Source organism: Urocampus carinirostris, chromosome 16 (assembly GCF_059441175.1).
Source record: "Urocampus carinirostris isolate Australia breed hairy pipefish chromosome 16, RoL_Ucar_1.0, whole genome shotgun sequence".
In the NCBI taxonomy this organism is placed as follows: domain Eukaryota; kingdom Metazoa; phylum Chordata; class Actinopteri; order Syngnathiformes; family Syngnathidae; genus Urocampus; species Urocampus carinirostris.
In genome coordinates this window covers 19,037,679-19,142,615 of record NC_142364.1, presented here as the reverse complement: position 1 = coordinate 19,142,615, position 104,937 = coordinate 19,037,679, and the positions used below count along the sequence as shown (strand labels likewise).

The 104,937-nt window shown below is 39.8% G+C and overlaps 2 protein-coding genes across 2 annotated transcripts; both read right to left on the bottom strand.

The window, feature by feature from the left end:
• Positions 1-5,905: 5,905 nt before the first annotated feature.
• On the bottom strand, positions 5,906-13,738 carry drg1 (developmentally regulated GTP binding protein 1). Its single transcript, XM_088319834.1, has 9 exons — positions 13,563-13,738; positions 11,476-11,599; positions 11,083-11,258; positions 10,934-11,003; positions 10,694-10,863; positions 9,250-9,380; positions 7,783-7,950; positions 7,553-7,675; positions 5,906-6,235 (listed from the first exon to the last, which is right to left on the bottom strand). Exons 1-9 carry the CDS (start codon positions 13,599-13,601, stop codon positions 6,136-6,138), a joined length of 1,101 nt encoding a protein of 366 aa, XP_088175960.1. The 5' UTR covers positions 13,602-13,738; the 3' UTR covers positions 5,906-6,135.
• A 2,583-nt stretch (positions 13,739-16,321) lies between these two features.
• kcnn2 (potassium calcium-activated channel subfamily N member 2) lies at positions 16,322-94,414 on the bottom strand. Its single transcript, XM_088319720.1, has 9 exons — positions 93,912-94,414; positions 91,143-91,238; positions 53,567-53,985; positions 49,253-49,394; positions 45,386-45,496; positions 45,197-45,324; positions 33,855-33,863; positions 26,952-27,021; positions 16,322-20,192 (listed from the first exon to the last, which is right to left on the bottom strand). The coding sequence occupies exons 1-9, from the start codon at positions 94,278-94,280 to the stop codon at positions 19,911-19,913; spliced, it is 1,626 nt and encodes a 541-aa protein (XP_088175846.1). The 5' UTR covers positions 94,281-94,414; the 3' UTR covers positions 16,322-19,910.
• Between the last annotated feature and the right edge of the window lie 10,523 nt (positions 94,415-104,937).

The following is a 104,937-nucleotide window of genomic DNA, read 5'->3' as shown; positions in this document are numbered from 1 at the left end:
TAGCCTCACCTACAGGGAGCTGACATAATTGTCTTGCCACCTCGGGTAACTGAAAAAACAAAAATCTCTCAAAAGGCAAGGCCAAAAAAATGAGAAAAAAATAGGTGCCGTTTGTTCATTTTGGGTCTCCGTAGTTTGCATTTGTACTTTTAAGCAATCGTTTTCCGTTGCAATGGACAAATCAGCGACATAAAATAGTGCAATAATACTTAATGTCCCTTTAAAGAAGTCCTTTTTCAGAATGGCCGTTTTATTTCAGAGTTCTGTTTTACAGAAGAATGACTCCTGCTGTCAATCAGGAGACAGAACTAAAGGGCCGAGATGACCAATGTTTAGGGAAACAGATGTTTTTAAAGGGACAATGTGTATTATTTAGAGCAGGGATGTCCAACTCAGTCTGGCTCTGTGGCCGGATCTAGAGTTTTTGTTCTCAGGTGGGGCGGATCAGTGAAAGGCTGTCAACTCCAAATATTTAACCTACACTACCTACGCTTACATACAGTATTATGATTATGGATGGCAAAGGATTTTTTCTAAACACAACCCATTTATTCACAAACCATGAGTAAAAATGATTTTAATGTTTTAATATTTTTGTTAAATATGCTAAATTGTTTATTTGACCAGTTGAGTGAATGCATTTTTACACCTGGACTAACTCACCACACTATACAAACTCATTGTCTACTCACACTGCCATCTAATGAGGCTTTCAACTATGAAAATAATGTTGGATCGTATTTCCCCGATTTCAGCAACCTGCATTGTCTCCCTGTCAAGTTAAGATGTGATTTGAAGGTTCTGTTGGTATCATACAAAATTATGCATGGACTCTGTTACTCATATCGTTCAGATTTAATTAACTCCTATGTTCCTGCTCAGAGCCTTTGCTGGTCTACTAGTGATCCCAAGAGCCAGGAAGAGATCTGCAGGTTCGAGAGCGTTCTGTCACGAAACGGACCGGGAAGCAGGAAGTCGGAACTCATATGTGTAGACGATCTGTCACTTTAATTGGGAAAGAAAAGTTGTCCAACACACAAACGGACCAAAAACAAAACAAAACAGGTTCAAAGGCAATCAATATTACAAACTAGGCATTACTCAGACCAAAAGGGCATGAACAGGGTTTCATCGAGGGTTAAACAATGATCTGGCAGCGGGCAGTTCCAAAAGGAGCGCTTAAGTACTCCAAGAGCAATCAGTCCAATGCGTCTCAGCCGGTGTCAAGGGGCGGGGCCAGCTGGGCGCCATGACAACCGTGCAGGAGATGACACGTTCTCTGTTGGGGCCCCGGTGCTGTGGAATGCTCTGCCCCCTGAGATTCGATCTGCAACCTCAGTGAAACTGTTTAAATTTAGGCTTAAAACACACTTGTGTTCTATAGCTTATATCTATGTTTCATGTTGATGTCTATGGATTATTTGTTATTGAAACATCCGTTGCAGCCTGGTCATCCTGGGAGGGGGATTAGCTCTGGTCCCTTCACAAGGTTTCTTCATTTTCCTCATGCGGAGGATTTGAGTTTTTCCTTGCCCTCGTGCAGGTTTTAGATCAGTAGATGGTGTAATAATAGTCTATAGTCTGTAATAGTCTATGCAGCCCTTTGAGACTTCTTGTGATTAAGTGCTTTACAAACAAACATGATTGACATGACTTAAGAAAATCATAACTTTTGATAGAAATGATCTAGACTCGCCCCTTGTACTTATAATTTATGTCGGGCCAGATTAAGTCACTGGAGATGAAATTTACAGAACAACTTTTTGTAATTTTGTAATATTACCATCTTTACTGCTCAACAGTTTAAGGACATCTTGTTGTGTCTATACATGCTACTACAACGCTTTTTTACAAAATGGATAAGGCATTTCAACAAAAAAAGGTATTTTGCCCAAATTGCACTGTTTAAAATTAGAGAACACTTTTAGGTGTCTTCCACTTAATGGTGCTAATATAGTACATGGTGCTAATGTCCTTGATTATTTGTCAACCCCTATTTAACCAGCATTCTAACTGCGATTTTCACTGACTTTGCATGATGGTGGGCCGTTCTAAAGTGAATGAAAGCCTCCGGCAGCAGGTTGTCCAGATAAAAAGGAAAGGGATGACCCTATCAGCCATAGTTCATTTCCACTCTGCAGCTGTAATTGCTCGCCTGTTCAGTACTTAACATGGTAAGGATCTGTCAGCCAGACAATGTCTCACCGTTTAAGAGCATTTGGACTGAAGGTCCACGCTGCAGTAACCAAACCTCTCATTGGCGAAAAAGGAGAGAACTGGTACAGTGTTCACTGCAATATAGATAGCAAATTTAATTTTTTGGGGTCTGATCGGAAGTATTATGTATGGCGACATGTTGGAGAAAGACTAAACGCAAAGTGTGAAAAAAGTCGTTGAAAGGTGGAGGAGGACGTGTTATGGTTTGGGGCATGTTTTCTGCAGCAGGAGTTGGGCCTCTTTTACATGGCCGAGTGAATGCAAATATGTATCACAACCTTCAATAGCACATGGTTCCTTACTTGCGTTCACCGCCCAATCAGCCTTCATTCTTCATGCAGGATAATGCTGCATGACACACAGAAATACGGGTAAAGATTTACCTTGAAGGTGAATACATTAATCCCTTGGCCTGCCCAGAGTCCTGATCTCAACCCAATAGAGAAAACCTGGAAAATCCTTGGTGACAAAGTTATGGTCAAGAAACCCACTACGATCAATTAACTGTGAAAGAGGCAGAAAGAAGAATGGACCAAAGCAGTGTGAGAGACTAATGCTATCCTGTGGCCGCAGATGGGCTGAAGTCATTCACAGCAGAGGCCTGTACACCTCTAAATAATTGTTGACTGTTGTAACTTTCAGAATTGTTTTCCATGCCAAAATCATTGTATCTCTCAATTTTTTCTGAAAAAGGTTATTTTTGATAAAATGCCGAATGTAATGCATTTTGTGAAAAAGTGTTGTCGTGCCATGATATAGACACATCCGTTATCTGCATCGCTTACCGTCAGTAGGGTCGCCCATCGCAGCTGTTTTCGGGCAGTGGGCACCATCAAATGGTTGCCAGCCAGTCGCAGGGCACACTAAGGCAGACAAGTCATTCACACACTTAGTGACCTGACACGCATGTTCATGGAATGTGGAAGAAAACCCACGCAGGCACGGAAGGAACATACAAACTCAGCACAGGAGGATTGGTAGCTGGATTTGAACCCATGACCTCAAAACTGTGCCGCTGACGCGCCAACCACTCAGCTGCCATGCCACCCCATGATATAAACACAAGAAAGTGTCATTTACCAAGTGCATGAGTATACTGGGTGCGTTTTCACTGCAGTCAGTATACAATGCATTAGGTAATTAACAGTACAGCGAGACCATATAAATCACTGGCAATTTCAAATCATTGTTTCAAGGAAATTGAACGCTTTCGGTCTAAATCTAAAAAGTTTATTCATTTAAAATCCACTAGCTAAATTAAATCTTGGGAGCAAAATTGGAGAAATGGAAAAGTAAATAAATAAGTCATTGAATAAATGAATTAGTAATTGGTGTGACTGAATTCAGATACCAAATAACGATGCATATTTTTATTAAGATATTAGTACTTGCATATTGAACGATGCAATAGTTACTTTATTCTCGCTTTTTCCCCCAGAATTAGAATTATCACACGCCGCTGCCAATATATGCTGGGGTCCGGATAGTCTCTCAAGAGTGGTATGCCGTTTATACCAGATGGACGGATGGGTGGATGGATAATACAAGATTATGTTGCCTTAATTCCTTACTTGTTCTTAATAGTTGTCCTGATTGTTAATTGGTTATTACCAGGCAACACAGCCATTTGTTTCTTCTTCGTATTTATTGTAATATCAAGCTTTGTTTCCATGGTTGTCATAAATGGTAAATGGTCTGCATTTATATAGCGCTTTTCAAGTCAATGAAGACCTCCCAAAGCGCTTTACAATGTGCTTCACACTGACCCATTCACACACACACACTAATAGGGAGTCAGCCATGCAAGGCGCCTACCTGCTTATTGGGGGCATTAGACATTCAGTGTCTTGCCCAAGGACACTTCGACATATCACGGAGGAGCCGGGAATCGAACCTGCGACATGCATTTGCTTTTTCCTTTAGTATCATTGGGACCCAATGCATACAACTAAAGTACAAAACAAATACAGTAAAAAGATGTTCAATTGAAATGTACTCGCTAAAATGAATCTTGGAAAAAAAATTGGAGACGAGATGATAAAGGTGCTGTATCGGAGTCACATCAGGAGGCTTCTCCTGCTCCTGAAGTCTATGGAAACCAGCACTGTTTCATGTGGGGGATCATACAAGACACACTGCAGGAAATGGTGCCGCTACGACCCTGGCGGTTAAGGGATCCGTGGAGTTCGGGAAAACAGTCCAATGTTGAGCATAAAATTCCCATATCGACGGTCCACGGAATTTTTTACACGAGTGTGTATGTTTATGTGGGGTGTGCATTGAAAGGAGTCTTGTTAGTTGTGAACATCTGCTGCATGATGTCCCCAAACTGCGTCTGAGTGAATGAACTGATTAACCTGAGTGGTCGTCCCGACCGACGAGGGAAGAAAAACGGGGGACGGGAGAGTGGGAGGGGGCGCTCGGCTACGCGGCAGAATAAGTGCCTTCATCATCAATGTCCCGTAAATCACTGAGCTGGACAGGCCTTTTAAATGAGGCTTTTTTTTTCTTCTCGAGTGGTTGAGATGCTGCAGTGAGGCCTTGGCCATCAAAAATAACCAACTGCAATGGTGCATCGAGTTCACCGATGCAACATCTTTTATGTAACTAGCTGTAAATGTTGAGATTTACCGGAATGACATCCAGTAGACAAAGACCCAGAAGACGAGTGCGCCTTCTGTTGATTCGGAAAAGTGGATGTGTTTGCAATGAATTGGTTCCGGTCACTCTCATAATAAATTGGCACATACACTTTTAAGTGTTCTCGTAAGCTTTTCCTGCGTGCAATTCAAGCAAATTTTATTGACATAGCAGTGCCATGCATTCTTGGGAGGCAGATTAGAATGAGCCTCACCTTTTATCATGGAAATATAAATGAAAAATATACTAAATGGTTGTATGCAATCGGTGTTTAATTTCTTTCTTATTTAACTTGAAAATGTTTGGACTTTGCTTCAAATTTGCTTAATTTTCAATTACCGGTATATCATTTGCAATATCTGTGTATTATTTGTTATTGCAACATCCATTGCAGCCTGGTCATCATCACCTAGTCAGGTTTTAGATCAAGGGATGGTGTAATAATAGTCTGTGGTTTGCATTAATCTGTGGTCTGTGCACCCCTTTGAGACTCTTTGTGATTAAGGGCTATACAAATAAACAGGACTTGACTTAATACAATTAGTGTGCATTACTGTGCTGCAGATGCAGTGAGGCACGCAATTCTCTTGCCTCAAAGCAGAGGGCAAACATTCTGATACGGCAGATACCTCAACCCCAAACAATAGAATTAGCAATAGTATTAGCAAGCTAACCGCAAGTCAAGCCATCCGGTATTTTTATTATTATTTCATGGAGTTTTATTCATAATGACCTATGCCTGGATCCTTTTATTAAAAAGGGGCAGCGCATGGACTTTATTTATAAGTTAAGACAAAAAAAACATTTGTTTCCTATGCTATTCAATTTTTTTCTGGAAATCAAATGATGAATAAAATATAGGTTCATTTTTTGTAAATCTGACTATGCCTCACCAGACTCGGACCTGTTACATTGCACATTATCATTGCGTAAAAAGCACGGAAAATTTTATCACAACACACTGACATCAGCAAAGCGTGTATAGCCTTGGTTTTAAAAATAATAATAAATTGCATTCCATAGCAGCCATTGTCAGAAATTAGTCACATTCAAGGTTGTAGGACTTGTTTTTTTTATTTTTATACATTTTGTTTCCATTTTAATGCAAGCGTTAACCAATATTCAATATGAACTAATCCTGGTGTTGAAGTGTTTCCAAGTGACATGTACATTCATTCACATTATCCATTATCTGTTTTAAAACAAGACAATAGTGATTTTCTTCATGATAGCAAAGCCATGCACTCAATGCCACTTTTATCTTCTTAAAATACTCGATTACTTCTTTACCAACTGGATAACATCCTCGTCCTCCATGACGTGGTCCTTGCCCACCTTTTGAGGGTTGTGTTTGACGGACGATCCCCACACGAGCGCGCTGAAAAGAAGCCGACAGCGTGGCGTTAAGGTTAAGCGAGGGCTGGAAGCAGAAGGTAAGCGGCGGCGAAATTTCTGAAGCACAAAAGCGCCGCTTCTAATGCGCTGTGACACCGCTTGGCTCCCGTTGCCTCCCCGGAGGATCGCTAATGCGGGGCAGCGCTCCTGTATTGACTGATTGACGAACCCTTTGAAAACCGCCCCCACCGGATCCAAACGCATGCAGTAAAGACGCCTCTGTGGATAGCAGAGTGACTGACGGATCTTTTAAAGCGCCGGGATTCTCGGTTAAAGGGTTCCTACGGGAATAGATTCAGGCTTGATTTAATTAGGTTCTAATGACAAAAGGATTTCTGATTTTGCCGAGACAAATTTATCATATTGAAATTTTCTTTTCCTTGTAATATCTTGGAATTCTTTTTAGCCGATTCAGCAGCCAATACTACTTGAAACGATTTGAATGTAAATGTTATGAGAACCTAAGTCACAATGAAGGCATTGTGACACTTATTGGACAATCAATTTAGCGTGTTTCCATTTGTGCTTGCACACTGCGAAACGACCTGCAAGACGATAGCTAAAATGATCACCATTCCAGTAAGCCTTATTTTAAATTATTACTTGAAGAGTGATTTGTAAGAGTTTATTTGTTTGTTAAACTAAGAAAACAATCCTGAAAATGTGCAAATCATCTCATATTTAATGTAAAAAAAGGGTAATAAAATCAGTGATATAAGTAACATTCATTTCTGTTCATCCCATTTTTGTAACTATAAAATCTTTTCTTATTTGATCTTTTATTGCCATGAATGTTAAATAGTAAAAAAGTACTTGTAGCTATAGTAAGATTGGATTACTTAAAATTACCAAATTTGGAACTACATAATAAAGGAAAACATATTGAAAGTAAAACTGCAAAAATAAGAAAATAATTTTAAAGATCATTTTAGTTTATTTTCTCTCATGTATTTGTTCCATTTTTTGTTAGTAACAAAAATAGTTATAAACATAAAAAAAAATTCTTATAATGATTTCACAGTGTATTTTTAAAAGCAAAATTGACTGTCAAAATATGTTTTCCCTCTGCAGTGTAGCTTGTAGAATTGCTACAAGAACCAATTTCACTCAACTACATTTTGCCTGCATACTGGACATAATTTGAACTACAGAACCAGAGTGAGTCACAGATCCCGGGGTAACATCCATTCATGGCTCACGTTTTTAAAAAGGAACATTTACAACATAAAAAGAAACTATTGTGGTACGAATATTTGCTTTAAACATTTCATTCGCTTATTACAACATATAGGCAACTTACTACTTGAATTCCTTAATAAGGTTCTTATGGATCTTCAAGCAGAAGTCCTCCACGGCAGTGTGCTGGTCGGGCAGGACGACGGGAGATGTATAGTCGGGAAGCTGGCCTTTGGGTTTGGTGTAACTAGGGCCGACAACACAGCATAGTCACGCAAAGGTTTTGGGGAAAAAAACGCTTGAAAGACATAAAAAAGAAAAAAGGAAAATCTGATATTTCGACGCAGCTCTTACATGCGCACGAGTTTGAGGTAGTCCCACATCTTCTCCAGGAGGTCGTCAAAATTCCAGCGGTGGTGGGCTGAGATGGGTACACAGTGCGGGACCTTGTAGATGACGTCCAGCTCCTCGATGGAGATCTGGTCAATCTTGTTCAGCACGTAAATGCAAGGGATGTAGACCCTGCGGGGAGAAAAGAATATTCTCATTTTTGCCATATGTGATAAAGACAAAACTATTTTTCGTTCATACCAGAGACACAGAATATTAGCAATTATCGTATTTTTGAAACTAAAACGCACCCCCAAAAATCCCAAAATTGGCCAGAATTTTAACATACGCCTTATAATATGGTGGGCCTTATTTCAAAGAAATTTGGAATTGCGTTACCATATTTTACGAGTCGATAAATTTTATAGCTGACCACAATTGCTTAACAATGGTAGCAACCGGAGAGCAACGGTAGAGTGCAGATTTCTAACCAGATGGTTTTCCACAATCCCGTACCATTGTATGCAACAGGAATGAAACCTGGACCGCGGAGGCGAGCGCACCAGATCATATACACTACACCACTAGGGATACAGATGCCGCATGAAAAGACATTAGGTCTTCCCCTATTACCACACTAATTTTCGTCACGGTGCAAGATGGGTTACAGAGATGAGAAAACACCAAGTGATTAAAAGTAAGCATGAATTTTTGGTTTCAATTTTCCTCAGCTTAAACTATAGTAAGTGACAAACATTTTAAGTACGCACACCATTGCGTTCGAACTGTTCAGGAAACCAAATTACTTCTACCAGTGCCAACCTACTTTGGCACCTCAACTGTTTTCTTATGACATTTGTGGTTCTTGCTTGATGGATTGAGATGCAAAAATAATACCACAGTATGCTTCCTCATGAAGGGGAATCCATAGTGTTTCTTTGCTGCTTTCATTTCTAAAAACACTCAAATCCAGCGAATCATTTCCTGAATCAGTCACTTGGTAAACCCGCTTTGCATGGCTTCAAACATCATAAACACGCGCATCGATTCGCCGTTCATGAGCCACTTGTCTAAATTACTTGGCAAAGGCTTCAGAGATTCGACCCGAAAAGCATATCACCAGTTAATAGTGATATATCCTGACTGATCAATGAACGCACAAACATGGTACTTTATTATCTAGTTTTTTAACCCATACCCCTCACTTAGTTTTAATTCCATGCACCTTATAGTCGGGTGCGCCTAAAATAATATCACAAAACACTAATTAACGGGTGGATTCAATAATCCAATGTGCCTCATAATGCGGAAAATACAGTAATTTATCTATGAAACCACAAAATAGCCCACTGTGTGTGTGTGCGTGTTTTCCCCCACCCTCTCCTGGATTCCCGTCAGGGCTGCGTGAATAAAGTCCCATGTCTGGCGAGTGGCCACGCCCACCTGGGGGCAGAGTCACAAAGGAGAGCCAGTGGCGGCAGCTCGTCTCACCGGTTTCCCTCCACCACGTCAATGAGGTCATCGGCCGTGGAGTCGCTGCGGAGGGTGATGTCGGCGTTGTGGATCTTGTACTCCGACAAGATGGTTTTCACTGTGTCGGCGTCCAGCTCGCTTTGTGAACACTAAGCAGAACAAGACACACATGACCGCATATTAATACTGTTCCACAGCAGAAAAGACCAACAGGAGATATACCAAAATGTCCACTAGAGGGCAAAATATGACTTGCAACTAGGGCTGCAACGATTAAACGACATTATCGCCAAAAATTGCTAACAGAAATGGTCGACAATGAACTCCATTGTTGACTATTGTCGGCAGAAGTTTTTTCCCAAACAAGCGAGGCATCTTCCATGATTATAATCTGCTGATTGTCGCTAATGCCTAATAGTGTCTCTGTCTCAAGCGGTAACATAAACATACAGAAATGACAGCGTTAACATCAAGTACATGTAACAAAACGTAGAACGTTTGGGAGCCTTTTAGCCTGGATTCAGTGGAGATAACGAGTAATAGTTCACAAAGTAGACTTTGTGTATCATGGCAGAACCTTGGTGATGCACGAAAATTTAAAGGGAAAGAACGTCACACAGTAGAACGAAATTGAGTCTGACTCGCCTTGGTAAGATTCAAGTAATATTCAAGCCAATACGCTTTTGATGACATGTATCATACATTTTATATGCGAGTATTTCTCTATAAAAGAGCATAAGCGTTATGCCATACTGTGCCTGACAAACATATCCAAAGTACAAACGTCAGCTGTTAGAATCATGATTTCAAACGATTGAGAATCATTAAGTTCTTTTGTGACAGACTTTGCAGTTGACCACTAAATGTACTTCACAAAATGGACATATATGTTTTACTTACTGTTTCAATGCTGCTCATGAGCCCTTTTTATGGATTATGTCTCAACTGACCGAGCAATGTGCCTTATTGGTTTTTATTTAATTTTTGTACGAATCCGCAGTATGCTCATTAAAAGATGCATTGTTCATTGTGCCCATTTTCCTGTAACTATTATTATATGCCACATAATTAAATAAACTTCACACTACATATAAAAAAATAAAACACTTTAACTAATTATTTGACCAATTTTTTCAAATCAGTGACTCGTCAACAATTAAAAAGTCATTAGTTGCCGCTTTTTTAACAACCTTCTCGATTTAAGTCTACCCATACTCACGTCCAGCAGATGCTCTTTTCTTTTAGATTCAATGTTTGACACCATAGCAGCCCGGCAACACATCGGAAAATTAGGGCAGCAATGCGGCACAGCAATCTACCACTACAATCCGCGATTGTCATGATGTCAAAGTTACAATCTAGGCAGCAGAGTGCGCCACTGTAAAAGATTTACGACAGATTGGTGTAAACAGATACCAGTAGTAAGTGGAATGTTACCTGTATAGGTCAAAATGATACTTACTGTAGCAGTAAAGTTTATGCCGCCTTTGTCCTTTTTCTTGAAGCCAATGTTAGGAGGCTGCTTATTGAGTCGGATGCCGAAACCCTCCAGCTCATGTTCGATTAATCCCTTGTGCAAAAGAGGCTTCAGCACATCCAACACGATCAAGATCAGGTTGCAAGTTCGAGCAACTGGTGCAGAAAGTGGAAAACACATGTGAGGCGATGCAAAAGTGTAGCATGGTAAATGTTTTGTCCTTACCTGCAATAACTTGTCTGCCTCTGCCTTTGCCATCTTTGGCACCTTCAATAATCCCAGGGAGATCCAGAAGCTTTCAGGTGGAAAGATGACAACATTAAAATGAAAGCACACCCCTACCATGTTGCATGATGGCTTACTTAGCAATGTACCTGGATTTTGGCCCCTTTGTAGCGAATGACTCCGGGGACCGTTGTGAGAGTGGTGAACTCATAGGCGGCGACTTCAGAGTAAACCCCTGCTAGGTTACTCAGTAATGTCGACTTCCCCACTGAGGGAAAACCCACAAAACCAATACGGGCGTCGCCGGTTTTCGCAACGTCAAACCCTTAAAAGTCAGACAGTGATGTTGATGTCAGCAAGGTTTTACTGAAGATATGGCAACAAACAACATTTTAGGCCCAACTACCGCCAGGCCACTTTTGCAGGTTAAGTATGAATAGTGTACTAGAACATATCAGGGACAATAGACTGATTCATTTCCGATAAAAGAAAACATTTGCATACTAGTTGGAATATACTACAATCTGCTGCATCCTGGTTACCTTCTCCTGTGCCGCCACCGCTGCCTCCTTTTGGCGTGATGAGCTCCCGCCTGAGCTTGGCCAGACGTGCTTTGAGCAGACCCAAGTGGTGAGCGGTGGCCTTGTTCCTCTGCGTCCTGGCCATCTGCAAAAAAACAGAGAGATTAGACTCGCCAGCACGCATGACAGACAACCACAGTTGAAACAAATCAAAATCCCAGAAATTTGAAAGTATGCCGCCTTAGAATCCGGTGCGCCTTATACAGTAAATAAAATCTGAAATAATTACAACGAAATGCGTCTACATACGTTCAGTGTTTTTTTTATTGCAACCCTCGCCCTTACAGCAGTTGTTATTATAAGCAACTTATAGACTAGTGCAGGGGTGGCGAACACGTGGTTCGAGAGCCGCACAATAAGAATTCGGCTCTTTGCCTCATCATATTTTCTATATACTGTGGCTCTTTGCCTTGTTTCATGCTTAGTTTTTTGTGTGTATTGAGGGTGGACACTATCTTTGAAATCAACACAAGAACAATACTTGTATTGTAAGGAGAGGAGTGTGTTATGGGAAATATTGTTTTTAATTGTGTGTGTCTGTCCGTCATGGCAGGTCAGTGTGTAGTGTGGCTCTTTGACTCTCACAGTTAAAAATGTCAGCTCTTTGTGTCAAACTTCGCCACCCCTGGTCTAGTGCAACTTATAAAAGGAAAAAAAATCTCATAAAGGAATAATTTAAGTGTGTGCCTTATAATCAGGTACGCCTTAAAGGACCGCGATCAAATAACTATGATGTTATTTTTTAAATATACATTTTATGAAGTATTTCTTGTTATAATAAGTGTATTCCTTAAATATGTATTTTTACCATCTTTACATTCTCTTTAGGCCTTAAAGTGAATAACATACTAACGTTCTATTTGCCTCACTTAAAATCATCAGAAATAAACACCATCAGGAATAAACATTACATGATAGAAAGGGGCTTTGGTATTCAAAAAAATGAGATTCCGGCTTCTGCGATGTTGAAAACGTTGTAATGTCCTTAACTCACCATCAATTAATAAGACTATGAAGTTATGAGAGTATATACATTTCTGGGAGTGAATGATTATTATTATTATTTTTTAAATGTATTTGTCACGAGGTAAAAAGTATTTTGCTATGCTTACTAACTGCCTCATTCACATTTTCAAATAATTAAAGACAATTCTTAAAACAATAACCTGCGCTTACTTGTCTTTCCCGACAATGTTTGTGAAAAGCTTAAGTGACGAGGGGCTATAATTTCACTTGAACAATTCCTGTATTTTGTCCCATTGGGGAAAAATTGTACTATGGATCATTTTATATTTACTGTAATATGGTGGTTGTGATATATTTGCGTGAATTTGAAGCATTCCAATTTATTGTCATCCACAATCAGTAACTTTTACAATTTTGCTCGCCATTATTTAACTAATGCAAGGTAGATCATTATTTTAACGTTATTTGTTTAGAAAATATTTTGAAAGAGACTCGCATAGCTCAGAAATAGGACCATAATTGCTTTGCCACCACCATGTGGACAGAAGGGACATTTAGGAAACTGGTTCACTTATATCTAGAATATTAGTAGCAATACACCCGATTTAAAACCACTGCATTTCTTTTAAAGTTCCTAAAGCACTTTTATTTCGTTTTTATCTGATCAAAACGTTTGAAGGCAAATAAAACTAGATAATCAAAAGGTTTCATGCGTGTCCAGGATCCACTGTAAAAATCACAAGACATACGTATGTATTCTATGTTTATTCCACCAATGTACACATTAGGACATTTTAAAATAGTAGTTTTAAATGGTTAATGATTTATAGGTGCACTTAACTCGATTTAGATCTCGAGTTAACGTTTGCCACCAACAATAATCTTAAAATATTCCTAAACTAAATGCTACAGCTACAATATTGAGGATCCTTGTATACATTTATATGACACAAAATTAAAAGTGGTGACGTATTGATAATAAGGCCCAACTGGATGAGCACCGCTATTTAGGGCTAAGCTAGCCGTTAGCTACAACGGAAACTCATTTATTGCAAGAGCACCGCGTTTATTTCAACGCTTACCTCATTTTCAATCTCCGCTATTTTGGCGATTATGCTCATGATGGCTGAGTTTTATTTCACGACACTGTTTTACCAATAAACTTTGAAGAAATAAGAAACGGACTCGTGTGAAGAAAATGTGTGCAACTAGCACATTGCTACCACCCAGAAGTCAACGCGCACTTCCCGGCGCTAAATCTCGCGAGATAATATAAATCATTTTCGCTCTAAACGATGAATCTCAGGCTGGAAATGCAATTTAGTTTAAACGCCAAATGATTTCTATACTGCACCCGTCTCACAATCTAATGTACTGTATTGCATTTTTTTGGTAATTTTATGAATGCGGAAAAAAAAATCCAATATAAAAATAAAACACAAGTTCACGACAGTACAGAACATAAACTAATGTGGTGGAGTTTACGTCTGATATATAGATGTTGTGATCATATTTACAAATAAATGATCACTACATCTTATCAATCATTTGATTGACGGAGCAAGAAAGTAATACGAAACCTACAGCATAGAAAAAAAGTTTAATGATCTTACCTTCTCAAGGTTTCTTCATTTTCCTCATGTTGAGGCTTTTGAGTTTTTCCTTGCCCTCATGTAGGTTTTAGATCAGGGGATGGTGTAATAATAGTGGTATGCAATAATCTGTGGTCTGTGCAGCCCTTTGAGACTCTTTGTGATTAAGGGCTATACAGATAAACATGACTTGGCTTGACTTGACCTTAACTTATTAATTAAGTCTATAGATTTAAGACAATAGATAGGTTTTTTTGAAAAAAAAAAAAAAAAAAAAAAGTCAATGCAACCAGAATTAAATATTAGGTGGCTGGACTTGCTGTTAGCTTGCTAATATGATTAGAAATTATATTGTTTATGGCTGAGGTGTGCACCAAATCAGAATTTTTGGTCTCCGCCCTCTGCCATGAGGCAAGAGAATAGTATGCCTCAGTCTGCATCTGCTCAGCACAGTAATACGTTACATACTAATTGTATTCATGATATTCATTGTATAATGTGAATATTCAGCGATTTTGAAAAAGAAAATCTCCTAAATGGTAATACAAATGATCATTTAAATTATTTTCTATTTTGTTTTTCCAGGACGGCAGTGGAGGCACTGCCTCACCCGCCTCCCCTGTCTGCACGCCACTGGTTTTATAGATATAATATAGATGTTTAAAATGTTGCCATTTTTTGAGGAATTTGTTGGATATTAAGAGTGCTATAACTTCGTTAATTTAAATCAGACGTCGCAACTCAATTGTCAGCCATATTTCTCATTTCTGCACTTGAATACACCTCAGTGGAACTGTCGTGATTGCCAATTTGGAGCACCTGCGGCAGCTTGTTTGGCGCCAACAGCCCGGGCAGCTGATTGGTGGACACTCCCTTTTTAAACCCCCGGCTTCCTCTCAGTGACTGTCAGATCGTTGCAAACTGTTGCATTCCGCTCAGTGAGCATTCCCGTCCGACTCCGTTTTGCTAAGCCTTTTCCTACCTGATCTTCGTTATTGACCCGTTTCTGGACCTCAATACACCCGTTCTGCCTGCCTCCTGTTACCTGACCCGTTTTGCCCCGTTAACTGCCTGCCTCCTGCCTACGACCCCTCTTACGAACACCACATCGCCTTTGATCTCCAGCCTCGGCCAACGACTCACTATTCCCGCCTGTCTCCGTCCGACACGGAAGTGTCACTCCCGCCTCGCTTGCTCCTGTTGTCGGTCAGTCCTCTGATCAAGCAAGCAAGCCTTACTCTCCCTCTCTTTTCAAATAAAAACTGAGAAACGTGCGCTATTGAGTCCTGTGTCCGTTTCTGGTCTGTGACAGTTTCCCTGTAAAAAAATAAATGCAATTCAAATTATGTTGTCATGAAGGAAAAAAAGTGAGGTCCAATTCTGAATTTTGTAAAGAACCTTGCAGATTTTTATTTCATACTCAATATATATGTTTGTACTCCATTCGGATGAGTCTAACACCACATGCTTGGTATGCTGAATCTGTTTGTGCCCAGATTCCCGTAGCGGTTCATTATTACACAGTTGGAGGTGTGCTTGTCCTCATCAAAATATACAAAAATAGTACTTTTCTATAAGGTAGATACGGTATTCAGCGAGTTGTTCAGCATCAGTTGCTGTTTTCTGGCTGAGCATGAGGAGCACACAAAGGAAGGCGAAGGAAGAGGAAGTGAAATACAGCAAGACAAGACAAGATTCATTATTACTGTGTTGGTGACATCGGCACAGTATAGATATGTAACTTTAGCTTGTGTAACACAAACGGGAGCACTTCTGCCTCCAGTGAGACCGCCTTTGCCATAACTCAAAAGTCATAAATGAAATGCATTGATTCATACAAGTGCAGTCGAAAGACTTTGATGCATTCTCTTTGGATGGGAGATGTTTTTCGACCATTTCATTTGTTGCATGGACATGAATACAGATAATCAGAGCATGTTTGTGCGTATTTCCTCTTTGGATCAAGGTCGGCTTGCGATATTTTTCTCCGACATCTTAAAATCAGGCTAAGTTTATTCTGCCTGCTTACAATAAAGACTGTAGTTCTGTTTTTACTACACTTGCAAAGGGGATGGCACAGGATGCCAGAGTTGGTCGTTAACTTGACTATAGTTGTTCACTGTTGTTCATTATTTTGACTGTTTACATCATTGTCACTATTGTATTGGCCATGTCTTTGATTCGCCCACCTTTAGGGCTGACCTGCTTTTTGTAATGCATTTATTAAAAAGGGCTCAGAGGGGTAACTGGTTGGAATGTTTGCATCCTGGGGGTTTTTGTACAGTCCTCTCCTGTTTTCATTGCAAGATCAAAATTAATTGATGTCTTCTCTCCTTACATTGAGTGTGTATTGATAAACTTATCACGGATCTTTGCTGACCACATGGAAAAATGCTCCATTTTGCTCTGATTGTCCATATGTGTGGGGCCCATTTTCTAAAAATGATAGATTAGACTGTTTTAATACATGTCTGTGACTTGTTTTAGCACAGATTTTAAAATATCAACCAACAATTTTTTTACATGGTCTTATGGTGATATTATAAAGTATTTTTGTGGGAACATGCTAATATTACAAATACAGAATGTGGAAGTCAATAACACAGACTTTTTTGTCGGGAAATCGTTTCATAATAGGAAATACATTATATTTTCATTCTTTTATACTTCTTTAACCTGGTTCAGGTTCATGTTGTCACAGTGGTGTTCTCTGTGCATGTGTGTGTTTTTTATTGCATCTTGAGTTTTGGGCTCACTCGGGTATAATAAAAACACAAATAATAATATGGTTGTTGAGTGTGAATCTTAATAGGGTCGCCGACTACAGTTACCATTTTAGTTTTCATCAAATGTAAAATAACGGTTGCATTTACTAGACCTTAAATATATCATCCTTTCGTTACTATTGACAGCTGTAAATGTTAAAAGAAAATAAAACTGAGTTACAAAATGATTGGGTCTGTCTGATGGGGCTATGTCTTTAAAACAAAAACACAATATTCACAAGTATATAGTGTATTGCTATTTTGAATCTCTACTGTATGTAATACAGTAAATATATGCTAATTGAACTACATCCGCTGAAATATTGTGCCATTATTTCAAGAAGAGCACATATCCCAAATTGCTGCAGAGAATGCTTTCAAAATCTAACCAGAGTTGAGAGACTATTTTACAGGCCAGTAATTATTGCACACTCAGTTACAGATGAAAACACAAATATCATATATCGTCTTCAAAATTACTGAACTTACATGGCTTTCATGGGAATAAAAGGTAATCTATGTAAAAAATGGCAAAAATAGTTCAGGTTTGGATTGAAGAACGTAACAAGTTTGGTTATTAGATTCCTATTGAACATTTGCATATTCAAAACATTCCTCAGTACAGTAAACTCAACTCTATCAAACCATAAAACTCGATATGCTAGACGGAGCTAGCTAGCAGCCGGCAAGAGGCGAGTTAGCCTGCCAGCAGCTAACATTGCCTATGATAAGACCAACTGTCTGTCCTTTTTTATTGCAAGTGTTAGAAAGTAATAAAGCAATGTTTCTCAATCATTGGCTCAGTACTGTGCCGTGAGACCTTGTCGGGAAATTGTTGAATTCTATTTAATCAGTGTACACAAATTGATAATCACATTTGCAAAAAGTTTAGCGTGCAAAAGTCCATATTCTGACATGCCGTACCCTTAAGATAGGGGTCTCCAACCTTTTTCAAGCTGAGAGCTACTTTTTGTTACTAATTAGCGCAAAGGGCACCTAGTTTGTTATGCATTTGAAAAATAACAACTTATCATGTTATTGATATGTTGCTTCTCTGTTAATACCAGGTTAATTGACGTAACTAAGGTTTATTTGATTCTGTCAACCGCTAAAATAATAATTTTACTAGAAAATCACAATGGCCGAGGACTGGTGGGCTACTTTTACAAGAGATCCGCGGGAACCTCAGCTGTCCGTAGCGGGCACCACGTTGGAGACCCCTGCTCTACACAATACAGCCACATCTAGTGTGCAAATAATACACAGTATCCCTTTACATTTTATCTTGTGCATAATTGATGCTGTAAGTAACTGTTCAGTTTGTGACTTGTCAGTTTTACCGTATGAAAAAAAATTAAGCTGAAACTGTAAACTGAAAAAAAACATTGTCTGAAAATAAAAACCACAGCTTTTGTTTTTTTTTTGTTTACCAATATGTGATCATAGAGGGCTGCCATTGTAAAGCTAGGTAAACTCTGGCGCGCCCTAGCGGATATTACGAGAAAGCCATTTCACAATTAATTTGACACCTAGGGCATGAAATTTCTATTGAGCTGATACGGATGAGTAATTTTCCATTTAACTTAAAATATCTATGAATATTCCGACATTGTATACATTATAACCAGTCTTAACAATCTAAATAGAGTAGATAATTGCATTGTTTGATATATTGTCAGTGTGGGTGGCTCGAGAGTTTTTAAATGGAAAAAGTGTGCCTAGGCTCAAAATAAGGTTGAGAAATACTCAGAGGATATGGTACTCGTCTGAAAGTATGCTGGAGTTCACTGAGGATTTTACCTTAAATATTTAGTGAGGGTTTGGGGGTTATACAATCAAGGAGTTGTCACCCTGGGTATGGGCACTGATGCTGATGGTCATTCCAACAACAACTTTCACAATTACACAATTGTTCAAAAGTTTGGGGTTACCAGATAACTTTGTGTTTATCATGAATAAAGTCACAATTTTATTTATCAAATGAGATGCTCAATGTCTAAGTTCTTTTGCCCATATGAATCTCTTTCTTTTGTCGGACAGTCTCAGATATGGCTTTTTCTTTGCCACTTAGCCTTTAAAGCCAACATGTCGTAGTTGCGTTTTCACTGTAGATGTTGATACTGGTGTTTTGTGGGTACTATTTAACTTAGCTGCTTGTTGAGGAGCTGTAAAGCGACTGTTTCTGATCAAGAGACTCTGACTTACTTGTCCTCTTGCTTTGTTGTGCAGAGAGCCTTACAACTTTAATTTTACTCTCCCACATCCAGCGAGCACCGGATTGCGAGCGCTGCCCTTCCTCTTTCTATCAATAAACTTGTGGTAAACTGTGCTATTCTCAGAAGGGAGTAGTACACACTGTTCTAGGAGATCTTCAGTTTCTTGACAATATGGAATAGCCTTCATTTCTTAAAACAAGAATAGACTGCTGAGTTTCACACAAAATGCTTTTTTTTCCTGCCCATTCCAAAAGTTTTATCACAACCACAAAGAAAGTGTTATACTTTCTCTGAGTAGCTTAAGTGTTTTCATATGTGCTAACATCATTGGATCAATTTCCTCTAATGCAATTAGCAAACAAAGTGCGGATTACTGGACATAAACCTCCATACACATATGGAGATATTGTATGCAAAACTAGACATTTGCAATTAAGATAGTAATTTACCACGCTGAGAATGCATGGGGTGCATTTCCAATGAGTTTCATGTTAGAAAAATGACGTTTTTGCTTATAAAAAAGGCTATTATAAGCAACCACAAACTTTTGAACAGTAGTGTACTTGTGTTTGTCCATTCTGTCCCCTAATAACTCTCTTCTCCAAGTGAGAGGCACTATTTTAGTGCAGTATATCCCACCTAGCAACAGGCAAGCGTCATGCCAACACTGAGGTAATCAAAAGCAAAAAAAAACCTAGAAAAAAAAGCAAAACAGTGTGTAGTTCTACAGGTATACTCTCATCAGATTCTGTCATCAGAATGCAGATAATACTTATTGAAGCCATAAGGCTTTAAGGTAAATGCAACTTGGCCATATGATGGCAAAAGTCTTCAATGGAGGCCTTTCCTCGGGACCCCTAGCTGCTCTCGGAGGAGGTGGGCGGCGCGGTGGAGGAGGAACGCCGACGTGAGGCCGGCCGCGAGCGATCAGGGCTGCGTCCGTCAGTGGGCGGTGCCGCAGACCGTGCCTCCGACAAGTCCCTGTGCTGCTGGCTGATCACTTGGCTTATGAGCGCCGGCAGAGCCTGTAGGTTGCTCAGCAGAGTCTCTAACTTGCTCTCCAACAACGCAATGCGCTTTTCCATGTCCTCTCCACGCTCATTCAAGTCCGACACCATGTCGTACATGATGTTCTGGGTCTGAGGCAAGGCAGAGGAAAGGAGCAGTTAGCTATTTTCATTTATGTTGTGATACGTTTATAGTTTAGTAGACAATAAAAACAGGGAAAGAAGACATCAATACATTTTGAACTTGCAAGGAGAACAGGAAAGGACAGTAGAAAAAACCTTCACGATGAAAAATTCATAATCCGTTTTGAAAGTTGATCCTTTAGCACACCTAATCTCTGAGTTTACCATACGCTGAACCGCCCTAAAGTGTGTGGAAATCAAAGAACAGAAATAGGTAAACAGTGTATAATAGTCAATAAAGAGCTCAAAATAACAAAATATTCATAACGTTATCCGAGGTTGTAGAATTTGCGACAGAAATGAAAATGATACTGGGTTTTTCAAAAATTGATTTCCTTTGAGATGTGAATATTACAAAAAGCACATGATCAGGGCAAATTAAATTAAAACGTTTCAATGTTGAATAACATAAGATTTATTCTGCCAAATCTGAATGAGAAATTCAAAAAGATGTGGTTTAGGGAACCAATTTCACAAATGCTCCGTATGCGCAGCTCCTGCCAGACACGCTAAAGCGTATTGGGTAACAGTCTTCACCAGATTCATATTTTTGTCTTTTAATTTACAGTATACTTTATCTGCTTGAGAGTAAATAGAGGAAAAACATATATTTATTACAATAATTAATTATCAACATTCTAAAGATATCAAATGTTTTTAAAACACAATGTGTTTAAAAATAATATGTTTTTATTAAGAGCAGCACGGCGACACAGTGGTTAGCGTGTGTGCGGCACAGTTCTGAGGTCATGAGATCGAACTTCCTGTGTGGAGTTTGCATGTTCTCCCCGTGCTTGCGTGGGTTTCCTCCGGGCACTCCGATTTCCAAAACATGCATGTCAGGTTAATTGGCCGGTCCAAATTGTCCCTAGGTGTGAATGAGCGTGAGAATTGTCTGTCCCTGTGTGCCCTGCGACCGTCTGGGAACCAGTTCAGGGCGTCCCCTGTCCACTGCCCGAAGATAGCTGGGATGGGCTCCAGCATCCCCGCGACCCTACTGAGGATAAGCTGTGCAGATAATGGATGGATGGATGGATGTTTTTATTATATGATTTGATACACTGAAATCCGACTCGTTTCTTCAAGAGCGGGATGACGATTTTCACCGAAACACAACGTTGACCAAATGATGAATGTGCTGTATCTGAGTCAGATAAGGAGGTTTCTCCTGCTACTGGTCAGCATGGGAACCAGTATTGTTTCAAATGATGGAGATAACCCTTACCCAAAACGAGGGATGGGCGCTGCCATGCTGTACTTGCCCAAGACACACCGCAATAAGTGGTTCCCATAAGACTCTGGTGGATAAGGGATGAAATAAAATGAAATGATCTGCATTTGTATAGCGCTTTTCAAGTTAAGACTTCCCAAAGCGCTTTACATTGTGCTTCACATTTCCCAATAGCGGCCGTGCAGCCATGTAAGGCGCTAACCTGGTTATTGGGGGTGTTAGGGGTTCAGTGTCTTACCCAAGGACACTTCGACATGTAACACGGAGGAGCCGAGATTCGAGCTGCGATCTCTTGATCCCAATACGAGCGCTCTACCTCCTGAGCCACTGATTACAATATATTAGTTAGGACTGGAGAGGTGAGGTAATTTCATGAATATTTTACACTAGAAAAAAGGCCATGTTATCAATACTGTATTAATAAAATGATTGTATTTTTATAAAATTATAGATAATATCATATTTCAAATCATGATTTATAAGAAGACACTGATCACTGATGTATCACCACTAAAACCAAATATGGCCCGTTGGAAGGTACATTTCTAATTTCAAACACACTCTCGTATTCTTATTTTACTAATTGAATTAAGTTTTCGCATCAAATGGGACAAGGTTTTAGTTTTTTTGGCGTACCCATAGCAGTTTGACGGCAGAAAATCATGTCAGCTCTCTCCAGGTGAGCCTCATGTATATCAATACATTTTAAAAAAATTCACATACGAGTATTTTGAAAAAAAAAAAAAAAAAGTATGTTTATATGATAAGTGCTATATTTCTGCTTATTCTTATTTAAACCAATATTGTTAATTTTTAAATGAATTTGTTTTTGTTACCACTAGGTGGTGCTAAATCAGGGTTCTCCCAAGTGGAGGGTGCCCACTAAAACAGCTGAGGTGCCTGCTGACCTGTTCTGAAAATAGCTCACCAGTGCTGGGTCATTGAGATTTTCGAGGATTTTTTTTTGTGGTTTACTGAGCGAGTCTATTTAACACTACTTCCAATGATTAATAGTTCTGACAGCGCTTGTCCTTAGCCAATCAGAACGCGAGGATGACAACAGCCCGTGGCAGTCAATTTAGGTTGGCCATCTTCCTATTTTATGTAACCCACACGCTTATTTAGTTCTGGGAGTGCCTTTGTAACCTGAAACATATGTAAGTATACGTTTTGTATCAAAATGGTTCGACGATGTCATTAATCAGAGGTATTCGGAACAATTGGTAGGGGTGAGATTTGTCCCTTTTCCTCAGCCAAAAACTAATTTGGAGGAGTGTTTGAAATGGATAAAGGCATCCAGGCGCCCTCACGTTCAACTCAACGTGAAGATGATTGATGGCGACTGGAGATATTTATTTTACAGTAAGTGTTTTATTTTTATTAAATCGAAGTTTACGCTGCTGGCGGAACTCTTTTTAAATATATCTTGTTCTTCTGCACATAAAGAAAGATCAATCATCAATCGGTTATAACACAGCATCCTATCATCCTTATAGCAGTGTCTGAAACTAGTGACAAAAAGTTAGCGGACACCTGGGCAGACAACTCTGAAAAGTTGCCTGCCCAGCCATAAAGTTGCCTGCCCCATTTTTCACAACTTGAAACACAATAAGACGACTAATCGCAAAAACCCATTGTTGCAAAGTATTAAGCATTGATAATTAGAATATATAACAGAACAACTATTTAAAATTAAGTTTATTATGAATCTACTTATAACATTCATTGCATGTATATGACATCGCTGTTTTCCATCTGTATTGACTCATCTTCATTCATGCAATGTTTGCGTTGCGTCGTTTGCTACAAGCCACATGAACTCTTCTTTCCACGATGCTTTTAATGTATGTTTGCGTTTTATGCGTCGTAAATTTTGTTAGCTTCTTTTGAATCTTTCTTCCGGATGAGGCTGAGGTTTTGGCTTGATTCCTAACCACGTCTAGTTTGGAAAATGATATGCAAATGTGCGACCTTATAACGCTCGGGAAAGTCCGGAAGCACGAAGTTCTTCGGTGCAGGCTTCTGAGTGGCTGCCGAGTATGCAAATTGCCGAACGAACCGAAATCCCCAAATTTCCAAACCGAACAAAAATTTCAAAATCGAAATAAGGCAAAAGTTTGATTTGAAAACGACAAAAATTTTTAAAATAAAAGCGAAAGATTTTTTTTTCTTGAAAAAGTTGTCGGCCACCCGGGCAAAGACGTTTTGTAAGTTGTACGCCCGACGTAAAAGATGCACACCCTGGGTGTTGGGCGGACGTTATTTCAAACACTGCTTATGGCATGATATGTAGTTCCTCCCTACCACATTTATTTGGAATATTACCATGAAATAGAAACCTGAACACACCTTAAAAAATTCCGGTATGGGATTTTTCTGTTATAGGTTATGAACGTATAGAGATATCTGCAAAGACAGCCTAAAAAATTTTTTGCTTCTTTTATAGCATTATATGCGCCAATAAAAAAGAGCGAGGTGACATATTTAAAAACCATAAAGGTCTGTTAGAAGGGAAATTAATAAATTGTAAATACCCTGCTTTACATTTTCAGTTAGAGTTTGTCACAGCTGACAAATCGGCAGCAATTTCTATGTGAAGTAAGTATGGGGTTGGCGATTTCCTCATAGATAGCCAACATTGCAAGGTTATTAGCATCTTAGGACAGCTTGATGCCTTGAATATAACTCATAATTTAAGCCCTTTTCTACTGTATTTTGAGATAAGTTTGCATAATAATGACAAAATGTTATGGCTATGCTATCAGGAATAGTGAGTAAAGAATCGCTCGCATTTGTTTCGGCCGTCCTATTTTCTCTGCGTGTGATACATGCATACCGTAACTATGGTGGGCATAGCTTAAAGGTCTCTGTCAGACCTATTAATTAACGTAGCAATAACATAGTAACAACATAGTAATAACACGATAAGTTGTTATTTTGGCTATGCATATCAAACTGGATGACCTTTGCGCTAATTAGTGGCAAAATGTAGCCCTCAGCCCAAAACAGGTGGGAAACCCCTGTGCTAAATAATACACAATGCCCCATTAATGTAAACCGCCAATGACAGGTTATCGTCACCTATTAATAAATATTCCCATCCTCCCTCAAGCAGTAAGAGCTAACAGACTGTGTCAAAGGGGAGTAAAGGTTAAACGCAGAACAGACCGCTGTATGCATGTTTAATCATCTAATTCAGCAGTGTACAGTAACAGACGAAACAAGTACTCTTTGTGGCATGTCTGAAACTACCTGCCAGGTATTGTGTTCAACAAAGCAAGTGCAGATTTTTGCATTGTGTACGCAAAGCGACTTATACCAGATGTGTATCCTTGTTTTTTTATTTGTGTTTAACGGAGGGAGAAATGTTCCTGATAAAGCTCTGGGCTGCAAAAACTGGCGCTTTTGTCGACACTGTTCTCTTGTGGCAGTGCACACTTCCAACAGAGGGGCCACCAAGCAGCTGCTGTGTGCATAAAAGCCATCTTGCGGCTGTTTTTATTGCCTGCTCCATTGCCAAATATTAAACTTCATGACAGGCTGGCCCTCGTCCCAGTTTGACTGCGGTCTTCTGTTGAATGTCAAACACACTCCCACTTTATCCTACCTGTGTGTGTAAAGTCAGAACCCGGGCAGTCTTTTCCCCCGGTTACTGGTTCTGCTGTGTCAGGTTGGCCTACTGCCCGGTCTTTCCTTAAAGATTCTGTTTAGCGCATCTGGAGATAAACTTTTTTGGTTTTTATAGCATGCATGCGAAACAAATGGCGCATGCATAACCCAGCCTGTTAGATAGTTGAATCCGCCATTTATTTTGGTCAAAAAAAAAGAAGCAAGTCTCTAGGTTTCTTTCAAAAGTTATGAGTTTTTTCAATTAGTGCAAAACAAATGCTCCCTCTGGTTGCTAGAGGGCAGCAGATGCTTAAAAGAGCAGACATCCAGTATCCGGACTGAACAATTTCGTACCAGGAAATAGGCATTCGCAATGTGACGTGTCCATCTGAAATTATGTTGCGGACTTTAAAGCCTTTTCCCGCACCTTTGGCGCGGAGAAGGTCACTCAGTTTTGGTTCTGAGGTTGAGCAGACTGGAATGGCAACGGGAGGGTACGGGGCATCGACTAAGGTGGGACATGGTTGCTATCAAGGTCAGGGGCGGGGCAAGAGATCGAGCGTAAGGACGAATCTCAATTATTATGTTAGTGTTCGGGCTGGGCTTCTCTTCTGTGACTTTTTATTAAAAAAAAATCATCCACCAGTCATTGGTCTTTGTTTCTTATTCTCTGGGGAGGATCTGCGCAATGGATTCCGTCCCTCTCTCGCGCCATCCAGCCCCGCCTGCACGCCCGTTAAGTCCAAGTGTTTGAAGGGTCCGCAGATTCTGTGCGTCCACGCGAGAGGGGGCGTGTGAGCATTGATCGCATGGATCTTTCACAAAGAAAAAAAAAACAAAGAACAGCGACGGGTAAATAATTAAAAAAATAATCAGCAAGTCAGACCTCATTCACCCGTGTCTTCACAAATAAAATATGATCATTCGGTTTTGCTTTGAGCCTTGTCCCTCAAATCAAGTTAATTTGTTAGGCTCGGGCTGGGGCGGGCTTTAGCACCCACGGGCCTGATCTTACATTTATTCCGTACCGATGCCAAGATCAAACCTATGGCTTTGCTATCTGCTTTAGTGGACCCAGCTTCTTTATTTTGTATTACTTTCTATTTATTGCAAATCAGTATGAAATTTTAGGCAAATAATACATTTTTTTCATAGCTTCCAATTGGGTTTGTATAGTGAGTTGTAAAACTGCATTTGCTCAACTGTTAATATAAACTAGTTAACACATTTAAAGCCAAACATAAAAAACAATTTCCCCCATCGTTTGTGAATATTTGTGTTGTGCTATAAAAAGATCCCTTGCATATCCACCAACACTACCCCCTTACGCGTTAGACTGCCACTTTTCTCCCATCAAAGATGCTCCTCGATTTAAAAATAAACAATTTAGACTCAAGACTAGTATTTTAGTCTTCAGCTGCTTTATGTGAAGACAATGATCACTGAGTCTTGTCGTGTGAATAAACAGCTCGAATGATCGCTTTAGCTTCCATTATTATAATATACATTTATAGTAGGCTACTAAAATAGGCTAGATAAAAAAGGTAACGCTGAAAAACAGAGTTAAAAAATGTGAGTTGACATTCTTGTACTGATCTGGCTCGCCTGAGAACAGCAACTCTGGATCTGGCCCCAGAGCCAAACTGAGTTTGACATCCCTGCTTTATAGAAACAAACAGGGCACACGCACACACATTCCCAATCACTCATAGGTGGGCTGTTTTGTCAAATCACAACGTGGAGGAAAAACCCAGATATGAGTGTGAACTGTTCATTTGACACCTGTAGACTTTGATCAAGGAGTGAAGCAGCATGCGGCACAACAACCACAGAACGGTCAAAGGACTTGGCTGGTCCACTTGTCTTACCTTGGCGAGGTCCACTAGCGAGTTTGCTTGGTCATTCAGCTTGCGTTGCTCCATTTTAACACTTCTCAATCTGAACACAAGACCACCCACAGGCCAGTAAATGAACGGGCTTGGAGTTAACTAGCAAAAATTCGTGCCACGCTCCCCCCAGGTCATGCACTGGGTCGTGTATGTGGGGTGGTGGAAGTGGGGTGGTAATGCAAGTGGGGGTCGACCTGTTTGGTCGAAGCTGCATGCAGGTGAGAAGGAGCAATTTCAGTTTTAATGGGTCAGAAAAGAAGACTCTCAACCCGCACCCCCTTAATACCCATACCAAATACAAAAATAGATATATACATATATTTCTAAACAAATACCATTGCATGTAGTTAAGAACAGGTATTATTGCTCTAATTTCTAATCCTTGATTGTGAAACAGCATATGCTGGGCTGCTAGTATCACCCATCACTGTGAGTAATGATACCAGAAGATAAGGCTGGCATCAGTATTGATACTTTTACTCAACAAGAAAGGGACAACGCATTGATAAAAATACTCTGTTTCAGTATGTAATCATCATGCATTTGTTAGGAAAACGGGATGGAGAAATTCGAGTGGTATAAGTTCAAGCGAGAGGTATAGTGACGAAATACTTGCCATGGTTTAGTGTAATTTTCTTTTCATACAAAATCTCATCTGAGTATGCTGAACAGAAAGTAGAAAAGTAGAAAATACTGCAATTCTGTGCGCTTCTTTGTATGATTAATAGTTCAAGCTTTATTCTGAACCCTGTTTGGGTACATTGAAGACATTTTATGATTTTATTTGACTATTTATTCATGAATGTGCTTAAAGCTTTTGACTTCTTAGACATGATGGGACCTCTATCTCTTTAGTTTTTAGCATTGGCTCACAGTTTTGTAGTAGTTTGTTTTTAAACTTTATGTGCAGCGTTGTTCACTGTTCTGTGTAAATGTATTTTTTTCTGTTACTCTAAAACTAAAGTCCTTCAACGTTTATCTACATTATTATCTTATCCAAATAATTACTCAAATAGTTTTATTTTCTATCATTATGTATTTACTATATTGTTTTTATGTCTTAAAGTGTGTAGTTATGACAAGGTTTTGGTGGTTAGCAAATATTTTGTTTACGGTCAGGATTCATTGGTTGATTTTAAAAAGCAAAACTGTCTTTTTTATTCATGTGAAGTACCTCGAGTTGCAAAAGCATGATAATGTGTTGAACAAAACTGTCTGAACTGCAAAAACCAAACAGCTTTTTCGTTTTGTTTTAGTTTGGATTTACAAAAACGATTTACTAAATCGATCATTTTTTATTACTATTGACTGTATACTACATTTGTCCATTTTCATTCACTATCAACAACAGTTCATTATTAAACATGTGTACTTTTAAAAATATACCTCAATAAATGAACAATAAGATAACTTCAATGCATCCACTCGTTTGATATTAAAAAGAATACCTGAACTTATTCAAGAGAAGTCACTTGAGTATGACACATGTTGCCACAACGGGGCGCCAAAGTGGCCACTCCCAACCCCGCATACTGAAAGGGCTCCGAAATGGCGACCTTCCCAACCCTTTTCGATTAATCAAATGTGTGGCAGACACTAAGTAATGTGGCTAACTTGCTATGCATACTGCGTTACACTAATCTGCCGAATGACCGACAGCGGTGAAAACGCACCGAGAGGTCAACGCCTCGCCTATATTCCGTACGCGTCCGCTTTCCTCGGTCAATCACTCGCCACTGGCGCTTGTGCATGAAGCTGGCCTCTAAATCTGTTTGCTATTCATCAGGGAGGCATGGCTTTAGGAAATCTCTTTGTGTCACCTTAAGATAGCATTGGGGTATTACCGTATATTCCCCACTATGAGGAGCACTGGATTGTAAAGCGCACCCCGGAACTTAGTCTTTTGTCATATTTTCTTTATATAAGGCACAACGGACTATAAAGCTTCCACAATTAAAACTACGGTAATGGCTAGGGTTGCACTAGAATATATAAATATCGTATTTGAGCATTGAGTGATCAGTGGAAATCGCTGATCACAATTGCAAAAATTGAATGCAATTAATCGAGCCAGAATTGCAGCAGGTAGATTGCCGGATCCTATTCACCGGGCTACTAGGGATTCAAAGGATATCTGAAAAGGCGTAGATTTCAGGATTTTGGTCACAGTACCACATTGTTGATGTTATTACAGAGCCGGGCCGCGAGAATATTGTCAAACATTAAACCAGTGTTCTGAAATTCCTTCCTACCCATCGAGACGTCCTACCTTTGCCAAGTGTGCGCAACACTAATAATGCAAGTTTTTGTCTTACCTATCATCAGGGTTGGGTAGGGTTACTTTAACTTGATTACTTTCAATTACTTTTGGATTACTCCAATACCAAATATGCTAATAAAAGACAAAATAAACTAAATATGAATAAAATTATGACTCACAACACGTGGTAAGCTTTCTCTCCTGGCTTTGATTTCTTTGATCTCCGGCAAAACTACCATAAAATGCGACAGAAACAACATGAAAATAAATCCAAACAGCTTGCCAACATCATTTTTGCCATTCCGTGTATTCCGTTACTCCCCAAGCCTGCACAAAATTTTGTAATTTTATTCATATTGTGTTTCTTTGCGATTGGCTGGCAACCAGTTAAGGGTGTCCCCTGCCCACTGCCTGGAGATGGCTGGGATGGGCTCCAGCCCCCCCGCGACCCTAATGAGGATAAGCGGTCCGGCTAATGAGATGAGATGAGAAGTTAAAGTAACCCTACCCAACCCTGCCTATCATATGTGCCTTTGAACGAGATGATATATTCAGTTGAAAACAGTGAATACTTATAATTTTGGTTTTTATTTAGTCTTATTTTATCTTTTACAGCTTCAAAATTCTGTTTAGTAACGTAACTTTAAGCCTGGCATGTTTTTCCTTGGTACCTTATTTTTCTAAATGTTCTGGATCGCCAAAAGAAAAATATGCTTTTTATCGGAGACAATGTTTTACGCCACATTTTTGTCTTCCCAATGACGTCCAGATGATGACGACAAAATGTGAATTGAAGTAAAATAGTGGATTCAAGGTAGTGTAATATAGCAGCAATATTATGAGCCTGTAAATAGGGGTTGTAGTTTGGTTTCAATGTATAATAGAGTATTTAATAAATAAAAGAATAGCGGTTTTTTTTTGGTGGAATTTGACTATCGAAGGTCCTTTTTGGAACGCAAACCCTGCAAAAAACAAGGAATTACTGTACAACCTAATCTCATTCGACTTCTTCGGACTTTGTCTAAATATTGATGGAGGTAGACTGATGTACGTGGTACAGGGACTTTGAGTACAATGCTGTTATTGATAAATATGAAAAACCTCTGATTGACTGTTATCAACATTAATGTTTTAATCCGCTCAGCATCATTAATCCCAAAAGAATGAAAATGCATGGTTAGGTGCAAAAACACACAAGTTGAACTGGATTGTATGTTCTGGGGCTAAAGTTTCATGATTTAATGGTTTCATTGAGTCAGTTTTTCTGCGACAAAGAAGCTGACGCTAGTTTTTAGCGAAGAAGAAGACAATGATTAGTGGCAGAGAAGAAGGCAAAACTTGTTATCAGTGTAAAATAAACTATGATAGGTGATGCTAGTTTTCAGCAAAGAAGACGTTAGTTTTCCATGGAGACAATGGTAATTTTGGCGAAGAAGATACTACTTTATGGTGTAAAATAAGATGATTGTTTTGAGTGTAAAACAAAACAGGGCAAGTATTTAGTTCTGTTAAAACACAATGTGGCACTACATACACAAACACGCGTCTGTGAAATTTGTTATTTTTTCATGTCTAAATCGCTTCGTTGTCTACATAGCAGGAAAAGCTATTCTATTCAGTAAAATTGAGACGTACAGCCCGATATTATTGTTATTAGGAATAGGATGATCACGTCAGTATTTTATTCATTTGGTTGACTTTGATAGGAGTTTTTCAATTTCATAGCCGTTCATTACTTTAACACTCAATAAATCTATTATGGTTTTTATTTGCCCAAAGTTATCTCTATTTTTTAAATTTTCACAGATGAACTGATTACTGAACTAATGGAAAAAGGATTTCTCAACACTTGATTTATCCAACAGTCAGTGCCTTTATATGCAAGTAGTCAGATTAGAATTTGGATCAGGATATCGCTGTTTTTCGGGTTTTCTAAGGCCGTGAAGACACACACATAGAGTCCAAATACAGACGCTCCACTACTACGACTTATGTAAAACAGTAGAAATAAAAAGAAATTTCGGGATGTCGAAAGATATCCGGACATTGCTATAAATTGGATTTTGTATTGTGTGCACCTTTTTCTGAGTACAGGACATTACTATAGTGCTTCTTTCCGCTGTGGTGGCACTGTGATAGGCAACCCAGCATCCACCCCGAAGAAGAAATCCACTTCCTCTTCCAAGTTCGTGTGTAAACTGTTTATACTATTTCCAGCTAAGAACCATGACATTTTAATTGTTTAATATCTTGCGCATGCATCAATATGGTTGGTGTAAAGTGTAAAGAAGAGGCGAGCCATTTCATTTGAAATGAAAGTGGAATAAGGATGCTTGATGCGGTTGAGAAAACGGTCGGAATGCTTTTTTTCCGACCACTTTCTACCACGGAGGAGGAAGTAACCCCAACTCTTGAAACCCATCTTCCAAAAGTAAGTTAAACCTAACTTTATTTATCTTTATAGAGCATATTATTTTATGAAATATTTATGTTTTAGTACAAAACAATAAAGGTTACTTACACAAGCCTTAAACATACTTTTATAAACCTTAAACATACAAAACATAGCACTGACGCAACTTACGAACAAATTCAACTTACGAACAATCGTCTCGTTTGTAAGTAGGGCAGCATCTGTATGTCCTTTTTTAGACTGCTGTTAGTCCGATTAAGAGGGATGAGTTACTCCTCTCATAAGCAGAATACTTGTTCTTATGGATCTATTTTGTTTATCCGATGCTATATGCGTACTCAATTTTTTCCATTTTTTTTTTGTTATTGCCCACTTTACCCTTTGTCTTGTAAAACAAACAAATCATACAAGAAAATTATGGCTAATGGCAATCTCATTGAATTTAAATTTCACTTTAGTTTTTTTGGTCATTACTACAGCAAAAATGCTACCATTGGATCTTCACTGTACATATTTCGTGTAGGTCCGTTTTTCTGGAAAGCACAACCTGTAAACTCACAAGACGCATCAAAGAACTACAATATATCTTTTTTGTGTTGAGGGACATAAATACGTTTTATAAATAAAATGTCTACCGTATTTTGGCATGTAAACCAAATTCATAATTATAAGATACAATACTGAAATTGGCGGTTCGACTTATATGGCATGAAACAAAATGAACCCATGTTGGCATCAGACAGACAGAGCCAAGTCAGACCCTCTGTCGGCTTAACTCCGCTGATTCAAATCCTCATAAGTCAGACTATCTCGCCGACTCAGGTGCTTCGCCTGGCCCCGGTATCTCAGCCTCCATTTTGTGTCCACAATGGCCCACGAGCATGCCGTGTCCTCATGCTACCCCTCTTCTTCCCGTTCTGTTACTTGGCGCCATCCCAATTGTGTTCGAGAGAGACCACATCTCATTTGATTGTGATTAAGTGCATTGTATTGCCTTGTTTACGGGTAAAATTGTGTCCAAAGAAAATTATTAAATAGTGGAAAACAGTGACAACAAGTTGGAGACAGAAATTATTTCGCAATACAAAAATGGTGTACGAAGCGCCGCTTCCAGGTAAAGTCAATGGTTTAAAATTGATTTATTTAATTCTTCACTACTGGTATATTAATCTTTGTTGCCTAAGAATTGAAATAATTCTTGTTGTAAAAGTACACGTTTTCTCAATATTTTGTGTATGTATTTCTTTCAGTATGTGGCTATTTTAAAGCAATTTTAGGGTGTTGGCTTGTATGCAATGTATATACCCAAATTTTAGCTAACCTGCATCGGCTTCCTGTTAGCTTAAGATGTGATTTTACGTTCTGTTGGTATTATACAAAATCATGCATGGACTTGCTCCCTCATGTCTTTCAGATTGTTCTGGTCCAGAGCCTTCGCTCTGAAAATGCTGGTCGACTAGTGATTCCAAGAGCCAAGAAGAGATTCGCAGGTTAGAGAGCGTTCTCCATTCGGGCCCCGGTGCTGTGGAATGCTCTGCCCGCTGAGATTTGATCTGCAACCTCAGTGGAACTGTCTCAATCTAGGCTAGAAAAATACTTCTATTCTATCGCTTTGTGATTAAGGGCTATACAAATAAACATGACTTGTCTTGACTAGTGGGGTTATGACTTTGAGTGTGCTTAGTTCCCAATGTAAAGCGATTATTCCCCAAAAAGAAATTATGATATCAATGCGACTATCCTTACATGTAGACATACCCGGTGAAATCGAGGAAATGCAGGCTTGCAAATGTAGTGGCAGGCCAAACGATGGTTCCACACACCAAAAGATGGCGTCCGAGCTCCCAAATCCTGGGGCGACTTCGCAACACAAGCCCGGGTCAGGATGTTGTGCAAGTTACCTGGAGAGTTCCATCCGTCACCCTTTGGTACGTGAAAGCCCGCTTGATCGGCTTTTTAATCAGCAGCTTTCTGATTAAAAATCGAAAGTGCTGTCACGCCCATGCAGAAATGGAAAGAAGAGCGCCCTCTATCGCTGATAATTGAAATTCATTTCGAGCGAAAGGCGATTGGGAAAGCGTGTCATCCGAAACAAAGCGGCATGAATTTCACTTATCAAACGAGGGCACGTTGTTTGCACTCATAAGGACAAGCTCTCGTCGGGCATGCACACGACAGGTGGGATTCTAAACGGGAGGCGAACACTTACTTTCGAGCTCTATCGCATTGAGTGTGGACCACAAACAGGAAAAAAAGGAAACATGAGGTACACAAATGAATTATTGCAACATTGCAGACACATATTCAGATGGTAAAATCATCAATGGGCCTCTGTGCAGACCTCATCTAGACTTTGACTTATCGCTTCGGCGAGCTCGCCGTCATCCCTCTGCAGTGTCACTTGTTTGCTGCTGCACTTCCTCCCCTCACTGCGTCCAATTCCCTCCCGTGCACGCACACTCGCACACGGGAAACAAGCTAGCTGCTGACGTCAGGATGCGCTCGCTAGGCCCGACAGACGGACGGCGCCTCGGAGCATTTGCAGCCTTTCGCAAACTTGCTTTAGTATCACAAGTATCACAAACTCCTTACGGTTGTCTGATATCGTTGCTGACATGTGAAAAAAAACTACCATTAAAAAATTTGGGGTCACCCAGACAATTTAATGTTTTTCCATGAAAAAGTAACACTGTTATTGTCCGATGTCTGTGTTCTTTTGCCATAATGAGATTCTTCCTTTTTTCTGGCCAGTCTAAGATATAGCTTTTTTCTTTATCACTCTGCCTTGAAGGCCAGCATCTTAGAGTCCGCCTCTTCACTGTAAATGTTGCCACTGGTGTTTTGCAGGTAAATGCCGTATATTTCTCCAACTACAGACTGTAATGTACTTGTTATCTTACCACTTCTCTTTGTACTCTGGTTAGAGCCTGTTAGTGCAATTTTTAAAGGGAGTAGTACACACCGGTGTAGGAAATCTTCCATTTCTCGGCAATTCCATTTCTTAGAATAAAAATAGACTATCAAGTTTCACGTGAAAGTTCATTTTCTTCCCATTCTGAAAATTTTATCACACCCATAAAAGTCATGCTCCGTATGCTCTAATGAATTCAAAGTTAAGTTCAGTTTAATAGCTTTTCTAACCAGATAAACTGTTTTCAGCTCTGCTATCATTATTGCACAAGTGTTTTCTAATCATCCGTTATCCTTACACAATGTAAGTTTAGCACACTGGAGTGCTGGTTGCTGGAAATGGGCATCAATACACCTAAAAGGCAGACACAGCTAAAATAATCATTTACCTTGTTAACAATGTATGGAGTGTATTAATGAATAGTTAATATTATCTTCTTTGAAAAAAAGGGGATTTTCCTCAAAAATAGGGACATTGCAAAAAGACCCACTACTTTTGAACGGTATAGCAGAAATGTGTTTTTCTTTATTCCTTGTCTAAATCAATGTTTTTCAACTAGTATTCCGTGAGACCTTTTCTAATGTGCTCCGGAAAATACCCAATTTTATTTGCTTTCTTCTAGTGATCAGCCGAGTAACACTAACATTCATCCATATCAGTAGGTGGCAGAAGATTTTTTTTTCTTTCTATAAAATATCTGTTCATGAGGTAGTACAGGGAAATAATTTCAAACAGTGATTTTGTTTGATGACGTTGTTTTAATATTTTACAGCAAAGGAATATTTAAAGCAATAAAGTAAAGTTCTTGTACCTAATTTTGTTGATTTCAATTATTATTTTCTTATTTTACCAAAAAGAAAACCTCAAAAAGTTTGAAAGTAGTAAGGATCTAACTGGCAGATAAGTTTTGCACATTTAAAGTATTAGTTTTGTTTTATTTCTCCTAGGAGAACCAGATAAAACATATAATAAGACTTGAAAAACAGGTTGAAAACATCCAAGGACAGCAAAATGATTCGCCTAAATAAATAACATCTATAACGTCCTAAACCACAGTGACCACAAATGATAAGAAAAACATACAGTACAATTAATTTAGTCAATTTGATAATTGAAGCTTTATAGAAAAAGCGTGAAACTGGTGCCAGGAATTGTGCACGCTTGCCTGGAGATGGTTGGGTGCTACCAGGCTGTACTTGCTCAAGACACACCACAGGAAATGGTGCCTAGTGGTTAAGGGCTTCAACCAACAAACCAAGCAACAGTGCAAAAAAAAAAAAAAAAAAAAAAAAATTATATGTATATACTGGACTGTCTCAGAAAATTAGAATATTGTGATAAAGTTCTTTATTTTCTGTAATGCAATTAAAAAAACAAAAATGTCATACATTCTGGATTCATTACACATCAACTGAACTATTTCAAGCCTTTTATTATTTTAATATTGCTGAATTTGGCCTACACCTTAAGAAAACTCAAAAATCCTATCTCAAAATATTAGAAGACTTCCTCAGACCAAGTAAAAAAAATAATTTTATAACAGCAAAACTAAATCAAACATTTGAAAATGTCCATTGATGCACTCAGTACTTGGTTGGGAATCCTTTTGCACGGATTACTGCATCAATCCGGCGTGGCATGGAGGCAATCAGCCTGTGGCATTGCTTAGGTGTTATTGATGCCCAGGATGCTTCGATAGCGGCCTTCAGCTCATTTGCATTTTCAGGTCTGGTGTCTTTCATCTTCTTCTTAACTATACCCCACAAATTCTCGATGGGGTTCAGGTCAGGGGAATTAGCAGGCCAATCAAGGACAGTGATGCCATGGTCAGTGCACCAGTTACTGGTGGTTTTGGCACTGTGGGCAGGTGCCAGATCATGCTGGAAAATGAAATCCTCATCTCCATAGAGCTTTTCAGCAGATGGAAGCATGTAGTGCTCTAAAATCTCTTGGTACACAGTTGCATTTACTCTGGACTTGATGAAACACAGTGGACCAACACCAGCAGCTGACATGGCTCCCCAAACCATTGCTGACTGTGGGAACTTCACACTGGATTTCAAGCAACTTGGATTTTGCTCCTCTCCAGCCTTTCTCCAGACTCTGGCGCCTTGACTTCCAAATGAAATGCAAAACTTGCTTTCGTTTGAAAAGAGGACTTTGGACCACTCTTCTTCTCCATAGCCCAAGTCAGACGCTTCTTCCGTTGTCTTGAGTTCAGAAGTGGCTTGACCATGGGAATACGGCTATTGTAGCCCATTTCCCGGACACGTCTGTGAACTGTGGCTTTTGATACCTGGACTCCAGCTTCAGCCCACTGTCTTTGAAGCTCCCCCAAATTCTGGAAGCGGCTCTTCTTCACAATTTTGTTAAGGCTGCGGTCATCCCTCTTGGTTGTGCAGCGTTTCCGGCCACATTTTTCCCTTCCGACAGACTTTTTGTGGACATGCTTTGAAACTGCACTCTGTGAACAGCCTGCTCTTTGAGAAATTTCTTTTTGTATCTTACCCTCCTGATGGAGGGTATCAATGATGGTCCTCTGGACAGCAGTCAGATCAGCAGTCTTCCCCATACTTGTGATTTAGTTTACTGAACCAAGCTGAGTGTTTTTAAGGCTCAGGAAACCTCGCAAGGTGTTTCGAGTTAATTAGATGATTCAGGTGATTAGTTGAATAGCCTACTTGTATACTTTTTCATGATATTCTAATATTTTGAGATAGGATTTTTGAGTTTTCTTAAGCTGTAGGCCAAATTCAGCAATATCAAAATAATAAAAGGCTTGAAATAGTTCAGTCGATGTGTAATGAATCCAGAATGTATGACATTTTAGTTTTTTTAATTGCATTACAGAAAATAAAGAACTTTATCACAATATTCTAATTTTCTGAGACAGTCCAGTATATATATATGTATATATATATATATATATATATATATATACATACAGTATACCTTCTTTAACATATTTTAAACTTGATTTTCTACTGAAATAATAAAAATACTACATCAGATGTTATTGTCTGAATGTTGCATTATAGCTAATTTGCATTCCAAGCATTATTTTTTTGACTAAGTACAAAAAAATCTGAAAGGACAATGTGAATTATTTGAACATTAGATGTTGCTGTATGGTGTAGGACAGTCATGTCAAACATACGGCCTGTGGGCCGGATTTGGCCTGTTGGATAATTCAGTCTGGCCCTCCATTATTTTGCCATATAAAGAAGCAAGTCTCTGGGTCATTTCCATTAAAAGTTATGATGTTTTAAATAATTGCTCTTTCCTGCTGCTAGGCGGAATTGTTGAGTTTGAATAGCATGGTGAGTTGGTTAAGGTATAAAATTGTATTCCCGCAACTGTTAAAAAAGATAAATAAGTAACACAGTCAATGCTAAACATTAATATATTTTCTCCCCATTCTTTGTGAATAAATCCCTTCTTATCCAGGATTATAATTCTAAGGGGTAGGTAACTAATGTAGGGTGAATGATGAAACATATTATTGAAAAACAAAACTAAAAAAATTGGAAATCACGTTATTTTCCTGATTTAAAGAACAGAAAGTTTGGATCCGGCCCTATAGCTGAATAAGGTTTGACATCCCTGGTGTGGAGCAACTGAACGAGTGCTAAAAAGCATAAGGAAGTATAAAAACTACCGAACTCAAAGTGACCAAAACACACCGTTTATTCCTCTTTTTTTGGCGTTTTGGGTACCCGTAGCAGAAAGATAATGACAATTATATAGGCCCCCAGCTTTAGGTGAGGCTCATGTTATATAAAATAAATGCTAATTTCTCAACACAGGCTTGTATGAATGTTCATAGAAATTCGCTTATTATTTGAATCAATACTGTTTTTCTAATGAATAGTTTTTTTTACCACTAGGAGACCCTACAAACTGCCCCTTTGAATAAAAAAAAAAAAATCTATCATCTCCCATATCAGATAATTGAGTGCAGTGTTTTCAAACATCCCTCTTTGATGCACTCGCTGATGGCCATTTCCCGGCCTACATTCATCTTGACACCAGCATCGAACTCGGTTCCGCCAACACTTGAGGCGCCGAGTGATAACACAAACACACACAAAGGACACAACACAACCTCTGCGCTACACAATTTGCGTCCTTTAGCCATGGTGCAGAGGGGCGCAGTGTCATCGTCAAATCAAACCGCTGGAACAAAAGAAATACTTTTATTTTAAAGCGCAAAGGCAGACATTTTGTGTATAGACCAGCCTCCTAAACACCCAAACAGAAAAATCTACCCACAACCAATTGGAAGACCAATCTTGCCGTATGTAGAAATAAATGTATGAATAAATAAATGCCCACTGTACAATTTATGCCATATAAATGAATTAACACATAATCCCCGAAATACATAAATGCAATTTATTCATATATTTGGTTCGTCGAGTATTTTGCCGCGTCTTTTTGTCATTCATTTTATCGTGTATTTTGTCAAGTATTCAGTATACTATTCAGTCATGTATTTGGTTGTGTATTTGGTTGTGTATTTTGGTTGTGTATTTTGTCGGATATTTTGTCATTTATTTTGGTTGTGTATTTTGTCAAGTATTCAGTCAAATATTCAGTCATGTATTTGGTGGTGTGTTTTGTCATCTATTTTGTTGGATATTTTCTCATTTATTTTGGCATGTATTTTGTTGTGTATTTTGTAAAGTGTTCAGTTGATTATTCAGTTATTTATTTTGTCGCGTATTTGGTCGGATATTTTGTCATTTATTTTGGCATGTATTTTGTTGTGTATTTTGTCATATATTTTGTCGTATTCTTGGTCATTTACTTTGGCACATGTTTTGTTGTGTATTTTGTCGATTATTTACTCATATATTTTTTGGTCTTCTTAGTTCATTTACCTTGGCATGTATTTTTTTGTTGTGTATTTTGTCAAGTATTCAGCCGTCTAGTTAGGTGTTTATTTTGTCGTATATTTTGTCGAATATTTACTCATATATTTTTTCCTCAATTAATTTAATTTACTTTGGCACGTATTTTGCTGTGTATTTTGACGATTATTTACTCATATATTTTGTCGTCTTCTTTGTCATTTACTTTGGCACATATTTTGTCGTGTATTTTGTTGATTATTTACTCATATATCATGTTTATGGTTTATACTGGCTGAATAAATAAATACAATACAATACAACACAATATATTTTGTGGTCTTCTTTGTCCTTTACTTTTGCATGTGTTTTTGTCAAGTATTCAGTCGCGTATTTAGTTATTTATTTTGTCGTGTATTTTGTCGAGTATTTAGTCATATATTTTGTCCTCCTCTTTGTCATTTATTTTGGCACGTATTTTGTCGTGTATTTTGTTGATTATTTACTCATATATGTTGTCATCTTCTTTGTCATTTACTTTGGCACGTATTTTGTCGTGTATTTTTTTGATTATCTACTCATATATGTTGTCGTCTTATTTGTCATTTACTTTGGCATGTATATTGTCGTGTAATTTGTCATCTATTCAGTTGTCTATTTAGTTGTTTATTTTGTCGTGTATTTTTTTGAATATTTACTCATATATTTTGTTGTCTTCATTCTGTCACGGGGCGTGGTGGCGTGGAAGGTGACCGGACCAGAACGGAGGCAGGAGGCATGAAGGGAGAACTCAAATGCGTTGACGATCCATAGGTTTTATTTAATAAAATAAAAGTCGCCCAATACTCCGAGGCAAAACAGAACAATACAGAGTTCCTCCGGCACGAACTCAACAGGACATGGCATAACAGACTAATACATGACAAGGCATAACAGACTAAAACAGGACAAGCATAACAGACCGGGATTGTGTATAAGAGTAGTAATGAACCCGCAACCGCAGAGCCCACCATGCAGCCTTAAATACAGACCCACCATTAGTGAAAATGCTTTCAGCAGTTGCCCAGGGGGCGGGGCAGACTGGTCACCAAGGCGACCGTGACACTTTCAACTAATTGTTGAAAAGCTCAGTCAACTGGGCTTACTCCTCGTTCGAATAACATTTTGTTTTGACAAAAAAAATAACAAAATAAATTACATAATACAGGACAAAATACACTGTGACATTACATGACAGAATAAATGACAAAATGCACAAAACAATACAAAATAAAATACACGACAAAATACATGACAAAATGAATAAATGACGAGATCCATGAATATATTATTAAATTGTCTTTAGAATTGAATTGTTTTCATTGTCACTGATAAAAACGTAGTGAATCATTGTATGCAAAGAGGTTAGACATGGCACTCCAATGTAATGTAATGTTAATTAAAGAGAACAAAAATGGCCATTTGGATAAATAGGCAAAGATATTTACAACCAAGTGCTCAGAGACTGTACTAAGTTATAATAATAGTGCAATAAAAAAAAATAGCGCATTTTCACAAAAACTAGTCCAATAAACATTTGGCTGCAACAATAATTCCCAAATAAGATGCAAGATTGATATTTTTACTGTTTTGCAGGCTTGTTTAGGGTGGTGATGGCCCTGGGGAAGAAACTGTCTCTGAGCCTTTTTGTAGTTGTTTTGAGAGACCTTGTCGCACCAACCAGGGCGCAACAGGTCAAAAAGGTTGTGGCCAGGGTGAGCGAAGTCCTTTTTAATGTTTATATCTCTGCTGCGGTATCACAAGCAGCCAATGTCCTCCAGAAGGCGCAGAGAGCAGCCAATTATCTTCTGGGCTGTGTTGCTTACTGTATTTTCACGCACATAGAAGTCTCTGATTTTATTCAAATTGTGCTGCGCGCCCTATCGTGCAGTACGCCGTGTCTCTCATGCAGAGCAGCAGATAAAGACCAGCTCGGTGGCTTTAGAGAAGGGAGCCGCGCCCCCCCGAGACTGGGAGGTCACAGGTTCGAGCCTTGTTTCAGTCAAGCCTTACAAACATTTCTGGAAGAAATCCAATGTTTTTTTCTTGCGCTTTCTGCCTCGCCCTCCTCTCTACCTTTACCCCTTTCTTTCTGTCCCTCTCTCTCCATAAGGATCTTGAAAGTTATTGTGCTACCTAATTGTCCTTCCAAATATGAAGACTTTCTGGACTAGTTTACAGGCTGGGGGCGTCGTTGCTGTCATGCACTTTCCGGACAAATTTTCAACATGTTACCTAGTGTTTACTATGTTTGTGTACTGTAATGCTAAATATAATTCACCCTGGTCATCCTGAAAGGGGGATTACCACATGTGAGGTCCCTTCTCAACGTTTCTCTTTTTCATCATGCTGAGGTTTTGAGTTGTTCCTTGCCCGCATGTTGGTTTAAGATCAGGTAATTGTGTCATTGTAATCCTGTGCAGTCCTTGTCAGGGAGGACCAGAACAGAGCAGGAGACCCCAGAGCGTTCGTACAGTTCAGGACTGAAGAGAAGATCGTAGCGTGGGACGAAAGCAGGTCGAATCGGAGGCAGGTCGGATCGGAGGCAGGCAGGCAGAATCAGGTAAACAAGAAGGCACATGTAATCGGGAGAGTCTTACGGGGTACAGAAGTAATCCTCCGACAAAGAGTTCTCCGCGTAACGCGTTTAAAAAGGGAGCATTAACCAATCAGGAAGCACATTCCAGCGCGCCACATGATTACCCTAGGTGGCTCCACTTGGGTAATCATGACAGAACCCCCCCCCCTCAAGGAACGGCTCCAGAAGTTCCCCAGGAAAAAAAATAAATAAACCCACGGCACGTCACAGGGTAACACAGGAAAATCAGGAGAGTCAACTCAGAAGAGTCGGACTCAGGGGGGTCGGATTCAGAAGAGTCGGACTCAGGGCGGGCATGTTCAGAAGACTCGTACTCAGGGTGGACATGTTCAGAAGACTCGGACTCAGGGCGGACAGGTTCAGAAGACTCGGACTCAGGGCGGACAGGTTCAGAAGACTCGGACTCAGGGCGGGCAGGTTCAGAAGAGTCGGACTCAGGGCGGGCAGGTTCAGAAGAGTCGGACTCAGGGCGGGCAGGTTCAGAAGAGTCGGACTCAGGGCGGGCAGGTTCAGAAGAGTCGGACTCAGGGCGGGCAGGTTCAGAAGAGTCGGACTCAGGGCGGGCAGGTTCAGAAGAGTCGGACTCAGGGCGGGCAGATTCAGAAGAGTCGGACTCAGGGCGGGCAGATTCAGAAGAGTCGGACTCAGGGCGGGCAGATTCAGAAGAGTCGGACTCAGGGCGGGCAGATTCAGAAGAGTCGGACTCAGGGCGGGCAGATTCAGAAGAGTCGGACTCAGGGCGGGCAGATTCAAAAGAGTCGGACTCAGGGCGGGCAGATTCAGAAGAGTCGGACTCAGGGCGGGCAGGCAGCGGAGTCGGAGTCGAACAGGCAGGCATGGGAGTCGAACAGGCAGGCATGGGAGTCGAACAGGCAGGCATGGGAGTCGAACAGGCAGGCATGGGAGTCGAACAGGCAGGCATGGGAGTCATTGCGCAGTCATACGGCCGGAGGTGCCTTAGCCAATTTTGCCACGTCGGAAAGGACTTGCCGAACTGCACATTCTGAAGGGGAATTGCGCTGCTGATTCAGGCTTTCATAGTGGTCAGGGGGCAAATGTACGAACGCGGGGTCCATTCTGGTCGGAAGATTCTGTCAGGGAGGACCAGAACAGAGCAGGAGACCCCAGAGCGTTCGTACAGTTCAGGACTGAAGAGAAGATCGTAGCGTGGGACGAAAGCAGGTCGAATCGGAGGCAGGTCGGATCGGAGGCAGGCAGGCAGAATCAGGTAAACAAGAAGGCACATGTAATCGGGAGAGTCTTACGGGGTACAGAAGTAATCCTCCGACAAAGAGTTCTCCGCGTAACGCGTTTAAAAAGGGAGCATTAACCAATCAGGAAGCACATTCCAGCGCGCCACATGATTACCCCAGGTGGCTCCACTTGGGTAATCATGACAGTCCTTTGAGACATTTTTGTGATTAAGGGCTATATAAATAAATGTGACTTGACTTGACTCCATTAAATGCTCTCCGTGTATTTGTCCACAATCGTTTGTTGATTTCTACGTAACTCAGAAGAAAATGGAAACTCGAGAGAATTGAATAATAATGAATCAAAGGTTCGCAAGTGGAGGAAGCTGAAAAACGAACTGCGTGTGTTTTACTTTTTAATCAGTGCTTAAATAAAACCACAACCAAACTCAGTTTTGCTACCCCTGAATTTTTAAACACGCGTATGCTTGTCTGTATTGTGCCGAAAAAATGTGCCTCCCTGCATGAAATGTCCCCCCTCGCCCAAACATTACTGTCATGATTGCCGATTCAGAGCACCTGCGACTGCTTAATTGGCGCCAACAGCCCGGACAGTTGATTGGCTGACATACTCTTTTTAAACCCCGGCTTCCAAGAAGAAGCCGTCAGATCGTTATTTGAACTGTTGCCTTCAGCTCAGTAAGCTCTTACGTCATACTCTGTTCCTGCCCTGCTTTTCTATGCCTGATCCTCGTTGCCAACCTGTTTCTGGACCTGACTCTGCACTGTTCTGCCTGCCTGTTACCCGATCAGTTTTGCCCCGTTACCTGCCTGCCTCCTGTTGCCGACCTCGTTTCTGAACTTGACACGCCCTTGCTCTCCAGTCCCGGCTAGCGACTTGTAATTCTGTCTTCGAGACTCCTCGCTAGACACGGAAGTGGCACTTCCGCATCTCCTGCTCCTCTTGTCCGTCAGCCACCGGATCGTGGAAGCAAGCTCTGCTCTCCCTCTTTATTAATAAAAACTGAGAAAACGAGCGCTATTGGGTCCAGTGTCCGTTTCTGGTCTGTGACAATTACCAAAAGGTCTTTATATCTAATTTTTGAGGGAATGCAATAGAACAGTAAAGCACGGAGCATTTGCACCTGGCATGTGTGAGTGGAAATATTTCATGCAAGCAGAGTCGTGCATGTGCGCCTCCTGTAGTGTTAAATTCAGAAATTGAATCAGTTACGGGGACTGCACCCTTTCACACGGTGCGCCTTATGGTCGTAGAAATACGACACTTTCTGTATGTTCTTGCTGTCCTCAGTCATGCTCCCAGCATACCACACTGTGACACCGTACGCCAGAATGTCATATATTTAGGTATTACATGATTTATTCATGTATTAATTTATCCATATGGCATATATTGGTCGGTATTGATCTACTTATGCATGTATTTCTTCATACGGCAGGATCGATCTTCCATAAACCCAACATACAATTCTAACACTAAAAAAGAGCCCCTTGATTCACAAAGCACCGAGTAAGGTGAGGCCGACGATCGATACTTCGGCCGTCCCCGAAGGCCTCTGAGGCTTAAAGAGCAGCAGCCGGGTCAGCATGCCAACGAGCCCATTAGGAACAGTGTAAAAACGGTACGTTGGTGCCGGAACTCAAGAGACAGCACCACATGAATCAATAAGTTGCAGGAAAATGAAACATGGCGATGCTTCATTGCCACAGCAACTCACACACACAGAAACACACACAAACGAGTATGTACGCTTCTCATATAAATGGATTAAAACTGAGGCGGCAGGCGATTTCCATACAATTATGACCTTTGCATATTTCGAAATGACAATGAGTCAAGAAGGAGAAAACAAAATCAAACACAAGTTTGTTGAATTTGCTACAGGTGTCAAACAAGTCAGGATTCGTCTTTGACCAAAGGAGCGCATCACCTACTGATGAATGGCTTGGAGAAATTTTCTCTGGTGCTTCCTGACTCGGGCGTGGTCCATCTTCCTCACCAGTTTGGTGTTTTTGTAGATGAGCCACGTCTCCCTGAGAACGTTCGCAGCCGTGTTTTTCACCTGCAGGAAGGCACCGGGGTCAGCGAGCAGTAAGGGGGTTGACCAGGAGTGTGTGGCTCACCCTTTTGGTAAGCTGGGTGTCCATCATGAAATTGTGGACGTGCTTTTCAGCTTTGGTTAACTCCAGCTTTTTTGCCACTACGGCAACCACCAAGGCAGTGCACCCGGCACCCTGGAAAACAGGTAAGTTTCACTTTTAATTGGCATTCTGATAAATCAAGATCATTAAAACGATGAATTCCTTTCCCTATGCAAGAGATATCTTTAAATTGTACCATAATAATTTTCCTTAAAGGGACAGTGTGTATTTTTTGTGCTTCCTGGCGGTAAAAGACCCAACATTTTTTTATTACATAAAAAACAATATTGGTCTAAATCAGGGGGTCTCAAACTAAATTTACTGTGAAGCCTCCCTAGTCAGTCTGTGGGTGAGGTTGGGCAAAATCGGATTTACACTTTTTTTTTTTTTACAAATTATCTCCAGAAAGAAAAGGCGAAGGAGGGCTGAGTCGCGCTGTTGTCATTGGTGCGGCAACTGACTCGTTGTTATGATGACTCATTGCCCTCACCTGTGCCCGCTCGTTTGGCCCCAGCTGCTGCTTGTTGCCTGATTCATTCCCTTCCTATTTTTACCCAGTACGTCAGTCTCTCCCTGTCAGTCCGTCAGCGAACCTCTGCATACGCAAGGCAAGCACTTTGACCCTGGCTCCCGTCAGTCCCGTTTTCATCCGTATACCACTCGTCTGTTCCCGATTGCCCGTTTGGCTCTGGCTACGACCCGCTTTTGACCACCGACCACGCTCTGATCTCCCGCTCAGGGAGAACCACTTCCACATTGCGTTCATGCTCCGATCCCGTGAGCGGCTTACTTCCCTCGTCCAGTGAGCACAGGATCGCTGGCATTTGTTTTCCTCTATATCTCAATAAACTTGTGGGTCCTCCTCCTGTTCTGGTTCTGACACTCGTGTCATTAGTGAACGAAACGACTCCATGAGCCGGGCCTTGAGAGTAAATGGAGGACGCCAGCTCCCCACCAATCAACATCTGCTTCCCTTCGAGATGCCTTTTTTCTCCTATGATTGCTCATAATGCATTTTTGGGGGATTCCTTGTTGTTTTCGCTAAATTGGTTGAGCATTAAAAAAAGGACAAAATTGTTTTGTACTTTATCTTTTTTTGGAGAATCTTTAAGATTTTAAGATTATTGTCTGTGTTTTTTAGTGTCAATGTGTTTTTATAAAATGTAAAGTTTAGATAGATAGATAGATAGATAGATAGATAGATAGATAGATAGATAGATAGATAGATAGATAGATAGATAGATAGATAGATAGATAGATAGATAGATAGATAGATAGATAGATAGATAGATAGATAGATAGATAGATAGATAGATAGATAGATAGATAGATAGATAGATAGATACTTTATTCATCCCCTAAGGGAAATTCACATTTCCAGCAGCATCCCTGAGCTGAGAACAGTACAATAATAAAGCCAAAAGAATACAATATACAAATACCCAGTGTGACGTGCAGATGCCCACTGTAGCGTGTTATATTAGGTGGTGTGGTTTGATGTGGGCCTTTACTCTGTCGGGTGGAGTTAAAGAGCCTCATGGCATGAGGAAGAAAAGATCTCTTCAGTCTGTCCGTAGTACAAGACAGTGACAGCAGTCTGTCGCTGAAACTGCTCTTCTGTCTGGAGATAATGCTGTGTAGTGGATGCGATGGATTGTCCATGATTGACCTCAGCTTTTTCAGTGCTCGTCTCTCAGCTACTGTTGTTAGGCTGTCCAGCTCTTTGCCCACAACAGAGCTCGCTTTCCTAGCCAGTTTATTGAGACGAGAGGCATCCTTCTTCTTGACGCTGCCTCCCCAACACGCTGCCGCATAGAAGAGGGCGCTTGCCACTACTGTCTCATAGAATATTTTCAGGAGCTTTTTGCAGATGTTGAAGGAGGCCAGCCTTCTGAGGAAGTAAAGTCGGCTTTGCCCTTTCCTACATAGAGCTTCTGTGTTGGCAGTCCAGTCCAGTTTGTTGTCCAGCTGCACACCCAGGTATTTGTAGGTCTGGACAAATTCTACACATTCTCCCTTGATGGTTACAGGAACCGGGTGAGTTCTGGTTCTCCTGAAGTCCACCACCATCTCTCTGGTCTTGGTGGTGTTTAGGTGCAGGTGGTTTGCGTCGCTCCATCGGACAAAGTCCTGAATCAATTTCCTGTACTCCTCCTCCTGCCCGTTTCTGATACATCCCACGATCAGAGGACTCAGAGTTGTACTTAAAGTCCGATGTATATAGAGTGAATAGGAACGGAGAGAGAACGGTCCCCTGCGGAGATCCTGTGCTGCTAACCACAGTGTCCGATGTACAGCCCCCCTGTTTCACATACTGGGGTCTGCCTGTCAGGTAGTCAGTAATCCATTCTACAAGGTGTGAGCTAACTCCCATCTCTGTCAGTTTCCTACTCAGTAGCAGAGGCTGTATGGTATTGAAGGCACTGGAGAAGTCCAAAAATGTAATCCTCACAGCCCCCTTCGCCCTATCCAGGTGAGAGAGGGATCGGTGTAACATGTATACTATAGCATCCTCCACTCCCACCTTCTCCTGGTAAGCAAATTGCAGTGGGTCGATGGCGTGACGGACCTGTAGCCTCAGGTGGTGCAGCAGCAGCCGCTCCATTTAATCTCTTTCTTTTATCTCTCTTTTTTCCTTTTGTCATTGTATTTTTTCTGTTGTTTCCTTTACCCATTTTCTTTCCAATTCATTTATTAAACTCACTTTATATTGTTTACTACTGATTGTTATTTTATTATATTTTTTACTGTTGATATTTGTTGCACTTCAAGTGTAGGATATATCTATAGCTGGTGAGGTGGAATAAATATTACAAGGTTCTACAACGCAACTACCTTTCTGTTCTTCTCTATTCAACTGATTTTAATACTGCTCAGAAAATTTGAAATTATTTGACATATAACAACTTATTTTAACATAACGGAAATAGTTACTTTCCCTGGTAACTAGTTACTTTTACTAGAGTTATTAACTAAGTTACTTTTTGGAATAAGTAGTTAGTAACTATAACCACTTTTTAAAGTAACATGCCCAACATTGATGACCCACTAGATGAATAATAGTATCAATTCAGTAAATGACTCACACTAGAAAGAGATTCACATCCTTCAACCTATGGCACTGCTTTAATGACCAGGGTTGAGTAGGATCACTTTAACTGGATTACTGACAAAAGAAACTAAATATGAATAAAATTACTAAATTTTGTGCAGGCTTGGGGAGTAACGGAATACATGGAACGGCAAAAATGATGTTGGCAAGCTGTTAGGATTTATTTTCATTTTGTTTCTGTCGCATTTTATGTTAGTTTTGCCGGAGATCAAAGAGATCAAAGCCAGGAGAGAAAGCTTACCACCTGTTGTGAGTCATACTTTTTTTTTTTTTTTTAACTTTTTATTTCTCACACCAATTTTCCAGTGAGTCATACTTTTATTCATATTTAGTTTTTTGTCTTTTATTAGAATATTTGGTATTGGAGTAATCCAAAAGTAATTGAAAGTAATCAAGTTAAAGTAACCCTACGCAACCCTGCTAATGATGTTTTCTTTAACCCCTTGCCATCAATTCATACAACTAATAAACAACAAACCTACCACATACTGTAGGCAATCCAATAAATGTTGCGTATTACATCAATCAACGCTTAAGCCAGACTGCTGAATTGTTCTTTCAGAGCAAAGTGGGTTTCTAAATGTGTCCCAGAAGTTAAAGGAGGGCACTTTCCTGTTCCCCGGTGCTCAAAGCTAAATCCATAAAAGCTGGCAATGGAAGAGCTTAAATCACCAAACCCTTTTGGAACACACATTTCCCCCAGACGTTGTAGGAAAGCATCATAACAATATTCTTACCATAATGCCCGTCAGGAGGCAGACTCCCTTCCCACAGTATGTGTTTGGGACCATGTCTCCGTATCCGATGGTGAGAAATGTGATGGAGATCAACCACATGGCCCCGAGAAAGTTACTGTTGGTGTCCTGGCTGTCGTGGTATCTGCGGTATAAAGAGAAGGTGGCAAGATGAGGGATGAAATTTAGGTGAAAATTACCTGACCAATACCAATGTTACTAGTACCTTTAGTACATAACATTCCAGAAAAACAAATAATTAGACCTCAAGGCTTCAAATTTTCTTGCAATTGTATACAATTAATTCCAGTGTTAGTGTACTGTAATCCTCTTGATGGTTGGTCGAGAGCCATACGTTCTTTTAAGTTCCCTATTACACGCCTACATGATCGGTAGCCGATACCGGTGTCAATAGCCGTTGTGTGAAAGGATACCTTTACATCAGGAGTCGGGAACCTTTTTGACTCAAAGAGCCATAAAAGCAAAATATATTAATTTTATTTTGGGAAAGAGCCACACCTTATATTATGAGACAAATTTACTAAATTGCTAAACCCGCGCCCCAGACAAAAGCAAAATGCTTTACATCATCAGCCTGATATCATACCTGGAGTCGTCACGCGCCCGTCCCTAGTAATTTAATTGATAATACAAAACAGGAATTTGAAATTAGATTACATGCTTTATCACTTTTCTGATAAGAGGTGATTGAGAGTATTAGTGGTATTATCATTTTTAATACACATTCACAGTCAATGCTATAATATTAAATCTTACTGATAAAAGAAACAACAACAACATTGAAAAACAGCAGAAATATGAAACAAAACTAAAAAAATAAGGAAATCTGTCTGTCTCTGTGTGTCTGTGTGTCTGTCTGTCTGTTGCAGTCAGTCAGTGAGTCAGTCAGTCAGTCTTTCTCAGTCAGTCTGTCTGTCTGTCTGTTGGTCTGTCTGTCTGTCTCTCTTTTTCTTGCGCTCTCTGCCTTGCCCTCCTCTCTACCTTTCCCTCTCTCTTTCTCTCCCTCTCTCTCCATAAGGATTGTAGCAAAATTGTAAGATCACATCCCTGTCAGGGACAAACAATAAAAACGCATTTGTGATTATCATGATATTGAAATTCAAGCCCAATACCAGTTACCAGTACCAATTATTAGCATTTGAGAGGGTGATGGCCAATATTTAGACCTAATGTGTGAAATATGAAGGCAATTTTATTATGAAAACTTGGGTATAGTAGATTAAATAGATTGATTATCTGATAAAATATTATCAAAAAAGGACCGATATCCTTTAGTATGTTGGCATCAATCATCAGCTGGTCCATTTATCATCATGGCCAATATTGCTACATTTTAGGTAGGAATGTTTTGGCCACAGTGGTAGTTACAACTCACATAAAACACCATACATGAATAGTAACAAATTGTCGCAGTCAAGTGAAAAACACATATCGATGACATTTATTTTGGTCTGTTCAATATCTTATGACACTGCTTATTATTGAGCCCTTCCGAGAGGTAAAAGTACGTTATTCATAAAAAATACAACAACAACAAAAATATTGGTTTGAATAATAAGCAAAAATATATGAACTGTGTGCCTAACCTAGAGGGAGCTTACACAATTGTCCGTCATGTTGCTGCTACAGGTACTCTAAAAACCAAAAAGATAACAAAGGGCTTGGCAAAGAAAGAGAACAAAGATGGTGTGGTTTGGTCGCTTTAAGTCTTCGTAGTTTGTGTTCTTCCTTTGACATTTAAGCACTCATTTTTAATTGCATGGCACAATACAGCAACATCTAGTAGAAAAATAATACACAATGTCCCTTTAAGAAATACACATTTCAATAAAGAAGTAAAAATAAAATAAATCTACTTGTTCTGTCGGGGGATACTTTTTCTCAATTTAGGTATTAAAACTTCATATTTTACTAAACTGATTTATTTTTACTACTTTATCTTTTTTTACTTTATTCAAAGCATTTTTCTAAATCAAGCATTTTCTCAGCGTAAAAAAACCTTATGGGCAGCACGGCGGCGCAGTGGTTAGCGCTTGTGCGGCACAGTTCATGTCATGGGAACCTGTCGTGGGTTCAAATCCAGCTCCAGACTTTCTGTGCGGAGTTTGTATGTTCTCCCCGTGCTTGCGTGGGTTTCCTCCGGGCACTCCGGTTTCCTCCCACGTTCCAAAAACATGCATTTCAGGTGAATTGGCCAGTCCAAATTGTCCCTAGGTGTGAATGAGCGAATGAGTTGTCTGTCCCCGTGTGCCCTGCGATTGGCTGGCAACCAGTTCAGGGTGTCCCCTGCCCACTGCCCGAAGATGGCTGGGATGGGCTCCAGCCCCCCCGCGACCCTAATGAGGATAAGCGGTACGGCTAATGAGATGAGATGAGAAAAAAACCTTATTCGTTAAAAAAAAAAAACAATGTCATGATTACTGATGTGACTCGGCTGTGCCCGCTCATTTGGCGCCAACGGGCTCTAATTGGCTCCCTGTCAATATTTGAACCCAGTCCTGTCAATCCCCTGTGGTCAGTCCGTCTGCGAATCTCCGTGTTTACTAGGCAAGCCTTTTTCTGACTCCCGCTTGTCCCGTTTTTGCTCCCATTTGTCTCCGGCTACAGCCTGTTTGGATCCTGACCACGTCTGCTCTCCCGTCCCGACTTACGACCCCTTTTTGTTCCCGACTACGTCTACTCTCCCGTTCTGGCTTACGACTCGTTCCCGACCCCGACCACGTCTTGCTCTCCCAGTCCCGGCTACCGACCAGTTTTCCGCCCCTGACACCGCCATTGCTCGCTACGAAGATCCACTTCCGAGTTCGGATCACAATCTGAGTACGAGAGTGACTTGCTTCCCGCGCCCAGCGAACACTGGATCCTTCAATAAAACTTGTGGTAGACATCACACAAGTGGGTCCTGTTTCCGTTCTGATCCTGACAAATAATTTAGATTTAGATAATAATCAAAAATACGTAACCTATTATACAAACGTGCATTTAAAAAATACGAGTGGGCCGAAAAATTTGTGTGCATTTTATATAATATCAGGGTCGCCTGGAAGGAGTTGGCACAATTGTCTGCCATCTTGCTGCTACGGGTACACCCAGAAAACTTATAAAGGCTGTACAAAAATGTAAGAAGAAAAATTGTGTGATTTGTACAATTTGACACTGTATGTTTCGTTTGTATTCTTCCTTGTGCTTTGTAGCACTTGTTTATGGTTACACTACCCAATAAAGTGACAAGTTATTGTCACGGTTGCCATGGCGCCCAATTGGCCTCGCCCATGTGGCGCCAGCTGCGGCTCGTTGACACATTGGCTTCCCTTCTATTTAAGCTCAGTGCTCTCACCCACCTTTTGTCAGTCCGTCAACGAACCTTTGCCCCGCAGGACGTGGGTTTTGACTCGGTCCCGTTCCCTGCCCGTGTTTCCTGTCCGATAATGTTCCCGCCTATTTTGTCCTGTTTAATATCGATCTCCAGTTTCTTTCCCGTCTATTTTCTCCTGTTCAATTTCGACATCCAGTTTTGATATCAATCCTGTCTGTCCCGTCCTGTCCGGTATCGCACATCTGTCAGATATCTGCTCGAGCAATTGGTATCGATCTCGTCGGCCTCTGGCTTCTTGTCATTCCACGCCAGACTGCTGCCTTACGTCTTCCACCCAACAATCGCCGAATCCCTGGCTTTTGGGTTAACGTGCATGACTGCCCCATTTTCCCTAAAATAAAAGCTTGTGTGACAAACGTCACGCATTTGGGTTCTCCTCCCGTTCCGGGTCTTGACAGTTATTTAAAGAGTTCTTTTTAAATACAATACTGACAGTATAGAGTGTATTTTAAGTGAAAACAAACAAATAAAATTGAAATCCCCCTGTAAATATTAACTTGAACACAGAGACTGCAAAGAAAATGTCATTGGCATTTTATGTTATTTACAATAAAGAAAATTTTGAATCTTAAATAAATCCATTTTGGTGTGAGTAATAGTGTTTTTTCTTCTACCCGGAAAATCTTTTGACAAATTGCAGCGAGTAGTACTTAGCACCTCCTGCTTTTGAAGTTCAAGGTTTGAGTCTGAGCTTAACCTTACCCGTCACACTCTCATAACATTTCTAAATTATGAAATAGCTCAAACGGAACGAAAGGTTCCACTTTTCAGACTCAAATGTTGCCGAATGCTAATTGAGCTCTAGGATGCTCGGAGGTGATCTATTTTTGTGCCTTATCTATGTTTGATGCTGAGAGGCGCAGCAGCATCGCGTGAGCGAAAAAAAAAACAGGGGAAAAAAAAGGAAAAACAAGCATTACCTTTCGCAAGCTCTGACGGTCCACGCGGCGATGATCCACAGCGAGATGGTGAAGACCAGCAGCACCGTCCCGGGGCAGATTGTCATGAGTGTCTTCATAACAAAGCGGGTGTTGAAATTGATCTTATTGAGCGCCCCGATACTTCGCGACGAGGCGTCGGTGAACAGTTTGCTGTGCAGCAGCATGACTCGGGCGATGAGGTACAGCCGCAAGAACATGGGGATGGACAAAATGATGTCCACGTCGGCATCCGTCTGCGATGGCGTGTATGAATAAGCCAGGCGGGCGTTCCAGGTGAAGGTGTAGTTGCCTGGGATGGGGTGGATAGCGCATACCAGGATTTCCAAGCAGATGAAGAAGATGCGCTCGTAGGTCATGGCTATCCTCCAGTCGTCCGCCGCGTTGTCCACCATGAATAGCTGCAGGGGGGGTCCGGTGAGACAAAGCAGGAGACAGGAAATCAATTTTCCAAGCTCAAAAGTTGTGTTTTGCACCAAGTGTATCGTGTCACATTTGCGTGCTTCTCCAAACTATAGGGCGCACCCAAACTGGTCAGAAATTTAAATGTGCACCTTATCCAGTCTGCTTTATATGCAGAAATAGAATTTTATTATCAATTTTGTTCAATTATATTTCAGTCATTAATTGATAACGCTGACCAAATTTGCATAACAGTGGCAATGGGGTTCAAAGTGAAAAGTAATGATAAAAGCACTGAATCCTAACCACTAGTCCACCAGAGACATGCATGGTTGTTCACAATTGCATAATAATCAATGCAATGGGGATTGTACCTGGATCACCGCGAGGAAAGTACCGGATCCTATGCGGTAATTCAGCACAAATACATGTGATCAATGTTCCCTGTAATTTTCCACGGGTCTGAGCGTTCACACAAAGTCGGTGAGCGACGCTTGAAACAAGAGTGAGCAACCATAATCCCAAGTGTGGCAAGATAATTAATTATCAAACATGTCCAAAACTTGACATCACGTTACATTTTTCTGAGTTTCCGACAATGAAAAATTAATTTTCTCTTTTGAATGAATTGACTCATGTACTATTGCAAAGGTTGTACAGACCTACAAACGTCGTTTGTTCTTACAATTCTTTCACAAGATATCCATTTCTTTTTATTTCCTGATATATTTTGTCGCATAATATTGACATTTTTGGGGGCTTATTTAGTCGGTTGTAAGATACAGGACTGTACTTAATCACATTTTTTAGTGGAAGTACAATGTTGGCAACAAGATTCACTTGATATAATTGGAAATTATTTGAATGCAACACAAACTTTTTCTTCTTTTTTTCCGTTTTTTTTTCTACTTTTTTTTTAATTCCTTTAAAAAAATCTCACTGTGTTAATTTTTTCCAAGATGTTACTTTTTTCTTTTTGTTTTCTATTTACTTTTTTCTTACATTTCTTTCTTTTGTTTTTTTCTGGCTTTTTTCTAAATTTTTCCTTCTTTTTTACTCTTCCTGTTGTTTCTTTTTTTCTCAGCTTTTCACTACTTTTTCATTTTGGTATTTTTTTTCTTTTTTGTTCTATTCCTCCATACCTTTAAGTCATTTTGTGCATAATTTTACATAATATTTGATCATGTTGGGATTAAAGAAGCAGAAACAACCCGAAGAGTCGTTTAGGACCCGAAAGAGCCGGTTCCTTTTAGTGAGCCGAGCCGAAGAAGCCGGTTCTCGACAAACTCTACTGACCTTACTTTTCAACTTCGTTCGACATTGACTTCAAAATACACCGCATTTAGGACACAACGTCAGGGGAACCCGTGTATTTTTAGCTTCATGCACTGTAACTTTGACTCAAGTCGCTTCTTAATTAGTAATTTTGAGCCCTCATTTTTGTGCACTGGCTAGATTTTCTTGTGCGCTGAGTATCTGCGAGCAGTGCGCAATTGCGCACGCGCGCAGCTTAGAGGGAACACTGCATGTGATATATAAAAACGCATTTGATCATCTTTTTATCCCATTATTTTTAGTCAGAGTACCAGGTATATTAGAGTAGATAGATTGTAGTTTCACTTTTTCTCAGCTCAAATTAAGCATTATATGTGACATATTTTTCAATACCTGCAGGCATGCGTTTTTTTTAAAAATATCTCTCAGGACAAAGAATGAGTTCCCACAACGCCATTCTCTTCATCCAGTTCAGAATGACTGGATTACTTCCCGCAATGTCTTTCTCGTCATTCAGTTCAGAATCTCATGCGCTTTTTAAAGACTTTGAGTGCGGGCTGTACCATAAACTGGTTTAATATCTGACAATATTCTCGGAGATCGCCCAATAATATGACTGAAAAATAGTGTGATTATGAGATAAGACCTAGTGCCTTTTCATGAATCGTCTGTAATGGTGGAGTGGACAGGAATCTATGCACTCCAAGCTATGATATGGGTTTGATTCCCGTTAAGTCCAATGTAATGCAATCTTATGCCACTGTGATCAGTGAAATATTCTACTTTGACTGATCAATCAATGCGCAAATACTGCACTTTTTTATGCAAGCTTAGCCCTTCCATGTACCTTATAGTCCGGAGCGTACTACATATGAAAAAAATATCACAAATGACTATTTAATAATTTACTAATAAATGAATATTTTCAAAAAATTATTCCTTTTTTTTGCTTCGTCCAAAGTAAAATTTCGTAGCAATAAATAATAATAATATGATATTTCATTTTGTTTTTCTTAAAAAAAGAAAAATAATCAACCACATTAACAACGGTGATCAAAAGGAAACTGTCTAATTTACTTTAAATTCCGGAATACAGAGCGCAACTGATTTAAAGCCGCATGTACAAATTTAAGGAAGAAACTCAACTATGTTTTTGTACAAGCGGCACAAGATTTTAGACCACAGGCTAAATCAGCCATAAAAATGAACCCATTCACGAACATTTCTTATGTTTAAAAAAATCGGGGAAATGTCTAGTACAGAAAAGTAACATATTATGTCGTGATGAAGACACTCGTTTGCGGACTCTCAATCTTAATCAACCAGAGCAGTAGTTAATAGTAAATAAATTGGCATTAACATACACGCAGGAGTACGACAAAAGCAATTTCAAAACTAAATTCTATGTACCGTACTGACTAAAATGCAATAGCCCATACAATCACAACAGCTTGCTTAGCCATGTGACTGATCTTAAGCTCTCCCAAGCACACACAAGACAAATTGATCGGAAGGAGACCAAATATCGCTACCTCTATATCAAAAAAATCATCACACATAAAGGTTTGGAATATTTCCAACAAGTAGGGTCGGCTGATTGAATATTTTAGTGTAGAGGCATGTGACTAATGTTTGACTCTAATTTTCTTATCAGGTCGAACACTCTGACATGATATTAGGCTCTTATCATTTTGACAACCGTCAACCTGATAATTACTGTGTACCTGTTCTTAGTTAGTAATTAGTGTCGGTATGTATCATGATTTTTCTTCCCCTGCAAGATATCTATTTATATTAGGTATATATAATGCTATTTTATCGTAAATAAAACATGTTTATAATACAGTAAAACACAATCAAAATAAAGTAAAACAGAAAAAAATATATTTAACACGGCGGCACAGTTCATGTCTTGGGAACCTCTTGCGTGGGTTCAAATCCAGCTCCAGACTTCCTGTGCGGAGTTTGTATGTTCTCCCCGTGCTTGCGTGGGTTTCCTCCGGGCTCTCCGGTTCCCTCCCACATTCCAAAGACATGCATTTCAGGTGGATTGGGTGGTTAACACACAGCCCCAAGGTGCAGGGGTTCAGGACAGAGTTTGCATGTTCTCCCCTTACCTGCATGGGTTTCACACTCCGGTTTCCTCCCACATTCCAAAAACATGCATGTCAGGTGGATTGGCCGTTCCAAATTGTCCCTAGGTGTGAATGAGCGAGTGAGTTGTCTGTCCCCGTGTGCCCTGCGATTGGCTGGCAACCAGTTCAGGGTGTCCCCTGCCCACTGCCCGATGATTGCTGGGATGGGCTCCAGCACCCCCGCGACCCTACTGAGAATAAGTGGTGTAGCTAATGAGATAATGAGATATTTAACATTTTTGAAAATAAGATATAGTCAGAATAAATAGGCAAAAATATTTACTATGTAGGGCAGCATGGCGGCGCAATGGTTAGCGCGTGTGCAGCACAGTTCTGAGGTCATGAGATCAAACCTTCCTATGTGGAGTTTTCATGTTCTCCCCGTGTCTGTGTGGGTTTCCTCCAGGCACTCTGGTTTCCTCCCACATTCCCAAAACATGCATGTCAGGTTACTTGGCCGGTCCGAATTGTGAATGAGCGAGTGAGTTATCTGTCTCCGTGTGCCCTGCGACTGGCTGGCATCCAGTTCCACTGCCCGAAGATCGCTGGAATCGGCTCCAGCACCCCCGCGACCCTACTGAGAATAAGCGGTGCAGATAATGGATGGATGGATTTACTATGTAGTGCTTGAAAATGTAAGTGTCCTTTGGCTGAAAATTACTACTCCAAACAGTCTGCCACTAAGAGGCTGATGTCTTACCAGTCCATTTCTTATCTTAAATTGGTCAGAGTCCTTATTTCAAATTTGAGGCACGGGAAAACGATTGATCGGAAGTATGAACAACATCCCGACCCTCTAGCCCACACAAACTCCTTCAGGTCAAATTAGAAATTTCCTCACCAGCAGTCTAAACCTAAGCAAATAAATTACATATTGATCCGATATCGGCAGGGGCGTATACATTAATGAAAAAGAACACTAATGTATTACAGCAAATAGGAATAAAAAAGCACTTTGCCAAGGGATCCCGTGCCTGCTTGATGATCAATAAAACAGCTTACAGTGTTTCACTCTGACAATCTGCAACACGATAAAAGTGCAGGCCGACCGTCAGGAAAGGACGGAAAAACTCGTTACTGAAGGTGGGAATTCAAAATGGGAAGAGGACCACAAATAATTCTGAAACAAGAAATAGAAAATAAATAGAAAAATCCGTTTCAGGGGGGCGGCATTTTTCTTCTTGGAGGTATATCACGGCTTCTCGGGGCTCGGGTCACGGCCAACTCAGAAAACAGGTAAGCTGAGATTGATCCGGCTCAAAAGATCACATTATAACTTTACTTTAGTAGACACTAAAAATAAGGAGAGAAGACATCAATGGATTTTGAACTTGCCAGAAGAATGGAATGGGATCGTACAAAAAAACTTCACAATGCCAAATTCCAAATCTGTTCTAAAAGCCCTACCTTGAGTCCTTTCATTTAATTAAATCTCTTAAATTACCAAAAGTAGATCTGCCCTTAAAGGTGTGGAAATAAGAAATGTAACTTTTTTGGCCTATGGTGACAATAATGTAAACAGTGGAACAAAATTACGGGAAATTACTCAAAAGAATAAACTGGCATCCTATGCAAATCTCCTTTCCATGTGTATAATATTAAAAACAGAAACGAATAAAGGTATCCATCGAAACCTGAGACACAGAGTAACTGAGATGTAATTTTCAGTAAGTGGCAAAATGGCCAATGCTAATCGCACAAAAAAGTTAAAGAAAATGTCTTAAAACCTAAATTGAGAAAAACTGTCCCCCGACAGACATTTTTTCATTCTTTATTTAACTGTGTATTTCTTAAAGGGAAATCTTGTCTTATTCATACACTAGATGTCACAGTATTGCATTGAGCAACAAAAAAACAGTGCTAAAATCCTTAAGCAAGAATACAAACCATGGAGTCTCAGTGTGATCAAAGTTCACCATTGTTATTTTTTTTTCCAAGCTTTTTGCAAAGCTTTTTGGAGTTCCCGTAGAAGAAACATGGCTGACAGTTATGTCAGCCCCCTCTAGATGAGGCTCATTTTATGTAAAATACTTTTCTTGACCGATAAGTATTTAAAAAAAAATTGTAGGATAGTTCATTTATTTTTGATCATTTCTCAAATACATTTTTAAGATTTAACTACCGTATTATTACACCCATAAGGCCTAACGTGTGAAAGTGCGCAGTCTCCGTAGGTGGTCCTATTTCTGAATTTAACACGACTGGAGGCGCACCCGCAAATGCCTTACTTTTCTATTACATTCCACCCAAAATTAGATACGAAGTTAACGTTTGTGCCGCAAGCGGAGACATTTACATGAAGGGAGAGTGCTTGGGTCATTTTTCGGCAAAACAGAAAATACAGCAGTAACAAAACTGAGTTTGGTTGTGGTTTATTATAGTATTGATTACAAAGTAAAATACACAGATAAAAACTTGACGGAATTCGTTTTCAGCTTCCTTCAACTTCCGAACCTTCGATTTATTGATCTACAAGTCTTTTAGGAAATGAAATGAAATGATCTGCATTTATATAGCGCTTTTCAAGTCAATGACTTCTCAAAGCGCTTTACATTGTGCTTCACATTTCCCAATAGCGGCCGTGATCTGTGCAGCCATGTAAGGCGCTAACCTGCTTATTGGGGGTAATTGGGGGTTCAATTGGGGGGACACTTCGACATGTAACACGGACAAGCCGGGATTCGAACTGGGATCCCTTAATCCTAAAACGATCGCTCTACCTCCTGAGCTACTGCCGCCTGTGGGTTTGCATGTTCCCACGATGGACAAAAACGATGAAAGCATTCAATGGAGGAAATGTGAGGTTATGGATTTCGTTCATATTTGGTGGTATAACTCGCTTCAGCCTCGGGTAGCACAATAACTTTCAAATAGCTAGATACGTTATGGCATTCGCATCCATGAGCACTTCCGCTGACAATGCATTGTGTCCTCTTCCGTGCGGGCGGTATATGATGGTAATTAAACAAGAGACACTTAAAAGCTACAGGAAACGCATAGAAGTCACATTTTTTTCGAAAATGTGAACGATCTCACAAAAACATGTCACTTTAATGTGTAATACCAGCATTCATTACTAAAAGGCACCTTAAGGCCTGGTCACACAGCCTTTCACGGGCGTATCAAGGCTGAATCACGGCCAGAAATTTCTGCCCGTGAAGCAGACGCGGTGGAAAATGTGCAAAATTGGCTAAACCCTCTGTTTACCGTGGTATGCCCGCGAAACAGATGCCGGCGACTGTTCCGCGTCCTTATTGCGGGTAACCGCGGCTGCATCCCGTTTGACCGTGCTTACACGCGGTACACACGCTAATGCACGTGATAACACCGCGATACAGGCGCAGAACAAACGTGCTATGACCGTGCTCCACCCGCGATTACCCGCTAAAATTTCGCATCCTACCCGCGTGTAACCACGTCTTGGCCGCGGCCGTAGCACGTCCTAGCACGTTCGTACCGCGTCTTTACCTCGTGTGTACCACGTGTGCCGCCCGCGGTTACCCGTGGTCTAAAGTTTTGAGCAGCGCAAAACTTTTTCGCGCGGCCAACCGCGTGTGAATTTCTTAAAGCACGGCTGTATCTCGTCTGTATCGCGATATCAAAGCGTCCAACAGCGTCTGCTTCACGGGCAGAAATTTCTGGCCGTGATTCAGCCTCGATACGCCCGTGAAAGGCTGTGTGATCGGGCCTTTAAGAACACAGTCAACTTTAAGACTGCACATCTCCAGCCAAAGAAGATACATGTTTTGTCTACAAGTCAAGAAAATTACTGCGAAAGTATTTTACACAACGCGTCAATGAATGATGAATGACGTTCCAATATCGTGACCAAGTTGATGACTCGATTGTTTTTCCACAAAATTAAGCCGCGTTTGCTCATTCTTCGCAACAACGTCAAAAGAATTTAAGCACTCTGCCCAGCGCTGTTTGCACTGAAATGGTCTCCATCAGCACCTTTTATTCTTATCCACCGGCTGCTTTTAATGCACTTTCCCAAGGCGACACGACATCCAGCAATCGGATTGCTAGATTGACGCCAGACTCCTTTAAAAATTCGACCGTTGCTTTTAACACAGCCAGGCGGGAGAACCCAGTCGTGATTTATTAAACGTCTCCCACCCCGTCCTGACAAATAATTCCTTTGATTTTCAATCACGTTTTCCATATTCAATGTCAACCTGAAAGGCACTTAGAGGTAGAGTAATCCCTCACTGTATCACGGTTTAAGTTTAGCGGTTTCGATACTTTGCAGATTTTGAATTGAATTGTCTTTGTTGTTATTCATATCAACGTATCGTGCGTTGTGTTCTGCAGCAAACAGCACACAGCAAAGGCTATCGCGGGGGCAGGTTGTGTGTGTATTTGTTGGGTGGGCGTGACTGTATGTGTGCGCAACTGTGATAGGCTGGTGCATGCTGTCCTTCAAACAGCCAGGATGGGCGAGGCGGACAAAGTCCATCTAAAACACACTGAAGGTTGGCAACAGTTACAGCTACTGTTTCAGCGGCTCATTACTCAAAAACATTTTTAGCAATTAAATCGGACTCTGAGGAAGAACCCAAAGGAATGGTGATCACCAGCGGGTGCTCTGTGGTTTGTGATCAGTTCCGAGAAGGGACTGAGACAGCGTCGGGAGAGAAAGCAATACTGGTGCTGCGGGTCCAGCCTACTATTCCAGCTACGTAACGGGCCTGTATCTCACCATAGCCAGATCCATTACCCAGGAAATGGATGACATTGAGCTACAACAATTATTTTCCACCAAGATCACATTCGGGACGGTTGTATTTTAATTATCACGGAGAGCTGGCTCAATTGGAGGATACCCAATCCTAGCAAGTACCTAGCCAGCCGCTCTTTAGACTCTTTCTTACACTGAAAGGAAAAGCCCTTCAATTTTGTTGAACTTTTTTATAAAAAATATAAAGACCATTCATTCAACAGCAATTCTGTGTTTTCAATTTTAGATCTATTGTTGTTATTTTGTTACAATTGTAAAACACAATAACTGCAACTTTGCGGATTTTCTAGTTTTGCAGAGGGTTCTGCCCCCCATGAAACATGATAACCAGGTTAATACTGCATTCCCAACTGTTTTTTTTTAAAAATTAGGCACTGAACGTGTAGTGTTTCTCCCCACGATTAGGTAAATATTTTGCACAATTTTCTTCATACCGGGGGAATTGTAATATGTAGTCTTAAAGTTGTCCCATTTGGCTTGCCTCCTCTTGAGCTGTTGTGCCGCTGTTACAAGGTGCGTTCCTTGTTTGCCCTCGCTTTCTCTAAGGTAATCAAATGTGGCTTTTGTTTGTGATTTTCAACACGTGTGTCGCGGTTGGTATGATTTTTGTTGTTAACGTAGGGGCTGCCGAGGGCTGTCCTGTTTTGTTTGCTCCCTGTTGGTGCTCATTGGCTGCCCCCCATGTTTTAATTGGCAGGTTAGGCATGTGTTGGGCCGGTTTTGCCCAGACCTTTGGTTTATACCTGGCTGGGTTTGCGTTTGTCAGCCTAGTCGTTGCCGCTTTTTGTTATTGGTTCCCGGTTAATCTGGCTGCTTACCGCATGTTTTATAATTTGCTAGCCTAGCGTTAATGCCAGTTTTGCCATGTTCCTTAGTTTGTTCTTCTCGGTCGGCTTGATGTTTGTCGGCATTGCTGTTGCCACTTTTTGTTGTCGGTTCCCGGTAAGCCTGGCTCACTGCATGTTTTTGGGTCGGCCAGCTACGTGTTTTTCCACAAAGGCTACGGCTGACTTTTGTTCATTGCCCCCAGTTAGCCCCTGTTATCTCTCTTTTTTTTCCAGTAAGCCCTTTTTTGGCTGCTCACCCTTTGTTGTGTCATTACTACAACCACCAGCGACACAACACCTAGGCATTCCCCACAAAAACTACTGAAACTTGTCTTCAAAGACTCATAACCTATTTGACTAATCAAGACGTATAACAATATGGTGACCGGCTTACTAGGTGTGCTGGTGTTCCTCAGATGATGTCACAGATCAGGATGACAAAGACAAGACATGCAGTCTTAAAAATGCGTAATCTCTGTAAATAATTTGAATATACCGATGAAATATCTATTGATTTTATGCAAAATCCATATTTCATTCCCTTACATTTTTTTGAATACCTTTAAGGCTAAATGCCGATAATGCATGAGCGTGCCTTCTAATACCAGCGCCCCCCTTTGTTTTTATTCTTCCACTTCTGTGATTTCCCCCACCGCTTAGACTCTTTGAATAAAACAAGAGGAGAGAAAGGTGCCACATTAGCAGCCTGCAGTCAGCGTTTTCAGCAACACACTAAGTTGCACTCATGCGAACATCTGCTGCCGCCACATTTAGCGCTCGCCTCCAACTGGACGGTGCCAGTGACCACCGTTGAAGTCATTTCTCCAGGGACACCAGTGTGGCTGTAATTTAACACCCTACACCTCTCACACACACAAACACACACCGATTCCTACCGGGGCTCCTCCTTCTCCGCTCTTCATCTTTTTTAGTGCAATTTACAGCTATCTACGAAGACAGAGTGTATTCACCCGGAACTAACTGCAGCCGACCGATCACGGTGCCCTCTTATCTCATTTACACGATATCTGGAACGCACCTCGTTGCAGATTAAAGAGCATCAAACTGCATTGGCTGCCACTACATTTGTCAAATAGATTTTTTCCTTATTTTGTCGCCGGAGGTTCACCTCCATCTCTTTGCACAGTGGTAACTCTACTTACGAATTTAATTTGTTGTGGGATTAACGTCGTAACCTGTAAACTTTGTGAGTAGAGATGCATTTAGATTGTAAATGCGCCAACCCGTTCCAAGCGCTGCAAAAGTACACTATGATTTTATTTAAAGTTATAAAAAAGCATCAGAACATAAAACAAATACATGTTAAGAATAGATTACCCAACTATAGACATAAAAAGAGAGGCACATAACTTGAAAAAACAAAGAATAAAGGCAAAAAATAAAAATAGTCATATACCTTTTTGCGTTCCTTGAAGAACTGATCCAATGACGTCTGCTTTTGCCGGCTTTAATAATCTGTTAGAATGTCTCGAGGCAAAAATAAAGATAGCTTTTCAACACTTTTTCCGGGTGATTCCTTTCCAAAAAATCTGATACTTCATGGAATTTTGCTAAAATGTCTTCAATTTTTTCCTATAGAATGATGGCTGCGTCTTACTCCCTGCTCTCATGCCAGAAACCCTCCTCCTCCTCATCTCTGAAATCTGAACTGTCAGGGTGACACGAAGAGCATGCTGGGAACACACTAGTTTGCCAGGCAGATTTTGTTTATGTTTGGGAAACTGTAGGAGCGGCAAAAAGCAACGTGTACTGAATTGTATTTTTGTCTTCGTATCCTGAAACACCTTTGTAACTGAAGGCAATATTTTTACGTTCAGTTACTTTGTAACATGAGACTTTCGTATGTAGAGACATTTGTAAGTAAAGGTACCACTGTAAATGCAATAGGAACTGGTAGCATAAAAAATTGATCAGTATGAGAGAGTTAAAGGAAATCCAGGATGATCCTTGGGCACACCCAATACTTTGGAGGGGAAGAAGACAAGCTAAAAAAGAGTATAAGTCGTGGTGCAGAAGGTTGAACACAGTTAAGGTGTATTTGAGAAATGTGTGTGATTTAAGTCTATACATTTTATTTCAAATGATAACAATACAGAGCTTTGTATTTTCATTGATATTCAGGTATCGTGCATCGTATTCTGCAGCAGACAGTACACAGCAAATGCTATGATGGGGACATCAAGTGTCTGTTGATTATCTTTTCAGGATCATATAGAGAAGTTTGGATATAGAATAGAATCGGTTGAATTCTTGCCCACAGTAGTTCAACTGACCATTTTTTGATGCAACAACCTTGCTTGAGTTACAGAGACTTGTGCCAGCCACGGATGTTTGTTACCAAATATGATACCGCTAATGCGCAATAAAAAATGATGCTGAGAAAACATTTTCCTTTGCTATTATTCCTTATATCGAAATCAGATCGTCGTTGCTTACTCTCCTGAGTGCTCGTATTTTACCTCCTGCATTTATTTGATAGGGACATTACAATTTACCATAGTTCAAAGACGGGTCATGAAACAGAGGCGCCACGCAAATACTTTATTGCTTCTTGCTAATTTACAACTCAAGGCCTCAGTCGAGCCAAGACACAGTACACGAACAGATAGTTTAAATACTTAAACCAATGCGTCATGGCCTACATTGTAATCTCACGTGAAATATGTAAAAATAGGTCATAACAGCAATCTTGAGTATGCAGATAAGAGTTATCCATCATATAGTAGTCTCATTGCGAGCTCATGCCGGACCTTTGCCAGCAATTTTCCATCTAGTCTAATTTGAGATTTCTCATTATGGAGGTGAAAACAGTCCAGAAGGCTTAATGGGATCAGCGACCTAGATTGTAAATTTACGAGAGATACATAACATTAAATGCTAAATAGTCTTTGACCCCCTTCCAATGTGAATTTGGAAGCTCCATTTCATCATTTTTAGGCAAGGACAAAAAGTGAAGAAAAGAAAAATCAATAATAAAGTGTAATGCCTTATTTTACACAAAAGCTGCTTTGTGTGATAACCAGAGAAAAGGAAACGCTACAAGTTCACCTGAGTGCAGTGATGTGTGGTGAGGTGCGTGTCTGGTGAAGCACAGTCAGATTTACGACTAAACTTTCATCTTATGCATTATTTGATCGGCAGAGCAAGAAAGCAATACACAAACTGTAGCATAGAAAACGTTTTCTTGGCTTACTCTAATTTATAAATGAAGTCTATGCCCTGTTCCTTTTGAATAAGAGCATAAATTGATATGTAATCCTTCACTATGAACAAAGTTCATGCGGTTACCTTGCCAATACTATCACTAATTCTATTGTTTGGGACTGAGGTGTGCCAGAAATCACAATCCTTGAACTCACCATCACCCACTGCCATAAGGAATGTGAACTACATGCCTGACTTTGCATCTGGTGACCTTCAGCACAGTAATATGTTATATACGTACCAATTAGGGCTGCAACAACAAATCAATAACATCAACTGTTAAAAGAGTTGGCAGTGGATTTCATCATTTATTCATTGTGGCATACGATTTATGCAGCACTCGGCACATTAATTAGATGCAAATGAGTGAGTGCATTGAACTTTCTCTTGATCCGACAACAAACTTGTAGTAGTAGTTTGGTCCCGCAGAGGGTGCTGTAATTTGATGCACAAGATCGTATTGATCCAAATCCAAATCTATTTATATAGCATTCTTCACAAACAGAAATGCAACTCAATTTTCCGTATCAAAACAATTAATGTACAGTAAGATGACATCCGACGAAGTGATCGGATTCTCCTCCGATGTTGCCTCTGTTTTTTTTGCACCTTGTAAAAAAATATCTTATTTATTTTGATTTGTACATACATTAGTAAGTATTTTTGTTGATTGTTAGGCTTTATGACAAACACTTGGATTTTTTTTGTTTCATACTATAGTCTCGTGAAGGGTCCCCAGTTCGAGACTGGGTGGAAACATATGATCGCTTGGAGCGGGATGGGCGCCATCAGGCTGTACTTACCCAAGACATACCACATAAATGGTGCCCCTACAGCCCTAGTGGCTAAGGGATTCAACCAACCAACCAACCAACCAACCAACCAACCAACCAACTAACCAACCAACCGACCAACCAACCGACCAACCAACCGACCAACCAACCGTAGAATATTCTGTTTTTAAATCTGATTAATTCATTAATTGAAAAAATAATCGACCGATTTATAGATGATTATAATAATCGTTAGTAGCAACCCTGATACTAATTATCTCATTCAATGCCAGACGACTTCTCAAATTAGGAGAGCCGGTGACGGACATTTTTGGCCATTTTGACTCATTTTTGAACGTCCACAGAAAATGTTGTTTTGTAGCTACTTGCCCAAGACACATCACAGGAAAGGGGGCCCCTACAACCTTAGCGGTTAAGGGATGCAACCAACCAACCAAGCTATATAGGCATAGGACATATCAACAGAAAGCTTCAATCCTCATCTTTCATAATAAAAAGTATTTTTCTATCTATTACCATTATTTAGTAAACAACAATCAAACATTGTTAAGTTTCTTAAAAATACTTGTTTCCCAGAACTTAAAAGTACTGTTACTTCAGAATAATATTACTCAAATAGAAGAAGTAGTCATCCAAATACTTACTTGAGTAAAAGTAAAAATGTACTTCGTGAAAAAAAATTACTCAAGTACTCAAGTAACTGTAGCAACGTCATATTTATTGTTTTTTTAAACAACCAATCAGATCATCGAATCATCAAAGTCCATCCAATCAACAATAAATACGTTTAATTTAAAAGTAGATCAAAATAATCAATGTAAATTCAAGTGCTTTAAAAAATAGTATAAATAAATAAATAAATTAAGAACAACAATATTTATATATATGTATATGTAAGGCTAAATGTACATGCTAAATGTATAAGCACTGCGCATGCAGCACAGTAAAAAAGCCTTCCTACATTCATATTCAATATAAAAATATTTTTTAAAACAGGAAGGTTAAATCAAAGACGCTGGATGGTTGAGGATAACAAGAATACATTTTACTTCAAAGCACCTTTCAGAACACCCAAGTTTGCTGTAACCGAACGTCAACCAACAATAAAACAAGCAAGTAATAAATAGCAAATAAAACCAAAGTTAAAATTAGAATTTAGGAGTCTTACTGCTACATGTTCCTTCAAGGTCGAGGTTGAATTCTTGAATGCAGAAATCTCCGTTTCTCTAGGCAATCAAAGTAGACATTGCATATTGTATCTGGTGTTTGGCACATGCTTTTGATGTGAGGCCAGGGGTGTTCCTTCTCGCCTGTGTTTTCATGGTTGGTATTGCTAAACGACATTTTTCATCTGTTTCATCAGTTGAATATGGTCACGTCACGAGGCTGCTACGTTTGATTGGTTAAACATCGTAGAGCCTGACGCCGTTTCTGCGTCAAAATAAATGTCCCTTAGCGGAGACAGACAGACGCGTACATACGTGGAGGGGATTTATTAAGTAACGACTTCAATGTTGCCTAATGTAGCAGAGTAAAAGTACTGTTTTTTTCTTCACAAATTTATTCAAGTAAAAGTATAGGGATTTAGAAATATTCCTAAAAGTACAAAATTTCCCATAACTTATTCGAGTAAATGTAACTGTAAATGTACTCTGCTACTACCCACCTCTGAAAACATATTTGTACATTATGGCATTGAATGAGTCAATAAAATTCATATTATAACGCAAAAATTCAGTGACTTTGGAATGGAAAAAACAAATATTGCGAAGTTAAATGAGGAATAACTTTAGGACAGAATAAATACAACCATTTAATCTATTTTAAATTTTATATTTCCAAGCAAGGTTTTGGGTGCTCTGAGGAGAGTGATGAGCAACAAGAGTATGAGTATGGATGTTAAGAGAGGACTGTATGAGAATGTGATTGTGCCGACTGTGTTGTATGGTGCAGAGACTTGGAGCCTGATGAAGTTTTTGAGGAGTATGTTAGGAGTGACAAGATTAGATAGATTGAGAAATGAAATTGTGAGAGACAGAACTGGAGTAGTAGTGGAACTGACCAAGCGTGTGGATAAGAGAGTACTCGGTTAGTTTGGACACATGGAAAGGATGGATGAGGAGCAAATGTTGAAGAGTATCTACAGAGCAGAAGTAAATGGAAGGAGACCAAGAGGAAGGCCCCGATTGACGTGGATGGATGGTGTTATGAGTGCACTGTAGGAAAGAGGTCGAAATATAGTGGAAGCTAGGGCTCTTGTTGGTGATAGGAATGAGTGGAGCGGTGTTGTAAAAGGATAGTGGGATGTTTGGACACGTTCTAAGCGATGGGCAGGGCACCTGTATGATGCTGCAGGGGTAAACCAGTGAAAGCTGTCGGGCCCTGCAAAAGAGTGTGTTGTGTCACCCTGACCCGAGTGACATGGCCGCTTTCTTGTGTCCCATTTCATCTGGAGGGACGAAAGCATGACCAATTTAGGTGCCGAGGTGCTTGTTTGGGTGTTTGGGCATTTGAGTTGGCCATGGTCCAAAAATGTTTGTGTGTGTGTGTGTTTTTTTTTTTTTTTTGCTATTTTTTTCTCTTTTTATTTTGTTTGTCATTGTATGTGCTTGTCTTGCTGTCGGTCACCCCTCTTGAGGGCTATGACCAAGGTAGGTAGAAAGATATTTCCATGATGACAGGTGAGGCACACACTCGCTCCACAAAATCTCCTTGGCTCATCCAGAATTATTTAAAAACCACAACCTGTTTTCTCTCTGAGCACACAGAATGGCCGCGATTAAAATTTCAGCGGCCGTAGTTCACATCAGCCGAGTGACACTGAGCTCTTTTGACGAGCGGACATCTGTCAAAGAAGTGCGTAACCCTAACCGATCTAAAACATCCTGTAACACGTTCCCATCTCCACCGCCTGCTTACTGCCATGACACCAGCCCTATGCATCATATCCTATGCCGCTTAAGTGGCATATTATTTTACATTTTAAACAATGAGCATGCCCGTGTACAGCGTTTACAGAGCTCGTTACCTCAAAACAATGTAATTAAACATTTAGACCCCGCTCGCGTAAGGAGGGGGCGACATGGCAGCAGAAAGCAATTAAAGTAATGGTTGACCTGAAACAAAACACTCAAGGGCCCTTTACCACAGAGCATCAAGTATTCAATGGCGGCATCACAACAACAGTTATGACACACGCGTGCATGCACAGCCATAAAGCAAGCAGTCAAGCTATAACAGGAGTGTTTGGATGCAGGATTGTGTTCCATCGTCCATGACACATGTGTCAAGCTCATGGCCTGCGAGCCAAATGTGGCCCGCCACATCGTTCAATGTGGGCCGCGAGAGAACACTGAGAAGCACAGGAGAACATGAGCCTGCAGTCTGCAGTTCTAAATACGTCCACTGGATGTCGCCAAAGACAGACACCACTCGCATAGCACCGACTGTAGCTGATGACCATTAATCAACCAGAGAACATTGATGAAACCCAGATTTTATTCAATAAAATTTACAGACATGCTGTTTATGGCAAAACGAAAAATATAAAGAAACATAAAAAAATAGCACCTTTCCTTGCAGACGTTGGAGCTTCTTTGCATGATAGATATCATATAAATATGAAAACAATGAATTAAACATTTTAATTGAAAAAAATAAAACTTTTAAATCTTTAAATCAATCATTAAAGTTATTATTTGCATGCTATTTTTATCACTCTACAATCTTAAATATACTCAAGAATTCAACTATTGTTTGTCTTATTCTTTTTTTTTCAACAAATGCACAATTGATAAACACTACAGATTAAACATTGTAGTGCTGTTTTCGTTCCAAGCGTCACCATTTTTGGTTTCTTTCGGGATAGCTCAATAGTTATGCTAACTAGGCTGGTTACCGACTTTTGTATATTCAGTTTATAACATATATGTGTAGTGCCACATTTTCAATGCAACTGCAATGTTTTTGAATTCAGAGTTATTTTACATGAAGGAGTAGTAACAATTATTATACATACCATTGAATTACATTTTGTTACATTTATAAGATATCAGGCCCTTTGAGGATGGCCATTAAATTGATGGGGCCCTCAGTTAAAATGAGTTTGACACCCGTGGTCTATGAAATCACTCAAATGTGGCATTTGTAATAAAGAGATGGCGGCAAAACAAATCTATTTACAAATACGTACATCTTATGTAGTTTAAGAAGTACTCTCTTATGTAGTAATACATTATTTTAAATCAACAGTATTTTTTACATTTTGATAAAAAAAACAAGTTTTTTTTACCATACTATAATAGACACTTAAATAAGTAAGTCGAAAAATTGATAATGCCATTTTTTTCCCTGTAGAGTAAAGCATTATAATATCTTCAATTATTTCTTTAAATCAATGTAGTGTAATATTTGATGTGACTTTGAAACCACTCGTATGAAATCATAATACGACCCTTTGGAAAAATGTGATGTGGCGTAAGAAACACAGAGGGATTACTAATTAATTCATTTTTGTTTACTGGCTGGAAGAAACTGCACATATCAGCAGAATAATTAATGCGTTAAAAAAAAAATCATAGCATGTGTTTTTGATGGCGTAGCTGATGATGTGAAACACTTGCGCAGGAGAATGTAAAAATAATTATTCTCAAGCTGCACTGAACACAAAGCCGATGAATTGTGTAACAAAACGCAGCAGGTTGTGTGAAGGCCATATGCCCGACATTCGTTTGCCGATGAATTTAAAGGGACATCATTTAAATAGAAACATCTGTCTACAAATGGTAAACTATACATCATATTTCATATGAGCGAACACATTTAGAATACAAAATGGTTGCTAAGTCCGACTCAACTAGAAATATGATTACTTTAAATTCCAAAACACAGAGCGTACTTGATTAAATGCTGCATACGCAAATTTAAGGAAGAAACCTAAATTTCGTACAAGCCGCAGGTTCAAACAGCCATTAATCCACTTCTTACATTTAAAAAAAAAAATCAGCGGGGAAATGTCTAGTACAGAAAAGTAACACACCCTCAAGGACTGTATCCACAGCTGTCAATATTACTGTATTTTCCGCACTATAAGGCGCACCTAAAAGTCTTAATTTTTTTCAAAAGCTGACCATGCGCCTTATAATACAGTGCGCCTTATATATGGCTCAACATTAAATCACAAGGTCTCGCAACTTACGCAACAGCCGCCGACTCGATTTTCCCACGAACGTGGAGTAGTCCGCGGTGTATGCTGGGATTTATATACCGGCGTTTCATTGGCTAACCGATGTGTCAATCATCATTTGAATCGATCACTATTGGCTAAAGTTATTCGGAGCCTCGGATAGGCTAGAGGGCCGAAACAAACCCTGCAATTGGCCGGAAAAGATGTGTCAATCATCCGTTAAATCGATCACTATTGGCTGAAGTTATTCGGAGCCTCGGATTGGCTAGAGCGCCAAAACAAACCCTGCAATTGGCCGAAAAAGATGTATCAATCATCCGTTGAATCGATCGCTATTGGCTGAAGTTATTCGGAGCCTCGGATTGGCTAGATGGCCAAAACAAACCCTGCAATTGGCCGAGTTTAGCAATGGCGTAGCAAGCTTAGCAAGCTTGCTAAAGTACACCATAAAGAAACATGTTTTATTAGTCTGTATTTGCAAATAATTTACTCTCCTGGATTTACTTCACTCACGGTTGTAAGAAGACCATGATTGCGTATCATTATTGAACGTGAGAACTTAGATGAGCTATGCGGCTTTATATTTTCCCGGTATCTTGTTTTAGAACGATCTTGATGTTGCTGTGATGAGTTGAGTGAATTAAACTCAATTCCAAGTGTTTATTGTTATATGCACAGTAAAGTTGCGAGCGAAAAAGAAAATAGAAACTAAGAAATGTTTGGCATTTCTTGAATCCCAAGACTTTAACCTTCCGAATTATATTTGAAATGATGCAATTGAGTGACATCGTACGGACACCGCATACGCACGTGTCTACGACACGTATTTGCTTCTTTGCAAGCTTTGGGAATGTTAAGGGGGTAATCAGTTGGACTGAATCATCTGACTGTTTTGTCGACGTTCCCATTGTAGCGCCTTATAATCCGGTGCGCCTTATCTATGGAAGATATAGGACCAAAAACTATTTTTTGGGGGTGCGCCCTATAACCCGTTGCGCCCTATAGTGCGGAAAATACGGTAATTTATTAATAAAATTAACAATAACCCATTCAGTGCCATAGACGTATTTTCACGTCTTTCACATATTTTTTGCATTGCAAAATGAATTAAAAAACATCTTACCCCCTTATCAGAAAATGTTATTGTATATTATAAATGATATTTTTACTTCAATTTATGACTAAATTATACTCCCATTACAAAAAGTTAATAATAATGTTAGCGCGTTATCAGATAACCAGCTCGGTAGCCTAGATGGTAGGGCGCCCGCTCTGAAACTGGGAGGTCGCTGGTTCAAGCCTCGGCCAAATCATTCCTAAGACTTACAACATTGGTACTCATTGGCGCTCAGCATTAAGGGTTGGAATTGGGGGGTTTGGTCACCTAATGACTAAAATGGCTGCGCCCTGTTTGGCTGCGGCTGCATCGGCTCGCTATGGTTTAATTGTACGGGTCAGGTGTATCGACATTTCGTTCTGTGTGCATTGTTATGACAATAAAAGTAAATTCTATTCTATTATTTGATATTTTTACAAAATTCATAACATAAGTATACTGTACTCTCATTTCAAAAGAATACGATACCCTATTGTCACAAAATGTCACTTATATTTTTTTCTCTACTACATAAAAAAATCATTATGCATAAATGCTTATAATCTTTCTAACAAGTACTGTCACCTGATAGAATAATTGTGTGTGATAGCAGGCGAATATTTATCCATACATCCATTATCTGCACCGCTTTTCCTGACTATTTATCAGGTATATTTTCCCTATGTTAGGCTGTTATCAGTCCAATAAATGTCAGCTTGATCATTTGAGTGTACCCCTTCTATAGTTAGTAACTAGTATCGGCATGTAAAATGATTTATGATGATAATAATGAAAAAAGAAGCTGCAGTGATAAAAATCTAGAAAAAAAAGTAGCGGCTTGCGATCCGGAATTTACGGTAAATCTAAAGACACCGCAAATGCAAATAGCATAATACGTGAGTAGAATATCATAGCATAAAGACGGCTTTATCCTTTTACTTTTAAAGTTGGACACTTATAATTGGCTTTTTTCAACACTCAATTGGATCTTGTAACCTTCACCTAGCAGTTAAGCCGGGTAAAGGAGTGGACAAGTGCGAACAATGAGCGAGTCCACTCAACTAAAGCGCTCACTAATACAGTGCGATGCGCATCACGGCTCGAAAAAAGACCGCGCTTTGAACTCAAAAGTGAATTCCGCCTAAAGGTGAAAGATTTTCATGCCTGCGACAGCCATTGGCTTCAATTCCATTGAGTTTGGTCTACTTAGAGGAATTCATTTTCTCTGACTGTACCAGAGAGGGTACAGTCAGTGCTGTCGCAGCAGAGCGTGCGCCAAATGACATATTTACAGCACCTGGTTTTTCCTTCCAAGTACTAACCAGGTCTGTCCCTTCTTAGCTCCTCGAGATTGGGCGTTCTCAGGAGCGTATGGCTAAAAACAGTTCTTGTCGCTTATTGGTACCCAGAATATTCTGTAATAAATGTTCAAAGTAACTGCTGCATATTTCTTCACTAGTTACCACTTTCAGTATACTGTAGTGGTACATTGCTGTACTGGCAGCCTGTAAATATTGTCATAAGCTTTGCTGGTCTGCTATCCACTTTGGTGCCAGTGAAATTTAAAAATTGGCATCTGCTGGAAAAAATGATCTGTTGCAAGGAAGGGTCCAGTAGGTAGTAAGAGAATATAATCCAAAACGTTGGATTATACAAAATGATGGCAATTAATTTGATCTTTGATTCATTGTTCATTAATTGAATAGTAAATTCAGTATCCAGAATTGGGAATAAGGCCGTTATAAATAATTCCTCTTGTTTACAGTGTTCTTTTCCAGTGTTTACATGTGTTTTTGTGTGTTTACGTACATTTTTGAGCATGTTTAGGTACATGTTTAATGTTATTTATGATATTGTTTACTTTTTTATTGTTGCACTTCAAGTGTAGGATAAATCTGTTGCTGGTGATGAGCAATAAATATGACCATGTTCTGTAACATACCTACCAGTTCTTCTCTATTCAACTGACTCGAATACTGCTCAGAAAATGTTATATTTTTTAACGTACAAGGTGGAGAAGCGCAAGATCTTGAATATCTCCCAGTTCAGTCATGTTGTCATGGAGGAGTGGAAGAGCATTCCAATAGCTGTTTGTGAGGCTCTGGGGAAATCCAACAACAATCAACAACTTTTTTAAGGAACAGAAATACTTCATCTTCCTTTTAACTAGTTACTTTTACTATAGAGTACTTGTACCCTGTCCTGTCCATCCCCCTTTGTCAGCCTGTCTGAGAACCTCAGTTAACACTAGGCAAGCCTTTTTCGACCCTGACTCCCACCTGTCCCGCTTTTTGCCCCCGTCTGTCCCCCGGCTCCGCCCCGTTTTTGATCCTGACTACGTCTACTATTCTGTCCCGGCTTCCGACCTCTTTTTGTCCCCGACAAAGTCTTCTCTCCTATTCTGGCTTACGACTCGCTTCCGACCACGTTTTTGCTCTCCTGTCCCGGCTACTGACCCGTTTTTCCGTCCCGGACAACGCCATCGCTCGCCATGGAAGATCTACTTCTGCGTTCGGAGCACAATCCGAGTATCAGAGCTTCCTGGATTACCGGATCGTGGACGCAACCTTTTCTCTTTCTTTGAATAAAACTTGTTCTGGTCCTGACACAGTTACTCACTCAGTTACTTTTAGGAAGAATTAGTGAGTAACTGTATGTATTACATAAAAACATATGTTGCTCACAATATTAAAGAAAAGGTAAACATCAATAGAAGTGAACATTGTAGTGCTGTATTCGTTTCAAGTGTCACCATTTTTGTTTTTGTTCGAAGTAACTCACCAGTGATGCTAGCTAGGCTGGTTACCGACTTTACCACGCTCAATATAACTAATGGAGTCCAGCTCAATATTTAATCTGTGTAGTGTCAGGTGGGAAACCCATATCCCGCCATCCAGAATGAAATCGCTCAATTTCATTAGCGGGTAAAGTTGAGAGGTTCCGCCCAATTAGACATTAATGCAACGCTTTATTTATGATATCAAAGCAAGCAGCCGAAGGGCCACTTTGCACTGTAAATCTGGAAGTGTGGCGGATATCCCTTGATCTTTTTTTATTCTTCTTTTCCCGCCATTCTAAAATTAAGTTTCGTGCATGCAATTAAAGTATTTTTAATCAAGGAAAGTAAGCACCTAAATCTTTTCCCTTTATTGTTGCGGCCAAGATGCACAAGAGGAGGTAAACAGAAACACCCTGCATGTTAAAATTGCCATGCAGAGCGTGCTTCAGAGGACACCATCAATAAATAATCTTTAGGGTTCTGGTCGGGGAGGCAAAAAGAAGAGTGTCTGCTCCAAAAGCTTGTATGTTCGGGAAAACATTGAGGTCAGCAATCGATGGAGCTACCTGAAACCAGCCAGGAGACTCAAAACACAACAGAGGGGAAATTTTGTCACGAGGGCATTCAAGGCAACGGGATTCACCCGGGTTTTATATTCATCCAACAAATGATTTTTTAATGCACTGCTTTTCATTTTAAAATAGTCTCATTTTAAATGTCAAACTCTGTTTTGCTTGAGGGCCAGATCTAGAGTTTATGTTTTCAAATAGGCCGGATCATTAAAAAATACAAATTAAGAATAATAGTAATATCTTGCATGCCTTTCAGGATACCCAAGGTTGCTGTACATGGAATAAAAACAGAAATGGCCAATAAATGCAAAAAAATAAAAAGACAGTACAGTAAAAAGGGGGGACCAAAATCAAATATTAAGCTATGTTTTCAGTAATATGCCTCATTTTTCAGCTCTCGGATTATTTCTAATCTATTTCTTACGGAAAATATATGCATATTCTGGAATCTATAATCGGGATCTTCGGCTATTCCGGATCAAAATCTAACCAGCTCGGTAGCCTAGATGGTAGGGCGCCCGCTCCGAGACTGGGAGGTCGCCGGTTCAAGCCTCGGCCGAGTCACACCTTACAAGACTTACAACATTGGTACTCATTGCCTTGATCCATTTCGCCATGTCTATTCCAAGTCGACATGCTGTCTTCTTTCCAGAAGAGACTGGATGACGCAAATTTCCTGGAAAATGTATGCCATTCTTTGGTCCCTAGACAAAAAGATTTCTATATGTGTTCCCGGTTGTCACTGCATAAGTCTCTCATTGCGCTCTGATTCAAGTTGGGATCAATTCGTGGAAAACTACTCTGAAGGAGACTATGCTGAGTGTCACCAAATGGCGTCAGTGATTAAGAGGAGTCGAGAGAATCGGACATCCATCCATCCATCCATTATCTGCACCACTTATCCTCAATAGGGTCGCGGGGATGCTGGAGCCCATCCTAGCTATCGGGCAGTGGGCAGAAGACACCCTGAACTGGTTGCCAGCCAGTCGCAGGGCACACAGAGAGAGACAGCTCATTCACTCGCTCATTCACACCTAGGGGCAATTTGGACCGGCCAATTAACTTGACATGCATGTTTTTGGAATTCGGGAAGAAACCGGAGTGCCAGGAGGAAACCCACGCAAGCACAGGGAGAACATGCAAACTCCACACAGAAGGTTCGATCTCATGACCTCAGAACTGTGCCGCACACACGCTATCCACTGCGCCGCTGTGCTGCAGAACCGGACATTAGAAGAAAAATTAAAGATCATACAATACTGTAATGAACATACTGGTAATGAAGAAGAAAGATATCTGGACTTTTTTTCACATGATACCTCAAAAATTGTATATTCTAAAAAACATGGTATGTATGTTTCATTGATTATTTGTACAGACGCTCCCTTACTTACGAACATTCGAGTGCCAAAAACGGTAGATATGAATATTTTTTTCGGGATGTCGAAAAATACTTGGACATTGCTGTAAGTAAGATTTTGTATTGTGTGCACCTTTGCCCGAGTACAGGGACAGTACTGTAGTGCTTCTTTCCGTGTGGTGCTGTGAGAGCTCACCCAGTATCCACCCCGAAGAAAAACCCGGCATCCTCTTCCTAGTCGGTGTGTAAACATACTGTACTGTATCTCCAGCGCGCTAAGAAATTTGACATTTTTATTGTTTAATATCTCGTGCATCTATTCAATATGGTTGGCGTAAAGTGTGAAGAAGAGGCGAGTCGTTTCTTTTGAAATAAAAGTGGAATAAGAAAGCTTGATGCGGTCGAGAAAATGGTTGGATTACATTTTTTCAGCCACTTTTTACCACAGAAGAGGAATGCGCCTAACTCTTGAAGCTCATCTTCCAAAAGTAAGTTAAACTTAACTTTATTTATTTTTATAGAGCATAGTATTTTATTAAATATTTTTTTTTTGTACTAAACCTTACAGGTTACTTATACAAGCCTTAAACATACTTATATAAACCTTACACATACATTCCATGCAAAATAGCACTGAAGCAACTTCCGAAAAATTCGAAAGTTCATAAGTAGGGCAGCTCGTAGTGGCTTTACATAATTCACCCACGGAACATTGTTGTTGAGTAGAGAGATCCAATCCATTTCTGTTGCGGAATTTTCGTTGTATTTTTGTCATATTTTGGTGTTTTTGGTACATTGTTTCTGTGGAAATGTTCTAGTGCTACTGTATTATTTATTCCTGTTGTGGTAATTATTGGTAGTATTTATGTAGTATATTTTCTTTTAGAATGAAAACAAAAACATGTATTAGATCCCTGTTTTAAGCACTAAATGTCATATTTAGTTTTGTGGTGTTGTATTTTTCTAGTATTTATGTAGTAGTATGTTTGTGGTAGACACACAAAGGGACAACGGGAACAAAGTCAGCACCCAAAAAAACCCTACATGTTTAATCAAGAGTAATTAATTTAGTTTTATATAATGTATACGTTGACTATTTTCCCCACCCTTGTTTAAGACCAACCCCTCTAAGTTCCAGAACCCTCCAAAAAGGTAACAATTCTTTTTAAATGTCCTTTTCGAACAAGCTAGAAATGATATGTCTGGATCTGATTATCTTGTTAAATGAGCTTATCTGAGAAAACTTTCCAGGTAGCAACTGTCCTCTCTAAGAAATGGAATGGGAGAAGCTAGCTTTTATGTCCTGTTAAATATTAAAGCTGAGGTGCTACGGACAAGCTAAGTGATTGAATGCCCGTGACCAAAACACTTTCTGCTTTTCTTTCATAAACGTGGCAATTAAATCCTCCACAAAACGGTTCAATAGAGTTTGCCTGCTTGGAGATGAGCGCCAATAAACCCCTGACCCTGGAATTGTTCTGGCTATGGGCATAGGTATAAGTCATAAACGTGATACTGGAAGCTCATAATATTGTTCAATATTGGTAGCACGTACTTGAACGAAGCGGTGGGGGGCATAGCGGTTTATCAAAGTCCATTCTTTGATAAAAGAGGGGCACGATTTCAGCAAAAAAGCCTATCATTGGAGATTTTAGTAATACCAAAATATTGAGAAATGACCTCTGATTTTCCTTACCAAGGGTCTTCTTCTTTCTCCAAATACCTGACATATTTTCCTGGTATTCTTACAAAACTTCAATACAAAGAGCATGTGTTTCTCGCTCCATTTGCCCTTGTAAGTCCTTGCGTCATTTCATATGAATGTCAAGGTTACAGCCAATATGACATTATTCCAGTACTTTAGTCCTCAATATATCATGCAACCATGCCAACATTAACAAATTAGTTTGCTCTCTTTTCTTTTATTGATTCCTTGATCCATTAATTCATTTTCCCATTCGCTTGTTCTTTAGCTCATTCAATGCCATAACATATAAACACGGTTGCAAAAGCATTGTCCCTTAGTATTGATTTATCTTGAAAAAACTATTATGCAGGTTTTGGCGCTGCTCTTCAGTGAGTATCAAGCCTCTGGCAATCGTTTCAGTATGATAAATCATCATTAAGTGGCAGAAGTTGCTTTGATTAGATCTTAATCCACACATTGAGGAAACCAACTTCCTATATCTGGCGAATGAGTGTGTGTGGTGGTCCCATATGGCCAGTAGATGTAGTGAAGAAGGGTGGTGAGAGTCGTAAGGAACAAATACCGACAGTTAATTCTCCAATAGACCTTTTTCCTTAAAAAAAAGTCTCAAAAAAAGTCCCATCGTCATCGTCCGGTCAGACACCAGGACCAGGAGAACTTGCTGTGGTTGACAAAATAATGTATTCTGGTGTTTACCAGATGTTCCTAAAGGAGAACGTCCACAACCAGGCGCTTTTGGATCATGCAGCAGGACAATGATCCGAAACACACCAACAAGTCCACGTCTGAATAGCTCAAAAAACAAAATAAAGGCTCTGGAGAAGCCAAGTCAAAATCCAAATTTAAATCTAATTAAGATGCTGCACAGATCACGGCCGCTATTGGGAAATGTGAAGCACAATGTAAAGCGCTTTGGGAAGTCATTGACTTGAAAAGCGCTATAGAAATGCAGATCATTTCATGCTGTGGTGTGACCTCAAACGGGCAGATTTGAAACAATTTTGCAAAGAAGAGTTGGCCAAAAATTCCTCCACAGCTTTTTGGAAGGTAAAAATTTGGTGACCCAACTTGCTATTAGCTTCAGGGGGTAATTACTTTTTCAGTTCGGGCCGTATGGGTTTTGATTTATTTTTTTGTGCCTCAATCAATTGAATCAAGGTTTTAAAACTGTATTTTGTATTTCCTCGGGTTGTCTCAGTGTGATAATATAAAATTAGTTTGATGATCTGAAACCTTTGAGTGTAATGAAAACGCACAGTAACAAGGTAATTAGATAACTAAAGAGCCTTAATAAATAAAAAAAAGGAATTAATGAATAAATAAATATATAAATAAATAAATATATAAATATTTCATTAAAATCATGTTGTCTTTCTTATTAATGTAGTTTTCTCTTTTTAAATAATATTTAAATATGTTTTTGGGGGCGGCATGGAGACTGAGTGGTTAGCGCACAGTTCTGAGATCATAGGATCAAATCCAGCTACCGGCCTTCCTGTTCGGAGTTTGCCGGTTCTCCCCGTACTTGCGTGGGTTTCCTCTGGGCACTCCGGTTTCCTCCCACATTCCAAAAACATGCATGTCAGGTTAATTGGCTGGTCCAAATTGTCCCTAGGAGAGAATGAGTGAGCTAATTGTCTGTCCCTGTGTGCCCTGCGACTGGCTGGGAACCAGTTCAGGGTGTCCCCTGCCCACTGCCCGAAGATGGCTGGGATAGACTCCAGCACCCCCGTGACCCTACTGAGGATAAGTGGTGCAGATAATGGATGGACAAATGGATCAATAAATAAGTAAATAAATAAAAAGGAAATACTTTCTGCTTAGCTAACATAGAACTGTGTTCATGTAGTAACACAAAAACAACATTTTGTTGATTTTCTACTTTGATTGCTACCTACTCTGGCTGCAATCACCAAAAGAGAAGGTGTCCTTTGTCTTTCTGCCGTTTTTGAAACTTTTCTTGAAACACTTTGCAAATTTCAATCAAGGACAAACCTGCTCCCACAGAATATACCATCGGTCCGCACTGAAAAAACTGCAGAGCTATCATCACAAAGCTTGATCACAAATGTCGCCTTGAAAGCCTTGTTAAAAAGATCTTGTCAGTTGCGTCTCCTGCGGGAGGACAGTGACCCGCCTGAGCATCTCAAAGCGCGATGACGTTTGCACGCTGTCAATGACAAATCAAAGTCGGGAGAGACGCAACACAATCTCCATCGCTCCGCTAAGTCGCCGCCTGCCAACGCAGCAACCGCAGCTCAAGTATAAAGTGCAAAAAATCCCTCTGGCGGATGGCCACGTGTCAACAGGAAGCGTCCAGGCAACTTGATCATATGCGAACACTTCAAGGGGGACTAAAAATAGGCCGAACGTCGGCATCGGAGAAAGGAGGATTTCACATCAAAGACATTAGAGATGACAAGACTGATCCATCATTATTTTTTTTTGGGTGCTGATACTACTGAAGGCCAACTGAGAAAGGCTGACTTTTTTCAAACTACCGTATTTTCGGGACTATAATGCGCACCTACAAACCCTGATTGGGCATAATTATTGTGCGCCTCATAATAAATCAGGACAATATGTTTTGTGCAACCATTGATCAGTTGATACATTTTCAAGCTGACCAAAATTGCATAACAATGGGAAACAAATCAGACAGCAATGTTAATAGCACTGAATGGACATGAAGGGTTGTTCACAATGGCATAACATTGGATGCAACAGGAAACGAACCGGGATAACGGCGGGGAGCGCTCCGGTTCCTACCCGCAAGACCACTGGCTTTCAACTGGTATGACTTCAGGAATCACAATTCCACCCTACTGACAAGTTGCAACCCAAATCAAAAGAACATTTCCAGTTCTCAAATAGTGGAATGAAAGTATTGTACAGTTTTAAGCAGATATAGTAGAATAAATTCACCTTTTTTAAAGACAAACAAAAATGACCAGAAAATCCAAAACGTCTTCAACTGCCGTTTATACCCGCGTATAAGCCTACAACGCATATAAGCAACCTGCTAAAATTGCTTTGAAATAGCCACATACTAAAAGAAATTCAAACCCAAACCCAAAATATCAATAAAACATGTACCTAAACATCGATACATATTCGATTACCTAGATGATAAACATTACTATATTGGTAAAAGGCCCACAATATAACAATTTTAAACCATTTACAATACCTTCCAGCAGTGCATCAATGGCAGACCCTTGTACACCAATTTGGTATTTCACAATCATTTCCTTCTTGGACTCGATCGTTGTCCTTACTGTTTTCCATTCCTCCTACTCCTTAATACTAAATTTCATGGGACCCAATGTTATATGCAGAAAGCGAAAATATAACTCACAAAATCACAATAAAATGAGATGTGGTCTCTCTTAAACACAAATGGGACAAAGCCAATTGAAGAGGGAGAAGTGATCAATAAGGGCATTATCACCATTTACTTTTAAGGAGGGTGATTGACTCTTCATATTTTCTTCTTCTTAGAAGAAAGCAGGTCCCAACTTATATGTTGAGAAAAACTGCGCTAGACCACAAGGGATAATGATGACACATGAAGCGGTAATAGGTCTTATCTCATTGTCACAATATTTTTTCTCACAAAACCTGATATGTTAGGGAAATTAGAAAACAGAAAATGATTGAAAATCAGTACAAAATTGTGTTAACTTGTTCTTTCCTTAAACTAAGCATTGTAAGTAACAAGCGTTTTGAATTTGTGTGGCCATGCCTTTATTTGTATCTTTCGGGACAACCGAATTACTTCCCGCTATGGTTTTTTTCTTCATTTAGTTCTGAATTTGCACTTTGTAAAGACTTTGAGAGTCATACTGTATTTTTTATGGTCTGAAAATATTCTCGCGGCCCGGCTTAATAATAACATCAACGATTTGGTACCGTGACTAAAAAAAGTGTGATGACCAGATAAAGAATTATAATGTTAGCCGTCTAGTGGAAAGGATCTTCCGCACACCCTGCCACGATCTGGGTTCGATTCCGGTTCTATCCAAAATTCAGATTCCAGATTCAGATTCAGATATACTTTATTGTCATTCTTGTACTCGTGTATACAAAACGAAATGTCGATACATCTGACCCACACAGTTTCCTTGAGTGTACAGATATAAATAAAATGTTGTATTGAGTTGGAGTATTGAAGTACTAATAATATACTAAATAATTATAGCCATGTATAGTATTATACAGTAGTGCAAAGAGTGCAAGAGGAGCAGCTAACCAGATGTGCAAAATGGGCAGTCAGGTAAACAAGTCACTATACAATAACAATAACACTGGAGTACGATAATGCAGAGGAGAACAGATGTGCAAAGGAGTGGCTAGGTATAGAGAACTGCCAGTAGTGCAAGGACAAAAAAAACAAAAAAAAACAGATGTACAGATTAGCAGCTGTGTAGGCTTACTATGTGTGTGATTGGCCATTTAACAGTCTAATGGCCAGGGGGACAAAGCTGTTGCAGAACCTGGTGGTCCTGCACCGCACACTGCAGTACCCCTTCCCAGAGGCTAGCAGAGTGAACAGTCCATGATGGGGGTGAGAGGGGTCCCTAATGATGTTCTTGGCTCGGGATAGGCAGCGCTTCTGGCCAATGTCCTGAATGGAGGGGAGAGAAGTCTCGATGATTTTCTCTGCTGTCCTCATCACCCTCCTCACACTACCCACTGCAGCTTCCACACCACACAGAGATACAGCAAGTCAGGATGCTCTCTATGGTGCCCCTGAAGAATGTGATGAGCGTGGGTGGGGGCAGGTAGGCTCTCCTCATCCTCCGCTCGAAGTACAGGCGCTGCTGTGCCCTCTTCACCAATTATGCACATATATTGGATTTTTTTGTTTTTTTGGGCAAACCTAGACCTTATTGTTGTTTTAATTACACGAGAGCCTTGTATATGAAAAATATATCACAGACATTTTTTGTGGGTGCGCCATAGAATCCATTGCGCCTTATAGTGCAGAGAATACGGTAAATCCCATGACAGCAGGTAGCACACATCCTTCCCTGTCTGATGTGACCTTTTTTCAGAGAGCAAAAATATCTCACGTTGTTAGGAAGTAGATAAACGAGCCAGAGTCGTATTTACTGAGCTTGACAAGTAAATTTGTTTTAAAGGGGCCGGGAGTGGCGAGGGGACGGTTTCACAGCGACAACTTATTATGGCCTCAGTGTGTGACAGACATCTGTGAATACACAGGGATGCGCATGCATAATGAATTTCATTGCAGGGGGGCAACATCTTGCCGGGTCTGAAATTGCTGTTTTGTAAACTTGCAACATAGGAGTTTACCGGCCAACTAAGAAAATTCTGTTAAGAATAAAATGCAGAAGAAAAAACAAAATCAGATCTAGGTAAAAAAAGAATTATTGCCTTGTTCCATGTCCTAGTGTCACAGGAATGATTTAATGGTAATGTCTGGAAGTGTTTTTGTGTGTAGGAATGTTTAGCAGGCTAGCATACATCACATTAAACTGTCAAGCCATCAGTCAACAAAGCGCATCTTGGCATTGTAAAAGCTTTTGTCGTTCATTTGGCTTTCGGACGCTTTTCACCTTCACAGTAAAATAATTTTCAGTGTTGGACCAGACACAAACTCTCACAAACTCTCATAAACGTGGTGAATGGATTGCTTCTGAAATTAGCTCACCGTTGAGATTTTCGAGGAACTGTATGCAATGACAAAGATAGAATAGATAGAAGTTGTTTTATAATAGATAGGACTATTTTCTAACTGGCATTATCAGTGTCTTCACATACATGATAATAATACTAATAATGAATGAACTAAACTTATATTTCGAACATGACAAAAGCAAAAAAAAAAAAAACAACAAGTTGAAAAAAAAACCCCACAAACAATGTTAACGTACATGTTCGAAAGGATGTAGGTAGAATCATATCCTTATTAAATCCTACCGCTAGACTTCCTCAACAATTGCCGCCCACATCTAGATCCCCTGTGTATTTACATGTAAAGAATAACTTATGGATATAGATATTTACACTGGCTCTGTTGTCATGATTACTGATGGGAAGCACCTGTGCCCGTTCATTTGGCGCCAACTGCCTCGGACTCTGATTGGCTCCCTGTCACTATTTAAACCCACGTCTTTCTGTCACCTGTTGTCAGTCAGTCTGCAAACCTCAGTTTACTCTAGGCAAGCTTTTTTCAACCCTAACTCCCACCTGTTTTTGCTCCCGTCTGTTCCCCGGCTTCGACACGTTTTTTGATCTTGACCACGTCTACTCTCCTCTCCTGGCTTTCGACCCGTTTCCGATCCCAACCACGTTTTTTGCTCTCCTGTCCGCGCTACTGACCCGTTTTTTCCGTTCCAGACCCCGCCATCGCTCGCCACGGAAGTCCTACTTTCGCGTTCAGAGCGACCTGCTTCCCGCGTCCAGCGATCACTGGATCGTGGGTGGAACCCTTTCCTTTCTTCCAATAAAACTGAGAAAAAACGTAACGCAAGTGGGTCCTGTCTCCGTTCTGGTGCTGACATCTGTGGATACTCATTCTCTTCATTATCATCATTATCCCCATCACTACTTCCAATACTTTTTTTTACCATCATCATTATCATTATTGCTGTCTCCATATATTTTCAGCTTATCATATAATTAGAGTATCTTATGGTTACAATAGTTCTCTTGGGTGCTCATGGTGAGACTGACTGCTATGAGGTGTGTGTTGTCCGTCACACAAGTATCTTTGTACCTGGTACTTTATCAGGACCACCCATTCTTGAGTGTCCTGATCCATGCATTAAATAGATAAGGTTCGCAAGCTTGAGCCATATGCCTCCAGCATCAAGCTCCCACTTGTCTGCCCTAACTATGAGATGTTCAGTACATGTCTGTTTTGTGTTCTTTTTAAAATGTATAATAGCTGTATGTGATTGTAACCTCTATTTATTTGTTTTTTTGGTTTGTTTTTCACCATCCTCACCAACGTATTTATTTACCTCATAATTAGTGATAATAATCACAACACTCTGAATATTTCTTTTTTAGACTCAAGCTACCAATTAAATGTTTACCCCCTTTTCAAGGTTGAAAGGGACTCATTTCTAACTCACTCCAAAATCAATTTAGTAACAGAATATTAATAACATAGTAACAACATAGTCATAAAATGATTACAGATGTAAGTCAAACTTGTGGCAATTATCTATATAAAAAAGTAGTTATAAACTTTAAAAAGGTTTGTGACACTAGCCTTAAAGCTATAGTTTAACTATTACAAAAAAACACAGATGGATTCAAAACTTGACCAATTAAAAGAAATACATGACATATCCCTTTGGCTAGTGTATATTGAAGTATCATGGAAGGTAAAGTAATCAATTTGAAAATTGAGATGCGCTAGCGTATCTTACATATAAAATAAATTGGGACACAGTAAACCAAATATGGTGTTGATAAAATGCTGCATAAGTTAACTTTATTTACTAAAAACATTTCGTTAAGATTTTTCATTAGATGTGTTTTAGGCAAAAGTACAATTATTGTCCCATTTGAATACTTTTAGTGGTTAGATATAAACAAATAAGTTCTTTTGATAGCTAATGAATATTGATTGAAAATACAATTTATTATTTGATATATGGATCTCGGAAAGATATATATATCTCTTTATTCTGTTGAGAGGGATTTTACTATTTTTATTAAACGGTTAAACATTCCACCGGTGAAGTCCTTTTTTCTTCCTCCGTTCGTTTACATTTGCATTTTCGTCAGCGGGATTATGGAAAACCAATTTGCTCAAAGTTAAAAGGCAAACACAATAAATCATGCTGTGGATTTCAAGTGGAGTTTCCGGATTTGGGCTGTTTACCTTTGGTAACATTTACTCAATTTCTGAATAATTCATGAACGCTAATAAGTAAATGCATTTGCGGCAGGAGGGTACCTGCGTATGGACAACTGAGGTTTGCAAACATTTTTTTTTGTTTGGTGATTGAATGTGAGCTTGAAGGATAAAAGTCAGACCTATCAGTATAATTACAACATAAGGCAGTGTATATTAAAGTGAGTGAGTCTATTTCACCCTATTTCCATTAATTAACCTGGTAATGACGTAGTAACAACCTAGTAACAACATGATAAGTTAATAATTTAGAAATGCATATTAAAAAGGGTGCCTTTTGTGCGAATTAGTATTGAAAAATAGGTCTCAGCTTGAAAAAGGTTGGAGACCCCTGGTGTAAAGAGTCAAAACCAAATAATAAGTGTTGAACTGCATCGGCATGGAAAAATTTCAGAGTGGGCACGTGACTGTACTCATCAGCAAACATCATTTAGCCTAAAAAACACACGGACCAGACATATATCGCTTCTGTTGTTAGCAAAATCTACCGATTTAATTCAAAGGGAGAAGTCTTGCATGCTGTACTTGAAGGCAACACAGACACACGCTGCGGAATGTGTCACTATCGATTTGGTGGCCGTTTGACAAAGGCACGAGTGCTCCTGCTTTGGATGAACTGTTGCCGTTTCTAAACAAGGCAGTTAAAATGGCCACGCCTCGGTGGTGGTGAGGGAGTGGGGGGTTGTTCATTTCCGCACAATTTCCCATAAAGTTCTTAAACCATCGTGTCGTAAATCCATCTATTTTTCTATCTACTCATGCACAAAAGCTTAAAATGAAAATTTCCTGAATTGTGAATTAGAAATAAAGGGACAGTGTGTATTTTTTCACCACTAGATGTCGCTGTATTGTGTTAATGGAAGAATGCAAACTACGCAGAATCAATGTGACCAAACTGCATAATTCTTCTAATTTTTTTTACCAGCCTTCCTCAGGATTTTTTATTTTACGGTTACCCGAAGAAGCAAGATGGTGTACATCCATGTGATCTCCCTCAATGTGAGCCTCATGTTAAGTAAAATAAATGCAACATTCTTAACCTAGGAGTTTTTTTTTAAATATTCTCGTTGATGTGACATTTTATGTATTTAAGTTTATTAATATCATTTTTTAATCAATTAATTTGTTTTTTTACTGCTGAGGAGTGCCTAATATTACACACTGTCCCTTGAAGAGTCTAGTTGCAGTTAATAAAGGCTAACTCTGATTATCAAGCAATACTTACTCACTAGTTAATTTAATTCAGATTCAGATTCAGATATACTTTATTGTCATTCTTGTACACATGTATACAGAACGAAAATTCGCCACATCTGACCTGCACAGTTTCCCTGAATGTACAGATAAAAATGAAATGTTGTATTGAGTTGGAGTAATGAAATACTAATAATATACTAAATAATTATAGCTATGAGTATTATACAGTAGTGCAAGAGTGCAAGAGGAGCAGCTAAACAGATGTGCAAAATGGGCAGTCAGGTAAACAAGTCGCTATACAATAACATAACAATGGAGTACGGTAGTGCAGAGGAGAACAGATGTGCAAAGGAGTGGCTAGGTATAAGAGAACTGCCAGTAGTGCAAGGACAAAAAAACCCCAAAACAAACAGATGTACAGATTAGCAGCTTTTTCACGTCATTTACATGAAATATGCTAACCAAACAGGTCTCTGATATTCTCCAAAAGTGAATTTGTTCTGGTTTGAGCTCAGGTAAAGACAATATTTTTAAGAGATTGCGTATTTGGTGCACTGGCAGTTAATGAGTTAACCATCTGTAATTCTTGTTAGAACAATTTGCAGAGGATGTATTTATTTTAATCAATAAGACTTTCTTTGAATAAATATGTATACTGTGGGGTCAATTGTCTTAAAATCGATGAGAATCTCAATCATCCAGGCTAACTTGTAAAATTCTGTTTTTTTTTTTCTTTAGACCTATGGCCCAGCCTTTCACAAAACTACATACAGATACATCATGGGGCATTGAGAAACCATGTGAGGAAAAAAGTCAAGTCAAGTCATGTTTATTTGTATGGCCCCTCATCACAAGGAGTCTCAAAGTGCTGCACAGACTATTGCAAACTATCTATCTATCAATCCATCCATCCATTCATCCATCCATCCATCCATCCATCCATCCATCCATCCATCTACCTAACTTGGTCATAGCCCTCAAGAGGGGTGAACGACAAACACATAACATAACAAAGAAAATAAAATGGGGAAAAAAATAGCAAAAAAGACACACAAACATTTTTGGACCATGGCCAACCCAAATGCCCAAACACCCAAACAAGTTAAGCACCTCGGCACCTAAGTTGGTCATGCTTTCATCCGTCCAGATGAAACGGGACATAAGAAAGCGGCCATGTCACTCGGGTCAGGGTGACACAACACACTCTTCTGCTCAACAGCAGGGCCCGAAAGCTTTCACTGGTTTAACCCTGCCGCATCATACAGGTGCCCTGCCCATCCCTTAGAACGCGTCTAAACATCCCAGTATCCTTTTACAACACCTCTCCACTCATTCCTATCACCAACAAGAGCTCTAGCTTCCACTACATTTAGACCTCTTTCCTGCAGTGCACTCATAACACCATCTATCCACGTCAATCGCGGCCTCCTTCCATTTACTTCTGCTCTGTAGATCCTCTTCAACATTCTCTCTTCATCCATCCTCTCCATGTGTCCAAACCAACTGAGTGCTCTCTCATCCTCACGCTTGCTCAGTTCCACTACTACTCCAGTTCTGTCTCTCACAATTTCATTTCTCAATCTATCCAATCTTGTCACTCCTAACACACTCCTCAAACACTTCATCTCAAAAACGTTTAATTTCCTTCCTGGACGGTTGCATTAACAAACTATAAAAATACTAATGAAATATAAAATAAGTATAATATAAAAGAAAAAAGAAAATGAAATGGATGACCAGGTTACAATGGATGTAGCAATAACAGACAATACACAGACATCGTCAACATGAAATATAGGTCATTCATAAACTATGGAATATAAGTGTGTTTTGAGCCCGGATTTAAACAGTGAGGTTGCAGAACGAATCTCAGAGGGCAAAGCATTCCACAGCAAAACAAGACAAGTGTGGGAGTCTCCAAACTCTAGAGCCGCAACCCGACTCAAAGACAAACAGACCGAAAACAGCTACAAAAGGTAAACAGCGACAAAATTGAAGAAATGATGAGTGATATCAGAACATCAGGATCAGAATTTAATACATGAAACATGTTTTAACTTGCTGAAGCTGTTTAAGCTTGCTAACTAAAACAGCAGCACAGAAGTACGGCAAACGAAAATTGACATAGTCGGACTCCAGAATATGCAACTGCTTCCAATTCCAGCTCAAAAACTCTTTAAATAACCCAATTGAACGAGTGCCTCCTGTCAACTGCAGTTGAGTAATTTTAACCACTATTTCTCGAAAGTCAGTATCCAAAACTTCTATAAAAGTACCGCTTTTTTTTACATTTTTCTTATTTTTTGAATCAATCAGCATGTAAAGGAGAAGGGGAAGAAAAAAATTACAAGGTGAGTTTCATTACCTGGATCTCTCTTGCATGGTAGATGATAATCAGTCCCAGGAGAATGATTGTAGAAAGGCTTATCAGGCATTTTAGCGCTAATGAATACAGAGACTCCTGGAAGAGAGCGACAACACTAAAAACCAAGAACAACATTATGACATAAAAAATAGAAAAATCACACGAGTAACGGTGGCCAGCCGGATCAATCAAAATTGACTGGTGATTAGCATAGCACTTTGGTTAGCTTGCTCTGAGGGAAAACAAGTCCATTACCGGGCTCATCACCCTCGAAATGTGTTTGTGGGTTTAAAATGAGTGACATACCTTTCTATTCCTATGTTTTCTCTGTATTTTATAGGTTTTTTATCTCCTTTCAGAATCCGTACACCATGTAAGCATTTTTGTACGGGAAAAAGAAAAAATAATAATCCTGCTGTATCACAGTATTGATTGAACGTATGCGTTTCCTCAATATATTATACATTTGGAACTAGCAAAAGAATGAAATGCCATTACTTCTCACAGTAATGAGTACTGTAACGTGTTATTTATCGAATTTGGAAACGCAACTATCGTTACAATGTGGTGTGTTACTCTGCTGCTTTTTGAAGCATTACACTCATTTCAATGTCTTGTGCTTTTAGATAGTTCGTCCTTTGCTCTTTAAACTATATCCGACCCTCAGTCGGCCAGCAACACGATGCTAAAAAACAACATTGGAGTGAGTTGTATCTACCTAGTAAATACAACTAAATACAGTTACAATGGTACCGAGAGCAAGTAATTTTCCCCTACTGATATTGTGACATTCTCCCTACTGTATATACTCACGTGAAAGCTATATTTACAACTATAAAATAAAAAATGAAATCAGGGGGTTTGATTCTATGTACAATTTTAATTGTCTTTCACCAGTAGTCAATGGTAGGCAGTGCGGGGGGGAGGGGCGTGGCTTATACAGGAACAACAAAATCAATGGAGCAAACGGAGCATGAAAGAGAACTGAATTTCGGTAGTTTTATTTGAAAAAAATATGTTTGCAATAGAATAGACTAAATGGATATGGACTGTCTCGGCTGTGTTTGTTTGTGAGCTCTCAAGATTGATCAAGCCAAAAAATATGAACCGTTCAAAGCTTCCACGGGTTGATGGACATGTTTTGTTCTATTTCTCATATTATGTGGCAATTTTTAATCAGTTTTGGGGAATCAGCTTCAATGTGAGTATATAAGGTAATTTGTAAGTAGTTACTTTTGGAGTAACGTGCTACTTTTGGGTGTCAGTAATTCGGGGTTGTAAGATAATTTAAATCTAGTAACTAGTAACTGTACCTAATTCCTTTTTTTAGTAACACACCCAACACTGTTGACAGGTATGGAGTAATAATAGAGCACCGGGGGTTGCGTTCCAAAAACGCCCTCATCAGAACCCGTGAAGTAAAACATTGATTTACCTATTTTTTACTCAACACAAACACATTTAAGCATTGTTTAACAAATAAAAGTACCATACTTTATGAACGTTTTATTTTACAAATAACCTCTGTACTGTCAAATTATAATTTTAAAAACAACCTTGCGGTTTTATCACACAACTCCATGGATTAAAGGCCTGATCCACTATACAAGATACTTTGCCGCCATCATGTGGACGTTATGGTTCTGTTTTACAAAAAACAAATATTTTTCCATTAAAAAACATTTTTGAAAGAGCACCAGGTAGCCACTAGGGAGTTCAAAAGACTTGCATATGACTCCAGAGCAAGTTAAGCTGGTGGTAAGGTCCAGGTTTGTTGGCGGTTTAAAGCATCCTTCTTTGTTTATTCAATCAAAATGCACAACTCAATGCACAATGCAAATCTGTGAAGTAGCGAAACTGTGATAAGTAAACAGTGATACAGCAAGAGATTACTGTGGAAAGTCATGTCTAACTAGCATACCTGTCAACCTGTACGTTTTTGCCGTACAAAATATGTTTATTATGCATTTTAAGATGTGTACGACGTACAAGTAAATCTGTACGAAAAACGCAAATTTGGCAATTATGGGTACGATCCGGTATACAGCGACTATGACAAAACGGCAAATCAATCAAGTCAAACGAGTTCAAGTTGTGAAGTGAGAGGAAGTCCGTCTCTTTTTAGAGAATCGGCTTTTTGGCTAAACTCATTAAAGAGAGCCGGCTCTCAAACGGCTCACTTGCTTTGATGCATTATATTACGAATTATTATGTTGTATAAAGAAGTTAAAAAAAGGAAGAATAAAAGGAGAAAATGAAAAATGACATGTTTGTGGTTATCCCTTTAACAATAATTTAATCCAGAAAATGAATTAACAATTTGAAAAAGGAAATGTATTAATTATATTTGCATTTAATTTTTCCTTCTACAGTGAATGTCCAAGCTACTTAATTTTTGAACTTTTTTTTACAATAAACCTCATTCATGTCAAGCAACTCAGGATCTCACAACAAAATGTTATATATAAATGATATAACGAAACACATGTACAATATAAAATGTTAAACTAAATAAATAAACACGTTTGAAAATAAAATATGGTGTAAGATTATTTTGTATTTTGTAAGGGAAAATGCGACAGTTTGTAAGGGCATGGAGCCCTGGAGCTTGACAGGTATGGAGTTACTTTACTCAGTGATCTGGGTGGAGGGGGTAACCGTCAGTATTTTTAACTGAACTGTAACGAATTACTTTTTCTGGCATGCATAATGGTTTTAACGGACTGTATGTATACTTGAAAAAAGTTGCAAAAATGTCAAGATACACACCTTTCCATAAGCTCCCCAGGAGAGTTCCGTCTCTATAACCATAACAACGATCCCAAACATCCCAAAGATCAACGCGTAGTCACTGAGCCGCTTTCTCTTCTCGAACAAGGCCCTCCTGTGGCCGAGCTTCTCTCCAATGTTCTGGTTCTTCTTTTTCCCCGATTTCCCGCAGCCCCCGCCGCCGTCCCCGGACGCGTAGGGCATGAGGGTGGCCGAGCGGTTCTCCGGCTTGGAGGTGTCCAACGCGTCCGCCGCCGAGAGGGGCTGCAGGGGCTGCGACTCGGAATCGAACTCGTGCACGTTCCTGCGGGACGAGCTCAGGTGGCTGAGCGGCCGCATGACGCCGCCGTTGTATCTGCAGCTGCTCATGGCTCGCTCATGGCGGGATGCCTTCTCGCGGCTGGAGCCGGGATGCTGCAGATGCTGCAGCGGCTGACGACGACGAAGATGAGGAGGGGGGTGCCGGGAGGAAGTAGCATGACTAGGGGGGAGCCGGGTCGCGGACGACTCGCCGGAGATGTCCTCAAAGTTATTGGCGCGGCGCACGTCGGCGACGTCCCGCGGAGGACGCAGCCTCACCGGGCATGGCAGGTGCAGCGCTCGGTGCAGGTGTCCGCAAGACTGCCGGGGGGCCACTGACTCACTGACTCGGTTCCGAATGCTGCTCCTGGTTGAAATGGTTCCGCAGTTGCAGCGGGCTTCCCATGTCACAGCTCTCTACACCCCCCCTCCACCACCTCCTTTTTTAAAGCAGCAGTCTTCCTATCGTTGAGCATCTGCGATGTGCTGCTTGGACCGGGACAGAGGTCCTGTCAGTTCTTGTTGGACCAGAGATTTGATTGGGACCCACCCAAACAAGTGTTGTGACGTCATGAGAGGATCATAGAATTGACTGATTCGGGACCGGGCGTCTTTTGGATTTTAGACAAAATGTGCTCAAGCCCCAAAATAGACGTCTATTGCAGTTTTTTTCCCCATTGCACTATTGTTCTGATGCACTTACACCAGCGTGATAACTTTCAAATATGCGGCTCACGGGCCAAATCAGGGCGAGACAACACTATAAGCGCAAGGGGGAAAATGAGATGCAGTTTAAAATCTTCTTGATGGCACCAAAGTCAGGCAACACTCCCAAAGCTACTGCAGCTGAATTATTCCTCTCTCTCCCTCTTTCCCGCTTACTATTCTCTCTTTTTCTTTCTAGCTTTCCTCATTTTCTGTATTCTCTCTCTTTCTTTCTTTGTCTCCCTTCTCTATACCTCTTTTCTCCCTTTGACTTCCCGTGTCACTTTTTCTCTCCATCTCCTCCTCCTCTTCTGTCTTTTATTTCTCTCTTTTCATTTATTTTCACTCTTCGTTCTTCTTTCTACCTTCCTTTTCTCTCTCTCTTCATCTCTCTCTTTCTTCTTTCGACCTTTCTTTTCTCTCTCTCTTCATCCCTCTCTTTCTTCTTTCTACCTTTCTTTTCTCTCTCTCTTCATCACTCTCTTATTTCTACCTTTTTTTCTCTCTGTCTTCATCTTTCTCTTCTTTCTACCTTTCTTTTGTCTCTGCTTTCATCTCTCTCTTCTTTTTACCTTTCTTTTTTCCCTGTCTTCATCTCTCTCTTTCTTCTACCTTTCTTTTTTTTCTGTCATCATCTCTCTCTTCTTTTACCCCCCTCCCCCTTCTTTCTCTCTCTCTCTCTCTCTCTCTCTCTCTCTCTCTCTTTCTCTCCCTCTCTCTCTCCTCCACCCCGTGACAACGTTTTTTTTTTTACCATGTGACACACTCTCGAGACAATCTTGCACTTACACATACAGTGGTATCTCGTCATGCAAGCTTAATTTGTTCCAGGGTTGTTCTCGTATCTAGAATTGCTCATGTAACAAGCGGATTTACCCCATATGAATTCATTAAAAACTAATAGGTACGCTGCTGTCTGCCCAAAAGCATCCAAGTGAAGCCTGAATAGCTATAAGACCAAGCTTGTGGGTCACCTTAAACACATTCATTCATCCATCATCTGCACCGCATATCCACAGTAGGGTCACGGGGGTGATGGAGCCCATCCCAGCTATCTTTGGGCAGTGGGCAGGGGACACCCTGAATTGGTTGCCAGCCAGTTGCAGGGCACACAGAGACAGAGAACGTACTCGCTCATTCACACCTAGGGACAATTTGGACCGGCTAATTAACCTGACATGTATGTTTTTGGAATGTGAGAGGAGACCGAAGTGCCCGGAGGAAACCGACGCAAGCACGGGGAGAACATGAAAACTCCGCACAGGAAGGCTGGTAGTTGGGTTTGATCCCATGACCTCAGAACTGTGCCGCGGACGCGCTAACCACTCATCCCCGTGCCACCTCCAAAAATACATTAAAATATTAATTAAAAAGAAAAACCGCAGTAATAAGATAAATAAAATGATATCAATGAAAAACAGAGAGTTTATCATGGGCATCGCAAGGTATTTGTGTGTACTCTGTGTAACATTTTTTACGCGGAATAAATAAATAAATAATAGCGATCTTGTCCTGGCTTCTTTCGACTCCAACATCTTGGGTTGGGTAGGGTTACTTTAACTTGATTACTTTCAACTACTTTTAGATTACCCCAATACCAAATATGCTAATAAAAGACAAAAGAAAATAAATATGAACAAAATTATGACTCACAACACGTGGTAAACTTTCTCTCCTGGCTTTGATCTTTTTGATCTCCGGCAAAACTAACATAAAATGCGACAGAAACAAAATGAAAATAAATCCAAACAGCTTGCCAACATCATTTTTGCCGTTCCATGTATTCCGTTACTCCCCAAGCCTGCACAAAATTTAGTACTTTTATTAATATATAGTTTCTTTTGTCTTTTTTAGCATATTTGGTATTGGAGTAATCCAAAAGTAATTGAAAGTAATCCAGTTAAAGTAACCCTACCCAACCCTGGACTCACAAGTAGCAGACGACAACGTGATTGTCGATTGCTAATATTGTCACGGAATTCAATACAGTCCGCCTGACAGAGAGTAGGTGCCGCATTGTGATTTTAAAGTTTATTATCGCTTGATAAGGAGGATTTGCCATCCTTAATGAGGGGAGAGGTAGACAATTATAAGATCGAGAGGATGTTGATCATATGTAAGCACGTAATGAAGACTTAAAATGACACTTAAAAAACACAGCTCAATTACAGCTCAATGATTTCTTTTTAGAAATGTTTTGCCTGTCGTAGTTTCCATGCTCAAACTGGACGAGCTGATGCTGGCAGCAAGCAGTCACAAGTTTGCAGTGAGCGGTCTCAATTGGTCTCTAGAAGTAGCCTGCGAGACTGGATTTTCCTTCAAGACTTCTGCTCAGAAAAAAATGGTTTAGAGGTGCTTGAATCAAGAGGTCCCACTGTACATGGAGATGTTATTGCGCACTCTATTTTTACGTGCGGAATTTTTACGCCATACTATAATTTATATGGGCTTAAAGTGCACAATCTCCGCCGCAATTTGAGACTTTCCACATCAAATCGGAATACTTATCCCCATCTCAATTGAGTTTCGGACTTGTGTGGTAAAAAAATGTTCACCATGTTGTTATAAATTACAATAAAGAAAATGCTCATTCTAAAATGCTAAACCACATGTTACATTGGGTATTTGTGTATTGTTGTCACGAGGTGGGGACCGGACCAGAACGGAGGCAGGAAGGGAGAACTCAATTGCGTTGACAATCATAACTTTTATTTAACAAAATAAAAGTTGTCCAAAACTCCGGGACAAAACAGAACAAAAACATTCTTACACTCAGAATGGTCAAGTACAGGTTGCCTCCGACTCAAACTAAACAGGACAGGGCATAACAGAACGGAAAAGGTGTAATGAGCCAACACCCGCAAAACCCACAACCCAGCCTTAAGTAGCACACACGCAATAAGCTGATCTGCTTCAGCTGGTGCCCAGGGGGCGTGGCCAGCCGGTCGCCATGGCGACCATGCTGGCCATGACAATTGTATTCTTTTTGCTTTATTATTGTTTTGATTTCAGCGCGGGGATGCTGCTGCAAATGTGAATTTCCCTGCGGGGATGAATAAAATATCTATCTATGTATCTATTTAAAATTGGATCCTGTTTCAATAACAAGAAGTGTGCCTCATTCAGTCCAAAAATAGTTATTTCAGTGTTAACCTAACCTTATATAGTGCCAAATTCTCCCCCTAAAAGTAATATTTTTTCGACTTTTAATTTCAAACCAAATGAAGACGTTTTTTGGATGGAACCTTGGAGTCTTTTTAACATATTTTCAATGTATTTTCAACCTGTATTTGGAAGGTGGATAATTAAGGGAGTCAATATAGAGAACTACATGTTATCAATTCGCCTTAAAGGGACAGTATGTTTGAATTGACCACTATTAAAGAGTATTGAAAGTTAGCAGTCCACATGTGTTGCTTGTCACTGTATCATAACAAACCATTTTTCAGCCTTCCTACTTATTTTTTTTATAGTTTCCTGACTTAAAGGGAGAGTGTGTGTGTATTATTTGACCACTAGATGTCGCCATGTTGCATTGTGTGACCGAAAACGATTACTAAAACCACAAGAAGGAAGACAAACTATGGATACTCTAAGTGACCAAACTGCAACATTTTTCTTCCTTTTTCTGTGCACAGACCTTTGCGAGGTTTTTCTTCTGAATACCCACGTCGGCAAATTTTTTGCTATACGTTATACGTTTAAAAAAATGCTCGTTCATATGACGGCTCAGGTATGTTTCCTATTATTTAAGAAAAAAACATTTTTTTTGATTGATTGAACCACTTGGAGGCTCTAACAAAGACAACCTGTCCCTTTAAAGTGGTTATTCGGTGACATCCTATTGTACTGTACCAAATTGTGCACTATTATTCTTTATGTATCAATGGCATGCAGCTTAAAATCTTAATTGCCCTTTAAGCACCATGTATTCCCATATCCATCTAGGCTAGCTAGATGTGAAGCAGCCTATAAATCAGACAACCATCAATCTGTCTCTATTATATGCCCATCTACAAATCGACCAATACATCTGTCCATCCGTTCATTTATGAAATATTAATACAGCCATCTAAGAAATGATTCAATGAAATATTAATCCATCCACTAGTTCACCTGAATGAAGACTTTGTTATTCCAATCCAAAGTTCGAGATTCTGCTTTGTTCTACCATAACTTGGGTATAGAAGTAGGTTTTCTTTTTTCCCCCCAATTAAAAATTTCAAGCTATTTTCTTTGACGGCAAGAATTCAGAATAGATAGCATGTTGAAAGCAACCAATACTCAGATCAGACACCGTCGCGTGTAGCAATACTGGCTGGTATCGTCACTGACCTCAATACTTGGTGTAAAGGGAGTGAACGTAGATTTCTACGAAAGAAAAATATAGTCTGGATTTGATACACACAAGTGTTTGAAAAACAAATACACAGTCCGATCTGACTCAGCAGATGTAAGTTGGATGCTACTAGTAATGTGAAAACATCTACTCAATTGTATACATAGGTACAAAATTAAGAGAATCAAGAGAAATGTCCCTTTATTTCTCAAATCATCTAATATAAATGAATGAAAACTTTATTTCGAACATTAAAATAAAAACAGAACAAAAACAATGACTCAACAACAAAATGATGTTACATAACATGTTCGAAAAGGGGTAGTAAGAAGCAGATGATTATTTTTCCTACCCCTTTATCTTCCCTATTAAATACACCAATGATAATAACAACAATAGTAATAATATTAATAACAGTTATGAAATAACAATAGCAACAACAACATCAATGTTAACCATAGTTGTAGACGCACTATTCCGAATCTCTCGTAACACTCATACTCCATTTTCCTCGTCTGTATTCCGCCAGTAATGTTTTTTTGTATTTAAATTTGAACAAGTGAATAGTTGGACATTGTTTGATCTCATCTTGTAAATTGTTCCAAAGTTTGACTCCACACACAGACACACACATACCTTTCCTGGTTGTTCTCACTTTTGGGATTATTAATTTACTACAGCCCCTTAAGTTATAATTTCCCTCTTTCCGAATGAATACTTTTTTGGATGTTTTCTGGCACTATGTTTTTTTTTACCTTAAATAGCAGTTGTGCAGTGAAATATTTTACTAAATCATCCAATTTTAATAATTTGGACTGCAGGAATAAAATATTAGTATGATCTCGATATCCTACCATATGTATGGTTCTAATTGCACGTTTTTGGAGGATAAAAAGGGGCTGTAGTGAACTTTTGTAATTATTGCCCCAGACTTCTGCACAATATGTTAAGTATGGCAGAACTAGAGAATGATATAAGAAATACAATGCATTGTAGTTTAAGATGAATTTGGCTTTATTAATTATTGAAATGTTCTTAGATACTTTAGTTTGTATGTGTCTAATATAGACTTGTCAGACCACATAAATACAGGACTATCTCAAAAATGTTTAAAAATTGTGGGAAAAATCTTTGTTATTCTGAAAATTTAGTTAATTCTGGATTAATTGCAAATAAGTGAAATATTCTAGGTCTTTTATTGTTTTATTATTGCTGATGAAGGCAAAAACTCAAAAATATGTATCCATCTACTGACTGACCGACCGACTGACTGACCTAACTACCTACTTAAACGACCACCCAACCAACCTACATTTACCTACCTACCTACATACCTACAGTATCTTAACAACCACCAAACTAACCTATATTTACCTATCCTACCTACCTACCTACCTACCTGACTACCTTAACAACCACCCAACTAACCCACCTTCGCCTACCTACCTACATACCTACTTTAACAACCACCCAACTAACCTACATTTACCTATCTACCTACAAACCTACCTTAACAACCATCCAACTAACGTACATTTACCTACCTACCTACCTACCTACCTACCTACCTACCTACCTACCTACCTACCTACCTACCTACCTTAACAACCACCCAACTAACCCACACTCACCTACCTACATACTTACCTTAACAACCATCCAACTAACTTACATTTACCTACCTACCTACCTACCTACCTACCTACCTACCTACCTACCTACCTACCTACCTACCTACCTACCTTAACAATCACCGAACTAACCCACATTTACCTACCTACCTACCTACCTACCTACAGTACCTTAACAACCACCCAACTAACCTAGATTTACCTATCCTACCTACCTACATACCTACAGTACCTTAACAACCACCCAACTAACCTAGATTTACCTATCCTACCTACCTACCTACCTACCTACCTACCTACATACATACCTACCTTAACAACCATCCAACTAACCTACATTTACCTACCTACATACATACCTTCCTTAACAACCACACAACTAACCTGCATTAACATACCTTCATACCTACCTTAACAGCCACCCGACCAACCTACATTTACCTACCTACCTACCTACCTACCTACCTACCTACCTACCTACCTACCTACCTAACTAACTTAACAACCACCCAACTAACTTACATTTACCTACCTACCTACATACCTACCTTAACAAACACCCAACTAACCTACATTTACATACCTACCTACCTTAACAACCACCCAACTAACCTACATTTACCTACCTACCTACCTACCTACCTACCTACCTACCTACCTACCTACCTACCTACCTACCTACCTACCTACCTACCATAACCACCCCCCAACTAACCTACATTTACCTACCTCCGTACCTACCTACCTACCTACCTACCTACCTATCTATACTTTCTGATTTTTACCTCACTCATGGAGGGGCGGTGTGCCTTTGTGGTTAAGTTCCCACCTCAGTGAAGTCTGTGTAGTGGTAATGACCCGAGGAAGCTGATCCTATATTGCACAGGGGCACAAGAAAGTTAAGTTTTATATGGGGTTATAAATAAAAGGTTCATATCTCAGCCCCGCATGGAGCCTCTCATTGTTCCCTCAGCTTTAAAATCGGTAAAATATGAATCATCTTACAACGTACAATAATTCATGCTTTAGCTCACCAATTTTTGTGTGACCAACTAACAGAAATACTATCTTTGAGCCAAGGGGGAAGACATAGTTTAACAGATTGAACAAAAGTACTTTGACCTCAAGGTTTGCTGGGAATGGTGTGCTCCAAAGTCACTAGGCCGAATTCCTACGCTGCAATTGATTGAGGAAATGTCGCTTGTTAAAAAAAAAGGGGGGGGATGATGGCAAGTTGAGTAATTACTTTTACGTGTTATGCACAGAACCCTTTTTTGTGCTTCAGGCTTTCTTAAAAAGTTTGAGAAATGGGATGATCAAGGCTCCAGATGCCAGTCTGGATGAGAGGATCAGAATCACCATTAAGATTAAGAGTGTCAATTAAACACTAGACGCGACAGCAAAGTGAGTACGGGCCGCACATTAGCAAGAGAGCGATTATAAAATCCATTATTTCTCTGCACTTCTTGGACGTTTGTCGGCAAATTCTGATGTGTGACCAAGCGGACGGAGGGTCTTTTGCTTTTTAATGAGACATTTAACGTTTGGCTGACAGACCATCAAAGTGTCACTGCTGACTTAGTGAAGTGTGTGACGATGTCCTTCTGTTAAACACAAGGATAGATGATAAAAGGGTCTTTCAAAATTTGTACCTCTCCATTTGTGTATGAGAATATTTAAAAGGGTGAACTATTTATAAAGGCCACATATGGAAGTGCTCAAGGACCAGTGTTCCCTCTAAGCTGCGCACTGCTCGCACATTCTCAGCGCACAAGAAAATCTAGCCAGCGCACAAAAACGAGGGCTCAAAATGACTAATTAAGAAGCGACTTAAGTCAAAGTTTCAGTGCATGAAGGTAAAAATACACTGGTTCCCCTGACGTTGTGTCCTAAATGCGGTATTTTGAAGTCGAGTCGAAGTAGAACGAAGTTGAGTAAAGTTAGTAGAGTTTGTCAAGAACCGGCTTCTTCGGCTCGGCTCACTAAAAGGAACCGGCTCTTTCGGGTCCTAAACGGCTCTTCAGGTTGTTTTTGCTTCATTAATCCCAACATGACCAAATATTATGTAAAATTATGCACAAAATGACTTAAAGGAAGGGGGGAATAGAACAAAAAAGAAAAAAATACCAAAATGAAAAAGTAGTGAAAAGCTGAGAAAGGAGGATGTTGAAAAAAGCCAGAAAAAAAGAAAAGAAAGAAATATAGGAAAAAAGTAAATAGAGAACAAAAAGAAAAAAGGTAACAGCTCGGAAAAAATAAACACAATGAGATTTTTTTAAAGGAATTTTTTAAAAAAGTAGAAAAAAAACACAGAAAAAAGAAGAACAAGTTTGTGTTGCATTCAAGTAATTTCCAATTATATCAAGTGAATCTTGTTGCCAACATTGTACTTCCACTAAAAAATGTGATTAACTACAGTTCTGTATCTTACAACCGACTAAGTAAGCCCCCCAAAATGTTAATATTATGCGTCAAAATATATCAGGAAATAAAAAGAAATGGATATCTTGTGAAAGAATTGTAAGAACAAATGACGTTTGTAGGCCGTACAACCATCGCAATAGTACATGAGTCAATTCATTCAAAAGAGAAAAATAATTTTGCATTGCCGAAAACTCAGCAAAATGTAACTTGATGTCAAGTTTTGGACATGTTTGATAATGACTTAGTTGCCACACTTGGGATTATGGTTGCTCACTGTTGTTTCAAGCGTTGCTCACTGACTTTGTGTGAACGCTCAGACCCGTGGAAAATTAGAGGGAACATTGTCAAGGACACAATGCGTCTTGAAATAATCCGGTAGCTTGGCCTCTCTTTTTTCAAGGAGGCATGGTGGTAAGACATCCATCCATCCTTCATTCAATTCATCATTCCATCCATCAATCTATGCATCCAGCAAGCCATGCATCCATCCAACTATCCATTAATCCATCTATCCCATCACAATAAGGAAACTATGTTTTAGTACCTTGAAGTTGAACTGAATTCAATATTTTCTTAACCCTAATATGAAAAGTTAGGTCCATTTCTTTAAAAAAAATAAAATAAAACAAGGTTAAACCATGTTGTAATACTATTAGAAAACCTAAAGGTGGTGTCCACAACTTGCCGCCATCTCCTGGCTTAAAGTCATAAACGCAACCTCAGTCAGTTCATTCCTCAAGACTGTCCCTTTTTCATCTTTTTGGGAATTTGGGTTGGCATTTGGACTGTATTTGAAACAGGCCATTTCTTACTTTTTACCATTTTCAGGCTACACTACCAAAAAACCCATACCAAAAGCATTAAATCACTCTCCACCTCTTACTCCTTTCTTGCTTCCTAATGTGTTGCGAGTCCCGAAACAGCAGTGCTTAAAAGTAGGATAAAATCTAATAGGCGTGCCGGGAAAAACAAATATGACACATACCTAAGAGAAAATATTTAAAGACACCTCAAATTACACATCCTACTTTTGATATAAAATGCGTTCAGCAGAAAGAAAAAGAAAAAACCCTTCACCCCACCATTGTTGTACAGCGGCTTGCGGAACTATTTGGCCCCCTTGAACTTTGTGACCTTTTTCCACATTTCAGACTTCAAACATCAAGATAGAAAACTGTAATTTCTTATGAAGAATCAACAATAAAGTGGAAGACACTTTATTGGATATTTTAAACTTTTTTAACAAATAAAAAACGGAAAAGTGGGTGTGCAAAAGTATTCAGCCCCTTTACTTTCAGTGCAGCAAACTCTGTCCAGAAGTTCAGTGAGGATCTCTGAATGATTCAATGTTGATCTAAATGACTAACGATGGTAAATGGAATCTACCTGTGTTAAACCAAGTCTCTGTATGAATGCACCTGCACTGTGATAGTCTCAGAGGTCGGTTTAAAGCGCAGAGAGCATCATGAAGAACGAGGAACACACCAGGCAGGTCCGAGATACTGTTGTGGAGAAGTTTAAAGCGGGATTTGGATACAAAAAGATTTCTCAAGCTTTAAACATCCCAAGGAGCACTGTGTAAGCAATAATATTGAAATGGAAGGAGTATCAGACCACTGCAAATCTA

What these genes read in the sequence shown, in the direction of transcription:
- kcnn2 (XM_088319720.1), bottom strand. Translation starts at nt 94,280, where the DNA reads ATGAGCAGCTGCAGATACAACGGCGGCGTCATGCGGCCGCTCAGCCAC. An exon ending in CCTGGGGAGCTTATGGAAAG is followed by an intron (nt 91,239 to 93,911) that starts GTGTGTATCTTG and finishes GCTCTCTTCCAG; the next exon opens with GAGTCTCTGTATTCATTAGC. An exon ending in ACCGTCAGAGCTTGCGAAAG is followed by an intron (nt 49,395 to 53,566) that starts GTAATGCTTGTT and finishes TTTATACCGCAG; the next exon opens with ATACCACGACAGCCAGGACA.
- drg1 (XM_088319834.1), bottom strand. Translation starts at nt 13,601, where the DNA reads ATGAGCATAATCGCCAAAATAGCGGAGATTGAAAATGAG. An exon ending in CGGTGGCGGCACAGGAGAAG is followed by an intron (nt 11,259 to 11,475) that starts GTAACCAGGATG and finishes CTGACTTTTAAG; the next exon opens with GGTTTGACGTTGCGAAAACC. An exon ending in ACAAAGGGGCCAAAATCCAG is followed by an intron (nt 11,004 to 11,082) that starts GTACATTGCTAA and finishes TCCACCTGAAAG; the next exon opens with CTTCTGGATCTCCCTGGGAT.